The sequence below is a fragment of the Lemur catta genome, chromosome 9 (assembly GCF_020740605.2).
Source record: "Lemur catta isolate mLemCat1 chromosome 9, mLemCat1.pri, whole genome shotgun sequence".
In the NCBI taxonomy this organism is placed as follows: Eukaryota; Metazoa; Chordata; class Mammalia; order Primates; family Lemuridae; genus Lemur; species Lemur catta.
Genome location: NC_059136.1, coordinates 75351924 through 75496102, shown reverse-complemented (window position 1 = coordinate 75496102; position 144179 = coordinate 75351924). Strand labels below are relative to the sequence as shown.

At 36.1% G+C, this 144179-nt stretch overlaps 1 protein-coding gene across 3 annotated transcripts; it reads left to right on the top strand.

The window, feature by feature from the left end:
- Positions 1-50063: 50063 nt before the first annotated feature.
- Positions 50064-133605, top strand: PKIA (cAMP-dependent protein kinase inhibitor alpha). 3 transcript variants are annotated; one of them, XM_045560700.1, is made up of 4 exons: positions 50064-50228; positions 105022-105151; positions 127507-127684; positions 130896-133605. In XM_045560700.1, exons 3-4 carry the CDS (start codon positions 127534-127536, stop codon positions 130973-130975), a joined length of 231 nt encoding a protein of 76 aa, XP_045416656.1. In that variant the 5' UTR covers positions 50064-50228; positions 105022-105151; positions 127507-127533; the 3' UTR covers positions 130976-133605. The 3 variants fall into 3 exon arrangements, with proteins under 3 accessions (XP_045416656.1, XP_045416658.1, XP_045416657.1); XM_045560702.1 differs by lacking the exon at positions 105022-105151 and having other exon boundaries at positions 50088-50228; XM_045560701.1 differs by lacking the exons at positions 50064-50228; positions 105022-105151 and adding an exon at positions 123411-123470.
- Positions 133606-144179: the final 10574 nt, after the last annotated feature.

Genomic DNA, 144179 nt, shown 5'->3' with positions numbered 1-144179 from the left:
ACAATTTCAGCTCTCAGCTCTCACTGGCATATTTTTATCTGGAATTGGAAGAGTAACTATTATCTCTTAAATTTCAACTTTTATCGTTAAAAATTTTTCTTGGCTGCCTTCAAAATGCCTGCAGGAATTTGTAGAAAAGGAGATCAGCAAATCTACGTCAAGTTTTGTGCATTTTTGTTGGGGGTGTGGAAAACCCTGCAAGGACCCTTCATCACCCATATCATATGTCATGAATCCTTCTTACAAAGGAGCTATTATTGGCCCCTTTTCTTCCTTTCCCATGGCCACCTGCCAAACAGAAATCCTGATCATCCTCTACCTGGCTTAGTACGAATGTTTTTCTGCTCAGAGCTCTACCACCAGACTCTTTGCTTCCACTTCCAGTTCTTCTCTCCCACTTTCCTGTGGAGAACAATTTGTGAAGAATTGCTATTTCCTACATTAAAACAAATAGTTGGGATTCCTTAGCTTAGTTTCAAAAACTTCCCCTTAGTTGCCCCCATTTCACCTCCTATTAACGTATTTTACAAATATACTCTAATCAATAAGCCAGCTGACTCTTCACTGTTTTCTCTAAAACACAGGTTGTTCCTACAGTCATAGTGTGATTTCAAAGGATAAAGAAGGCTATCTTGACTTGCTATAGCACTTTAGTTAAGAAACTAGACTTGTAACAGAGATAGAAATAAAAGTTAAAATCTAATGAAAGCTAAACTACTTAGAGAAAAATTCAGTATGTCAATAGCTAGAGCAGTGTTGTCAGTTAATGGTGAGTCCTTCCTACGCAGGCACTTGTATTCAACGGTTGGTGGTGAACCTGGGGGAGTATAGTCATCATTTTGAATCTGCTCATTTCCATTGGAAAAAAAATGTCTCCTTTGAAACTGACAAAAACAACACCAACTTGGGCCATCTGGTATCTAGACAGAATTAATTACAAATACTAATCAAGCTCAATTCAGCCTAGACCATTAATACAGATGGGCTTACTGCCCAAAAGTTACAGTTTCAGGAATCAAATGAAAATAGAACTTTTCCAGTGTTGCAAGTGGATCAAGTTTTTTTAAAATGCTACTAAGAGCTATTCAAATAAAATATTTTACTAGTGAGCATATGGTTTTATTTACTATTTCTCTTTCATCTGTAAATAATTATATTCAATATTCATTTTGAAATTGGTATGAAGCCATGACAAAAAGTCCTAAGTATTTGGCAGCACAAAGCTGCACAATTTATCAATATTTGGTAAAGCAGAAACAGCATTTATAAAGACCAGATGGTTTTGCAGATGAAATTTTAAGTAATGGACATCATTTATATATAAATTATAGGAGGAGAAATAGTATAAACACTGCTTTAATAATATAGCAGGAGAGTGATTTTCCGTTCACCCCTCTGTTCCTGACTCACTAGATCTTCAGTTGCTTTTTTTTTTATTTCAGCTTATTATGGGGGTACAAAAGTTCAGGTTATATATATTGCCCATGTCACCCCATCCCCCCCAAGTCTGAGCTTCAAGCGTGTCCATTCCCTAGTTGCTTTTATGTAAACATCAATCCAGAATATATTGTAAAAATTACTATAAGAGTATAGATGATAGAGCTATGCTAGATATTAACTAGCCAATCTTCCAGTATTATAGATTATGAAATTAAGGTTCAGAAACTTCAAATTATTGAACTGTGAAATTGTGGATCTGTGGACTCCAACTTGGTAGACTTACTCTTTTCACCAACCACACTACATTATGCTGCTTCTTTGGGTAGAGTGTTACCAGTTAATATATTACTAACATTCACTGAGTAGTAGCAATTGATTGCACACAAAGCTAGAGACATAAACATAGAGAAATATATACACCATCTTCTTTGTGCGGAGGGTAAATAAGGAAGACAATAAGTAAGATGCAAGGGAAACCACCATTTTATCAGTAGACTAGACTTGAGAGGTGACAACAAGGTGATATCACCCTTGTTGTTAAGTCAGCTATACTTCTGGCCAAATGTACTAACAGCCAGGCAAAGCTCCTGGAAGCAGATCTTATACTTGATCTGTTTAGAGTTCAAGGCTGGGTTTAATATTGGCAATGATCTAAAATTTTCACAGACAAATATGAATAAATTATGTGTGTTTACTTGTAAGAACACCAGTAATAATATAAATTTTTATCTGAAATTAAAGTATATTTTTTATAATTTGAGACATCATACCAAATTGCACAACTCTCTGAAGAATAAATTTGAGCATAATTCAGAGTTTTTACAATCTGATTTCTAATTTAATAAAAAATCCAAGCTATAAAAAATCAAATAACTTTGATTTGAAGTCCCAGTGAAGGAGCTGACACTTGACTGAGCATGTATAAAAACTTGCCTGACTATTTTCAAAATAATTAAATCATTGATATCAATATGTTGGACAGATGCTTATTCACTTCCAAATCCGAAATCTAAAAATGGTAACCCAAGTCTAATTCTGAAGCGGAAGCATTCAATCTATTGCAATGAAAGGGCAATTACAGATTAGTAAAGTAAAGCAAGCAATAAATCTAAATACAAGAATAATACACTCCTCCCTACTTCAAATAAATACATAAAAATACTTCATATGTCTGTTTCCTCATTAATAAAATGATTACTGAAGTCTTGGAGACTTCCACACAAAGATGTCTGAGGAAAAATGGCTTTATTCTTTTATTTTGTGCCAATTAAAAACAATAAAAAATAAAAATAGACAAGAAACTTTTTTTGAAGGAAATGAAAAGGCAATCTTAAGCCTGCACTACAACCTGTGAATAACAGCTGCCAAATACAGTAGAGAGGACACCAAGAATGTGAGCAATTCTCTGTAGGATTTACTGAAAGGACAGAGCTGTGTGAAGGTGGAAGCCACAGAGCTAGAAAGCACTACCCGTAATTACTTTAACCACCATTTGAGCAGAAGAGCATACTTAAGAAATGGGAAACACATAAAACATCTCAGCTCGCTTGCTGTTTAAGCCTGCTGCACCTCAGATTGAAAACCTCTGGATATTACTTGAAACCGTGACTTGGATTAACTTAGCACAGCGAGCTTTAGTGATGTATACCAGCCATGGAAGAATTTCTGAAACATGTTCCCCATGACAGAGTGGTGGCAAAGGGATGTTGAAAGTTTAAAAAGAAAGAAAGAAAAAAAAAAAGAAACGAAGATGTGCCAGCATTACAAGAAAAAAGAAGTCAAAATCTAGAAGAAAAAATGTTTCCGGGACTCAGCTTGACAGTAGTTTATTAATTTCTACTAAATAAAAATGAATTCCAAATCATTCACTTTTTAAAAAGTTGTAAAGTAAACCTCCTGCTCATCTGTGAATATGAAATAAAAAGCAAAGATGTTCCCCCTCAGACAAAAGACAAAGACAATATATCTTAATTGCCACTGCCGTAGCCAAAGTACATTACTTCTCCCAGATGTTCCGCTTCTTCCCTCATCACTAACTTTCTCTCTCCCCAAATGAGCTGAATATAACAAAAAAGAGGCTTGGCATGGTGGCTCATGCCTATAATCCTAACACTCTGGAAGGCCAAGGCAGGAGGATTGCTTGAGCTCAAGGGTTTGACACCAGCCTGAACAAGAGTGAGTCCTGTCTATATTAAAAATAGAAAAATTTGCCAGGCATGGTGGCGCACACCTGTAGTCCCAGCCACTCTGGAGGCTGAGACAGGAAAAGTATCACTTGAGCCCAGGAGTCTGAGGTTGCAGTGAGCTATGATGCCATGCCACTGCACCTTAGCCAGGGCAACAGAGCAAGACTCTGTCTCAAAAATTAAAATAAGATAATAAAATAAAATACAAAAAAGAAATGATTGATGATTATAGTAAAAGCAAAGTAAACAGGTTCTCATAAATTTGTTTCCTAGGAAATTAACACGAGAACTCTTGAAATTTACGTGCAGGAGATTAACTGGGGAGCATTCTCTGAAACACCTGTGAGGGAATCAGGGAAGCAGAATTGAGTAGAGTAAGAAGTTGGACTGATGAGCAGTTCCAACAGATGTCCCATTTGAATCTCTAGTCCTGGAGCTGAGCCCTTTAGAGAAGTTCTGAATTAAGGCACAGTGGCTGAGGCTTTCTATCCTCGTATCAACCTGTCATTTGATTTAGGCTGTCCCCGGTAATAAGCAGTACTTCAGGGGAAAGCAGCTGCCATAGCCAAGAGCCATTTCCAGAGAAAGATTCAGCTGTGAGCAATCATCAGCCAGCACATCTGGAATCGATGCCTTAGTCCTGAAACGGAGTCTGGCTGGTACATCGCAGCATCTGTTACGTAGTTCAACATGTATTTTCACAAATGCCAGACTAAGAAATACAGATCAATTAGTTAGAAAACCCAGAGCCATTGAGGAGCTAAGTCATCAAGGAAATATTGCACCAAGAATCAGGAAAAAACATAAACCCAGGGAGTTGAACCTGGTGTTTGAGACTAATTTTTCCCTAGAAATATGTGTGGATTCGAAAAAGGTGGCTAAGACCCTGAGAAGCTGCACATAGATTTTTTAACCTTGCAGTGCTAGTGAAAATCAAAACTGGTATTGAGGTGCACCAAGTAGGTGGCATTCAAATCACCCACCCAAGATTTGATTTGGTCTACAAGTAATAACTACCCAGAAATTATTCATTTCAAAAGTAGATTGAAGGCCAGTTTTAATCATCTAAATTATAATTCATTAATGTAAACGAGTATTGCTAATACCCTAGCTGCCTGCCAAAAACAAACACAAATCCTCTCTAGGGGAAGATACATCATATTAGGCCATGCATTTTTCTAATCATTTTTGATATGTAATAATCAGAACATAAAAATGACCAGGTACACAAGAAACAATCAAACATACTTGATAGCTGAAAAACCCAGATAATAGAAAGAAACATACAAGTGATCCAGACAAAGGATCTATCAGAAATGGACTTTACAATAGGCGTTTTTAATATGGTCAAAGAAATATTTAAAAATGAGAATTTTGACAAAGAACTAGAAATTATATTAAAATAAAAAATCTAGAACTGAAAAATGTAACAATAGAAATTTAAAAATGGGCCTACCACAGATTAGATATAGCTGAAAAGAAAACAAATAAATAAAATACATATAATTTTTTTAGAAAGAGAGAAGAAAATGAGCATGGAACAGAATAATGCATGTATAAACATTTGCTAAAAATTGACTAAATTGTTTCCAAAACTAATTATTAATAGCAAACCACAGATTTCAAATGCACTCCATGCAAAATAAATCAGAGAAAATCACATCTCTAGGCACGCTGCGATAAACTGCTGAAAACTAAAGCACAACCATGGTGTGAGGGTTGGGGGCAAGGAACAATGACATTGTATCTTTAAAGGAGCAACAATTCCATTTTTAGATGGCTTTTTAACAAAAATAATGGAAGCTGGAAAATAACAGAAGTATATAATCAAAGTGCTGGAAGAAAATAGCAGCCAAATTTGAATTCTGTATCTACCAAAACTATCTTTTAAGAACAAAGGTGAAAGAAAGATGTTTCCAGACAAATATATTTTCAAAGATAATGTCAAAACTCAGAAAATTTCCTATGAGCAGACCCACACTAGAATAAATGGAACAGGCAAATATTAAAATACAGAAAAGAAAAATAATTCTGTGATGAAGAACCTAACCTAAAGAATAAAGGTGCCCAGAAAATATATTTGCTTACAAGGACAAATTTCCTTATTACCATGACCTAGAATGCGGTTGGCAAATTCTCTGAAAATGACCAGACAGTAAATATTTCATCTAGCTAGCCAGTTGCATCTGTCACAAGTACTCAACTCTGTTGCAGTAAAAAAGTAGCCATAGACAATACATTGATGAATGGGGGTGGTTGTGTTCCAGTAAAATTTTACTTACAGAAATAATACGTGGCCTGAAACCAGTCCATGGGCCATAGTTTACTGATCCCTGACATGGAGGCTTTTGCTTGAATGCTTATTCCTTAGGCATAAGAATAGTATTTGGCCCCAAGTAAGGTGAGAAATTGAAGTGAAAGCCTCGCACAAAGCCATGACTCAGAAAAGTCTTTTCCATTAGCAAAATAATGAAAAATAAAAGCTATCTGCATTCATTAGCATTTAAGACTGATAGACATCTTTTTAAGAGGTCTCCTTTAGTACTTGACAAGCACAGCCTTGTTCCCACAAACTCAGGTTTGGTATTTAAATTTACACTGCTGCAACTTGAGCAAGATCTGTAATATCCACATAAACCACCTATAAAGAAATTAATGTAAACCAGTTTTATATTAGTATTTTAATGTGATCCCTTGCAGAAAAAAAGAAAATTTCTCATTGGAAGCCCACAGTCACATAATTGTCTGGAGGATGTCAGCAAAATGGCTGACTAGAGTTACTTAGCGCTTGCTCCACAAAAAGGGACAAAAATAATGAATAAAACAATTATATTTCAACTAGAGTGGCTGAAGAAATACCCTGGAGCACAGCAAGGGAAGGGCAAAATCTCTGAGGTACAGAAGCCCTGAATGGCACCACAGAGAGGGAAGCAAGGCATCCTGACTCTGCCACACTGTCTCCTCCACCAAGATTGGTTTGGAGTCAACCAATTTCTTCTTATGGGAAAAGATAAACAGGAGATCACTAATGGTCCCCATTGCCACCACAAAAGCCAGCAACCCTTGATATAGGAGAGTTCCCTAGTCCTCACAGGCCCCAAATCCTGTTTGGAGAATAGCCAGAAGTTCATGCAGCCACATTGCCTCAGAAGTAGGAACCCATCTTGAGCAATCTTTACCCCTACAACTTAAGCTGCTATGGTTTAGTGTTATTTTGAAAACAGACCAAGTACTAGGGTGTACCCTGCCCTGAGGGCCAGTAGCAATTTATTTTCTCGATCTCTGAGGCCCCATCCTCATCCCATCACATTCACATGGGTGCCTGCAGCACTACAACCTTGGCTACCCAGACCCTAAGCCAGATAGAATGATTGAGACCTCAGCATCCAAACCCACACAGCATACTAATTCCCCAGAGAACAGGTGTAACTACATAATGGGGAAACCACCAAACAGCCAGACAGCTGCCCTGCCCACAGGCACCTGCATCACACAGCAGGTCAACTTCTCAAGCCCATGCACATTTAACAGTCAGTCCCATGGAGGCCCCATTCTTTTGGACAGACCACTGCAAGTCTGCTTGGTCCTGCTGTGCCCATGCTTGCCCACACATGACCCAATAACTTTCTGGTGATGGTCCCACTTCCTAGAATGAACAGCACCCTACCATCCTTACCCATAAGCATGTGAACCTAGCCCAAGAGACAGGTGGTGGCCACTGCCTTGTCAGACAGCCGACTGAACAAACTGTCAGCCCTCCATGCCTGACTGTGTGCACCCTGACAACTAGCCGGGCACTCACATTCCCAGAAAAACTGTAACACTGCCACTACAAACTCTGATAACCTAGGTCACTGATATAATGGCAGACATCGCTAATGATAATTACATTTGAAGAAACTTCACAGAGACTATGCTATGGAGTACACCCAGAAACAAAGCTAATGCACCCTATCCAATCAATACCCTAGGACTCATCTACAAGAAAGAGTCTCTTCCTATAAAAAGTACTCCATAAAATTGAGAAAAGCAACTATTCCACTAGATGCACAGATATCAATGTAGGAACACAAGACACATGAAAAAGCAAGGAAAAATGACACTACCAAAGGAATACAATAAGTGTCAGATAACATATCACAAAGAAAAGGACATTTATGAAATGCCTGAAAAGGAATTCAAAATAATGACATTAAGGAAACTCAGCCAGATAAAAGAGAATACAGCAGAATTTTTTTCATCAGAAAGCTTGATTGAGGGCCAGAAGAGAATGGGATAATATAATCAAAGTACTAAAAGACACAAAAAATTGTCACCAAGAATTCTATACCCACCAAGGCTATCCTTCAGAAATGAGGGAGAAGTAAAGACCTTCCCAGACAAACAAAAGCTAAGGAAATTCACCACTAAACCCGAGCTACCAGAAATGTGTAAGGAAGTGATATAACTGGAAACGAAAGGAAAATAATCACTATTATGAAAACATGTGAAAATATAAAACTCACCACCAGTATAGGAAAATTTATATTCATAATCAGATAATCCCAGCACTGCAATGGTGCTTTGTAAATCTCTCAAGCCTCTAGTATGAAGGTTAAAAGACAAAATGATCAAAAAGTACAATAGCTATAATTAGCGGCTATGGAACACGTAGTAGGTACAGAAGTAAATTAGGGCAATAAAAATATAAATTGTAGAGGGGAGGGAAAAACTCTAGTTTTATGTGACCAAAGTTAAGATGATATCAACACAAAATTGCCTTTTAGTTCCTTGAGGTATCTCCATACTGTTTGCCATCGAGGTTATACTAATTTGCAGACTAATTTTTGGACTTCTTAATAAAAACCATTTTAACAAGATGAAGGTGATATCTCATTGTGGTTTTAATTTGCATTTCCCTAATGATTAGTGATGTTGAATATTTTCCCATATGTTTATTGGGCATTTGATCCAGCAATCCCACTACTGGATATTTACCCAAAGGAAAAGAAGTATCTCTATCAAAAATACACCTGCACTTGAATGTTTATTACAGCACAATTCACAATTGCAAAGATGTGGAATCAACCCAAGTGCCCATCAATTCATGAGTGTATTAACAAAATGTGGTATTTGTATACTATGTAATACTACTCAGCCATGAAGAAGGATGATTTATGCCTTTTGCAACAATTTGGATTGAACTGGAGACCATTATCCTAAGTGAAGTATCTAAAGAATGGAAAAATAGCCACCACATGCACTCACTATTAAATTTGATGAGCTTACATGTTCATAAACGGAAGTAAAATGTAACCGAAATCAAGTAGGGGGAGGGGAGAAGGGGATGGATGAAAACTTACCTAATGGGTACAGGGAACACTGTTTGGGTAATGGACACACTTATAATCATTACTCAAACATTATAAAAGTGATCCATATAACCAAAAATATTTGTACCCCCACAAAACTTTGCAATTATTAAAAAAAAAAACAGAAAAAAAAACTTTAAATTGTCTATTATAACAAAACTCTTTATGTTTGCACCATGGAAACCACAAAGAAAAAAATTGCAGTACATACACACAACTGAGAAAGAAAAAGAAAACAAAGCTTAGCACAAAAAAACCCACCTAACCACAGAGGTAAACAACAAAACAGGAACAAAGGACCTACAAAACATCCAGGAATAACTAAAGAAATGACAGGGTAAGTTTTTACCTATAAATAATAACCTTCAATGAAAATGGATTAAATTTTTCAATTAAAAGATATAGAGTAACTGAATATATTTTTTTAAAAAGATCCATCTATATACAGCCTACCAGAGATTTGCATCACCATTAAACATAGACATAGACTAAAAGTGAAATGATGGAAAAAGATATTCCATGTAAATAGAAACCAAAAGCAAGCAGGACTAGCCATACTTGTATCAGATAAAATTGTCTTTAAGTCAAAAGCTGTAAAAAGAGACATAGGAGATTATTCTGTAATGATAAAAGACTCAGTTTAATAAGAGAATATAACAATTTTGAACATATATGCGCTCAACATTGAGGCACCCAGGTATAAAAAGCAAATATTATTAGACCTAATAACAATAAGATATAGACTGCTGTACAATAATTATAGAAAACTTCAACAGCCCACTATCAATAATAAACAGATCATCTAGACAAAAAAACTCATCAAAGAAACATTGAACGTAAATTGTACCATAAATCAAATGGATCTAAAAGGCATTTACAGAACGTTCCATCCATTTGAGCTGCAAAATACACCCTCTTCTCAACTGCATATGGAACATTCTCCATGATAAATCCTACGTTAGTCCACATAACAAATCTTAACAAATTTAATAAGATAGCAATCATATAAAGTATATTTTCTGAGCACAATCACATAAAACTGGAAATCAACAATAAGAAAAATTTTTTAAATGTTACTAATACATGGAAATTAAACAACTTGTTCCTAAACAACCAGTGGGTCAATGAAGAAATTAAAAGGGCAAATAAAAATTTCCCGGAGACAAATGAAAATGAAAGCATGTCATGCTAAAACCTATGAGACACAGCAAAAGCAGGTCTCAGAGAGAAGTTTATAGTAATAAATGCCTACATCAAAAAAAGAGGAAATTTCTAATAAACAATCTAACACAATTAGAAAGATAAGAACAAACTAAACCCAAACTTCGTAGAAGGAAGGAAATAGTGTACATTTTTGTCATTCATTTATCTTTACAGTTGACACAAAACAAAGCAATATTCCTCCTTCTTGCTACAATTTTTATACTGTAAACAAATATCCTTTTTAAGGTCTATTTAGTGTCACTTTTTTTCCCACATTTTTTGTGCTTTTTCTTGAAGGTTTTGCCGTTTAAAAATGGCATGGTCCTCAAGTGCTGTCTAGTGTTCCTAAGTGTATAAAGGCTGTGATGTGTCTTTGTGAGGAGGACGCTCTGTGGCTAACATGTGCTCCGGTGCAGGCTTCAGAAATTGGAAGAAAAGACAAGCGGCAGTAGACAGGTGAGACATGCTCTTTACTGTTGGGGGGATACAGCAGTGGCAAAAACATGTCTGAGAACATGGCGAGCACTTATATATGGCTCTGAACAATAGTGTCAATATGCCATGGGAAAGCATGATCACATGGGTTCACATAGGAGACAACACCTTGGTTACATAAGTATGCTGACTCATGCCTCCCTGGAAGGCCAGCTGTGTGAGGGGTGGAGGGGGTGGGAGTGGGGAGCTGGGCCAGAAAAAACACTACAGCAGTCATCTTAGTTTGGCCTAAGAAAACTGTTGCCCATACAAACATATTTTCACTTACATTCCATCCCCCAGGTAATAGGTTTCACAGCCGACACTTGGGCCCAAAGGGAGGCCCCTTGGGCACAAAGGCCACAACAACAATACAGGGAACAACACAGTATTACCAGACCACAGCCAATAGCTCCTAACATTAAATGGGTCCAACACCAGAAGTATGAGAGATGTTCCCACCATTGCTGTAGTGGGTCTCCAGTTAACTGCCGTTAACTCCAGCCACTGCCGTCCACTGGGCTAATGGGCCATGACTGGATCCATTGGTATATCAGGCCTCTGCTGGAGGAGGATGTCATCCTTCAAGGTATGGGCTCTCTTCCCTAGGTATTATCGTGATCTGAGGGTCAGCATCAGGCACAAATTCAACAGGACCCAGTACTGTCTGCAACCCTGCAGTTAAAGGACTAGAGCTGAACTCTGCTCATTGCTCCAAATAAGCTCCGACTTTGCCAGAGTAGGTGTCTGGGCTACCCTTAATCATGGGCTGGTTATCCATGACCTCACCCATCCTGCTATGGGGTATGTGGTACGTACTAGCACCTTACACTGCCCAGTTATAGCTTCACAGGCCTGAAGGGTGGCATACACAGCTGCCAGTTGCTTTTCCACCAAGGAATAGCACTCTTGGGGGCTCAAGACTGGGACTAAAACCCAATAGGGACCCATTGCTTATGCTGGCATTGCCACAAACCCCAGCCCATCCCCCTTGAGTTGACTGTCATATCAGGATCAAACGGCTGTGAGTGGTCTACTACTTGTAGCATCTGGGCCTGTGCAACAGCCCTCTTGGCTGCCATAAAGGAGGCCTCTGCCTCCAGAGACCAGTCCCACTGTGCCCCCTTTTTGCACAATGAATGCAATGGCCACAACAGTAGGGCCAAGTGGGGAATGAATATACTCCAACACCCCAAAAGCCCCACAAACACTTGTAACTGCTTTACTGTAGTGGGTTGGGGGAAGGCTTGAATCTTACATGTAACTGCCTGAGGGATTGCTTTTGTCTTACCCGACCAGATAACGTCCAAGAGTTTGACTGACAGGCCAAGTCCCTGGACCTTGCAGTCATTCACCGTCCAACCCCATTGTTCCAGTGAGGTTCGAAGACTGGCAGCAGCTTCTTCTAGATCTGTAAGGGAATCTGAGGCTAACATCATATCATCAATATGATGAAACAGAAACACTGAGGATGGCCGACTCCATCTGGCCAAATCCTGTGCCACCAAACCATGACATATGGTTGGGCTATTGAGGTAACCTTATGTTAACACCACAAATGTCCATTGTCGTCCTTCCCACGTGAAGGCAAACTGGTATTGACTGTCCATAGCTATGTCTATGGAGAAAAGGGCATTGGCCAGGTCCATTATCCAATGGTACTGTCCGAGCACCAAAGTCAATTGATCCTTCAGATCCAGTATAGACGGCACTGCTGCATGCAGTGGGCGAGTCACTTTATTCAGCTCCCAGTAGTCTACTGTCATTCTCCAAGTTCCATACGGTTTCTTAACTGGCCAAACAGGAGAGTTGAATGGACTTTGAGGAGGGTGCATTATGCCGGGCTTTTCCAGCTGCAATATGGTTTGTGAAATTTCTTCCTGCCTCCCAGGCAAATGATACTGTCAAGTGTGTACCACATCACGAGGTGTGGGCAAAATCTGTGGTTGGTGATGGGGGTGGCCACGCACCACCGACTTCGTAACCATAACTCAGAGGCACAACTCACCTGCAGAGGTGGTTAGGGTTAAGCCACGCAAAATGTCAACACCCAGAATATATTTCTTCACATGGGACACATACACAGTGTAAGGCCTGGGAGCCAAATACCCTATCCCCAGTGGAATAGTCACTTGCTTAACTTTGACACTTTGTCCACCATAGCCATCTATGTAGGCTGTCTGTCCAGCAAACTGTTCAGGGTTTCCTTAGATTACGGAGTGGTCAGCTCCAGTGCCCACCAAGGCCAAAACCTGCTGCACATTCACAGGGGCCCAATGAATAGCAAGTTCCACATGTGGCCTCCAGTCATCCGCGGTCCTCTCTAACCAGGTGCCTTGGCCTGACTCCAGGTCTATATGGGGGGGGGGGGTTCAACCATAAAATCTTGTAGCTACACATTGCAGGTCTCTTTGGCGGGCGTCTCAGTTCCCCGCTTCTTGGGTGCTTTCATGAATTGCTGGTGGGGAGCCAGCTGATTCCATAAAGCCAGCAATACCTCATTAGGCTGTTTATCTACTTTCTCCTTACCTACTCCTGGTAGTAGGAGGTCTGGCCACATGTGGGTTTGAGACACCTTTTGGGCCCCTTGTACTGCCTTCTTCTGCAGGAGACCCTGAGCTCGTGGGCCCTTCTTGGGTCCTTATAACATACACACTCGCCCTTTCACCCCTTTCCGCTCTGTGGCATCTCCCAGAGTCGCCATGGCAGTGGCGACCTCACTATCTGCTTCCGCACATAGGGAGTGAGCACAGCTGCCAGCGAGCCAAACCAACCCGGGAGCTGTGGCTAAGATTAGGTCGTGCATGCGTGTGGTGAAGCCTCCTCATCAGGCCCCTGCCACTTATCTACCGCAAAAATGGCTTGGCGCATTCCCAACTCCCGAAGAATGTGAATTAAGTCTGTGTATGAAGTCCACTCACTCAGGGTTTCAGGTAGTTCTCCGGCGTCATCCCATACTGTGCGGGCGGCAGCCATAATCCATTCAAGCAAGGAGTGGGCGCCCTCACCACAGCGACCACTGATCTATAGCCTCGGCCTCAGGGAAGGGTGGGTAGTTATGGATGCCAATTGCTCCATCTTCCTTGGGGAGCACAGGACGCTGCCCATCTCTTCAGCCCATAAGCGCCACAACCAGGCAGGCACAGTCTCCCCGGGACGCTGTCTGCACGGCTTCCCCAGCTCCGGCAGCTCCACAGGGGTGCAGGCAGAGTGAGAGATGTGCTCCCCCATGGGCTGTGCTTGCTCCATTCTGTTTTACCACGGGGTGGGGGGGCTCTCAACAGAGGGGAGGGCGCCGCCCTCAGTCTCCTGCCTACTTGCAGTTTTGTCAGCGTCCAAGATCAGACTGCTTGTTAACTCTTTCTTCAAGTCCTGCAGGAGGGCTTCTAAATCTTCCTCTGTGTCTTGTAACTCCCTTACCTGGGCTTCCCGCTGCAGGGTGTCCTCATGCTGCTCCCGGAGGGCTGTAAGGAAGAGGCAGCCCACCGGACGAGCCACTCCTCGCTCCCTAGGCTGCAGCGACTCCTCCATGGCCTTCAAGGCCTTTTCCAGGGCGGCAGGCATACATTCCACCTGCTCCCACTCCATGGCCCACAACATGAAAACCGCTGCCACTGGCTGCCACAAGCCCACAGGAGGCCACATGTCCTCCCCTGCTGGGGTGGAGGGGGCACTTACCCCTCTGGATCCTGCCAGACTAAGCCAACTGTGAGGAGGATGTCATGTGCTCGGCGCAGTCTTTAGAAATTGGAAGAAAAGGCAGAGGCAGCAGGCAGGTGAGATATGCTCTTTATTGTCAATGGGTGGGGAGGGATACAGCAGTGGTGAAAAGAATGGCCCGGAACGTGGCGAGTGCTTATATATGGCTCTGAACAATAATGGCAGCATGCCATGGGAAAGCGTGATCACATGGGTTCACATAGTAAATAACACCTTGGTTACATGAGTGTGCTGACTCATGCCTCCCGGGAAGGCCAGCTAAGGGGATGGAGGGGCATGCGGGGAAAAACACTGCAGCAGTCATCTTAATTTGGCCTAAAAAACCTTTTGCCTATACAAATGTATTTTCCCTTACAGTCTTACAGAGAAAATAGGTGTTAGATGAGTTTTGTTTAGCTATTACTTATAATGTTGTTGTCCATGAGTTCATTAACAATATATATTAAATAAGATATTTTTAAGAGAAACAGACATAATACAAATTTTGTATTTATCAGTTAATAAAGATATTAGGACCAGAGGCTGACAGGAACCTACCTCTATATTTCTCCTAGGGGCAATGGCTTACTATTCACTAATTCAGTGTTCATAGCAACATAACATTATAGAATTTAGCTACAATGAAGAATGAGAATATATATATATCATATATATGAGATAAAAGTCATTATTTTATAAATATATCATATATATAATTTGCGTGTATGTATATATAATTTGCAAATATTTTTCTAGGCTGTGATTGGTCTTTTCACGTTCTTGACAGTATCTTCTAAAGAGTAAAATTTCTTAATATTGAAGAATTTATATCCAATTTATATCTTTTTCTTTTATGGATTATGATTTTGGTATCTTATCTGAGAAATCTTTGCCTAACCCAAGGTCAATTTCTCCTCTATTTAGTTTTGTTATTTTTATAGGTTTGGGATTTATATTTACATCTATCATCAACTTAAAGTTAATTTTTGCATACAGTGTAAGTTATTGATCAAAGTTCATTGCATACATTTGCTAAAGCACCATGTTTTGAAAAGATTATCCTTTCTCCACAGAATTACCCTTGCAACTTTGTTAAATACCAATTGGCCATATATGTGTGGGTCTATTTTTGGAATCTATTGTGATCAACTAATTCTATTTGTCTAGCTTGATGCTATACCCTGCCTTGATTGTTGTAACTTCATAGGTCTTAAAATAAGAAGATATAAGCCCTTTAATTTTGTTCTTCTTTACAAAGATCCTTTTACTATTCTAAGTCTTGCATTTCTACACACATTTTAAGATCTGCTTGTCAATTTCTAGGGAAAAAATGCCTGCTGGGATTTTAATTGAGATCAAGTTGAATCTATAGATCAATTTTGGCAGAATTGACATATTAACTATATTGTGTCTTTCTATCCATTAACATGGTATAATACATCTCTCAATTTATTTATGTCCTCTTTCATTTATCTCAGCAATATGCTATAGTTTTTAGTATAAAATTATTGCATACATTTTGTCAAATGCATCTCTAAGTATTTTCTATTTATCATGCTCTTTCAAATGATGCTACATTTTAAAATTTTAATATTTAATTACTCATTGCTTATATATTGATCATGTACCTAAAACTATGCTAAAATCACTTTTTCATTTTCAGTACAAGTTAGTGTCAAAGTAGAAGCTCTAAACAGTAATAATATGCAAAAATGCAGAGTGTTTACAATGTGTGCATTGTAAGAGCATGAATGCAGTGTCTTGACAATACATGCATTGTCAGAGAATGAAATGACAGTGAGTTTTCAAAACCAGTTGTTAACAAAATATAAACAGAAACATATTTTCACATAATTGCTGAATAAATAATAGAGTGAATCATGTGAATATCAAGTGTAACATCTGTGTTTCCAAACCACAATAGTCCATGAATAGTTATTAAGAAGCTCAACCCAGTCAATTAGTATACTGATTAGGTATTATTAAGACTTTGTGGCTGGGTGTGGTGGTTCATGCCTGTAATACTAGCACTTGGGAGGCCAAGGTGGGAGGATCACTTGAGCTCTGGAGTTCAAGACCAGCCTGAGCAAGATCGAGACCCCTATCTCTACCAAAAATAAAAAAATTAGCTGGGCGTGGTGGTGCATGCCTGTAGTCCCAGCTACTCGGGAGCCTGAGGCAGGAGGATCACTTGAGCCCAGGAGTTTGAGGTTGCTGCAAGCTAGGCTGATGCCATGGCACTCTAGCTCAGGCAACAAAGCAAGACTCTGTCTCAAAAAAAAAAAAAAATAAAGAAAAGAAAAATTAAAAGACTTTGCATCCAACTCAAAATCTTAATGCAGGGAGACCACCTAGATAATAGCCACCCACAAATACTGATTTATTTACATAATAGGCTGCTTTTGTCAATCAAAGTCCAATTCTTGCAAATTTGGAAAAAGAGAAAGTGCAGATAAGAGACAGTAAAGTCTCATAAGGTTTCAAGTAATGATATCAAAAGACATAAAATCAGGCAGAAAAAAGGGTGAGGAGGGAGAAGAACAGAGAAGGAGAGACAAAAGAGACAATGAGCTTAACACTGACAAATTGAATTTTTGCTGAGTGGACAGGGGCAGGATCAAAGGTCCCAGTATATTTATTGTGAAATAATAACTTCCAGAGTGATATACATAATATTTTTTCTCATTGTCTCTTACCACATTGTTTGACAAGATTATCATCTATAAAAAGGGAAGAATCTATTTCCAATCACCTCTGTAAAGGAAAAATACACAACCTCTCAATACTCTATCCTTAATTGTGGCTATTCCAGATGAAATTGCATTTGACATGGTTTTTGTTGGGGAACTTGACTATATAGACAAGTGCAGAATATAGTTCTAGGATTTTCCTAAGCAACAGGGATACAAATGAACCAAGCACGTGGCCTACTGTCAGTTGAACAAAAATAACATTCTCCTACTGAGGAAGAGAAGGTATTGACAGCCAACACTATCTGCCTCCCTGGCATTCAATGAGGAACCCCTAGGAACACATCATTCTAGTGTACTTTGCTTGATTGCTATTCAAATGTATACTTTGACGTATGTAACCAATTTTCACTCACAAGAACAGACTTTTGTTGGATTAATATAATAGTGACATTGAAATGACCCACACTTTTACAGAGTCCTCCTTCTGAAAGCTGAGACCTACGATCAGAAGTAGCTCACAAACTACTTTCCACTGCCTAACCAGGGTTGCCGTTATTTCAAACTTGAGCACTTCCTTCTCCTGGGAATGTAAATGGTCCACAAAGAACGTCTAAATTTCTTTATTTTCAGTGTGTTTGCACCTTTTTATTTGACAGTATTGGTCATTCAGCTTTCTTTCCCTATTTCCTTGTTTTCCTACTGACTCTATTGCCAGCATCATCATTTCTCTCATTTTCTGCCTGTTTGTTCCTCATTGTTTCTCCTTTTCCTTTAATACATTCCAGACACACATTTTATGTGTACTCAACATATGCAGTAACTGTGAATTCCAGTCATCAAGACAATTGGAAAACCTTAGAACAGACAAAAAGAAAAGCCCTGCAATAATTCTGTGAAATTTCATTCTTGTTTACTGAGTCGTGGTTTGAATTGACTCTGCAGGGGATTATCTCTATAAATCTATTGTAGATGCTGTTGAGTTTTAAGGTCAGTAAACACTGTGATTGACCATAGATAAACTGAACCAGAGGTGAACTTTGTTTTTCTTGCTTTTCAATCCATATTCTTTGTCCACATTCTATTTTTCAGAATAACAACTATTGCCTCACTCCCAAGCATTGTCTCACTTCTGTATCTCACTGCTTCAAAAGGCCCTCATGATAGCACCCTGGTGAAATATTACCTTTGGATTTTGTTTCTACCTATGGCCAGTGGCAGGGCTCTGATATACTATCTGGCAATATGTATGTAATATCAAAAACTACTGGTCATGCCTTGTTTAAGCCCTAGTATCTCCATAAGATGGATTACATAAGTTAGAACTATCAAATCAAGGTTATTATTGAAATTCCCCAGACTATATTTTAATTTTAACCGTAAGCCCTCAGAAAATATACCAGTGACCAGAGGGTGGTCATAGGTACTGGAATCTGGAGGCAGGTCTCAAAAATTTGCTTCATTCGTGTGCGTTCTCAAATTGTATAACTACCACTATGCTATAAATGTCAGTGAGAAAGCTGATAGTACACCTTGCACATAACATGGTATAGCAGTAAGATTATCTGGATGAGAAACATAATAAAAAACAAAGTCATTAAGGTAAATCTGGGAAGTAGATTCACATTTCAAAAAAAGAAAGCTGTGTTGGGACCTGCTAAGTATGCCACTTTTTTCTGAAAGAAACGAATAATTTAAGGCTATGTTGATAGAGGTAAACTGGTCTTCAATATGGATGTACTGGCCAAAATATTAGTACTCTTTTGGGAAAAGTAGTGACTAGAAGGGAACGTGACAGAAATTTCTAAGATCCTGATAATATTCTGTGAAATTTCATTGAGCTGTATTTTATAGTTTGTATGTACACACACGTGTGTATACCCAATATATGTATCTATCCATATACATATTAAATATATATGCACACATATATTCAATTTCAAAAGTCTTTTAATGTTTCAAGAATTTTGAAATGTGATCTTCTTTTTAATCAAGCTTGTGTCTTTTCCATGTAGGCCTATTCATTCTAATTTTGTATTCGTTTTAGTCTCTGTTTTTGACCTGAGTTTTTAGTTTATCCAATTCTGAGTGGGCAATAACCGAGTATAGCAGGTTTGCTGAATTGAAGAAAATCAATAAAACGTGCAGTAATAAATCTGCCCAGACAGGATAAGTTCATAAATCACTGCAACCTCTCTGCCCCATAAGGCAACCTCAACGTGGATCAGTGATAAGAACCACTTATACCTGAATGCAGTAAAACATTTTTACTAGACCTACCTAGCTCAAGGTTCTTCCATTTCTTCCATTGTAAGTGAGGGTAAAAACCCAAGAGCCAGACAAATTCATAGGAATTGAGAATTTCAACACATTTTAGAGATCATTAATCACAACCCTTTCATTTCATAAATGAGTGAACAGTAACCAAGAAATTAAATGACATGTTTAAGGACTTTCCAACTAATTAGTGACAGAAGTGGAATCAGACCTCAAGTTTCCCAATTCCCGGGTCAGCATACTTTCTCTGAGCTTCCTTCTCCCACTCATCAAAAGCTCTGTTAGGCACACAAGAGTCCCTCTCATCTTCCAAGGACACATTCCAACACTTCCATCAGATGCCTGAGATTGCAGATAGTATCAGACCCTATGTATAACTATGCACAAATTTCTTTCTCCTTCCTCACAATTTCATAGATAGAAGATTCATTCTTATTATAGTCTTAACAACCTCAGCATACAACTCTTTTTATTTCCTCATTAAGTTGAGAATGTTCACCTTTTCAGTTAAGGGAAGCACTTTACAGCTTCTCTTTGGCATGTCCAAATTGCCAGCATCACTACTCTTGCGCTTTGGGGCCATTATTAAGTAAAATAAGGATAACTTGATCACAAACACTGCACTATCAGGACAGTTGCTTTGGTAACCAGGGGAGTATTAAGTGAGTAACAGGCAGGTAGCATAGACAACGTGAGTATGCTGGACAGAGATGATTCATGTCCCAGGTAGAAGGGGGTGAAATGTCACACGATTTCACCACACTACTCAGAACAGCACACAATTTAAAACTGAATTGTTTATTTCTAGAATTTTCCACTTAAGGGGGGGACTACTATGCAACACACATCTACATATAATATATATATATAGAGAGAGAGAGAGAGAGAGAGAGATACACACATACACACACACATACATGCATATAAATGTGTGTTTATATTTGTATGGCCTATAGGTACATTTTTCATGTATTCATACCCAATTCTTTGGTAATAAAAAGCTTCACTTGCCATGGAGTTTCCCTATTAATTACCCTCCAAATATTCTCTCTAAAATTGCTTTAGCACGTTTTCATCTACTAGAATGTGCGTATCTTCACTATTAAATAGGTACTTCATTCATTAACGTGACATCGAGGACCTACTCTATGCCATACACTGTAATTGGTGTTTGATATCCAGAAATAAACAGAGAAATGGTATTTGGCCTTGTAGTGCCTCGGGTCAATTGAGGGAAACAGATAGATGTTAAGATAATTATCACAAAAATAAGTGCATGTAATAAAGAGTTTGACTCTATTTTTGATATTTGGCTGCCAACAGCTTTAAAAACCAACCACTTCTTCTTCCTGTTCTGCCCTACATCTGGGCAAGCAGATAAGAAAGACCCAGTACTCCCTCCTTTTGTGCCAGTGTACCAGTGGGAAATATAAAACTATATATATAAATATATATATATATACACACACACACACACACATATTACACACATGCATATATATGTGAAAATTATCAACATATCAACAAGAAAAGTGTACTTTATTTTTAACAAACACTCAATTATTCCAAAATATTTATTGAGTACCTCCTATGTGCTGGAAACAGTATTAGGTATTGGAAATTAAAGACTAAACAAGACAGACATGGCCCCTACCCTCACCAAACTTACAAAAGAAAGAAGAGGAATAAACAAATCATTAAAGTTGAATGGGTAAGTGACATGGGTGAGATGGGGAACTGGCAGGCACTGCTTTGGGCATTGCTTTGAGCATTACTTTGAGCACTGCTTCAGGCATTGCTTAATTGTGCAAGCATTATTTCACTGAGTCAGGAAGTCTCAAAACAAAGTTTCAAACTACCCTGAGCAAAACAAGGTGGGGACAGGACAAGTTCCAACAGGTTAGAACCAAAATGGTGGAGAAATTGACCACCTCTTGACCTTACAGCATCATTATACATTTCATTACTACAAAGTCACCGTAAAATTTTCTAGGGAAACCTCCCACTCCCATCATGCACCTGACCCCATGACACTTCTTGTTTGGCCATATTTAGTCAGAAGGAGAGCATCCCATGAAAACACCACCCCTCCCCAAGAAATAACATGAATATTCCTCCCCTTGTTTAGCCTATAATTAAGATGTTGCTTAAATAAAGGGGCTAAAGGAACTATAGGGCCTATTCTCTTCTACAGTGAGAACTAGCCTGTACTCTGCCCACTAGACTTTCTATACTTTCAGAATAAATTTCGCTTTCACTTTACACTGTTGGCTCACTCCTGAATTCTTTCTTGTGCAATGACAAGGACCCACTTGGACTTCAAGTGACTCCCAGCATTGGGAGTCACTTTCCTGTGACATAAGTATTACATGAATAACAGCTAAGTACAGAAAACCATAGGAGCTTATATCTAAGATAATGAGCCAAGTTTAGGAAATCATATTAGATTTACTAGAGGAGGTGATACTTAGACCAAAACATAAAGGGTGAGAAGTGGAAGGCTAAAAGAGAAATTCAGCAACTCTTAATATCTCCTTCCCCCCCGACCCCCAATAAAAGACGATCTATCTCTTGGAATTTTGCAAAAGAAAATGTCCTACAGCAGTGTGGTGAACTGCTTCCCTGGGCTAGGAAAGGGGAAAGGAAAAGAGAAACTCCTAGTGAGCAAATGAAGAAGAAGTAGAAGGGAATTAGAATATATAATTTAATTTTTAAAAGTTGCTTTAGAGTGATGTCAGCAAAATGCTGGAGTAAACAGTTCCAAGTTCTCATTTCTTTACAGAGACATTAAGAAACAAACAGAAACAGAACCAACTTTGTCAGAACTCTAACAGGTGAAGGTTTATTACAACCAAAAAAAATGTTGAATCAAGAAAAAAGGCACTTCAAAATGGTAGGAAAGCTTTGTAGCATTTTTACTTGCTTTTGACAAATGCCCTCCACAGTGTGACATCTGTGTAGAAGAGGAAAGCTGGCATTCTCAGAGAGGCACCAAGAGAAAGCAGAGCAGACTTTACTCAGAAATATTGTGTGTGTTCTAATTTGGCTGATGCAAGGGGTGCATCTCTGTATCACTTAGCTCAAAACTCAGCCTGGGGAAACAATGGACATTGCTTGAAGACACTGCAAGCTGGACTAATGACCTGTGGTTGCCTGGGATAAAGCATTATGTTTAAAACACAATAGACCATCTAAGACCTGTACCAAGTGAGATTTATCCCAAGAATGCAAGGGTGGTTTACCATAAGAAAAATCAATGCAACATACCACACTATTAGAAAGAAGGAAAAAAATAAAATGATAACTTCAATGGATACAGAAAAAGCACTGACAAAATGCAACATTCTTTCATAATTTTTAAAAAATAAGAAAACTAGGAATAGGAGGGACTATCTTCAACATCATAAAGAGCATTTATGAAAAATGCACAACTTTAAGTCAAACTCAGTGGTGAAAACTGAAAACTTCCTCCCTAGGAGAAGAGAAGGATGTCCACTTTCACCACTGTTATTTAACATTGTACTGAAAGTTCTAACTGAACCCCTAATTAATACCATATACAAAAATTGATCAACAGCTTAAATCTGAGAGTAAAAGAACATAAAACTCTTAAAAAATATATAGGGATAAATATTTATGACCTTGGATTTAGCAATGAGTTCTTAAATAGGACACCAAAAGCACAATCAAAGATAGAAAAAAATAGATAAATTGGACTTCATCAAAATTAAAAACTTCTGTGCACAAAGGACATTACTAAGAATGTGCACATACAACCTACAGAAAGGGAAAAAAATAATTTGCATATCATATATCTGGTAAGAGTTTAATATCCAGAATATACAAAGAAAACAACTCAACAATGAAAGGACAAAAAAAAACAGTGAAAAATGAGCAAAGAACTTAACATAGACATTTCTACAAAGAAAATATGCAAAAGGCAATAATCATATGAAAAGATATACAACATAATTAGTCATTAGGTAAATGCAAATAAAAACCACAATAAGATACTACTTTACACCTACTAGGATCAATATAATTAAATATGAAAAGGAAAATGACAAATGTTGGCTAGAATGTAGAGAAATTAACTTTGCTAGGAGGAATGTAAAATAGTGCAGCCACTGTGGAAACCATTTTGGCAGTTCTCCAAAAAGGGAAACACAGAATAATCATCTGATACAGCAATTCTACTCCTAGATTATATTCCAAAGAGTTGAAAACAAGCACTCAGATACTTTAACGTTAGTGTTCATTGCAGCATTATATTCACAATAACCAACAGTCATATTATCGAAATGCCAGTGTCCATCAACAGATGAATAAATGGACAAACAAAACACAGTATATAAATATGATAGAATATTATTCTGACATAAAAGAAATAAGTTCTGATATGAGCTACACCATTAATAAACCTTGAAAGCTTTATTCTAAATTTAAAGAAATAAATCAGACATAAAAGGACAAATATTGTATGATTCTACCAATATGAAATATCTAGAATAGGCAAGTTCATAGAGACAGAAAATAAATTAGAGGTTACAAGGATCTAGGAAAAGAAGAAATGAGGAGTTATTGAATAATGGGTTCCTATTTAAGGTGATGAAAAAGTTTTGGAAATGATAATGGTGATGGTTGTGAAATATTGTGAATATAATTAAGGCCACAGAATTGTACATTTTAAAAAGGTTAAAATGACAAATTTTATGTCACATATATTTTGCCACAATAAAAAAAATCAAAAACAAACAAAAATATGCCACTACAGGTAGCCTACTCAAAGAACTATGGGTAGGATTCCTTGTTGACATCATACACATATTTAACTATATATTGCATTTATATAATTACACATATAATTAAAAATTATAACAGACTTTGAACAGGACCTTTAAATGAATATGATTTAGACAGTTAGCAGAACTGTTCTATTCCATACAAATAACCCACTTGGTCTCTGTACCCCAGGATAGACTAGTTTTTCCAAGGGGAATTCTCAAACTTATTAGATACATGGGATTCATTAATTAGTTTCATTTAACACCACAAAAAGGACTTGTTCACAGCTATTTTACCCTCTTCTTTTTCTCTAGATGATTAGCTGGGTTCATTTTTAAATGGAAAATATACTCTAGATATTTAAATACAGAGCATCTCTTCCTTTCAAATCTCAGCAAGAAAGGCACAAGTTCTGATATCTTGCCCCTCCTTTGAAAGAGGATGGAAAGCTTGCTTTCCCTATGCTTTGTGTTCTTCCTCTCGTCAGCACTGAGCTTCTTTATGCTTTTTCAGCCCAAAGGATAGTTTGTCTCATTCAAAATTTGTACTTAAAAAGTAAATGGAGAAAGTTATTCTATAATAAAAAGAAAGAATAGCTATAGTTCTTATATAGTATAAAATGCTGATCCCTCACTACATCAGAAAGCCTTCTTAGAACTTCACTGAATGGCAATAAACAAAAATGTTCTGGCAACTCATTTGACAGTTTCACTAACAGGTTTTTGTTCCTAATAGTGAATCTAGGGCATATATTGGTGCAGGGCAATTACAATTAAATAATATCCAAATACATTTTAAATTGCCTTATTAATATAATGTTAAAATAATATAATTATGTAATATAATCTTAAAACTCATCTATAAGTTAAAATGTACTTACATACTTTATAATAAGAAAATCAAGGAGACATGCCTATGTGAAGAGAAAATATAATACCAGCTAATGTGAACTGGTCACTTTATGAAGTGCCTGGTACAGTACTAAGCACTTACGTGCTTTTCTTCATTAAGCCTGAACATTAATACTTTTAACATGTCCATTTTATAAATAAAGAAATTGAGGCATAGGGAGATAAATGATTAGCCTAAGGTCACAAAGCTTGTAAGGAGCAAAGTTAGACTCAACCCAGATCAGAGAGATCTCTGATTCTAATGCTCATGTGTTCAATGACTATAGCATACTGTACATGACTGGAGACAGGATGTAAATTTGAAATGTTAGATTTGCGTTTCTAGTCTGACAACATGCCTTCATTTCCAAGGAAAATGTCTGGTCTGTACTACCATTAATGGTAACACTACTTTAAAGGAATGACCCAGAGAAAAAGAAAACTATTCAAGAGTATTTTTAAAACTTCTAATTTTTTTGGTTTGGCTCTATTTCCTAGATTTCTCATACTGGAATGAAAGGGAAAACAAAGACTAAACTAAGAATTACAACTTTGTGTGTGTGTCTGCTTATGAATATGAAAATACAACTTTCAGGAAAATACAAGGTCCAAGTGTGTATTTGTGCAAATAGTAAATACCTGGAAAGCTAGTGGTCTGCACTACAATGAAATACTACTTTCCTTTTGTTATGGATCAAGCTAAGTATATTTAAGACTTACTGTATTTCAACAGAGAAAAGTATGTCCAATTTATAAAATTTATAAATGTAGAGTATATTCATTTAGAAAGTTTAGTAAATATTAAAAAATGAAGAAAATAAAAATTATCTCTTAATACTCACAATATGTGCTATTATCTTCATCATAGCATATATATATTTGTATATGTACACATACATATACATCATATATAAACAATGCATGTACATACTTATACATAGTAAATATATATTTATTTATATATTCATATACTAACATTTTATATATTTTTATATTTTTAAGATCTCATTCTTTGTGTTTTTTACCCAATTTTTTGATATGATTAGATGTAATTTAAAAAAATTTTATGTTAAAATAATCTCACAGATTATTTTAATAACTTCTAGATATGATTAGGATTATGATAGGATTAGGATTATTATTGATTAGGATTATGATTTCAAATGTTGAAAAATAAAGTTTTCCAACTACTGGTGGTATAGATCCTGGGAAAGAAAATAGTCAGTGGATCTTGATCCACAGGAGCAAATGCCTAAAGATCTCTGATTTCTTAGATTGGTTGAGCCATGGACAATGGTTATCTGTGGGAATAAATGGCCTGAGCACTAAGAATTACAATGCTGGGAGTTCAATAAATCTAAGTCATTGAATAAGGGATAAGTAATAACCTGGAAGGTTAATGTGGTGCACAAGGATGTGGATCAACAGTGGGTCAGCATCATCTAATCAATGGATAAGACCATTTATCTGCAGCTACCAAATGTGGCATCAAGAAGCACTGACAGGAAGGAACTAATCAGAGTCCATGCTTGTCACACTTGAGTAAATGGGACCTACCCATTTGAGCTGCCCAGAGTTTTAGGATCATTCAGGAGAGGTGTCCGTAGGAGGGTAATATTGATATATATAGTAATCTGGCAAATAGGAGCTTGAGCTCATTTAAAAGATACATGATGAGTGCCAGGCGCACTGTCTGGAGAATGAGAATGGACGCGCTTGGGACTCTGACTCGGGGGGATGGGCAGGACATGGACAATGTATATGAACTGAACTTATGTACCCCCATGATGAGCTGAAATAAAAAAAAAAAAAAGATACATGATGTTATTTTCCACTCGAGTTAGTGAACAGTTCAGAAAACTTACCATATAGTGCTTTCACTGGTACCATTTTTTTTTAACTTTTCCTAAATTCTGATACAAAAAAAGTATCTGTTAATCTACATTTTAGCTGGTGGGAATGTAAAGTAGTGCAGCCACTGTGGAAAACAGCATAGAGATTCCTCAAAAACTAAAAATAGAACTACCACCACATGATCCAGCAATCTCACTCCTGGGTGTACATCCAAAAGAAAGGAAATCAGTATATTAAAGAGTTATCTGTACTCCCATGTTTATTGCAGCACTATTCACAATAGCCAAGATACGGAATCGACCTACATGTTCATCAATGGCTGAATTGACAAAGAAAATGTAGTATATATAAACAAGGGAATATTATTCAGCCATCATGAAGGAATTAAATCTTGTCAATTGCAGCAACATGGATGACACTGGAGGTCACTATGTTAAGTTAAATAAGCTAGACACAGACAAATATCACATATTCTCACTCATATATAGTAGCTAAAATGTGTATCTCATGGAGGGAGAGAGTAGAATGATGGCTACCAGAAGTGAGGAAAGGAAGAGGGGAGGGATGAATGAAGGGAATTTGGTTAAGGGGTACAAAAATACTCCTTAGATAGAAGGAAATGTCCTAGTATTGGACTAATACAATACAAAAATTATAGTCAATATCAATTTATTATATATTTCAAAATAGCTAGAAGAATTGTAATGTTCCCAACACAAAGAAACATAACTGTTTGAGATAAATATCCCAATTACCCTATTTAATCATTACACATTATATACAGGTATCCAAATATCATATGCACACCCAAAATATGAACAACTATTATACATCAATAAAAATCTACATTTTATTATTTACAAGTGCTGCTGTGAAGGAAATAAACTGATTAAAGAATGACTGAAGGAGGGGGCAACCTATTTTAGAAAAGGTGGCAGAAAAGGTCTCTCGAAGGAGGTAATGTTAAAGCTGAAACAAGAGGATTAGAAGCAAGCTAGATAAAGAGGAGGAATAAGAACATTACACAAAAAAACTAGCAACTTAAAAGCCCTGCAATGGAAAACCGTAGGGTGTATCTGGGCAAATGATCGCATGTTAGTGTGGAGCAAATACACACAAGATGCAGTTGGGCAGATTTCCAGGGGCTAGAAATCCACAAGGGTAAGGATTTTTATTTTACTTTAGATGTAAGTGAAAATCATTAAACAGTTTTGAGAAGATAGTTGAAATTTTCAGATTTGTGTGGAATACTAGGTAGGAGGTTTTTCAGATAGAACACAGGATAAATGATGGTGGCATAGACTAAGGTTTCTTCATACTCATTGCCACCATGAATATGAAATACAAGGAGAAATAGGAATATATGTATATGTGCATATGTGTATATGTTCGGAGATAAATTCTAGAGCAGCAGTTCTCAACCTTTAGGCACCAGGGACTGGAAGATAATTTTTCCAAGGAGGATGGAGGGGGTTGGGTGGGGAGGAGGTGGAGCTCAGGTGGTGATGTAAGCTATGGGGAGTAGCTGTAAATACAGATAAAGCTTCACTCACTCACTCACCCAGCCTGCTGGCTCATCTCCTGCTGTGCTGCCAGGTTCCTAAGTTTCATGGAAGACCATTTTTCCATGGACAAAGGTTGGGGGGAGCTCAGGCGGTGATGTTCAGCCCGGTTTCTAGCAGGCTGCATACCCAGTGCCTGGGATGGGGACCACAGTTCTAGAGGACTCATGGATGCATTCTATATGAAAATGAAGGAAAAGTAAGGAATTGAGCATTATTCTGAGGTTTTGCTTTGCATTTATATGGATCATGGTGCCATTCGTTGTGTGAGTAAAGATTTGATTTCACTACCTTAAAGGCAAAGTATAAAAGTGTAGCTATAAGTATGCTATCCTTCATGTAACAAAGAAGGGACTGTAAGAAAATGCACATGTATCTGCTCATTTTTGTGCAAAAGGAAACGCAGAAAGGATAAACCAGAAACTAGTGCAACTGACTATCTACAGGAAGTAGATGAAAGCTGAGCAGAAAGAAAGGCAGAAGGGGAATGGAGTAGAAGGGGTTAGAAGAAATGGCATTTCTATAACTTTTTATATAATTCTGACGTTATAACCATAGAAAATTTTTACATAACCAAATAAATAAATAATCAAAATCAAGCAGGATTTGGAAAGATCTCAAAATCGAACAAACAGTAACAAATAAAACTAACTTTATTAGAAACAAATAATTAAATTACACTGAAAGAAGTAGGAGAAAACTAACAGTGTTTTGACCACACACTTTTTTGGGGGGATGGGCCATGCAGAGTCTCACTCTGTTGCCCTGCCTAGAGTGCTGTTGGTGATCACAGCTCACTGCAACCTCAAACTCCTGGGCTCATGTGATTCTCTTGCCTCAGCCTTCCAAGTAGCTGAGACTACAGGAGAGTGCCAGCGCGCCCAGTTAATATCTCTATTTTTTGTAGAGATGGGATCTTGCTTGTCCTCAGACTGGTCTTGAACTCCTAGCTCCAAGCAATCTTTCTGCCTCGGCCTCCCAAAGCGCTAGGATTACGAGCATATACTTTTGACCTTTCACATCCCGTAAGTCTAAAGACAAAAAGAACTGTACACAAATATTGGATTTAAACATTTTTTCATAATTCTTAAGCTTTTATGTATTATATATTCTAGGACTGAGCATATAAAGTAAATAGATTGTGGATAATGAGAAGAATCAGGTTTCTTACTTAGTGTTAAAGAAAGGAATTACATATAAAGAAAGGGTGAGAGAAGGTAAAAGCAACCTTTTGTGTTGGATAGGAATTGAGGTGTCAGTTTGAACTCATGATTTTATAGATAGATATCTATATAGACATACATACATACTTATACATGTACATACACATATACAGAGATAAATATAAAAATAGAGATATTTGCATGTGTGTATATTCATATGAATGCTCTTAGCTCTGTCTGCAGAAAGGAATCTGGGGTAGGTTGGGAACCAATAAGTACATCTCATGCCAAGAGTCTGATGTGTAAATACTATTATTTAATTCAAGGAACCAGAACTTTTCTTTTTATAATTTGTTGCTCATTTATTCATTTACATTATTTTTTGCAAAATAAAACCTCAGGAGCTCAATTGAAAAGAAAGTTATAAATGTGATAAAAATCTAAGAATATTCATGTTAGAACAAAAAATAAGAATACTCAAGTGCCCCTCCTAGGTGAAAATGCTATAAGAAGAAAAATGTTTTATGAAATATTGTATATTTTTTATCTATTTGTTTCATAACTTCTCGTTAAATGACAAAAATATTTTATTTACATGATTAAAGAGCAGTTTTGGAATATCTAATTAAATTTACTATTGAAGTATATAATTAATATTGAATAATAAAATAAATTCTAATTGTTAAGCAGGTGAACTGAAAAAAATCCTGGGTTCTTTCATCCTCTGGAAAATTCCATGAGTCAGTCAAGTTTGATTTATGAAGGAACCAGAACTTTTTGAAGAAATAATTGATTCAGAGCCGGGATAGGGAAAGTAAAAGATGGGTCTGGAACATTTTTTGGTGCCATATAGTAAGGTACTACTCAGAAAAGTGTATGACCATGTAGAAAAAAAGCCAGGAGACATCTTGAAGGAGTACCAACAACCAAATCTGGAAGCATTTGAGCAACAGAGCAATTAATGATAGTAATGGATTTTAATTCATAGTATAAAACAAATATCTGTAAGTTAATGTTGATATAAATAAACAAATAAAGAGAAAAGAACAGTGTTTCCTTATACTTAAATTATAATTAATAACTGTAGAAGAAATGATGGAAATTGAAAATGACCATTTGTGAAACACCACAGTAAATTTTGAGTGGCTGCTAAATTAGTGTGGGAAAATGAAACAAGAAATAGAATATTTGAGCAATCTCAAATTATGTCCTCAGAAATTGCTTTTTAGCATAGTAATTTTGCCTCTATCACTATAAGCAAGTCATCAAAGTTAATACCAGTGAGTAATGAGACACTTGGATTTTTTGTGTTCCCTAATATGGCACATGGAGAAGGGCATAACGTCACTCCCGTGGTGCTCCTGTCAAGTAACACATCACCTCAGTCTACCCATGAGAAGGTATCAAACAAACCCAAACTGAGGAGCAGTCTACAGAATAACTAGCTAGGATTCTCCATAAACTCAAGGTCATGAAAGGCTGAGGAACTATTCTAGATTGGTGGAGAATAAGGCCACATGGTGAATACATGTAATAAATGATCCTGGATTTGAACCTAGACCAAAGGACAATAGGCAATATTTGAATATGGTCTGATAATTAGTTAATAGTATTTTGTCAATGTAAATTACCTGCTTTCAATAATTGAACTATGGTTATGTAAAATGTTAACATTAGGGGAAGCTGGATAAAAGCTGTATAGGAACTCATGTGACCAGGTTTGAAGTTTTTGGTAAGTTAATCTTGATGTTACAGTTTAATAAAAACTTAGTTTGGAAATTTCTGAGCCTCTTTTAATTTCCTTATGAAGGAAAGCATCTTGTTTGGGACTATCACTAACTCAATGGGAAAAATAAAATTTACAAAATATCAGCTGGGCACGGTGGCTCACACCTGTAATCCCAGAGCTTTAGGAGGCCAAGATGGGGTGAACACTTGAGGCCAGGAGTTAAAGACCAGCCTGGGTGACATAGAGACCCTGTCTCTACAAAAAAATTTTTTTTAATTAGCCAGGCGTGGTAGTGTGCCCCTGTAGTCCTAGCTACTTGGGAGGCTGAAGCAGGAGGATCACTTGAGTCCAGGAGTTCAAGGTTGCAGTGAGCTGGGGTCATGCCACTGCACTCCATCCTGGGTGACACAGTGAATCCTGTCTCAAAAAAAAAAAAATTACAAAAGTTCAATCCTAACATTCATAATGTGTGGCACAGGAAATGATCAATTCTGAATGGCCTTTTCAAAACATCATATAATCATCATGAAGGGTGAAATGCATGAACTACACAAATTTATGAGGAGTTAGAAAACCATAGAACCATAGGCTTTTCTGACTATAAAGGCTTTTAAAATTTATTTTTTCAAGTTCTTAGCTTCAACATATGCCAGAATATTTAGAGACTGGAAGTTCACAATATTATGCAGTCTGTTTATTGTTGAAAGGTTCTAATTTTTAAAATTTTTATTGTTTTTAATCAGCTTGAACCTTGCTCATTGTTCTAAAGTATTCAGTTTTAAACAGCCTAATTTTTCCCCCCAGAGGACAATTTCTCACATATTTTAGAGATACCACCTAATTCCCGCCTAGTCTTGTCTCATCTCATTTTCTCGGAGTCCCTTTAGCTATTTCTCATATATTTTAGATTTCAAACACTTTATGGCATTGAGGATTCTTTTAGCATAATAACTGATTTGTCAATGTAGTATTTTAAACCTGGAAGGGGTTGTTTACTGTTATACGTAGAAAATTCAAACATAAAATTTTCAATCAGGCAATAATTCTTTACCTAATGTGATTTATATACACCAACTGATAAGTAAAATGAAAAAATCCCAAAGCATTTCATTCTTAGTTATTATAGTATATACTTATCTATAGTGTACAGGTATTATGAATTTTCTTTCTATGAACCTATAACATTGCCCTGTTGCAGAAGAGAGGGGAATGGTCCACTGATGCTGCCTAACTGTAATATATGTATAATATCCTGCTATGAACTAAGAAGTTAGACATTTGAAAGGGTTCTTTTTTCCTGATATAATACAAAGTTTTTATGTATTCTTTGAGTATTTCTCATCTTTATTATTCATGCACAGGTGCTTAAGCATATTCACCAACCTGTATCATAAACATCAAGTCAGGCTTCTTTGCTTCATCTTTGTATGAAATAATTGTACCTGTCAACCAATATTTGAGCTCTTTGAGCTCTTAGGCAAATCATCCTAGCCAGCAAAGTGTAAAGGTACAGACCATGAAGTTGACAGTGTAATACCTAGTTTCAAGCAAGTAACTTAACCTAAGCTTTCATTTTCTTATAGGTAAAGTGAGAATAATTACAATACTGAACTCTTAAGGTGGATGATAGAAAACATTTAGGTACTACAAAGTAAGACCTTATTTGAATACATGGTAATAAATATTTATTCACTCATTGAACACATGAAGATAATGATAATGATGTTGAAGTTACCAGCAGGTGTCCCTAGAATGGGTGAATAAACTACAAGAGTACATCTGTGTACATCTGATTTCTAAGGCTAAACTGCCTTTGCAGTTCTCACTCTCAGTTCTCACTCCTCATCAGTTTAAAGACCTTCCAGGGCAGCTCAGGTCCTTTCTTCTATGAAGCCTTCCTGAACTCTAGAAAGAACTTGAAGTTCTTGCTTGCATTTGTATCCTGTGCAAACTTCTGCAGGGAAATTTATAGCACTTTATTGCAATTTATATCTCCATATCACTTTGTAACTCTTTTGAGGAAATTGTGTCTTATTCCTACTAATAGAACCTAAAATAGCGAGAAAAATATAGTAAGTGCTCAACAGATTCATTTTATGAATGAAATAGGGAACAAAGAAGGAATGATTTTTATGATACTTCTTGCTCTGTAGGGACCAATTCATAAACGCTTAGTGAAGCATATTAATTTGTCTAATATGGCATAGAAAAATCCTACTGAAAGGTCAGACTCATTGACATACACACAATATCAAGAATGAGCTTTCTCATAGTTTGTATAATTCCATATGCAGCCCTAGCAAGTGCAGATTGATCAATGGCTGGCTCCCCTGTATTTGTATTTATATAACCTCAAACTAATTTAAAGAAAGCCTTTTTATTCTTATCAGTGAAATTTCAAACATTAATGGTTTTAATTTTTAAATAATGGTAAGACTAGGTCTCATTTGTAATTTTCCATGTTCATATTTTAAAATAACGTTAGAAACTTATCTTTGAGTATCATCTTCTTTCAAATTTAGTTAGTGTGGTCCTTAACATAATCTCAAATTTGAAAACTAATAGAAGAAGGGTAAATGCCCAGTGATTTTAATCTATTTTTTCAGTCTTTATGTTTCTTTTTTTTTTTTTTTTTTTTATTTCAGCTCATCATGGGGGTACATAAGTTTAGGTTATATACATTTTCCATGTCCCACCCATCCCCCCGAGTCAGAGTCCCAAGCGCGTCCGTTCTCATTCTCCCGACAGTGCACCTGGCACTCATCATGTAGTCATACCTCCATCCCCTCCCCCCCCCACCTCCCCGGGTCTGCACCTTCAAGCATGACCATTCCCCAGAGGGTGTGCAACGCACTCATCATGTAGGCATACACCCATCCCCTCCCCCCACCCCCCATCCCAGTCTGATATCCAATTGGTATCCTTCCCTGATGTACATTTAGGTGATGATCAGGGAAACCAGTTTTCTGGTGAGTACATGTGATGCTTGTTTTTCCATTCTTTGGATACTTCACTTAGTATAATGGGTTCCAGCTCTCTCCAGGAGAACCAAAGAGATGTCGTATCATTGTTATTTCTTATAGCTGAGTAGTACTCCATGGTATACATATACCACAGTTTACTAATCCATTCGTGGATTGATGGGCACTTGGGTTGTTTCCACATCCTTGCGATTGTAAATTGTGCTGCTATAAACATTCGGGTACAGGTGTTTTTGTTAAAGAATGACTTTTGTTCTTCTGGGTATATGCCCAATAATGGGATTGCTGGATCAAATGGTAGGTCTACTTGAATCTGTTGAAGGTATCTCCATATTGCTTTCCATAGGGGTTGCACTAGTTTGCATTCCCACCAGCAGTGTATGAGTGTTCCTGTCTCTCCGCATCCACGCCAACATGTGTTGTTTTGGGATTTTTTGATAAAGGCCATTCTCACCGGAGTTAAGTGGTATCTCATTGTGGTTTTGATTTGCATTTCCCTGATGATTAGGGATGTTGAGCATTTTTTGATATGTTTTTTGGCCATTCTTATGTCTTCTTTTGAAAAATTTCTATTCATGTCCTTTGCCCATTTTTTGATAGGATTGTTTGATTTTTTTCCTGCTGATTTTCCTGAGTTCTAAATAGATTCTTGTTATCAGTCTTTTATCTGATGTGTAGTATGCGAAAATTTTTTCCCATTCTGTAGGCTGTCTGTTTATTTTCATGACTATTTCTTTGGCTGTGCAGAAGCTTTTTAATTTAATCAGGTCCCAGTCGTTTATTTTTGTTGTTGCTGTGATTGCCTTAGGGGTTTTCTTCATAAATTCTTTGCCTAGACCAATGTCTGTAAGAGTCTTTCCTACATTTTCTTCTAGAATTCTAATTGTTTCCCATTTAAGGTTTAAATCTGTTATCCACCATGATTTAATTTTTGTGAGAGGTGAAATCTGTGGGTCCTGTTTCAGTCTTCTACATGTGGCTATCCAGTTTTCCCAGCACCATTTATTGAATAGGGACTCTTGTCCCCAGAGTATGTTTTTGTCTATTTTGTCAAAGATTAGATAGTTATATGAGGATGATTTTATATTTGGGTTTTCTGTTCTGTTCCACTGGTCTGTGTCCCTGCCCTTGTGCCAATACCAAGCAGTTTTAAGAACCACAGCTTTGTAGTATAGTTTGAAGTCTGGCAAATCAATACCTCCCATTTTGTTTTTATTGCTTAAGATTGCTTTTGCTATACGGGGTCTTCTCTGATTCCATACAAAGTGTATAATTATTTTTTCTAAATCTGTGAAAAATGATGTTGGTATTTTAATAGGAATTGCATTGAATCTATAGATTACTTTGGGTAGTATAGACATTTTAACGATGTTAATTCTTCAAATCCATGAGCATGGTATGGATTTCCACTTATTTACGTGTTCTGCAATTTCCTTCCTTAGCGTTTCATAGTTCTCTTTATAGAGGTCCTTTACCTCTTTAGTTAAATATATTCCTAGATATTTTATTTTCTTTGTTGCTATTTTGAAAGGTATTGAGTCCTTAATTTGGTTCTCCGATTGAATGGTATTGGCATATATGAATGCCTCTGATTTGTGTGTATTGACTTTGTAACCTGAGACATTACTGAATTCGTTAATTAATTCCAGGAGTCTCTTGGTTGAGTCCTTGGGGTTTTCCAGATACAACATCATGTCATCAGCAAAGAGTGAGAGTTTGATCTCTTCTGTCCCTATTTGGACACCTTTGATTCTGCTCTCTTGTCTGATAGCTCTCGCAAGGACTTCCAATACTATGTTGAAAAGTAATGGGGACAGTGGGCAGCCTTGTCTGGTTCCAGTTCTGAGTGGGAATGCTTTCAGTTTTTCCCCATTCAGTATGATGTTGGCTGTGGGTTTGTCATATATGGCTTGTATTATTTTTAGGTAGGTCCCATTTATGCCTATGTTGTTAAGTGTTTTTATCATAAAAGGGTGTTGAATTTTGTCAAATGCTTTTTCTGCATCTATTGAGAGGATCATATGGTCTTTATTTTTGCTTCTATTTACGTGGTTAATTACATTTATAGATTTTCGTATGTTAAACCACCCCTGCATCTCTGGGATGAAGCCTACTTGGTCATGATGAATTATTTTTTTAATCAGCACTTGGATACGATTTGCTAGGATTTTATTGAGAATTTTTGCGTCTACGTTCATGAGAGAAATTGGTCTGTAGTTTTCTTTTTTTGTTGCATCCTTTCCTGGTTTTGGTATTAATGTTATATTGGCGTGGTAGAATGTGTTGGGGAGAATTCCATCCTTCTCAATATTGAAGAATAGTTTATGTAGGATGGGCACCAGTTCATCTTTGTATGTATGGTAAAATTCAGGTGTGAACCCATCTGGACCAGGGCTTTTCTTTTTGGGAAGGTTTTTTATTGCTGTTTCAATTTCAGTTGTTGATATTGGTCTATTCAGGAATTCTATTTCTTCCTGATTGAGCTTGGGAAGGCTGTGTGATTCTAAAAATTTGTCCATTTCCTCCTCATTCTCCAATTTGTGTGCATAAAGATTTTTGTAATATTCATAGATAATGTCACGTATCTCTGTGGCTTCAGTTGTGATTTCTCCTTTCATGTTCCTGATGGAAGTTATTAAAGATTTTTCTTTTCTGCTCTTGGTTAGTCTAGCCAGTGGTGTGTCTATTTTATTTATCTTTTCAAAGAACCAACTTTTTGTTTTATTAATTTCCCTTATAGTATTTTTGTTGTCTTTTTCATTTAATTCTGATTTGATCTTAATAATTTCTCGCCTTCTGCTGGGTTTGGGGTCAGTCTGTTCTTCTTTCTCCAGCTCTTTGAGTCTATTCATTAAGTTGTCTAGTTGTAAATTGTCTGTCTTTTTGAAATAGGCATTTATGGAAATGAATTTTCCTCTCAGGACTGCTTTAGCTGCATCCCATAGATTTTGATAAGTTGTGTCACCTTTGTCATTTAATTCAAAGAATGTTTTGATTTCTGACTTAATTTCTTCCTTTACAAAATTGTTATTCAGGAGAAGGTTGTTTAGCTTCCATGACTTTGCGTAGGAATGAGAGTTCCTGTTAAGGTTCATTATTATTTTTATTCCATTGTGATCTGAGAAGATGCAGGGTATGATTTCTATTTTTTTAATTTTTTTAAGACTTGCTTTATGACCTAGGATATGGTCAATCTTAGAGAATGTCCCGTGAGCTGATGAGAAGAATGTATATTCAGTGGTTTTCGGGTAGAATGTCCTGTAGATGTCAGTCAGGCCCATTTGTTCTAGCATTCTGTTTAAGTCTACTATGTCTTTACTTATTTTCTACTTGGAGGATCTGTCCTGTGCTGTCAGTGGGGTATTAAAATCTCCAACTATTAAAGTGTTGTTGCCTATGATTTGGTTTAGATCGAGTAGGATTTGCTTTATGAATCTGGGTGCACCTAGATTGGGTGCATATATATTAAGTATGGTTATGTCTTCTTGTTGAATTGTGCCTTTCACCAGTATGTAGTAACCGTCTTTGTCTTTTATTACTTTTGTTGGTTTGAAGACTAAGTTATTGGAAATTAAAACTGCCACACCAGCTTTCTTTTGGCTACCATTTGCTTGAAATATCAGGTTCCATCCTTTTATTTTCAGTCTAAATGCATCTTTGCCGGTTAAGTGAGTTTCCTGAAGGCAGCAGACACTTGGTTTGTGTTTTTTTATCCATTGGCCCAGTCTATGTCTCTTGAGTGGGGAATTCAGGCCATTGACATTTAGCGAGAGAACTGATAATTGGGATAGATTTCTGTTTATCTTATTGGGTAGAACTTCATTGCTATGTTTTCTCTCTTGAGCCATTGTGGTGGCTAGAATTTGATCTTTAGCTCTTGGGTGGTTTTACATTCGTGGGTCTTTGTTGTGATGATCCATGTGTAACTCTCTTTTGAGTACTTCTTGGAGGGGTGGCCTTGTCTTGGTGAATTCCCTCAGTCCTTGTTTATCCGAGAATGTCTTAATTTCTCCTTCATATAGAAAGCTTAGCTTAGCTGGGTACAAGATTCTAGGCTGGGCATTATTCTGTTTCAGAAGAGTGAGAATGGGGCCCCAACTTCTTCTTGCTTGTAAAGTTTCAGTTGAGAAATCTGGCGTAATTCTAATGGGCCTCCCTTTGTATGTTACTTGTTTCTTTCTCCTTACAGCTCGAAGAAGGGTCTCTTTAGTGGATATTTTGGTCAGTCTGACGACTATGTGGCGTGGTGTTTTCCTATTTGCTATGAATCTACCAGGGGTTCTTTGAGCTTCTTGAACCTGTATATCTAAAGTTTTAGCAAGGCCTGGGAAATTTTCTTCTATTATGTCTTCAAATAGTTTATCCAGCCCTTGCTTATTATCTTCTTCACCTTCAGGGATGCCTATAACTCTCACGTTAGGTTTCTTCACATAATCCCACATTTCTTGAAGACTCTGGTCTTTTTTCTTATTTCTTTGCTCTATCTCTGTGACTGTCTTATTTAATTGGAAAGAGTTATCTTCGATTTCTGAGATTCTGTCTTCTATTTGATCTACCCTGTTCTTGAGACTTTCCACTGTGTTTTGTAGCTCCCTGAATAAATCCCTCATTTCTAGGAGTTCAGTTTGGTTTTTTTTCAATACGTCTATTTCTTTAGTGAATTTTTCTTCCAAATCCTGGAATTTTTTTGCAGTTTCTTTGCGGTGGATATCAATTTTTTCTTGTATATCATTCAGTTTATTTATAACCCAAGACTGAAATTCTTCTGGTAACATATTGGTATTCTGAAACTGGCTTGTGCCAATTGGAGGAGAGTTGGTATTTCTCTTTGGGGGCGAGGTTTCCGTTTGGTTTTTTGTGCTCCCCATATTTTTCCGCTGAGCCCTTCCCATCTGGCTCTATCGTTAGATCTTTTCTCACAGCTTTAGTCTAGTTAACAGCACGTCTTGTACTCTGTTCTTAGGCTATGGAACAGTCTAGGAATGTTGCTTCCTTAATCTATAGGGGGAGACTGTTGTGTGCTGTTTAGAGTTTCTTTTTTCTATCTCAGTTGGGGGACTGCTTCTGATGGGTCCACCCCCAGAGGGTTGGCTTGACCTAAGACCAGTTTGGCAAGTTAAATCATTGTGTTGCGGACTTTCAGTTAGTAGGCAGGATTCACACGATTTGCAAGCAGAAAGCCTCTTCTCCCTCTCTTTTTTTTTTTTTTTTCCTCCCCCTGGCTTTTTGGTTCTTCCTCTGGATGTGTGGTTTCTGTCTCCTTCAGCAGGAAAGACACTGGCTAGGCGGAGGAGGCAGTGCCCTCACTCCCTCAGTGCCCCAGCTGCTGCAGCTCCCACGGGCAAAGGTCTACACTGTCCCAGTGTTCCCAAGGTCCGGGCTCCACACTCTTGCGTTTAGGGAAGCACTCAGTGTTCACACCTGGGAAGGGGACCTGGAGAGGGTCTACGGATCAGGGGATGGAGCCTCCTGAGGAGTCGCCTGGCACCCTATGGCTCTGCAGCAGTTAGACCTTGGCCCGCACAATTGTTCCTGCCCACCCGCAGATCACTGGCACCGGGGGGTAATTTTCAGGGTCCGATAGGAATCACAGCTGGGGGTCTGGAGCACTCAGGAGTTTACAGTAGCTCCTGGGCTGGAGGGACACCGGAAAGGAGAAAAGAAAAAGAAAGGAAAAAAGAAAAGAAAAAAAAAAAAAAAAGGAGAGAAACAATATGAATAACAAGAAGAAGAAAGAGAAAACAAGAAAGAAAAGAGAAAGAAAGAAAGAAAGAAAGAGAGAGATAAAAAGAAAAAAAGAAAAAAAAAATCCCACTTTAATATTTCAGGCTCGGGGCCCCTCGCCTTGGTGCAGGTCCGCGTCTGTCCCTTTAAGAGATAGGGCTCCGGCACCGCGGAGGCCTGCCAGAGTTCAAGGTCCTTTCCGCTTAGCTGTGGGAACCGAGATGGCGACCACGCGAGAGCGTTCAGAGCTCGGCAGGCGCCAGGGCCCGCAGCGGCTCCCCAGCCGGAGAGCTGCCGTACCGGGGAAAAAAAAAAAAAAGCAAAAAAGTCCCGCTTTAATATTTCACGCTCGCGGCCCCTCGCCTCGGTGCAGGTCCGCGTCTGTCCCTTTAAGAGATAGGGCACCACGGAGACCCGCCCGAGTCCAAGCTCTCTCCCGCCTATGTCACCTGTCCTCGGAGCTCCACGTCTCCCGCGGTGATTCTGCACCAATTTCAGCCAGATCCCTGACCGAGTGGATGTGGGGGTCAGTGGGGAGATCAAGCCGCTCTGCTGTGGGGCTGCACCCGCCCCACTCGCCGGTGAGGCAGGCACGGCCGTCCCGCACTCCGCTGTCTGTTTTCCGTCCCGCACTCTCCAAATTATCTCGGTCTGATTTCTCACTCGCCTCTGTTTTTTCCTGTTCCCCGTGTCCCACGGTGATTCTCCGTGGGTTCACACCGCCGTTCCTGTGGAGAAGCAATCCTCTAGCGTTGTGGCAGGTGGAGATCCACGCCTTCCTCTCTGGGAGCACAAATCCAGGAGGTCACCTCCACTCCGCCATCTTCTGATCCCCCCAGTCTTTATATTTCTTTAAAAATAATTCCCATTTACCATAACATCTGCACTTCCTTTTTTCCTACTAAAAACAAGAAAAAATTCATGTTGACAGTTCCAGAATCATCCACAAGGCGGCAAACGTGCTACATATGCACAACAGAGGGGAAATTAGCAATAATAAACTAGATTCATTGGAAAAACAAGTGAAAGTAGAGTCAATAATGACATTAGGCCCATATTAGAAAGCAAACAACGTTAGTATAGCTCTTTGAAGATAAGATGTTTGTTTAAGTTTTTACATTTTATTTCTATTTTCACTGCTGGAGGAAGTACGGACATCCAAAAGTTGGAGTCAGGTGTAACAAAGTCAAGTAAATGTCTCTTTAGAGATCATGAAAGCATTTACAAACACTGCAAGCTCTGTTATAGCTATTTCTATTCTGACAACTTTAGAACTCAAAAGTAGTTTTGTAAAATACATTTCTGAAAGACTATGAAAAATTCATACTTCACCTAAGATAATATCATTGATTTAAGCATCAAGAAATTACAGACAGAAATCCAACTAAAAGAAAGATGGAGAATTCCTATATAACAGAGTGAACTATGAGGGATTCTGGTCGTGCTTGCTCTTAACATACCATTATATGTCAGGGTTTTCAGCCCTTTTGATCCAACATAAAGCTAAAATTAAATGTAAGACTAGTGCTCACAGTTTAATTCCTAAGTTCCCTGCTTACCCACATCAGAGTTCGTGGTCCATATTAGGATCATTCTGCTATATTTACCCTGAGCTCCCTTGGCCGTCACCCTCAGTTGTATTGGCTGTACAAAATGCCAACCCTAGTGAGACAGAACCCTATACCAACTCAGCACCCGCTCCAAGCAGCTAAACACGGCTGGAGAAAACCCAGCAATCTTGCTAAATAGTCTCATTTAAATTCATAATCATTAACTCTACGTGAACTCTTAATATTTATTAGGAAAGTCAGTGCTAATCAATTCTCTTTTTCTTCCTTGTAGGCAACTATTTCAAAACTTCTCTGTCTTTGCATCTCTAACACCCCTTTCACTCTCTAAATTCTCAGCTGTTTTTTATTTCACTGAGACTGCAGGGATCAGAACAGAAATTCCAAGAGCCGCAAACATCATGCTTTACCTTCCACCTTCTTTGGGAGAAGAAATGTTTGCCCTCTGACATAAGGCCAAATCCTCTACTCCACACTGGATCCCTTCGCTTTTGGCTACTCCAGGACTTCTCTGCTACAGTTTCTCCTCTTTCCTGCATCATCATTTCTTCTCTACTAGGTATTTCCATCAGCGTACAAAGATGTCCTCTCAAAGAAAAAAAAATAGGCTTTTCCAGTCCCACATCGTGTTCTAATCATTGCCCCACTGCCCTGCTCCATTTTAGAACAAAACTACTCAAAAGATACCTGTCTTTAATTTTTCCACTTCCCTTCCTTCCTTTTACTATGTGAACTAAAATGAAATCTTAAACCTCCCCAGCTGACTGAATGGACCCCCTCTTGGCCAAGGGGATGCCCTAAAACTGAGTTGCTGGCCAAGAGAAGGGAGGTCAGACATGCATCATCATGCCCCACTTCCTTCTTGTAGGTACACTTTGTAACTCATTAACAGGCCTAAGGCTATGCAAGACAAACCTCAGGTCCTCAATTTATGTAACAAATCACTTGAGAGTGGGTATCTGGTTGGTAGCTTGTCTCTGATTAATAGACTTCTTTAACTTACAACATTCCAAAGCTTTAGACAAAACTTCATTTCATTCATTTCATTAACCAATTACAAATCAAAGATTCCTTATACCCACCTATAACCTGTAAGCTCCCCCCTCACCCTCTTTGAGTTGTCCCATCTTTTGGGGCCAAACCAATGTATGCCTTCCATGTATGGATTTATGACTTTACAAGTAATTCCTGTCTCCCCTAAATGTATAAAACCAAACTGTAACCACAGCAAGTCCACTTGCTCAAGGCTTCCTGGGTGTGGCTCCAGGCCATGGTCCTCAAACTTGACTCAAAATAAACCTCTTTAAATTATTTTACAGAGTTTGGCTTCTTTTCCTTTGACAACTATATTTTCTATCCTCTCCACTATACAAAAAACTTTTCTTATTAAGGTAATTACTTATCTCTATGATGCCAAATCCTATACTAAATTATCAATTCTCATCTTTCTCATCCTATAATACTAGTAGCATAGGTGCATTGAACACTCCCTCTTCCAACACCTTTTCCACTTCGTTTCTGGGACAGCTCGGTCCTCCAACATCATCTATTCTCCGTGTACACTTACTTCCAAAGTGATTTCTTCTGTTCTACCATAATGATTCACAAATTTTCACCTTCAGCTATGATATCTCTCCCCTGAATTTCAGACTAGTATACCCAGTTATCTACTCCACATCTCCAAGATCTGATCAGGATCACAAATTTAGCAACTCCAAAAACAAAGTCCTAATTCCCCCAAATGTGTCAGGTTCACAAACTGTCCTTGGTTCTTGGTGCACTTTTGCCAAAGAATGACAAGACCCACCGATAGCAAGGCAAACAAAAGGCAAAGTTTATTTAGCAAAAGCAAGATGCATTCACCACAGACAGAAAATGGGCCCCTGTTGCTACAGAAGGCCCTGACTATTAACTAAAGTTTTATTTTATGTTGCCTGGTTTGGACCCTCCCCGGCAGTCATAGCTCACAGGTCACCTTGATGGACAGCTGTTAGTTATATAACCTGAGTCTTACTATGCACGTGGATTTCCCATGAGCCTCTCTGAAAGTCCACTGGGGAATGCAAAACTGCAATGTCGATTTATGCTAATGACATGATAATTGCCCAGAAGTTACTTTTGGTCACTTTCCAGACCCTACCACTACTTGGCATTCTAGGAATTCCTTCTGGGAATCCCCAGACGTTTTTGTGGTTAGCATGCTGAGCTCTGATTGGCAGTATACTCCTCACCCTTTCTGCTGCAGTTATCTAAAGCAAGGCACTTGTTTCCCCACCCCACAACCCCCATCCCCCTCATCACCCTGTCTCTGGGAGAGCCAGAGGCCCTACTATCTACCTAACAAATTTGCTATCTAAAAGGCCCTAAATGAACTTTCCCTCACCTACCTTTCTAACTTCGTCTTCTAACCATTTCCCCCTTTGATCATTTCCCTACAAACAAACCAACCCCTCTAGTTTCTGGAACACATAAAGTATATGCCTACCTACTTGCATATGCTGAGCCTCTTCTTCAATGTGTTCATATTCCTTGTTCTTACACTACCTCCAAATCTCTGCCCAAATGTCCCCAGACCATCTTATGCAACTGCCCACATACTTGCCCCTTACACTGCTCTTTCATGACTCTTTTCATCAACATGCCATAGTTACTGGTCATCTCCTACTTAAATATGAGATACACAAAGAGGAGATTTACTTGTTCATTTGTATACCCTGGTAATTAGAGCAGCAGTACTAGCACATACGTATGTACGTACTCCATACATATCTGCTGAAGGAATATCAATTTGTCTGATAAACACAGTTCATTGAAACTTATTTTTTAATCAAACTCAAATTTACTTTTTTATTAGCCTAAACTGGATTTAATAAAAAACTGAATATTCCTTTTTTATTTTTGAAGAATGATAGAGATGTAATTCTTTATAAATATTATTTAATAATCTATTCATTGCAATAGAACGGTTTTCATTAAAGTATACTTTCTTGAGAGGGAGGTTTTTGTTAGGTTCATCGTATTTTTAAAAAGACATTAGATGGGCCAGGTGTGATGGCTCATGCCTGTAATCCTAGCACTTTGGGAGGCTGAGGCGGGAGGAGTGTTTGAGGCCAAGAGTACGAGACCAGCCTGGGCAACAGTGATACCCCATTTCTATAAAAAATAGAAAAATTAGCCAGGTGTGGTGGCGTGGACTCATAGTCCCAGCTACTCAGGATGCTGAGGCAGGAGGATCGCTTGAGCCCAGGAGTTTGAGGCTGCTGTAAGCTATGATGATGCCACAGTACTCTAGTAGCCTGGGCAACAGTGTGTGACCCTGTCTCCAAAAACAAACAAACAAAAAGATGTTAGATGAAAGAAATGTACAGCATTGCCTCAGTAAATTTTCTTATGACTTCCTAGTGATGATTTTTTTTAAAAACGTTTATTTGAGAATTACTTACACCATACTATTGAATGTATCATATGCCACTTACTGAGCATTTCACTTAAGCAAATAGATATTTCACAATTAAATATAGAGTCCCAGTTACAGCATAGTAGCTCTATTATATAGATCAGTAATTATCTGTCAACTCCTTACCATTAAAAACAAGGTGAATTCTTAGTAATGTATAAAGAAACAGTTTCTGTTCTGTTTATAGTCACTTCCCCTTCTTTCATTGTCTTATTTCTTCCATAGAACATGATTAACCAACCCAAGCCTAGCAGCCACCACCAAAAAAAGTACTATTACCATGGAAATCCTCCTCCTACCCTTTCTAGTAAGTCTAAATTATGTAAAACAGTATTGACTGTCATGCACTAAGTGCCCAATTCTTTCCTAGTAAACCAAGTCCCCAGCTTTAGACAGACCCCACGGAGTGATGAGAGCAGGAGACCTGGCAGTCAATGGGTGACAGATGCTGGAGCCAAATCACCCTGACAACTCCTCCCAATAATAAATCTGAGAACCTAATCTCTGCCAAATTGTTAATGGCTGTGAATGAGATATTCGGTTACCCCCTCCAGATAGTGTATTTGCATTTAAATGAGCTCCTTCTGGAAGGATTCCCTTAACCCAAAGGAGTGGTTCTAAATGCTGACATGACAGCTCCAGACACACAGGGTCTCTGGCTCTAGTTTCACATTTTCCCTTGCTGAGACTCTTGATATCATTAGGCCATTTGTTCCCTTAATTCGAGAATATCAGAAAAAAAAAAGCATTGTAGACCTCAATGTCAAGATCCAAAGTTTAGTTTTTAAAGAAGATTGTGCAATGAAAAGTTATAGTGTAAAAAATAATGATTTCTTTCACCCAACTCGTTAAATTAAATTATCTGACATATTGGTGTATGCCAAGTTCAAAGAAGACAGATTCAAGCCTTATATGTTGACATAAGACATTTCCCATTCTTTTTCCTTTTCATTCTGGTTTCCTGGTGCCTCTTACCATCCTATAGTATCTGACACAGTTAAACCCTGCCATCTGATGTCTTAAACGTCTGTCTTTTCCCTGCATCATCAACAGACTGATTCCCTTCCATGAATAAAAACACACCTGGCAAGAGTACTTTGCTAGATGAGAATCTATATTAATCAGGAGAAACTGTCTATATACCTTCAGTGAATCTGGCTTCACAGAATAGAAACTATACCAGGGAAGACAAGAAAATACATTCTGGGACAGTCCTAAGTCACCACAATTACATCCTCGCTGCATCAGACAAATTGAAGTGAAAGATCACACATCTTGTCCTAAGGACAAGCCTATGGAATGGCCACTGTTCTTGCTTCAGAAAGAAGACAGGCTGTGAGCATAAGGATCCAAAACCAAGTCTGCTCAAATACAGAACTTCTAACCTTCAGAGTCATCTCAGTGTTCTGACTCCCTTCACCTTCTCATCATGCACCCCACCCCTTTACTTTATATGGACCTTTATTTCCAGCACCTGAGACCTAGCAAATCTTTCAACTAAATTATAAATTATTAAGGCTGAGCATCTTCTCTCTTTCAAGGTATCTGGAAATTTCAAATGAGATAGGAGCCTCCCAAGTGGGCAAGAATAACACTTATTAAATGTCAGCAATTTCATATTCTCTCATTATATCCTCACAGTAATCCTCTATGGTTAGGATACTAACCCTATTTTTGTCATGGGACAAAATCTGGAGCAACCTATGCAACTATTATCAAAATATGCTTTTAAATACATAAAATATAATATATATATAACTGCAAAAAATCACCAATTTTAAAATATAGGCATCAAAATATTTAAAACAAAGTTCATGTTATACAAATATATGGGAATTTAAATTCATTCAATATTATAAAATATAGGAGGGTTCTGTTAACTACTGTACTTAAAAATTGTGATGTTGAGGAATGGCTTAACAATTTTGATACTGATATACATCTACACTAGAATTGAACAATTAAGTAAATAAACAGTGGATGGTGGAAGCCATGTTTCTCACTATTGGAGACCCCTGAAGGGAGAGGAGGCTAGAATGATCTATGTGTTAATGGATTAAAGCTGCAGACATCAGAATATACTCATATTAGCTTAACATAGATATAGATGGTTACATATCAAAATATTTATTGATATGTGTATATACATAGGTGAGGATACACATATATTTCTTCACTCTCTTAGTTGAGAAGGCCTAAACAAAACCACACTCCATCAGCAACAACCATGTTTAGAGCCCAAATCTTGGTTCCTATTGCCATTCTCCAATAAAAGGAACTAGAGCTCCTTGAAGAAATGGCTCATTCTAGGACTGGGAGAAGAAAATAAGAGTGGAGCATCTCATAATGCCAGAAAGTAAGGAATTACTAAAACACACACATACATACATACATACACACAAACACACACACACACACACACACACACACTCACCTGCCAAAGAGGGTGTGTGAAAGGAGCGCAGGGATCAACTGAAAGAGCTCCCCATGGCCAAGGCTGGAAAAAATTGAAAAAAAAAAATGTAGTAATGGATTATTACCAAAAGTATAAAATAAATATCCATGAGTTTATAGTGATATAAATAAATAATTGGATTTTAATGGAGAATAGACAAATCTCCTGTGCATAAGAATTCCAAACACTGATGTACATACTCTGTCCTTAAAAAGGTGAAGCTTGACTTTACCACTCCTTAGGTTTGGGTTTCATGTAGTGACTTCCTTTGGACAAGCACAGTATGGGAGGGATGGACAATGACTTTATAGTGGAGAAACCTGATAAAAACTGCCTTAGCCAGGTGATCAAGGTCAACATCAACAGTCATAAATCACATTGATAAGTTATATAACCTTGATATGATGGTGAAAATGGCACTTTACCTCTGCAGTTGTCCTGCCAGTTACTTACAACCCCACTCTTGTCATGAGAAAAGCTTCAGACAAATTGCCATACTGGGGTATCCTACAAAATACTTGATCTCTACTCCTCCAAACTGTCAAGATATCAAAAACAAGAAATATTACAGTTAAGAGGAGCCTAAGGAGACATGACAATTAAATGTAATGCAGTATCTTGGATGGGAGCCTGGAATGGAATTAAGGACATTAGGTAAAAACTGTGGAACGCTAAATAAAGTATAGACTTTAGTAAATGATAATATATCAATATTGGTTCATTAATTGTAACCAAGGTATCAAACTAATGTAAGATGTTAATACAGGAAACTGGGAGTGGGATATATGGGAACTCTGTATTATTTCCTCAATTTTTCTTTAAATCAAAACCATTCAAAAATATAGTCTATTATATGAAACAAAAATGTAGTGATGATTTGATTACAACACGAGAGTAGTGATATTTTGAGATACCTATAAAGCCCGCAATAGAGAATTATCTGTGATTTCTATTGGTGACAAAGTCACAGGTACTCCTAACATTCTTCTGGTATGTTGCCTACATTTATGTTTAAACACATGCTAAATTTCAGTGAGAGGTTAATAAAATGAAAAATTTTCCCATCGAAGTCCGACACTGCCGAATTCTATTCATATACCCCTTTGATACAGATTAGGAATTCCCTGCTCTATAGTAATGTTAATGGCCTAATTTTATAAAAGCCAGGCTTGGAGAGATGAACTAAATTGTTCTAGCTTTTAAAGATTATACGTTCCGGGACCAAGCATGCTGAGTTTTGTTGGAACACCGCTGGGTACACTGCTGCCCAATTTTGGAATTGATAAACAGAGGAAAATAGTTTATTTAGCAAAGGTGCTTCCCTGGCCTTGTGCAATTGCATTTTCTTGTTTAGGTTGCTGGACAATGCGCGGTGCAAAGCTGGCCAGGCCCCAGTGGTGGGCAACTCCAAGAGCAAGGCATGTCAAATGAGGAAACTCCATCCTCACAGAGCCCTAGTGTCACGGAACCTCCCTACTTGGAAATGACTCAATAATTGGCAAAGAAACCTTGGCTCAGCTGCCAAGAGAGCAAATTCTAGGCCCATTTTTCCTTTAACACTCACCCCACAAACTGCTGATAAGGTCAGTAATTTGGGAAAGAGACAAATGGAAACGAGAAGAGAGGAAGACACACACACACACACACACACACACACACACACACCCTTGTTAACAGCTGGGGTGGATTTAAAGAGGTAAAGACCAGGGCATATGCATATATGCTTATTTCATTCCCCAGGCAAATTCTGATCAATTCTTAGGGAAAGAGATAGAGCCATCTGTTAATGTGGATTCTGCTTCTTAATTTCCAAATGTTAATAGCTGTCACTAGAGCAGTCTGTCCAATTAGGCTGCAGGGAGGGTAGGGGTCGCGAAGGAGAGGGAGTGGGGGGAAGGGGTGTTGGAGGGAACATCTGTCTACTAGAGCATCACGAAACAGTAACAAAATCTGGGGGCGACCCCGCTCTGTTTCCTTGAGCGCTTCCTCTGGTCTGCCCCACTTCTCCACTCCTTTGGGAGATTCCCGTTTTATTACGTAGGCAAGAGGGCGACAGGTCCCAGCTTTCATAATTGTGAGTGGTTTGGCTGTGTGTGTGTGTGTGTGTGTGTGTGTATGTGTGTGTGTGTGTGTGTGTGTGTGTGTGTGTGTGTGTGTGTGTGTGTTAGAGCGTGCTACAAGGGGCATAGAAAGATGCATTACCCATTTAAAATATTTTCGGAGTGCTTAAACGTTTATCTTGAAAGACAATCCCAGCTCTCCCATTCGGCGAAGTGAACAAAGCTGATAAGGAAGAGGGAGAGGGTGGGAAACCCACGCAGCCGAATGGAGCTGCCCATGCAGCCGGAGTGACAGGGGAGCGCTCGGAGGAAGGACGCTATGCAGAGAAAGTCTCTCCGGCTCTTCTCTCTCCGTGCGCAACCCAGCGGTGCTGCATCTGTAAAAACACAAAACAGAAAATAAACCTCCAACCCTGCGGGGTAGGGTCATCGGGCGCAGCGTCCAGGCGCCCTTCCCTGCGGCGGGGAGCGGTCCGGCCCCCCCCGCGGCTGCGCGGAATGCGGTGATCCGGCCCGGGGCGGGGGATGACTTCATGCGGCCGGAGCTCCGCGGCGGGAGCAGCTGCAGCCGGCAGGTGGGGCGGGGGCCGGCGCGAGCTGACCACGCACGCGGCCGGCGCGGCGGGACTGCGGCCCGGGGCAGCGGGCGCCGGGACGCGCGCGGAGTCGGTGCGGGGAAGGTAAGCAGACGGCGGTTCTTAGCCTGGGCCGCACGGCGCGGTGCTTTCGGCTCGGTTGGCATAACGGGGGTTGCGGTACAGAAGGAAGAAGGGGGTAACCCTGCGGCATTCTGCAATCGAAAAGGATCACCAACTGGGATGGCAGTGCTCATCGGCCGAGTGCAGGAGATCGGAGGAGCGGTGCCACTGGGCAGACAAAGGGGGCGTTCAGCCTCTGTACTCTTTTGAAGATGATCGACCATTTCAATGCCAGGTTCGCTTAGACAGTGAAAAGGGTTCAAAATGTAAAATAATTTTGAGTTGCTCTTTTACCTTTCCGCCTCCTACCTTCGCTCGGTTGTTTTCAGGATTTGGAGTAAGCAGCCTGTGGAGTGATCAAAAATCTTCCCTCTCTTTCTATCGTTCTCGGTTTCGTTCCTTTCCAGTTATCAGAATGGGTCTGTGCACATCTCAATGTCAAAACACCTGCTTCAATTCTGAACCTGTAGAAAGAGTCTCTATGTGGACGAGAAACTTGTCTTATCTCCTGGAGTTCAGCTCGGGTTGAGCAGCACTTGACATAGCTTCTCCCTTCAGTTACCACCTTCTCTGTCAATCATTTCATTGATCTTTTTCAGAGTCGTGGTGCCCATTCACTGGCCAACTCTTGTCAGCTCTCATCCACTACCTGGGCTCCATGACTGATTTTGTCAAGGACCCAGGAAGGGCATTGCCTCACACAGGATTTCGTATTTGGTATTCTCTCTCTATGCTATACCTGTGTCCTTTCCCCGAAGGCGTGGAACGAAATAGCCTGCTTTTAGCCCAGTACCAATATGGTTTCCCATAACTCCCTTCTGTAGTCGCTGTGGCTACCAGAAGGCTTGAGAGGACAAACAGAATATATTGGGGTGTGAGGGATGTTCCCTCTGCGTAGACACAGGTGGAAGGAAAAATGTAAATGCCAGTCTATCCGGTTTTGCTTGAAGCTCTTTGAGTTCAGCTTGGTTTTGAGAAAACTAGCTGTTAGGGTTTGGGGTGAGTCTTCCGCCAAAAGCAAGCCATCTGTTTGCCCTAGGATTCCCCAGTAACCCCAAAAGCGTTTCCAGAGAGGCTTTTCCCATAGGCAGTCAGAAAGCCAGTGGAGCTGCCCAATCCAAGCCTCAGGTTATTGGAGCATCTGCAAGTTTGTGTCTCCCTTGACAGGTCTCTACCGCTTGTCCTCGGTTTCCCCCCCAGACCCCTTGCGGCTGAGCTCAAATGCCTATTCTTGTTGCCACCTAGAGATGTACATTAGAATAATACGCTATGAAATGGTTAAGATGGCTGTTATGGGGATTGCAAATATGCCACTTCACCAACAGAGAGCAGTTGCAATAAGCCAGATTGTGGGGTGTCTGTGTGCCAATATTCTATTTAAAAGGAGATCTGTTATCTTTAAACTTGCAGTTATAGAGACAGTCTGACTCAACAGCCATGTAATTTTATTTTAGCAAATTAAAATAAAAGATCAATGAAAAGGGGAGGTAGAGTTTATAGCTAAAAATTTATCTCTGCTTACTTTCCTTTTTCAATATTGTTTGTAAACAAAGATACTGGTTCTGAAAAATCATGTTAATTCTATCATATGTTATTGTTGCCTTTCTGATTATAAATTTCCTTTTCATAAAATACATTTTAGAAATATTTGAATGCTATAGCTCTAGGCTTACTTGCAAAAAAAAAACCCAAATATTTGAATTAATTTGTTTGTCTCCACCTTCAGTATATGAGGCAGAGGAAGCAGAGGGGTGGGCAAAGCCCCCTATAAAGTGGCCCATTCTAGGAACTGTCTCCTGGGATATTAAAAACCTCACAACCAATTCACAACCAATTTTTCTTTTGGTTTGTGGTGGTGGTGGTTATTATTACATGTTGAGCATGATTTTGGTTTGAAATATTAAATTTTCAAGATTCTAGAATTTTGACTCAGGCACACCAACTAGAAGAGGTAACAAAGAACATGATCAACAACAAAAACCTCTATTCTACAATCTTTCTTTCCTAATATTAAAATACTTAACCATATAAATCATGATTCTGAAAAATAAGAAATGAAATATTAATATAATAATTCTTTTAAATAAATTAGTCGAAGATACATATATATATAGATCAGTGCATTGATCTTAGATATACAATAAAATTTTTTGTGATGTTAAGAGTCATCTTTCTGTTGAAGAATAGTGCATGAGAATATCCTAAGGAGAGTTAGAAATTGAAAGTGTTTATCATTTGGTTTCTGAATAAACTAAATTCTTTGGCAAGAAATAGGGTCAGGATCAGGGGACTGGTGCTGCCTAGTAATACCTGCCAGTGATTTTACAGGTGAGATTAATCCACTAACTTACAGACTGGAGTTGGAGAAACGTCATTGGGAATTAAGAAAACAAGATGGAAATTTTAATTTTCATTTTAATGCAACTGAAGGAGATAATTAAGGGATTTCTGAATTTGTACCATGTTCTGTTTAAACAAATTTAAGGGAAGTTTCTAAATTCAGAACCTAAAGCAGAAATATATGTATGATTTCATGTGTGAAACTGACTTTATTTCCTTTTCTTTAAATGTTCCCCAGGGAAAGGAAAAATTAAGTGGCTGGTGTTCAGAAATAAAAGAGGTGTGAAAAAAATGGAAGGATGTACATGATTAGATGCTAAGTGGACTGTAGGCACTTTTGTAGGTTTGACAAGAAAGAATCGAAGTCAATCTTTTGCTTTCCAGTCACATTAAAAAACATTGTCTGGCAGGCAGTCAGTGCTATCAGCATCTTAGAGTACAAATCGAGGAGTCAAATTTGCCCTCTCATAACAAAAGAGCATTTTCTGGTGCTGCATTACTGCCATTAGCTGCAATTGAAATAGCCGTATCTTAAGATTTTGAAAAATGGAAAAGAAAAAAAAGTAAGAATAATAAGACTGAAGAAGAAATGTCTATTTCTTTTCAACCAGTTACTCCACTGACAATGGGTAGAAAAATGCTATTTTGAAAGTTGCCGATGACCTCATAATTGCCAGATTTCTGTAATATTTCACGCAGTTTATTATGTCTTTATTTATAAGCTCTCTTCCTTTGATTAAATATTTGTGTTTAAAAAGTATTGTTAATAAGTCATATGTATCAGGCGCTATGACACCTCTTAATCTACTTTCTCACTAATCCCCTTTAGGTACCTCACACCCAACCTAAACCAAGTGGTCTGTATTTCCAATTTGTGCCCCATAATAGCATGCCTGTATGTCTTTGCTTATTCCTTCAGCCCATCCTGCTAAGTGTTGAAACCTTGCTTACATCAGACAGTGCCTCTTCCATGAAGCATTCCCCATACCCACCTTCCTTCCCCACTCAGATGTGCTTTTTCTCTTGTCTAAATCCCTTTAGCACTTTCTGTCTTGGTTTATCTTTTCATATGAACATGCTTTGTCTGCTCTTCTCAAATAGCCCTTGAGAGCAAGGTCTGGGACTGACAACTTGTTGTTACCTGCAGCTCATAGTATAGTGCCTAGCTACATATATGCAGTAGTAGGTCTTCAGCAATTTGATTTTAGTGAAGAAATGAGTTATTTTCCAGGGGGATAAATCTATTTGCCTACCCCTCTCCACCAGTCAAGTTAGCCTCTCATTATATGTGCAAGTACTACTTTAGTTGTTTTTAAATCCTTATATGGTAGTAAATACAGTGATAGTACATTCAGATAATAATAATTTACAAAAGATATTTTGAGATTACATGCTCTTAAATGTTTATTAGCTCATATATATTGAAAGCATGGTAAGCATAGCAAAACAAAACTTTGAAGAAAACGTTGTACCTGCTTTCAATATGCTTGCATTCTAAGCAGGGGAAGGCACCTTACATTTATGGGCACTTATCTTATTTCAAGGCACCCTGCTAGGGACCTTCATCTATGGACCTCATTAATGCTTCTACTATATGCTAATTTTACATTGAGAAAACTGAGGCTCAGAGATGTCACCTAAATGGCAGAGGTCCTTTTCCACATTACCATCCTGCTCTTTGAAGTATAACAGAGTGAAGGAAAGCCTTATGAAAACATAAGTTCAGAGCCATCAGAGTAGTTTAAAATTATTTTGTGATTAATCTTTCCAGAGCTTTTCAAACTTTGCTGTGTAAACCCTTTGATAATTCAATAAAGTCTGTGCATTCTCTCCCCAAGAACATATACAAACATATACATATATGATTTTGCATACAAGAGCAGATGTTTATGGATCCACTAAAGCTCTCCTTAGCAAATGGTTAAGATCATCTATTTGGGCTCACTTTGACAATATATGTCCTTTATTAGCCCATGCATTTCCTGTATTCAGTATGAGGTTGCCCTTCTATTGTTCTCCCTAAACAATGTGAGGACCTGCAATGAGAGCTCTTCACTAGCACTGATACAAAGACAGCTGAGATGACCAGGAAACAAATGTCAGTGTGAATAGTGACTCAAAGAACCTTGATTCATGGAAAAGGCATCCCAGAGGGAGCTCTGAATGTTGTACATTCCAAATGTTTTATTTAGGGTTTTCTATTCAATTCCACTTTTACAAAAAATAAGCACTTCTTGGACTTAGAGTACTATACTAACAAACATGTAAAAAAAAAATTGCTAGCAGTTGACTGGTGTATAGTCTACTTTGATATAAATTCAGTTTTTCAAGATGGACTTACATCAACCTCAGAGTTAGTAATGCTGTCTGTAGTAATACATTTGCTTTTGCCACGTTTAGGAAAGAATGACAAGTTATGCTCATCCCTCCTAAGTTTTAAGACAATTGCCAGCCTAAGTGAGCTACAGCTCATCTTAGATGCATAAAAATGCATTAAGATTCTTAGCTGAAACTTAAGGGGGCTGGTACTAACTTGCGTGGTTCCTGCTGATGCTAGTATTCAAAGAGGTGTGAACAACATTAATCTAGAAAAAAACAGATGGAGGGAAAGAAAACTTAAGAGGACAACTTAAGTTGTTACTTTATGTTTCCCAAAATACCCTTTTTGTACCCAAATATGATAATAACTATGTAAACTTCTAAACAAAGTGAAATTTGGTAGGAACTTCATAATATGCCCAATATGAAGTAAATTTGTACTTTATAGCAGATTTTATAATTTAAAATTTTTTATGGCAAAATATATATAACACAATTTACCATTTAACCACTTTTAAGTATACAATGCTCTGGTATTAGGTACTACATTCACAATGTTTGGCAGCCGTCACCACAATCCATTTTCAGAATTTTCTCATTGTTCCAAACAGAAACTCTATACCCATCAAACAATAATCCTTCATTCCCTCAGCCCTGGAAAACTCTATTCATACTTTCTCTGCCTATGAATTTTCCTATTCTAGGTACTTCATACAAGTGGAATCACACAATATTTGTCCTTTTGTGTCTGCGTTATTTCACTTAGCGTGTTTTCAAAGTCCATCCATATTGTAGCATGGATCAGAATTTCAATCCTTTTTAAGGCTGAATACTATTTCATTCTATGTGTATATCACATTATAGTAATTTTTTTGTTGCATAACACTTTCAGTACATTGTCTTACGATTACATTGAAGATGTACAGCATATAACACTACCATGTTATCTTTAATAGTTGCCTAGTAATGTTAAACATAAGTGTGGCACAATTTATTCAGTCAAAACTCATTGACATACATTTATTAACTTAAAAATTGTTTTTTGATTTCAAGATATGTGGTAAAGGACATAGCAGTGCTTATGTCTTTGCATGTTGGTGCTTTTACTTTTGATGGAAGAAGGCTTGGAGTGGTATGGAGTAGTATTGTTGGGTCAAAAATTATGCTAAAACATTTATAATTTGAATATGTACATTGAATATAAAGATTATAACCTTCTTCAACAGATAATACTTCTGTATGTTCTAGAACCATTTAAAACTCTTAAAATGAGTTCAAGTAATATAAGAAAATCCATTTAACATGATCTGAGCAAGGAAATAGTCTCACTTTTTTATGGAGAAAATAATACTATTAATATACATAAGTACTAAAAGAGTTTAAGTGTCTCAATCATACTTGTTATTTCAAACTATTACAGAGTGCATCAGATGTCAGTCAAGTCTTATGACAACACTGTGGAAAATATCTATGGCTAATGTAATTTTTTTTTCTTAAGCTCCAGCACTAGGTCATTTGTATCAAACTTAATCTAAAATTTGGTCTGTTTTCTAGTTCAAACTTACACACCTACATTATGGTAATTTTTTTATTTTGTTGCTTTTTAGTTTCTCTTTAAAAAATCTTTTAAAATTTATCCTAAAATAGAATAAAGTCCAGTCATGAGAGTATCTTCTTTAAGCTAAACTACAGAATATTTGGAATATGTGAAATGTAAACAGAATTGGCAAGACTTTTAACTACCCTCCTCAGCAGAAAACTATTTTGACTACATTATCCAACAGAGGAGAAACCAGAAGGCTTGTTGGAGATTACATCATGTTTTACTTGAATTAGACATCAACATGCTTAAAGGGTAAGGATGAAGCAACATGACCACACTTTCTTAAACAATGCACTGCAATCGCTGTGAGACCAAAGGGTAAAGCCATCAGATTTTTGGTCATTGCAGTGGTAGCAGCAGCACAACCTACTGCATTCTTCAGTTATATATTGCAGAATATATAACTGAATAAACATAGAAAAGTCAGTAATATCTTTAGTGCCATTTCTTAACTTTCTCTCCATGATATCTCATACTCATGTTCTCTGATAATTGAAATGTAGTGGGAAATGGCCAAGACAAAACTTAATTTTGCTAGGACTTACAGAAATAACATTGAATCTGACTTGGTAGGCATCCAATGAAATCACCGAGAATAATCTGTCAAACTTACCCACATACAAATTCAGATTTAAAAACCAGCAAATTCTAAAGGATAACTGTGGTAATATATCAAAATTTTAGAAAAGGAACATTACATATATGGGTTTCTAATTATAAGATATGCTTACTGGAGAAGAATGAATTTTTAAGAAGGATTCATTCTGAAAAGACTATTTTAGCACTTTTTTAAAACAACTCAAAATAAAAATTGGAACAAAATAAATTGGAACAAGTTATTGTCATCTAAGTTAATCTCTCATTTGACTCTCAAGGAAGTGATTTGTTCTTGGAGAAACTGCTTGCATCAAATTTATGCTTTCCTGCAGTGAGTCAAGCTGAGATAAAATGGGAATGATGTTCTTAATTATTTGTTACATACCCTATTTATTAGAATCACCTAATGATCAGTACAGAAGGGTTTTATGGTAAGAAAAATGTACCTATTGAAAATTTCCACTGGTAAAAGTTAGCTGAGATACAGCTGGTGATCCTGTAGAAGAGAAATCTAAATTACATTTCTTTCATTTTCTACATATCAGAAAACAACCCAGGATTGCAAAGCAAGGCATGAGAAAGTAGCATTTGATAAATTTTATAAATGTTAACATTTCTAGGGAACTTATCTGCATCATATCCTATGGTAAGCATTCAACAAATGTAAATTGTTGTTATTTCATAACTATCAAGAGCATAGAAATTTTTGCAACTCAAATAGTCATTATGGTACTTGGCTTTAGCATAGACATTTACAAAATATTTGTTGAACAAGTAAATGAATTAATACCATTTATTTTTTAAAGCTGCCCTCCTAATACAAAATAATTGATATATACAAGTTCATTGTGATTACTTTTGTAGACATGGCAGCAGTGAACTGTGGATGGGACTACCTTCTCCCGTTTCTTGTCCCAACATATGCTCTTCCCTCTGGAGTTTTATGAGATGGATATTGAAGGTAATTCATATTTTAGTTTGGGATTTATCTAGTAAGCATTTCAAGACACTCAATCCAGCATAGGCCATTTACCCAGGGAAGGAAAACATATGATATTCCCCTTTCTTCAACTACAACAGATTTGGACTTTTAGAAAACTCAAAAGGCAAGACACAGAGTATAATAATAATAAAATCTTAGTCGGTGGTTATTTTATCTCCATGTCTTTTTCAGTCTCATTTATTGTAAAGAACACAATTATAAAGAAAGTAGAATCACAGTCAAGTGAAACTCGTTCCACCTACATGCGGGTTTGAGATAGCGGATCTGGCTGTCACATCTTCACAGGACTTCATAAAGTCATTATTTCACCACAAAATTCAAATCTGACGCTAACATGATTTGACAACTAAACAGTCCATTAAATAAGGTGATGAACATTGGCATCTTGGTCATCTTTTAAGAAAAAAAATCACTAACCTGTTTAGGCAAAGTAAAACAAATGTTTACTTAAATGTTTAAATTTTCCCTTCAAAATGGAAAATGAAATAAAATGGTGTTACAGTGTTATAAAAGCAAAGCAGTTAGGTTGATCTCACAGTGTCTGATTATAAAGTTAATGTTTTTGATCAGATTGATAATAATTTTATTCTTAGAGCTCTCAGAAAACTTTTGGTAATTTTCAAGATCAATCAAAAAGCTCTAAACATTATTTTTAAAGTATTCTAATCACTTCTCTTCCTCTGTTTATTTTTATTTTTCATTTATTTATTTTGGGAGGTTTTGGCTCTCACTTATGTTTAGATCATGTCTTTCAGGAAATGAATTGGGCTTTGAATCCCGTCTCTACCATTTACTAGCAATGCGACTTATGTAAGTTACTTAACCTCTATGAGTTGTTTCCTGATATTCAAAACAGGAAAGTCACAGAGTAGTTGTGAGGATTAAAGAAGAAAATGACATAAAAATAAACTTAGTGTGGTATGTAAAATATACATAGTAAAGGTTAGTAAATGTTTTTCATTTTTATCACTTTTATTCTCATGGGCATTTTATAACCAGACCTCATTACCACGTCTTTTCCCAAATGCTAATGAACTGTTTTTTCTACCTCTGCCCACATAAGTTAAACTTAGCCTTGAAATGACTCCGAATCTCACTGGAAGGTGTCTCAATATAGGTAATGTTAATGTCAGGAGAGGTTGAGGCCACCACAATGCAAGGTTGTCGGGCTCTTTTCTGGCAGTGGCTGTGGGACTTAGACTTAGCTTCTATTTTTAACTCTTCAAATAGTTGATTGGATGACCTGGGAAAAGTCAACTGGCTATTAATTCTGCACCTTTTTTTTTCCTGCATTGTACCATATGCTTAATCACTTTTTTCACTGACTCATTATCAGAAATGATATTAAGGATATTAAATAAAGATGTTGATTTCAGAAGCAAAGTACTATATGAAATAGGAATGCCAAAAAGCCTTTGAAAATCAGGCTAATTATCTGGCTAATACTCAAATAGATTTCTTTTTTTAATATATAGCTATTAGAGAAATTTTATATTATTAAGTTGTCCAAAAAGGAAAATTAACTTATACCTCCATTGTACATTAAATGTTAAGGACTCTTATTGGTCTGTGAAACACTTATATTTTATTGATGTCCAGAGAATTTAGAGAAACCATGTAAGTATTATTATTCAGGGGCTTGTTTATTATTAGATGCCACCAATTATATTTGATCCACAGCAACACCTTTAAACTAAAATAAAAAATAGAGCCTCGTTTACTGTGAAAATTATTACCAGAAACACCAGCCTATAAAAACTGCATTTTTAGGACGCAGACATGCTTTAGTATGCTGATAATTTTCTTTGGGGTTGAAAAGCACAGAATTTTAATTTTTTATTTCTTATATGGCTTTCTATTATTGATATGGGCCATTTGGGTTTAAGGAAACAAGTACAAAAACTGGCTAGGATCTTACGTTTAATATGTAAGTCACAGTTGTTCACAAGGGAGAATTTTGTGGCAATTAGAAACTCCAGCCAATTTGCAATAATTTATTGCGATTGGTAGAGTCTTTTCATGTATACCTGTAAATAGAATAACCACTCTTTCACGTAAAGAGTGTAAATCTTTAGTATAAGTGACTTTGTCTTAAATTTTCAAGCCAATATTAATTCCGGTTTGAATACTGAATTCATTAGCTATTCACCAAAGGCTTGAGGGGTAGATTTTGGGCATAGTCTGATTCTAAGATGAGATGTTGCAAACACTGAAAATTACATGTATTAAATATATGTGTACATACATGTATCACATATTATAAATAAATTCATGTATTTTATATGCATTATAAACTATATTTAACCAGTTATTTATGTGACTATATGAGTGTGCATATGTATGTAGTCATTAACATTTTTCACTGCCAGTTTATTTTTTAAAGTTAAAAGAATAGTGTTAAGATTTCAAAGTGATTCTTTAGTGTATAAATGTATCTATTCACCTATTGCCAATTGCTATATTTGTGATATATTAATTTAAAAAATATATATATTTAAATGTTTCTAAACTAGACCTTACCAGGTTATATCTACTATACAATTATGTGAGAACAGTGGCAAAGTTGCCTTTCAGCTTGGAAAGTGGTGAACCTGTTTCATTTGATTTTTTTTTTAATCTGTAAGTTCTTTGGCCTTCCATCAGCTTTTCTGCTTTGAGGCATACGTAGTCCATTGCGTAAGAAATTCTCTTGTGTATCTGTGTTTGATGCCATGACTTTCCACTGCTTCACAAAATCCTAATTTGGAAGGTTCTCATTTGAATTGAGTGTTTCAGAATAGTGACTTGTCCTTCGGGAATCATCAGATCTATTTGTAAGGTATTTCTACCTTTTAAAATAAAAAGATAGAAATATAGAAGAATGAGTAGAGAAAGGGAGGAAGAAACCTATTTGCACTAAGGGACATTTCAGTTCTTTTTCTACACTTATACCTAATAACATTGTTTCTCATGGTAAAGCTAGAAACCTGAGAGTGGCAGTTAAAGAGCCCCAAGGTTGTATATGGACCGAGTATACTGTAATTTTTTCAAGTACAGTAAGACAACCAAACTTGGTCTGGCATTTATTTCAGTCTTTCTCACCACCCTAACCCAAGTAGTACACTATTAACTAGATTTTTTTAAATAGTCATTAGTTGATTAATGATGTCTATTTTTGGTTCTACTTCATTTTAACTTAGTTTCATAACACTTTTCTGCAGAGGCATATTTTAACAAATGCCATGAGTTGGATTGTTGGGTTTCCTTCTGCTTTTTAACTGATTAGCTCTATGATTTAAAAATACTTAAAGGCCAGAACTGTCAATTAGAAGATATAAGCATGATAAAAGTGGTGTTTCTAAAATCAATTCTGAAATTCATTTCTCTTAACCCTAATGACAGAATCTTATCGATGTGTATGTACTGGAATGCTTTATAAAGTAATATGTTTCATCATGTATTAACTTACACTACCAGAAATTCCCTCTAGATTATTCTGGAACACAAATATTTTTGACATTTCTCTACTGTTTTCATTTTATTAATTTATTAAAGTATTATATAGTTCATATTCTATATGACCTCAGCATTAAACGTAATACGAGTTTAGAAATTTTAATTTATTATGTAAATACACTAACCTCATTTGAAATCACTATAACTTTAAGGTTAAAATTAATTTTAAGGTTATTGGAGTTACTGTTCTGGTTTCTAATAATCATGTCTCCAATTAATGTATTATAAAGACAAAAGTATCCCTGGTTTAGAGTTTTTTTCATCTGTTAATCGCATACTAAGGTATATCTTATAGATATGGATATTAACAAAATGATATATCTTAGAACATAGTCTATGAAATGATTTGCCAATTGGCAGGCAATCTTGGGCAATAAAATATACCTGATACTTCATATTTTCAAATTCATTGTACCACATAAATGTGATCTTAATAAAATAATTGACAGATAACTAGTAATGCTTAATCATTCTCTATAATGTGCCTCTTACCAAATATTAATAAAATATGGAATAGGCAACAGTTTTATAGTGTTTAATCAGAATTTTGTTTACATTCCTGTGATCTTTATTCCTATAGTGCTTTTATATGTACCACCTCACTTAAGTTAAAGAAAGTTTCCTAAAGCTTTTATGTCAGCTTTCAAGTGGATCAGTCTTCATTTAACATATTTTATTTTAAAAATTATAATTAAAATTTGTACATGATATTTAATTAAATGTAAACATCAGAATAGTCTATGAAACTTTTAAATTACCAACACACAAAAATATAAGGATATCCTTTAAGGCATATGAATTTCTAACATATTTACTTGGGTTATTTTTGCTAAAATTTGTTTTATTCATTTACATAGTAGCTCACAGAGTTGGCTTTACTCTAAAGTATTATAAGATTCTTAAAGTAGGAAAGATATAGAAACAAATAAATTAAAACTTCCTTTTAGTAAAATGTTAAGTGAAATGAGCAGAATGTTGAATAATATATGATGCATATTCACAACTTGGTTTTGAATATCACACAGAGGAAAAAATTCAAAGAAAATTTAAAATTTCAAAATGAATTATCAATGGTTAAATCAAGAAGTAGTCAGTGTGATCTCATTTTGTATTTACAAATTCATTCAGCGTGTATATATTACTTTTAGAACTGTTTGAAAAGAAATTTACATGTTTGGATGTGTTTTTTAACATCTAAGCATTGCTAAGAGTATTGCTAAAATGCTCAATTTTTATATAGATTTCTGGAAGAAATTGGTAGCAAATATAGTAGAGGAAGATGAGTTTTCCCTCATCCTGTAATAACAATAATAAGTTATATTTTAAAAGCATCATATAATTCTCAAAGCATTTTTATATCCATTCTCTCATGGAACCATACCAACTTTCTAAAGTTGATAGAATGAGAATTATCCTTATTTTGCAGACAGGAAAATTAAAACTGATGATGTTTAGTAATTTGCCTGCTTAAGCAGTATACACGGTTATATTAAGTGATAGGGCCAGAATTCAAGCCTGTTTCATGCCATGGACAATCTAGTCCTCTATGCTACAGGGACTGGACATGTTTAACAGGTAAGAACAAAAATGGAAATTGGCCTGGGTTTGCTTCTAGTTACAAATTCATCTACAAATCTCACTGCAGCCTGAACCAGGAAAATCTGTAAGGATTACTTTCATCAGCTCAAAGATGCACATGTTAAACAGGTTCTTATGTTTAATTAAACTACTTTTTTTCACCACATCCCAGTTTGTGTATCTTTGTTTTTATCAACTGCCTCTCCTAAGTACACCATACCTCCTGCTTAAAAGTTTGCATTGCTTAAAAAACAAGCATTGACATTGCCGATGCCTTATCTGAGTTAAATGCTATGCCAATCTAGTTTGGATTGATGTAATGCTGACATTCATGAAACCATATCATTTTATTTATTACATACAGACACACATTTACTAGATCTAATTTAAGTAGTAATTTTTTCTCCATACTAGAACATTATTTATATAATCTGCAACCTAATTGTGACATATAACCATATAATCTATCATCTAAAAAAATAACTGAAATTCATGGAAAATTCTCTCCTATAACTATATTGGACAATTTTAATGCATTCTTACTAAGTTTCTATTAAACATAATATTATTTAAAGCAGGTCATTTATGAGATCTGCCTTAGTGTTTTTATACTTCTGAAATATCACCACTATAACCTGATTTTTAAAATAGTCTGACACCTACTGAGTACTCTTTCACCTCCTACAAGAAAGCAAGAAAAAGAAAGCATTTATATTTTTAATTTTAGTGAAGGGTTCTTGATTTAAGAATTAGTCATTTGCTGTCATTTGAATTTCAAGGATGCTATGAGTACTTGAGGTTCTTTCTGTATGAGTTTTCTACAGAGTTTTTACATATATCATCATTAATTTCATCTTTCTACTTGATATTAGCAAAATCAAAAAGTTTACTTTCTACTATTTCTAAGTTTCCTTCATTCCAAATATTCAGAATCTTCTAAAAAATATGGCTTGGGACTGTTTGTTGATAACAGATAATGCCAGGAATTGGTGATTCTGGTTTTCAGTTAAAAAAAAATGAGAAACTAAAGAAATAATGACTGTAGCATTTTTTTCTCCATTTAGCTAATGAGCTATTTACATCAATGATCATTAGATTTTGAGACTATGGATCCAAATGGAAATGTTTTGCATATTTAGAGAAGTGAAAAATAACATGGTACTTACTGTGCTTACTCTGTGCTAAACACTGCTTTAAAACACAATGGATTCCCCTGCACAAGCATCCTGAGAGGTAGGCGTTATTATTACATATTTTACAGGTGGGCTAACTGAGGCACCGAATGATATTGAGTAAATTACCAAGAGTCTCACAGCTAGTAAAGCATAGAGATAAGATTTAAAACCAGACGGTTTGTTACTGTGAGAGTCCGCATTCCCAACTCCTATAATGAATATAAGGGTTTTATTCTCTACTATTTGTCATGTGCCCATTTACTTGCCTTGTGAAAAGAAAGGAAGGGAGGGAAGGAGGCAGGAGAGGTGTCAAAATCCTGCCAGCTTGTTGATACTGTGTGCTATAATTCATAATGAAGTTCAGTTTAGGGACTTGTAGATAAATACTTTAAAATTTTCTCAAGTGAAGTCTCTGGTAATATTAACAGATGTAGACAGCAAGTGACTTTCTATTTAATTATAGCAATAAGTAAAATACTATAGCATTCTCGTGTTTGGAACAGAAACAATCCTAGTAATTTTCACGGCAACAGTTCTCCCTTTTCTTAAAATTATCATCAGGTATTTTTTCCCCCTCAACACCCTCATCTTACTTAGTTTCAGTACCTACCTTTTTTTTAAAAAGTCCACACATTTTTATAAGGGTTTAAATTAGGCTTAAATTATAGGAAAATTAAAGCAAATTTAGAGTTTTTAGCAAAAGGAAAGTACCCTCGTCCCATCCCAGGCCCACCTCTGTCCATTCCCATCATAGCTACTCCACCATGAAAGAAGAAATTATTCTGATTGGTCAGACTTAGTTGAACATTCACTGAGCCATATTTTACTATTGCATAGAGTCACTGTGTGTTTAAAAGTACAAAGCAATGGTTCCCACATTCTTTCTTGCTCAGTGCCTGCTCCTGTGAGAGCAAGTTCAGTGAGTGTTCTTGACACCTGGACCTTAGTCTTTTATCTCTTCCATTCCATGCACCAAGGTGGGCTTAATCCAGCAGAACAGTGAACTTTTTTCTGTCTTCCGCATGCTGGTTCCATGCAGATAAGTCAAATATTTGGAACACAGCAAATCTTACATGCTTTCTCCCACCATCTTTGTACATATACTCAGAAAATAGTAACGTGCCTTACATAAGTCTTTGCCATACCTCTGAATTCAGGGTTATCAGGAAGTAATTCTAAATCTCAAAGGTTTTCCATATCTTAATCAACAGATAATTTGCACTTATGTTAACATTTCCTATGGATTATTCAAAAGTTTCTGTGCAATTTGAACCTATTTCTGTCTTCAAGTGCTTAAAACTAGGATAGATATGGATTTTAATCAAGATAATTTAGAACTTTTATTACATATTTATTATGTACCAGTCATTCACTGTATTAGGTGCTGACAATGAAATGTTAAACAGAAAGGTAAACAATCCACACTCTAATTTTCAAACAAGATTGTTACGAAAGTGTACTTAAAATTCACACAGGAAATGGGTATAGAAATAATATGCAAAAAAAATCTCAGTTTAATATGCATATTTGGCATTTTGGAGATAGAAAAAATCTAACACGGGAAGCTTTATAAGATTAGTAATGTATTATCACTTCAGTTGAACTTTGTTTTATTTAAAACAAGCAACTTTATGTTTTTTGAACCAAGCCAATAAATCATTGACAGTAATTATCCAACTTTATAGTCTCTTAGTTGATAAAGGTAAGATACTTTTACTTATGACATGTGGTAATGTTAATATTTTGAGAAACTAACCTTCAGCATTTTGGAAATTAGGTTATTTCATTGATGGAAATTCTAATAGTTGCCCATCAGTTTTATTTCACACCTCTAAAATTGGAATTCCAAATTCTATCATAAGAAAAGGTAGGTGTGACAAATCTCCAGCTCAAAAATATACCCAAATTCCAATTCTGATACTCTGTTTTGATTGGTTAGTATATGTTAGTGTTGCAACATCATCTGCAGTGACAGAGGACATGGTCAAGTTGTTGTTATCATTCAATCCAGCACTAGTTTTTGAAAATTCAGCACTTTTTTGAAATTATGTTTCTCCTCCTGCTCCACAACAGGTTGCTCCCAACTCTAAAAATATCTCAACTCATTTATGCACCATACATCCAAGAAATAGTTACTGAACACATATGCTATTCTAGATAGGGTTCTGGTCATTGAAGAGTCAAAGGTTACTAAGGCACAGACTTGGTCCTCAAAGGGCCCCCAAGGTAGTGAGCCTCTCTGTTTCTTATTCTTCAAGTGGCATCCAGAAATAACAGGGAGTTAAGCAGCATTCATTTCATAATTAAATGTAGATTGGGACATGTGATCTTTCAAACATCAGGTTCAATCGAAGAAAGCATAAGAAAGTTCTTTGAGATTTGCCTTGATGAATGTCATTATCTATCATTGAGATGTAATAACAGAAGTCAGTGATTGATTCATCAGATGCAGCCCTGTGGGAACCAAAAGGAATGATATTTTCTCCTTCAGTCATTGATTTCCTGCAGACATAGCCGAGGCACTTCAGCTTTCCCTGCCAAGAAACCACCAGTAAACAGCAGTGATGGTGGACGTGGGCTATTTACTTCCATAGGTTTAAAAAAAATTAATGAGCTTCGTTTTGACTGCTTGTCAAGCATTTTGATACCTTGAGACAGAAAGTGCTGTTTAAATATAAAGAGCATTTTGTGTTGAATTACTGTTAGTCATCCTTATGAAGAAATGATCTATCAAGTGAAAGACAAAGTATAGGAGAACTGCCATGATACAAGATTGATTTTTTTCTAAAGAGATTTTAAAGTAACCATATGTTTTAATTTGTGGTTGCTTTTCAGTTCCCCACAATAAATACCTGATATAAAAAGCTGTTCGAATTTACTTTCTGGCATACTCTCCTGGGCATTTTTTTTTCCTTCCTTTTTTCTCTCTGTTTCTCTCCCAGACCAAGAGGGAAGCAGTAAGTCTCAAGCTTTAAGGTTGGGGTCCACCTCAGAGTGACTGATTCAATGGGCCCCGGGGGGGACCTCAGGACTTCAATTTCTAACAAGTTCCAAGGAAATGCTTTTTTGTTGCTGGCCAGGAGTTCACATTTGACTAACCACTGCTGGAGGAAAACAATTTGGGGAGAAGGATGGAAGAGCTATACAGTGCTAAAGCCAGCCTCAGATCTTGCTTACCAGGCTAAGTTGTTGTGACAATAGTCACTGTTGCCCAGGAGCCCATTAAAATTACGGTTGGCCTGCCATACCCCTGGTTCCATATCCTGGGTCGAAAATAGTCAAGAGAAAAAAAATACAAAGTAACTACAATAATTAAAAAATACAGTGTAACAACTATTTACATAGCATTTACACTGAATTAAGTATTATAAGTAATTTAGAGATGATTTAAAGTACATGAGAGTTGAGCATCTGTGGATTTTAGTATCCCTGAATTTTGGAGTAGGGGTGTCCTGAAACCAATACCCCCACCACACCCCTGCCGCCATGAGTACTGTCCAGGAGTGACTGTAAATGGTTCTCCTCTCAGTGAGTGATTGGCTCAGGGCAGCATAGACTAATTCTCACCTTCCCACTCAAGCTTAGGTTCACAGTTGAACCTTACAACCTCCCTCTGCTGGAGTCTTTCTCAGCTTCAACATAATAATGGTAATTTCCATTCTCTGTTATTCAAAAACAAGACAAACCAAAAACACAAACAAAACTCCGCAGAGGCTGGTAAGGGAAGATCTGTGGTGTATTTTTAACATCAGAAATAACTTGATATATTGCTATTTAAAATTAAGGGTATATGTTTTTCTATTAATATTTATAAATATGTAATATGACTGCCAAATGATACCTGCTTCTTACCTACTATTAATTATAAAGAAAAAAAGCAATTCCAAACAAAAGTAATAATAACACGACAAAAATATGATAAGTATACTTTGTGAAAGACGTATATCTGCCTCAGGGACAATGAAAGGCTGTTAAAATAACACAAGAGTACTATTTGTTCCCTAGTTAGAGACTCTGGAGGCAGTGAAGATACATTGCTTCAAAAGAAAAAGGAGGGGAATCTGATGCAGGTAGACAATCCAGTTCTAGTTACTATCCTTGATTATTAGTGATGGTGCATAGCATAGAAAGGCACAAATATAAAACTGTTACTAGCCTGAGGACAAGGGGGCAACTGCATCTAATTTGAAAATGGAAAAACCCAAGGAAAGTAGGAGGAGCAATTGAATGAAAATTATTACCCAATTATTTTTTTCTCAAAAAACTGTGTTTCATTTTTTTTTTAACTTTGGAAAAGCACATGTTAGAATTTTTGTTGACCCAGAATATTGCATGTATTTACCCAGAAGTATTTATGTATCTTGCTACTGCAACAGGATCACAAAACACATGAAAACTCTACTGTAGAGAGAAAATGTGTTTTTATTTAATCTAGAAGTTATCTGGGTGCTAGAAAACACATACACACATATTATATATATATATACATACACACATATATATCTTAATACATATATTCCAATCCTAGTATTTTATCCAACTCCCAGATCTGAATGGCTGTTTCAGGTAATGCTTCTGAGTCTCTAACTTTAACCCTTATTGTCCAAGCAGTGTTAGGGTACATGGTTAGAGTGACTGACTGGAGCTCAGAGTCTTGGTGACCAGTAGTCAGGAGTTAGAGGATCTATAAACCCCTTCCTTTTATTTATTTATTTTTTTTAATTTCTGTACCAACTCTTCCCCAAATTCCACAGATTAAGAAGGTTTAATTTTTTTTAAGCTTCTGACTCATAACTTCCTTCTTTCATGCCATACCCAAATTCTGCTTTTCCCTAAGTGGAAAATTCTTTGGACTTATACATCTTTTACTCTGATATAGTAAAAGAAAGCTGTAACATTTTAGCAAAATCTCTCTCCATAAAGATTATAGACTTTGAAGCTCAACTGGCTAAAATTATCAAATACCTGTTCTCTATTGCCTGAGGCTAAACATTTCCTTGACTCTAAGAGGTGAGGAGTCTCAGGGGAACAAGTCCTCAAAGAAACCGTTTAACAAGCCTTGTCTAATCTACTCCCTTCCACCACCACCAGCTCTCTGATTTTATCCATGACTCTTCTCACTGTCTCCACACCAGAACATCAGCCCCCTTGTAGTGCTTTCAGCGCACTCAGCACTTAACAATTTGATCTGTTAGAAATGCAATCCATATGCGTACAAAGAGAATATAATAGAGGATAGGGTAAAACTACCTTCAAGTCTCTGGTCAAATGTTGCCTTATCAGTGAGGTCTGGATCATTCTGTAAAAAATAATTTTTGCACATGCAGATGCACACAGTTACTCTTGTTCACACTCAGATATACTTGATATATTTTTTTCCATATATTTCTAGCAATCAATATATTTTTGAGTTGGTTTGTTTTCTGCTCCCACCAACGATAATGCAAATTTCATGAAAGCAGTGTCTTTGGCTTTTTATTATTTTTTCACTGCAGGACCTACCTACAACGGTAGGAGCCACTCAGTAAATACTTGTAGAGTGAAAGAAAGAAAGGTGATGTATCCTTACAGTAGACTATCCATTGCAAATTTTGATTGCTACACAGCATTCATCTGTTGTGCTACTGGCTCAAATAGGTCTTCTACTGTAGTCATACTTACCTATGGGCAATTCTTTAGAACCACCATTGCTCTTTATGTCTTCCTGCTTTAAAGCATTCTGTTGCCTCTGCCAAGAGGGTTCACTTCTGAAACTTTTTGTTGTCATTCACACTCCAATATTTTCCTCAAAACATGAATAAGGTGTCCTGTTCTCAAAAAGTATTTCATGATAAACTTGCTCTTTCTCTGCATCCCCTTCCCACTTCCCACCCCAGCACCCTATACTGATCCTTAACCCTATACTATTCTATTTTGCTGAAACTTATCACTGGCTTTACTATGGACCACTTGAAGGCAGGGACTGTTTACTATTTCTGGCATCAAAAGCACAATGTCTAGCACGTGACAACTATTCATAAATGTTGAGCAAATGAACAACAACCCACTCTATAGTTTCTTTTTTTTTTTTTTAATTTTTTTTTTTTTTTTTTTTTTTTTTTTTTGAGACAGAGTCTCACTGTGTTGCCCGGGCTAGAGTGAGTGCCGTGACGTCAGCCTAGCTCACAGCAACCTCAAACTCCTGGGCTTAAGTGATCCTACTGCCTCAGCCTCCCGAGTAGCTGGGACTACAGGCATGCGCCACCATGCCCGGCTAATTTTTTCTATATATATTTTTAGTTGTCCAATAATTTATTTCTATTTTTAGTAGAGACGGGGTCTCGCTCAGGCTGGCCTCGAACTCCTGACCTCGAGCGATCCACCCGCCTCGGCCTCCCAGAGTGCTAGGATTACAGGCGTGAGCCACCGCGCCCGGCCGACTCTATAGTTTCTTCTCATGGTAAACTACTTTTTGTTGCTCTAAACTTCTAAAATTATCCAGGGGAATATGAGAGTAAGGCAGAGTGTTCCTGAAAGTCAAAAGCATGGGCACTTATGGCAGTAACCAGTTTAAAGATGGAATAAAGTCAAAGTTTCAAGACTAACTAGAATAATTCTCAAATAAGGAAAAAAAACTTATTTTGGGGTCATAAGTAGCAATGGTTCTGGCGCCTAAGCTGCCAGGAAGAAAACCACTGCCATGTTAAGCTCCTACTACTGACGAAGTGTCAGGTGTCTCTCAGGTGTATGGCGATAGATCATGATAAAACTCTTCCGAAACCCCATTTCTGGACTTTACCTCATCTGGCATCACTTGGTGTGTGCTGAGGTAATGTTTTAAGTTTACTGTATGATTAGTCTTGAAACTGTTGCCATAGGGGAGAGAGGTGATCCAAACTCAAAGCTTGTTTTAAAGCTTATACCCTGGGAAACAAGCAGAATTTGGAGACATTACAGTAGTAAATGTGGCTTGGTCTTGCATGTGTTAAGATGATAGTGACCCGTCCTGGACAGAACCCAGAAAAACATGACTGGGCATTGCAAAAGAGAACAGTTGCCTTGGCAGGAAGGTATGACATCTGTTTCTCCCACATCCCTGAGGGAATTATGCCTGCTATTACAAGGGGACTTTTAAATATGAGAAATCTAAAGCAAAAATTACAAACCAAAAAAGTGCAGAGAAATAAGGTAAGTAATGAAAGGCTCGAGTGGTATATGGCAGGCTTGGAAATCAACTGTGAGTAATTTGAGTTAATTAGATGTGGCATAGAACATGTGCAGGAGAAGGCTGATGAGATCCAATTAACCAGCAAAAGAAACAATTTTCTGAACAGGAACATTTGTGCCATATCAAAGATGAACGCAGGACATGATAGGAGATTGAGAAAATGAGTCCAGTGATTCTGTTGTCACTTTATAAAATCTAAGGTAAAAATGAGAACCCTGTCTCAGTGTAAGGAAGGAACCATCTTCAGGAAATGGCAGTTATATAGGAAAAAAGAGAGAGAGAGACACAGAGGAAATGAACCAGTAGATAAGAACTTACCTCATGTATTCGTAAACAATCTGACTCAGCTTACCTCTGTTCCTCAGATTTCTTGGGAATGATAAGTATATTCTCTCCATAGTACTTCTTGTCTCTCACTTCATTAAGATGTTGAATATCTAGCATCAACACTGATTACTGAGTTTTGTTGTGTTTTTCTCTAACTCAGAGTTTTTTATTTTAAAGTAGCACTGAACAAACTATAATCCACAGGCCAAATCCATTCTTACCTAAGAATCACTTTCACACTTATTAAAGATTGCAAGAAAACAAACGAAGAAGAAGATGTGACAGAGACCTTCTGTAGCCCACAAAGACAAAAATATTTATGGCCCGTAGGGCTTAAATTTAAAAGGATAAAATTAATTAGGGAAATCCTTACATATTAGAATTAATTAATTAATGAGGATTCAATTAAAATGTGAAGATTTCTCAAATTGCATCTCTTAATATATATCCCATATGAGACAGCAATTTTGTTTTATAAATTGTAGGATTTTGTACCCTAAAGGATGGGTTACTAGAAAAAAGAGATAGAAAAAAAAATATTTTGCAGTTCATTGGGGTCAAGAAGGAAGAGGAGTGAGGCAAGTTCACTTTATTTTTGCAATTATATCAGAGAAGAGAATGAAGTAAAAAAGAATGTGACTCAGAAGCTTGACTGTGGGAGATGCATGGAGAGAATGAATAAGGCAAAAAAGAGTGTAAATCACTTCTTCAGGAGCTCTGATGCTAGAAGGAAAGTGAGAAATGATAGCGTAGGCCCCTGAGGGTGTCAGTAGGTTGTCTGGCACTGGGAGCTGGCAAGTGTGGGGGTGGCGGGTGGGGGAGGTAAGAACTCCATCTGCCAAGCTTTTACAGACTTCTCAAGAGACATTGTCCAAATAGACCTACAAATAGGCATAAATGTATACCCACATCTCTCTTGGATGGTTGTATTTAGCTGCTTCTGTTTGTGTGCATAAAGCTTCAAACATGCTTCCACTAGTCAAATGTCCACAGTGCCAAGCAAATTGGGCCAGATCAAAGGCAAGAGAGAAGGGAGAGGCCTGTGACAACCTGGAGAGATGGTGCCCTTCCTCAAAGAATTAAAGTTATATTAAATTAAAAGCCAAGAAATAAAGCAATTAGAAGTCACCAGTTTCAACCCCTGCTCTCTTTCTTGTTAACTGTTCCTCTTTTTCTGTCAGCAGGGCAGAGAAGTGAGGGAAACCCTTTCAGTTGTTACATTCCTTTTTTAAAATGTATTTGCAAATTTTATTATTTTATTTTATCTTTAATTGAAAAGGAATAATTGTATACATTTTTGGGATAATTTCCAAATTTCTAAAACAGTGGTTACCCTCTTGCAACTATTTATTCTAATTCAATTCAGCCCAAATTCAACATCTCTGCATTTCTCCTAGGAATCCGTCTACTATCATTGTCTACTCTCCAAGTTCCTCCCCATAAACAAATAATATTCTTAGCCACCATTTATTGAGCACTTAATTTATACCAGTTACTGGTTATCAGTGTTACCTAACCCTCACAAGTGTTATCCACGTTTTACAAATAAATATACAGACTTAGAGAATGTATAATAAGTAAATTGTGGGATTCAGACCCAAAGATTCCACCTCATGCTTTTAATCATGAAACTAAACCCTCTTGAAAGAAGTTAACCCCTGTTCGAGGGAAATGAGGGCAGATACAGGCTCCCATATTTACAACAGCCACCAGATGGGAAAGTTTGGCAGAAAAAGACTTCCACTGTACTCTTCTATTTCTCTAACTGTTGAATTAAACAAGAGTACATCCTTGTTCCACATGATCTTTCTTTTATTCAAGCTTTCTGATTACTTCGGAAACTTCAAATAATGTGAACTTTTCTTAAAGCATTGCAAAACACCAGTTGAATTATACATCAAATAAATATATCACCTTCTTCAACATTGACTTAATGTGTACTATAGTTCATATTTCTTCTGGTTTTCTTAAGTGATTCTCCCAGAATTTCTTAAGTAATAACTAATGAATGACAAAGTCAGGTTTTAACACTGGTTTTTATTAACTCTAACTTCTGTGCCTCTAACAAATAAACTATACAACCTTCTTTATCCTTCACATTTTCTGACTTCTTCAGCTCAACTGAAATTTGGATTTTTTCAAATTCCCTCTGCCATCTCTCCAGCATTAGCTTTCTCTTTTAAGAGTGTGAAAAGAACCAGGCCGTGCCATACCTTGGTGCCACTTTCTGGTTCTCCTACCCCCATCCTGAACTGCTCTGGTTTGAACTTAACCTTAGGGAGTAACACCAGCTCTCTTTCTGTTCAGGCCACTCCTATTTATCCCAGGATCCGTGTCCATATATAGTTTTGTGAACAAGGTTAACTACAGTTCACCAAGCTATTATTTTTGTAGTTTCAACACCTATCTTCCTCTATCCCATAACCTCATTTATCATACACTTTCCCAAATTCCAATTTCCAAAACTCCACTGCAACAATAATCAAAGGAAAAATGAACTTGTCTGAGATGACCAGAAAATAAAGTACTGTACACATCAGGCATCTAAAACTCCAAATACTGTCTGTTCTGCAAATTAATATATTGTTAATACTAAAATCTGTAGTTCCACCGTACAAGTCTGCTTCTTTCCAATATTACTTATAGTCCTACTATTCGCCAGGCACTGATTGACTGGTTCCATTTTTTCCCCAAATAGTGACTTTTTGTTTTCAAAATTTGTGTTCCAAACACTGGATGACAACTTGGTAAAAAAATGCTGTGGTGTGTATCAAATACCAAGATGTCTCTCCTGCCTGTATCCTCTTTTGTATTTGCAGTCATAAGACCATAGTTAACTTTCTATTACTTTTCATCTCAACTTTTACGACAGTGTCTTGTCTACTCCCTGTCTCTTGTTCATCTGTTAATCTTAGTGAAGATACAGTGTTGGGCTGTTCCATCAGGGAAGGGCCGTCACTACCTGCTGACTTACACCCAAGATTTCAGAAGCTAGAACTTCCTCCTTCAGAGATGGGCAGACCCGATGCAGAAATGCCATGAAGGTGTGCCATGGAATTAAAAGAAGGCAGTGCTTACGAACTTTTTAATGCTCTCTCGGAAAATATATACACCCACATACATGTGCACACAATTTTCAGTGTCATTTCGAAGGAATTCTAAGAACTCTATGTCTTGAACCCTGAGGTAAGAACCCTGGTTCCAGATATTCTAAAATGTACTGTTGAACAATGCAAACCAGAGAGCCACGTACCCTAATCAGATTGTTTCAGTGCCTTGTAGTATTGTTTCTGCTGAATTGCCCCATCCTGTGCCTTTGACTTGCATTAACAGAGAGTTGTAAGAGTTTCTTTTCTATCTATGGAGAGAGGTCATCATTCCATCGTGTACTTCATACACAGCCTGTACAAAGACACACGGTATTTTACATACTATTTCACAGGGCTGACAGATACTTGGAGTGCAACCTACAGTTCCAGGGACTCCAGGCTAGCACGGTTCTGTACAAAATAAACTAGTTGTTTATAAAACAGACTGTTTATATATTTCTCACACTTTGTGTTTCCCTATCATTCTCTCTTATTTCTTCATAAATTCTTTTAATGTTTCAGCTATATTATGTTACTGAAGTGAAATACACTTGATCGTAGCCAAAAGGCCAAGAAGCAACTTTACTCTAGTGAAGTAAAGCAAGATGTTTTTGTTTTGTCTACATCAAGAGCCAGGTGTTATAGCGGAGGCCCGGAGGCTGGCCTGGTGGTGAAAGTGAGAATCAAAATGAGAGAAGCTCTACTGGGTGCAGTCTTCCTCCATCACCAACCGGGAGATTGTTTTCCACTGCTGAAACCAGTATACTCTGAATTTTGCTTTAATTAAAGGACTTGGTGTTCCCTTTCATTGTGACTTCAGTTCCTCTAAAATCACTGTGTAATGTTATTGCTTGTTGAACACAACCAAAGTGCACTCCTTAGCCTGTCACGCCAGGCATTTCTGCTGTTCCAACCCACTGCTGCAGCTCTGGCATCTCCCCTTCTCCTGTACATAGGCCTGTGCTGCTGTCAAGCTGCACAAGTCTCCTCTGGAGTGTTGGCGAGTTTTCTGGTCTCTGTGCCACCTTTAGTGCTGTGGACTAAGCCAGGAATTTGGTTTCCTCAGATGTGGTGCATATTAAAGCCACTCTACTATGATATGCTTATACAGCTAACAAATTAAACAAAAATTATTAAATGACAATGATGCCTATGTTGTTATAAAATGGGTACATAATATATTCTACTCTGTGGCAAACGAGTACCTTCATGATCTCATTCCAGCTTACATGTACGGCCTCGTCTTTCCACATTTAACCTCACACTATATGTTCTAGTGATCCTTAAAATTTCTTGAATGTTCCTTGCACTATAGTTATTTTCTAGGCAATTGCATGTGGTGTTCTCTTAGCCTGAATTTCTCTTCTCTCTCTATACTTCACCTCTTCCCCTCCCTGCCACCTCTTCCCTGTGTAATGACCCACTTTGGGGAAGGCTGGTTTCTGCCCTTCTCATGGGTTCTCCTGACAGAATCCTATTACAACACACGGAATTGTAACTCCCTGTTTATTGCCTTATTTGGTCATTGTGTCCCCAGTGCCCATATTGCATGTAGGACGTGGAAAACACTCGAATGAACGTTGGTGGTATCGAAATATTGGTATAGCTGGTTTTGAAGAGTTTATTCATAATAGTTATTGAAAGTCATACAAATACTTATAACTTTGATCCAGTAATCTAGAAATCAAAATCTCAAACGCTTTCAAGGCTCAGGCAGGTAATGTAAATGTGCAGTGTGGCATGGGGGAAGGCAAGAGAGGGCACAGACTGAGCCCTACCTGAACACATTCACATTTACATTTTTATAAATACTATCCAAGCCAAACCTACCACAACCCCTGTCTCACTCTGATTAAAGCATTCTGAAGAAACAATTCGTAGAAGAAAAAAAAATACATATTAATAAAAATTTTACTTATGAATTTCTTTGTAATAATGAAAAAAGTGAATATAGACTAAATAGCTAGTAATAGAGGCTTGATTAAATTACATATAGATTATATCCACTAAATGTCATATATCCTTTAACATTAAAGAGTCTCCCAAAGTGTAATATATGGAAAATGCTTTCACTAATGGAAAGAGTGGTGAAAAAGGCAAAACAACACGTTTGCTAAAATTGCAACTATATGAAAATAAGCATCCTTGTCAAAAGAAAAAGATTTGAAAGGATTATGTGAAATGAAAATAGCCATATTAGGGTGCTTAGAATAGAAATGATTTTTGTTTCAATTTAGCATTTAGTAATGCTATTGTTTTTCCAATCCCTGTTTGGAGAGAATGTTGGGAATATCTTCTGGTATCTTAGAAGATGACACGTAGCAAGAACCAGGTTACTCTGGGTAAGAGCTGAAGAATATGAATTGTGGGCTGAGATAGAAATACCATTGTCATAGCAACCACCAAAAATTTCATAGAGAAGGCATGGCTTGGATTCTTTTTAATGGAGATGACTAATAAGATCCCTTTTGAAATAGTTCTGATATAGTGTGGGATAATATACAGTAAGTATGATAAATAGTTTTGCTAGAAAATTGAGATAAGCTGCCATAACCTCAAGATCAGAAGTTAGAGTCCCTAGTGTAGACTTAGCATATTTTGTGTACTGATTAGCTTTTACTGACATAATGCTGATATGATACCTGTCTGTCTTCCCTGCATATAAAAATTGTACATTTAATAATAGTTAATATTATAATCCTATAATGATAATTGCTATTATCAATAAACTCATTTCTCTTTGTCAAGAGAGATTGAATATATTTTTCTGATTCTTTATGAAGACTCAATTATATGTTTTCAGTGTTCTTCTGTGATGCTATATATAACTTGCTGGAAACAGAAGCTTGTGGAAATACTGATAGCATCAATAGAAACCATTGTGTCTTCTCCCATGGAAAGGGCAAATTTCATCACTCCCATTTGCCTCATTTGTTAAGCCGAATTGCTATCCTAAATGACAGATCTTGTCAGTGTCCAAACTTCCTGGAAGGATTTATGTATTTAAGCCCATTTTGTTTGAGTTTAGATCAAGAAAGTCCTTTAGATTATTCCATGGGCCCAGGTTTGCTACAGCTTACAAAATCTGGCCCAGCCCGCTAGTCATGCAGTGGCTCTCTTTAAACAGTGAATGAAATCCATGGCTTTTTCTAGTACAGCAACTAAGGCATTAAAACTGCTAATTTTGTGATCATGCTGAAACCATGATTAGTTTCTTTGGAAACCACTTGCAAAATCTGCTTTTCCTTGGAAAATCTGCTTCGCCTTGGGAAATCTGCTTCCCTGATGGCATACTCCAGTGGTGACACTTTGGTGTCTTGCTCAAATAGGCAGCCTGGATACAAGGCCCTATAGTTAAAGAGGGAGAGACTGTTAGTAATTCCATCTAAGGGGGAAAATCTAATTGGCATTTTTTTTCAGTTGGAGGTAAAATTATATAGATCTGTATTTATCATAAATAGCAATATATCCAAAGTATCATACAAAATTGTGACACTAGCTTTCAATGTAACATTTAAAGGAAAACATTTAAATCCTATTACCTCAAAATAAGCTGTGTGACTGCACAGGCAAGCATTATAAAGTGAGCTAAAATTCAATGAGGTGTTGGACTGAGTCTGAAACCCATGCAGTTCAGGCCTCATCATTGAAACTGGTAGTCGACTGTTGTTAACAAATAATTCCTGTTCCTTCAGCTCTCAAACCAATTGAATATATACTGTAAATGTTTTGATTCTTTTAACCCATTGAATTTATCGTTTTCTGAAACCACCAGTAAAACGAGTCTTTTTAGCCAGCTACTGAAGACAAAGCTCATGTTATAAATCAAATATAAGTATTGACTTCTATTTCTCTTTTTAAGATTAACAAAATTAAACCCCAGATTCTTAAATAAGAATTCAAGCATTATAATAGTGTGAATGAAATCTATCCACTCATTCATTCAACAATTACTTCCTGAGTTGCTATTTCGTACAAAAGACTGTTCTAATGGGCTAAAAAATGTTTGAGGAGCTTACTGTCTAGTTAATCATACCATTAATCATCACTCATACTGTTTTGAATCAGAAAAGAAAAATAGAATTAATCAGTATTTTTAAAATTTTGCATACAAATTGCCATAGGAAGCACAGAAGGGAACATTTTTTCCATTGAAAATATCTCGTCTATAATAAATAAATATATATCAACCACCTATGTTTCAATTAAAAAAATATTAATCTACCATAATCATTCTGTAAAATCCCTCCTGCCTTCAGTCATAAGAAAACTTGTTGCTAATTTGAAGCTTTCTAAATTTAAAGTCATAAATTGAGTAATTAATAACCTTGAAATTTAATTAGGAAAGTGACTTGGAGTGACTGGATGGGATGTTGTTTTCACTAATTTGATTTATATAACCCTGTCCTAGTCACTCTTTCAAAAATCAGCCAGACAGTAGAAATCTCTACCTTCAAATATTAGTAAACCTCCTGATGAAGGTTTCCAGATGAATCCAAATACAGTTAAAATGTGATGAAAGAATGAAGGTTGTCTTAGTTTCTTTAACCTACATAAATAGCAAGATACTTTGTCCAATTTACTTAACTTCAGAATTTTTCACATGCACAGTTTGAACCAGGAGAAGTACCTCTGTAAGTCCATTTCTTTTCTAAAATACTAAGACTCAATAAAATATTAATAAAATGTCTTCATAGTGATCTCACAAGGATATTGAGAAAATAGTATGAATTAAGTGACATTTCTTAAAATATTATGGTGACAGAGTATTATTTCTAAAAATATGCCTCAAGTTAAGAGGGATTAAAGTACCCATATGTAATGTGCAATGCATTTTCTCAAGAGATAAGAACTTACTACCAGAAATATGTAATATATTAATAACCTCATTATGAAGTTGACATATATCTTTAATGGAAAACAGCCAGGAGATATATGAGTAATACACACACACACACACACACACACACACACACAGCCTATATTCTTATTGCATTCCCTATCATGTCTCATAGTGTAATTGCATTTGAAGTATGTTCTTAATCATTTGTCAATTAAAGAAACTCAACATAAAGACCCAATCTGAGCTTGCTGAGTGATGTAAAGTTAATAAAAACTGTAGCTCATTGGAATCTGATGTATTACAGGATGTTTGCATACCCAGCTCTTAAACTGATTTGTTTTGGATTTTGGGCCGCTTACTTGGTACTTTGGTTAAGTGGACTTGTGAAGTAATTTTGATGTATACATCTACTTCATATGTAGCTAATAGCTGTGTGTTTGACAAGTATTTTGTGGGAACAAAGAATTAAAGAGCAAGAAAAGTTTGATTTCCTTAAGAACATTGAATTATAATGTCTATGTAGAGATTGGGTAATTACTGGAGAGAAATAGGCCTGCCAAGAAAAGTCAAATATATATAACTACCTTCTTTTGCTGAAATGTCTCAGTCATTTCATATTGAATTGTACGTTAAAAGAATATTGCACTTTTCAGTAATAATATTGACATCATGCAGGGGATATGTTTCTGACCAAAGACTGCATCCGCAGTAGGTGATGAAAACAAAGGTATACTTATAAAATACAATACTACCATACTCAACTCATAGTAAAGTATATTCTAAGCCTCATTTAATGGACAAATATATGCATTGTAAGATGGTTATATGATTCTCCACTATATTTGAAAAATGTATATGTTTTGATGTTAAAACTACATTTCCACCATGTCTTGATTTATAATTATATAATATTAACACATGAATTTTATTACTTGTTTACATCAATAAGTCTATTCCAAAGAAAGAAGGGTGTGTAAGGGTGTATGTATATGGGTGTTTTTGTGATTTAGATGACTGGCATCTTTTTAAAAACTATCCAAAGAAGTTTTAAGTAATAATTTCCATGTAGCACGGGAGACAATCAGTCATTCTTACATATATCCTGAATTCTAAGGTGCTGGGCATTGTATGGCATGGCATATCTGATGTAAGTTAGTAAAATTTTTTGGAAGAGAAAAATCCAGTACAACATATGTGCACATTAAAAGGCAAAAATCTAGTTTTACAAATTTTATAATGAAAAAAGTGTCAAAATGGAGGAAATACTTTATTTAACTTAGAACTAAATTCAAATCTAAGTTTAACTTTTACAGCAATCTTTAGAAAAGTTTACTATGTGGTCTTTCTTGAAGGTCATTTATAATTTTATATGATTGATTTAGAAATGTCCATCAAATCTTAGAATTCAGAGTTTTGGATAAAACCATCAATTACCTGAAATCCTTTTTCAATCTAGACCACTCATGAAGCCAGATGCCTGTGTTGATCCTATAATGAGCTTCATGGAAAGTACAGCAAAGAGAGTCCTTAGTGAGTCATTTATAAATGATGGACATGATAAATTGTTCCAAAATTTAGTCATGATTCTGAACCCTTTAAATCACTGAAATTACCAAAAGTATAAGCATAAAGCTATTAGGAAGAATGAATACTTTTAGTCTTCTCACAGCCTCACTGAAAGCAAGGCACATTTTGTGCATAAATGTAAAGAAATACATTTTGAAAAAATTATGCTACTAGTTACAATTAGATGATGAACTCTGAGGTTTCATTTATTGCTAGTGAAAGAGTTTAGAGCCATTGTAAATAGTTCCCTCTAACCATTGACAGGATGGGTTTATTGTAATCAGTATTTACAAGGGTTGAACAAATGCTGGGCATCATGGAGTTGAACTTTAGGAAAAATCAGTTGCTCATCTCATGAGATGAGATGCATCCTATCAAAGGACAGAATTCAAAGGACAAGGGAAGATTTGTTCAAGAGTATTTCAATAAGAGAAAAAGACTGAACTCAGCTGAAACAAAAGACAAGAGAGTTTTAAGCACTTGAGTGAGCTAGTGGCAAAGTGCTGGAAGACATTGGTGGTGAAGTTGTTAATGGGATTAGGCATCTTTGTTTGCAAGCTAGGCTCCTGTCCTCCCTAGAGATTGGGAAATAGGAATGCTATCTTCTTGATGATTACAATTCAGAAAGATACAGGTCTGTGAGAAAGACATTCCTCGGTTATGGAATATTTACAACTCAAAGGGCCAGAGAAAGAATTTACAATTATAACTTTCCTAAAGTAAATGATCTAGAAAAAGGAAGATCAGAGGCCAGGAAGGAAGAAACCTGCCTAAAGTTAGCTGGGCTGAGCGGGGTACCTTTAAGGCTGTATTGGTGTCAGTCCAAACCTGGAACACAGATACTGATGTGATTGCCAATTCTAGAGAAAAGTCTAAGAAGACAGAAGCTCCCCTGATTGCTCATGCTCTCTAATCTGATTTATATTCTTTTATTTATGTGTTCCCATGAAGGCACAGGATTGCCAATATCACAGAATTTATCTGGTTGAACTGCAATTTTGCATCTGTTTATTACTCTTGATATTAGATTATGAATTTCATGAGGGCAAGGATTTTGTTTACATTTGTAACCTCAGGATTTTGTAATGCCACTCACCTCATAGTAACCCAATTAATACTTATTAAATTAAACTGAATTGTAAAAATTTCAGAGAATAAGATAGGAAATAAGAATGTGGGAATAATAGTGTGGATATTACAAAAGAATGGAGAGCCTTCAGTTTGGTAAAATGAAGGTTGTAAGGGAATATGGTCAGAGTCCATGCATTCCTGGAGGTATGAACTTTGTCAGTAAAGCCTAGAAGACTAAAAGGGCCAACACCCAGTGAATCTAGGAAAGGGGGCTCATGTTTAATGTGTGCTACACGATAGACACTGTGTTAGCATATCTAATTTAATCCTTGATCTGGGAGGAAGCATTACAGACTCTACTCTGTAAGTGAAGAAACTGACACTTAGAGTAGCCTTGCAGCTACACTCACTCTCACCTTTATGGCCCCAAGTGATAAAACCATTAAACTTAGCTGCCTTAAATTATAATAGTTTAAATTTTAGAAGAATGAAAAAAATAATCAGAACTTTAACTTGACATATTACAATATATGATACTCCTGAGAAAGGATCATCCCCAAAATAGAAATAAAAACTATACAGTATTAGAAATATCTATAAATGCTAGAAACAAGGACAGTTATAAAGAAAACAGGTAATGTTTTAGGGGTTGCTTCTAAAACTTTGAAGGGGATGTCAATACAAGGAGAATTTGTCTCTTGGCAGAACCATCAGCAATGCAATTCTGGGTTGGATGGTCATTGGGGATGGAAATTAGTGGGGCTCTTCTCTTGTACTTAGAACATGCTCTGTGATTCTTTAGTAATTTGAAATATCTCTTTGTTTCTTTGATTCTATAATGTAATTGCTGAAAATGTTGTTTAAGGAAACAAATATTTTTGTATTTTCAGATGTGCATTAAGAACACTTTGTTAGCTCCCTTTATGTGCTGGGGAGGCGTTAGTAGTTCCTGTATACATACCTCTATACTGAAACAAGAAATATTAAGGCTGCTGGTGCAGTCTGTTTAAACAAACTGTTTAAGGGAGGATATTTCTGAACTGAGTAGAGATATCTGGGACAAGAGCATGCAGGGTGGAGAGAATTTTTTTTTTCTGCACCCCTCCCCCACCAAGGGTGGAGAGAATTTAATTAACAATGTAGTTTGATCTGAAAGCCCATTAAATTCAAATACCCATGTTGGTTGATATGGAACTTAGTTTTCAAAATAATATGGCTTGATGTTTTTTCCCAAGAATTTGGGATGAGAAAAGGCTATAACACATGCTGGCAAGGATGTGGAGGAAAAGAAACCCTTGCATACTGTTGGCGGGAATGTAAATTAGTATTGCCATCATGGAGATCACTATGAAGATTCCCCAAAAAATTACAAATAGAACTACCATATGATACATTATTTTTACTACTGGGAATATATTCAAAAGAAAGGCATTCAGTATGTCAATTGCACTCCCATGTTTATTGCAGCACTATTCACAATAGCCAAAATATGGAATCAACTTAAGTGCCCATCAACAGGTAAATGAATAAATAAAATATGGTGTATATACACACTGGAATATTATTCAGCCATAAAAATGAACACAGTCCAATCACTTGCAGCAACATGGGTGGAACTGGAGGCCATTAAGTTAAATAAAACAAGCACAAAAAGACAAATACCACACATTCTCACTCATATGTGGTAGCTAAGAAAATGGATCTCATAAAGATGGAGAGTAGAATGGTGGTTACCAGAGGCCAGGAAGGGTAGTTGGAAGGGGAGATGAAGGGAAAAAAAGAATATAAATGTATTTATTACCAATGAACTGCACACTTAAAAATAGAAAATGTGGTAAATTATATATGTATATTTTACCTCGATTAAAAAAAAGAATTTGAGGTGAGGAAAAAATGATATAATCTACTCAATAAAAGAAATATTTATCTTCCTCACAATTCTTTGAAATCCTTGACTTGTCATTTGACTGATTTTATCCTTTTCCAAAAAGAAACAAACAAACAAAATCATACTGGGAGGAAGTAAGACTTAGTGCTTTTTCAGTGCACTGTTGCCATTCTTCCAATTCTTCTGGAAACCATTCTATCATTATATTCCTGCAGAACTATCATTTGAAATGAAGAACTCTGTACAGCCTCTTAGACAAAATTATCAGGATAGTCTTAAAGGGTCCATATCTACAGACCAAATTATCAGGATATTCTTAAAGAGGCGATATCTAAACAGCCATATTTAAAGTAATTATTAGTTCATCATCATGCTCCAACAAGACTGCAAGGTTGCTTAGCAACAGAATTAGGCACCCTTAACAGGAACATGCAATGGGAACAATGGTGAAAAATAATTGACACCTTAAAAAGGCAAGTTTTTGAACTAATTCTTAGTAAAAAGAAAATATATCATGTGGAGAATGAGTTTTTTAACCGAAGGATTGTTCTCTGAGCTTTATTTCATAGCTAAACATGAACAGCTATGTTCTGTCTATTCTATTCCATAGAATAGACAGAAAAATGGCACTTTTAGTCTTTACATAATTTAGGGCACTTAAAAAATTATTTATCAAAGTTAGCTCAACAATACATAATATTTCTATTCTTTCCTATTAATTATCTTTAAAACCATAGAGATATGGCCAGGCGAGGTGGCTCATGCCTGTAATCCTAGCACTCTGGGAGGCTGAGGCGGGAGGATTGTTTGAGCTCAGGAGTTAGAGACCAGCCTGAGTAAGAGTGAGACCCTGTCTCTACTAAAAATAGAAAGAAATTATATGGACAGCTAAAGAATATATAGAGAGAAAAATTATCCGGGCGTGGTGGTGCATGCCTGTAGTCCCAGCTACTCGGGAGGCTGAGGCAGGAGGATTGCTTGAGCCCATGAGTTTGAGGTTGCTGTGAGCTAGGCTGATGCCACGGCACTCTAGCTTGGGCAACAGAGTGAGACTCTGTCTCAAAAAAAGAAACAAACAAACGAACAAACAAAAACCATAGAGATATATAAAGAAAGGAAGATTCTTACAAAAATAAGTAAATACTACAGAATATTTGATTAACTACAAGGATTCTATTTGATGTCATTGCATATATTTAGACTATAAAAAAACTCAAAAAGTTTTCTCTTCTTAGTTTGAATAACATAATTTCATACGTAAACACATACATTATCTATTGCTCTAACTCCCATTAGCAATTAAAAAAACAAAAAGCCTACAAAGCACTATCTCTTTAAGAGTACCTACTGGATTGACTATTTTTTGACTGGTTTGACTGAATGGGCTGACTTTATACTGTGATACCCATGCAGGCACCATCTTGTTTCTTTTAATAATAATGGATCATGTGGGCTATCTTAATGTAATGCATAAACATCCAAAAAACTCAGTGAAACAGTAAGCTCAGGGTCCTGGCTGGGGAGGCAGAGAGCACCAACTCTGATCCTAGTCCTGTCTCTGGCTTTGATAAGTCACTTAACCACTCCAGACCTCATATTCCACATCTATGAAATGAGACTTCCAAGATCTTTTTCATATTGAATACTTTTGAGTCAACATCCATCAACTCTAAGTAGTGTCATCATTTTTTTTTCTCATGGAGGAGTTGGCTGTTTTATTGAATTGGCTATTTGACCCCTGACTCTATGTAAATATTAGAAATAGCAGGCCTGTTCACTAATACCATGTGAGTATCAGGAGTAAAGATTTCATTATTGGCTTCTTTATGGCTTTTCTTTGTGTCTGATTATATTTTGCAGTGCTGATTTTTAGTCCCTGAAAACTGAAAACACGCGGGTGCAGATGTGATATGTTGCAGGCTTTTATATCAAGCTACTCTGTTTTAGAACAACTGGATTTTTTAAACAATCTTTAGAAGAGGATTAAATAAGCACATCTGTTTTCCTTTCCTTGAGAAGTTTTATAACATCACCAAAAGGTCATCCTTAAACAGTCAGACAAGATCAACAACAAAATCTTGGAAAGCAGCCAGTGCACCAAAAAAACAAACCCAGTGGACTGTTTTCAAATGTTAAATTTAAATAGGCAGCAGAACACAGGGGTGGGGAGGAGGGGAAAGAAATAGCTTGAAGAGATGCCCATGACATTGGACAGTTGGGAATCAACATGAGCAAACAAAACCTGTGCCCAGCCATTGATAAAGAGTGCCTTTGTAAAGATGTGGAAACAAACCTAAGATCATGAGTCAAAAAAGTAGAACCATGGGCCATACCCATAGCTGGGTTCTTCATATCATTTTTAATACAAAGAGAAATTTATGGGAATATTTTAATGGCAAAAAGTGGAAAAGTGTTGTTTTAGCCCCACTAGTTGCTGCCAGGCCAACTCTTTGACTATGCAACTCAGGATGTAACTTTAAAGTCCTGACAGCTAAATATGGAGAAGACACTCTTCTCTTCCACCCAGATACCACTTCCTCTATTAAGGATTTTAAAGGAAGAGAAAAGTTTTAATGGAGAACATGTTAGAGGAAAACCACAGATATTTAAATCTAGGAACTTAATATTGACCTAAGAAGCATGTTGGCTTAGGAAAAGAGCAAGCTATAGAAATCATCGATGAAGCCTTTGCACTTTTAGTTGAAGTTTTAAAAATTATAATTAGAAATAAAGAATTCTCTGCAATTTGTATTTTATCCCTGATGTAAGGAAGTGGTTTACCAGAAGCTTACCAGGATGAAAAATAACCTTTCTGGGAATGTGGATGCCACTAATATATCAGCAGTGGTTGATAAATATCAGCAGAGACTTTTCTTTTTGTAGCAAAGGATTTCACCACCTTTCTAAGAGAGGCTTTTGTGGTTGAAGCCAGAATCAGATTATAGTTGTATCTAATACAAATTTTAGACTATGGAATACATCAAGATATACTTAGGAAAAGTCAGTAAATTGCACATTATATATTGCAGTAGTAAATGTTACATTCTTCTCAATAATTTTATAGTTTCTTTTTTCTGATGAGTTCTTTTTTGTCTTTTTTGTTGTTTTTTTGTGCTTTTTTTTCTTTTTTCTATTTTTATTTTTGTTGTTTTGTTTTCATTTCTACTGTGGTGATTTTAAAGAGCCTAGTTAAAAAAAATTTCAAATTGGAGAAATAAGAAATTTAGAGTAAGAAGAACCAGATTTCCACAATCCAGTTTCTGATATGCAAAGTGGGCAGGGCTACAGAATGGTGCATGACTGAGGCCAATGGAAACCTGTGTTCCTTGAGCTGTTTGAATCATAGTATACATTCTGTAATATGCAGAACTACAAAGCACTTATATATTATGCTTTTCAGGCAAACTTTCACAAAGAAATAGCAGTCACCCTCAGAACCTTCTTTTCTAACTAATTAGGACCTAGACAAAACTGTGATGTTTGCTGAAGTTTCATCAAGCTCCACTTTCTGAGTTTCTTTTTCCTTTGAGTCTATTAATTACTTGATCCTCTCTCTTACCTAATACCCTCTGCAGAAATCTTATGCCCTCAAGTTCTCTTCCCTCCTCCACAACATCAAAACTTGCTTTTGGATCATTCAAGCTGGGGTAAAAATGACTAAGATCTTAAAGTACAGATATTTGAATTTCAATGGGAAGGAAATATTTAGGCTCTTTAGCGATGATGTTCTCAGACAAAGGGATGAGAGTCTGCCAAGTGTCAGTAGGTGGGAAGACATTTTTAGGCAGTAGAACATTTCTGCTTCTCCCAATTATAAGACTAGTCCTGTAAGCCATATAGTTGGAGAAAAATAGTCGTACAAAAGGCTCAAGATATTAGAAAACAAAAACAAAAATCTCTTCTTTTTAGTTCATAAATAGAATGTAAGTTTACTAAAGAGAACGTTAAAATTGCTCCCTGTTTTCTGAACCCAAACCAGACAACAGCAAAAGGAGTTGGATAAAGTGGCCTTGGTGTCCATGAATGGCAAGGAAAATTTGATGTAGAACTATAAAAGGAAAGGGAATGTTAAGAAGGGATGTGTGTGTGTGTGTGTGTGTGTGTGTATGTGTGTGATGTGTATTTGTCTAGAAACCACTTGGTCATCTAGGAAAAGACAGTTAAACCTGCTAAAGTTATAAATGCACTAAGAAGAAACTATAACGTCAACATCATTTTATTGCTATATTGGGTCATATCTAGGGATGAATCAATAGCAATTACTTACTCGAAAGTTCTCCCAAGGCTATTTTTTTTTATGCCACTGGTAGGCAAAGGGGTTTGTTCTGAAAGAATGCAAACAGGTTATACTGTCAGTTAAGAATTTTAGCAGTAGTTGAAAAAAAACAAAATATGCTAGAAAGCTCAGTTTGTTTTGTCTCATATATAAACTTTAAAAAGTGAAAAACCTCTGACTTTTATTATTTTACGTTTAGCAGTTATGTAAATGAAAACAAACTGATCTTACTACCCATTATGTTTATTCAGTTACCAGAAGAACATTTGCTTTGAAAATGACTTCTGAATATGGATGCATTTTTCTTTTAACAGAATCAGACAGCAAAAGAAAACTCTCTTGTTATTTACATGGGCTATTATTTAGTAGTTCTAGATCATTTTACATGGAAAGTATGAAATTAATGTTCTAACATTCCATTGTTTGCTATTATTTTTTAACAAAAATGGGATTCTGTTTTTCTTATCAGATGTTCTGTTCTTTCTTAAGAAGCCAGGAAAAAAAGCACTTGCTGATTCTAAGCAAGTCAGCTCCTTGATTTGCCTGATGATTATGAATTATGAATACAAGCTTTCTCTACACTATAGTAGCTGTTAATCAAAAAAAGACTGGTTCTAACATATTCTACAAACAAAGAAAAATGTGCCAGGGCATAGTCAGCAATCCTTTTTAATTTTTGAGATTTAACACTTTGCATAAATTTTACATTTCTCATGAATAATTTTTACTGTGGAAAATTTAAAACTGTAGAGCTATTATAGTAGACTTCACATATCTCCATATCTTATATTGATAACATTTCAATTTGAACACTAAATTTGTGTTATTTCATAAACTGGGAGAGAATTGCTTTAATAACAAGCAGAAGAAGCTGGCAGGAACAATAGATTTGCCACCCTGTGGTTTCTGTTGTTTGTGAGCCTAATTACTCTCAGCCAATTAAGGACAACACATCACAAAATTTTCCTGAATACTGATTAATTCACTCTAATTTCACTAGTTTTGCTACTGCCAAAGTTTCCACGAATTCTATATGTGAATATCTTACCCTACTCAACCTTTTTTTTTCCTCCCAGCTTTCCTCATATTCAGAAAGCCCATCTCAGTAGCTTTGGAGTCAGATAATACTTGTTCTAATTAGGCAAAAAGCAAGCAAGAATGAGTGGAATGATAATTAGAATAACTACTATATAGAAGCCATGTTTTGAGGTTAATGAAGCACAGAAGAAGGTAGAAATAATAAGAGCTAGTTTTAGAAAAGCTGTAACATATATAAAGAGCTCCAAAGAGTACTACAGGTAATTTTTCAGAGACTTAATGTATATATAATATGCACCCAATGTATGCCCATGGTTAAGAACAATGAGTAGTAAAGGAGGATCAAATAGTTACATATCTGGACAAATCAGGTTATCAAAACAAAGTAACAATGGCACTGTTAACTCAGTAACATATTAGGCTTTTTTTGTTTATTATGTTACAAGTTATATGAGATTATCTGAGTAACAGTATTACGATGACTTCAGAATTGTGCGACATGAAGCAGGAAGGAGAGCTCAGGGCAGGGAAGGAAATAAGTGAAGAAAAAAAGGAAAAAGAAAGTAAAGAGCTAAAAGATCAATTACTTGGCTGTCAGGTGCTAGGGGAGTTTATGTTCTCTTACTTAATATTCATAATGCTCTCATCAGAATGATATTAACATACCCATTTTATAGACAAGTGACTGAGGCTCTTCAATTGCAGGTATCTGACAGGTATTCATGCCTATGATGGGGGCAGTCATGTCAGGAATTTCCATCCCAGTCAAACCTAGTGGAGACATCATTATGGAAGCCCATATTTTTGACCCAAATTTTGACCAAATTCTTTCTCCTGTGACAAGTTTTCTGAGTTGTGTGTGCCAAATATATGCTCTGATTGGTTTCAAAGTAGCAAAGACCTGAAATTACATGCAAAATGCTGTGTACAGTTGCTTGTTTGTTTTTAGTGAAGGGATGCAGAGCTGTTGTCAGATTCTCAAAACAAAATCAATATTATTAATATCTAGTATTTTACATTGAGTCAGATAACGAATGCCTCTTTTGGATCCAAATGCTATTTTAATTACTTATAATCTTTACAATGTCCCTGAAATATCTATTATCTCCTAGGAAACTGAGGCATAGAGAGGTCCAGATAAATGGCAGGGATAGAATTCAAACCCAGGTCTGATTCAGTCTTGAGCCCCACTAATGCTGTACTCTGCATTGCCTCTCACTGTAGATAATCAAATGTTCATCATTTCCTTTACCCTAGCTGGAGACAAAGAACAGGGGTATGTGAAGGAAACATAGAATCCTTAAGCAATATCTGAACCAGCACAGATTTGTTTTAATGTAAATGATATAATAATAGTGTTAGTTAGCAGTTACTGAATATTTGTACTCTGTTAGGAACTGAGGATTTGTAAAAGTTATATCTGACACATATCCTACCTACCCTATAAAATAGCTAAGGTGATAAAAATATCAACATGATCAGGTACCAGCAATGAAACAGAAAGAGGTTCCTGGGCTGATGGTTGAGTTTTGACCAAGACATTGAAGAGAGAAGGGGCGGGCACTGGTGGGGAGACTGAAAAACTCTGTAACAGGAAGGTAGCAGTAGGGTAAGAGTTGTATTGCTTACTTAAGATCACTGACCCTGATAACCTGAAAGCTGAGGTTTTGGTGAAAACTGAAGGGCAGTTTCCTCGTGTAGTCTGAAAAAAAATAAACCCATATCTATTCATCTTTTCCTGTTTGAACATGATTGGTATGCAGGTGTTGAAATGATGGATCTCACGTTCCCTTTCAAATCTGAGCTAAATGTCTAGGAGATAGTTGCAGAGGCCACGGAGCAGCTTTCCCAAGTCCACAGATACCCACTCCCTTGTTCACCGTTTTACATTCTGCCAAAATAAACCAGCAGCAACAAAAACATAGTTCCTTTTATCTGTAGTTATTATAAGTCTAGGCAAGAAAATCCAATTTGATCTCTTTATACCAAGGTATAAATGAAATCTTAATTTATTTGATTCCTTCTTCCCGTAAAATTGTACTAATTTCTATCATGTATGTTGTCACAGAAAGATTTTTGGTAGTATCATAGTACCACAGTGGTTACCTAGATCATCTGACTCTGTGTTCTCCATTTACATAAGAATAAATTACACAAATGTTTCCAAAGGAATATTACAATTAATCACCAAAGATAATGTATAATTCTATATGCACTGCTTTTCACACCAGTTTGACATCATTTTGACTTTGACTATTTATTCAATGTATTTGCAAGTCTTTTGTTAAAACAGCTAGTACAAAAATCATTTCCTGATTGCCACATCTGGAACACTGATTATATTTACATTTCAGAGTTATTAGCCTTTAAAACTACAGCAGAGCCTGGGAACTTGCAGGCAAAACAGTAATTCTTCCTGGCACTTTCATAAAAGGATGTTTGTAAATCTACATTACTGTTTAAAGAAAACTGATTTATTTGTTATTCTAAATGTATATGCCACTTTCTTTTAAACTCGTCATAAAATGTAAATAAGATTAACTATAAGCTGTCTTTTTCCCACTGGAACAAATGGCAATAACATTTTGTATGAAAAGAAAATGTTTTTTCCTATCCACATTTTGAATCATTGCTCTCCTCTTCTTAGAAAATTAATTGTGATTAAGATGTATTGATATCTCATTGAAATCTTTGACAAAGCCAGCTTTGCTATTCCTTTGAATAATGATTTATCTCACATTGAAATATCTTAGGCATATGTACAATAATAGCTGAAGTGATGAATATTACTAATATTGAGACTTTATCAAGGAGAATAGATTGGGAAAGCCAATGGACTGTGAAGGAACAAGCATAGTTTTTAATTATGGCCTTGATATTTAGACCAATTGGCTGAGAAAAACCAAGAAGAACATGAGAACAGGTTTCATCCATCTCAAGGAAAAAGAGTATTTGCAGATCACTGAACATTTAGTAGGCATGTTCTAACAGGAGAGTCTTGAATTTTATCTATGTCATTTAATTTAACCACATCCCTCTCATGATAGATAGTCTTGTCTCTATTGTAGATAGAAAACAGGCTCAGAAAGATTAAGAAAGTTACCTAATTCTAATAAATTGCAAAACCTAAAGTGATCTAATTCCAGAGAAAATATCTTTCTACCTTATCAGTGTGGGTCTTTATCTCTTTGAGAACTGATGAACTCTGTGAGCCTTCTTGGAGAAAAATGCATAAAATAAGAACATGAGAGATGGTATATCAGTACAAATCTCAGTAAATGATTGCTGTGGTCAGACTTGCTTCTGCTGGTAGATCTTTTGCAAAATTGCTTTCCTCTGAGATAATGCGCTTTAAATATTTTCTCTGAAGGCATTCCTAAATTATACATATCAGAACACTAGTTTGCTTTAAGGCTAAAGAAAAATGAAAATTCATTTAACTACATTCAGGTGCCAGTGTTGTACTATACACTCTACATATATTAAATACCAGAATACAAGCTAAGATGTGAACAAACTGTCCATTACACTATTATTGGTTTCGGATATTGTGAAGTAGATATAATTTAATAATTGTAAGAAAAAAAAGTAATATGACTTCTTGCTCCTCAACATCATGTAGTTAGCCTCCCTCACCACCAGGCTAGTGTTTTTTTTTCTTTTGTTGCCTCTTAGTACAGAAAGCACATTTTTGTGACCTTCCCTCACAATCTTCTCTGCTTTAAGTGCATCTCACATAAACGCAGGCCTTTCGACACAGTTTGTGCCTAAGCAGTCTTAGGGTCAGAAATAACCACATATGTTTAATTTTGAACTTCTCAAGCAGGGTCCTTGCTGTCAGTTGAGCAGAATGGTTGGCACTGATATAAAATCTTCTGAGTCCAAAGACTGCTTACATCCCTGACTAGCTGGGTAGCCTTGAAAAAAATCGCTTTAAACCTTTGAAAAGCATCAGATTTCTCATCTGAAAAATGGGATAATAAATGCATCTATTTTATAAGGCTAATGTATAAATTAATGTAGCATAAGATAGTGTGTGTATGGAAAGTTCCCCTTGGCCCCCTGAAGGTTTGCTAAAAAATCAACTTGCAAAAGGCAGATTAATTGGAGAAAAGGCATATAAGTTTATTTAACATGTATACACAGGAGCCTTCAGAACAAAGACCCAAAGACACAGGGGAAATATCTATTTTTAAGCCTAGGTTTAATAAAGTATAGACAGCCATATAGAAATATGATTTCTGCTGCTAATAGACTGAGCAGGGAAACCCAGCAAAGCCTGTTTGTCTGGGTTCTCGACCTCTGGGCATGCATTCCATCCTTCTGGGTGTGGGGCAAGACCCTCTCTGGAATGGGAGTCTTATGACCTGCAGTCAGACAAGGTAGGTCAGATCATTTCTTTATGGCTAGTTTTCACACAGAAAGGTGGAGGGAAAGTTAGAGTAATCTTTTTAGGTTTTATGGCTGGCTTTGGGGAAAGGGATTGCTGGTTTCTGGGACTGGCCTTGAAGGAGAGGGATTCTAGTTTCTATGGCCAGCCTCAGAAAAGAATGCAACTAAGAGACAGGAGGGCAGGAAAAAGTTGGAGAAAAACTTTTGCTTCTGAGGCCTTCCTTTTTGGAGCATTGTCTTCTGAGCCCCAACACATGTTAAGTATTAGTAATAATTGCTCTCATTATTAATTATCCTCTTTGTTTCCCTATTCTCAGCTCACTGCCTAACATACAGTACTTTTTCAGTAAATATCTACTTAATTGAATCAGTTCTAAAATTTAAGCAATGCACCAACCAACAACAGATCACTTCCCATTGAAAGGGACAATAGACCGAAGCTATCGTACTCCCTTTTCCTACTCTAAACCTCTGCTTCAGCCTACAGTTATAAAATAATATTCCTGAACCCCAATCATGAGAATTTGAAAAGAGTTGAGTTTGCCTAATCTGTCTCAGGATCCCAGGGTCACCAAGCTTGTGTTACTGGAGTCTGGTTAGGACTCATGGTGATAATTAATGAACCAGTTGTTTTTTAGCTTTTTGGGATTTTTTAAAATTTATTATCATTAAACCCACACTTTATAGAGGCACAGCTATTTTGTTTTTGTAGGAGACTCAACAGTTAAAATACTGTTTTTAAAAGCAAAAATGACATCTCATTGGCCCGCTTAAAACCTCCAAAGGCTATGTATTGCAAAGAGACTAAAATATAAACTACTTAGCAAGACTTACAAGCCCCATGTGCTCTGGCCCCCTTCGGCATCTCTACTAGACCTGCACCTGCTTCCAGGCACATTTGCCTTTATCCAGCCCTCAGATGCAGCAAGCTTGCAGCTATTTCATGGCATTGCATTTGTTGATCCTTCTGCTTGGATCAATTTTCCTCTGATCATTTAGGTTTCATTTCCGATGGAACTGCTACTACCTCAGCCAGAGAGACCAGCCTCCTCAGTGCCCATCTTTACCATTACTTGGTTTTATTTCCAATGTTGTTTACTTTTTTACTCTACCTCCCCCAACACCTAGGGTGTTTGCTTAAGAACAAGGACTTTGTATGTCTTGTTCACCACTGACTCTTCCAAGGCTTTGAGCAGAGACTGGTGTGTAGTAGATGTTCAGGAAATATGTGTTGAATAAATGAATGAATATGTAAAGCAACAAAAAAAATGGGAAACACTATAACAAGAATATTTCTGATTTGAAAAAATAGTGTAATGAGAAAAAATATTTCCATTCAATTAAAATCAATCACACATAGTTATTAACATATGAATTAGTAGTTCAGATGCAATCCAAAATGTTTCATTGTTTTCTGGTGCTTTCCAAGTAATTAATTACATTTTGCTCCCTTTAAGGCCTATCTGTGAGACATTATTTAACTTGCCTACTCTAAAATTTCAGCATTAACTCAACCAGGGGCATTACCAATAACTGGTCAGATGACCTTCAATAAATTGTAATTAACCTCCCAAGGCCTCAGTTTTCTTATCTGTAATATGGAAATAATAAAAATGCATAAGGTTTATGAGGAACAGAAACACATTAACATATATAAAGCTCTTAGAATAGTATCTGGCACATGGCCAGCATTATAGCAGTCTTGATGACTGCTACTAGTATTATTATTATGAGAACTAAATGTTGAGAATTATCTTTTACACAGTTGTATATGCTATTGAAGGTAAATGAAATGAATAAAATTTTTAGAAATCAGATTAAAGAAGAGGAGCCAGTAAAATATACCAAGGTAGATGATTATGAAGGCATAGAAAGGATAGAAGCATAAAAACAAATTTTCATTGGGTTTTGTTTTCTTTTGTAAAGAAGGGAAAAGTCTAGAAATATGAGGACAAAATCTATCCATTGGCCATGGTGACACGGAGATCACTGATTACCTTCATATGTGAGGTGCAGAGCAGTGGGCAAAGGGGATGGAGTTGGGTAAGCCAGATGAAAGTAAATTATACATAGACGGACATGAGGAAGTGGAAACAATATATAAAGATAACAATTTCCGGAAGCTTAGCTGTGAATTAGGTGAAGAAGATACATGAGGACCAAGGGAGGGTTTCACATTGCATGTATACCTTTTAACATTTTAAGTAGGAATTCCTAGTCTAGAATATGTGTGAATTTTGATGGGAATAATTCATAAAGAGTAGGTGGGCTGCAGAAGGTGCAGTGCTGTAAAGTCCTTGATAAGATGAGAGCAAGTGGACTACCCACCACGTGCAGTGCAAATGGCCTTTTAGCGTTAACTCTTAAATGGATTTGGATTTGATGGTGGACCATTTACCGGCTTCTCTTTTCTTAATGAGATATGAGGCAACACATCAGCTGAGAGAGGGAAGTGGAGAACACAAAGGGAAATTTGAGAAGAGTGGAGGAAGTTTATTTTTAAAAAAAATAGTCCTTAAGTAAAATGAGAAAGAACTTACTGGTGAGCTAGAGCAGTATTTTGAGTCTTGAAAGCCCATTTCAGGTTGGTGATCATTACTTTACTGGAATATGAATTTTCCCCGTCACATGATTATCCCCCAGCTGCATAGGTATAAGTAATGAAGAGGCAAAAAGGAGTGAAAAAAGACAAGAGAAAATACAGTTAATATTTTAAGTATATGATGTTCAACCTCAGTAGTTATCAAAAAATTCAAAGAATTGGAACATGAGGTTCTAGTTTATTAATTTATCAAAATTAACAATTATGTATCATAATATTTTATGTTGGCAAAGTTCTTCACAATCTCATTTGCTTTGATCACTTGGTAAGTAATTTGGCAATGTCAAGTAAGATAAAAGTGTTCATAGCTTTTTACACATTAATTTTCATGCTGGAAATTTACTCTAATAATTTATATTTAGAAAAATATTACATAAATAAAATTGTTCATTGTCCTGTCATTTATGATAACCAAAAATTGGAATAAATTTTAATTGTCAGCAATAGGAAAATAATTTAGTAAAGCAGATTTTATTCACTTAGTAGGAAATTGCAGTCATTAAAATTGTAATTACAAGACTATGCAGCAAAATAGAATAATGCTTAATGAAGAAAGCTGATTTCAAAATTGTCTACCTTGTGACAACTATGTAAACATATGGATATTTATTAAAAACTAAACGAAAATGAAACCTTAAAAGCTCTGTAACAGTAATGTCAATTTTTCTTTTTGTTTCAAAATATTTTTAGTATGGTGCTCTTTATAATTTTGCTTTTTAAGAGGAATGTTAAAGGAGTTTTTCCCTACCCCCCTTTTAAAGACTTTCTGATTATTGTACCATGTGACATCTAATACTTTCAAATAAATTTAACAATTCTGTTATCAGGGAGGATTAGTCTTATTTCACAGTTCATACTTATAAGTTATTTGGTATAAAAAGACCATATGCAGTTGTAAGTGCTTTTTAAAAAATCATTTCAAGATTTTTTTTTTGGCTGTACTTTTCCTGGAGTGGAGATTAAGCAAACTGCCTAAAATTGCTAGCCATTATTTTCCATTATTTTCATTTTTATTAATTTATCTTTACAAAACAGTAACAAATGATCTGCAGGTATATCTGCCAATTTCTTAAGTTCCCTACTATGCACATTATGAAACTGTGCTGATATGAACACATCTAACATTTTAAGAAATCTTCAGTTATTGAATTATAACTTGGCCTTCTATTATAAGGATTTTATGTAAGTGTAAAATTTGGACTCACTTCTAGAAGGCTTTTGATTTCTTAGTTCAAAACTGAGAGATTCTTAATACTCAGCCATAGGATGAACAATCATTTGCATAGTTAGAATCTCCTAAATTATTGGTTAATGGATACCTGGCAGGACTTTTGACATTTCTCAGAAGATAAGTGTCTCAGTTTCTCTCTCTCTCTTTCATGGACACACACACACACACACACACACACACACACACACACACACATCCCTAAAATAATTAGAGTTGTTTTGAGAATTGTCTGATACAATATTTATAGATCTGTTTTTTTACAGAGCCAGGTACAAAGCAAGCATTCAATATATGGTTAGTAATTTTATCACTTTTTAAATTATTATTTAGGTCTTGGTTTTTCCTGAGTCTGAGAGTCCCCATAGGAAATACAGTTTCTCATAAATTGAGTAACACCTGTTATCAGCAGTTAATTGAGCTCATTATTCAAAGAGGCAGATCAGTTTTTTGCCTTTTGTGTTTGCCTTACATAGATGTTCAATAAACTTCAATTAATAAGTAAATAAATGAATGAATTATTAAATGCCATTTTTTGAGAAGGTAGAACCAATTGACATGGTAGAAGAGATGAGAAAACTGTCCATTTAAAAAAGATGGTCAGGTCCAGCCTTGGAAGAATTGCTCCATTTTAAAAACACAAAGGAAAAATGTGTTGAAAACATTTTTATTATTTTTAAAAGTTAAGCACAAAATTCCCTGATGATCTCCATATTTGATATCAATAAAAATAATGTGAAATTAGTCATATAGAATGTTGAGCTACAAATACATAGTCCAAATTTGTGGAACATGTCTGAGTTGGCTAATAAAATGTAAGATGGTGAGTGACCTTTGAGTAGCAAAAGGCAGAGGGAGAAATGGCCTTTTCTATACTCTATTGCACGTCTGGGTGGAATGTTTCATAAGTCTGGCTACAAAGCTATATGTCGTATGGCTTTTAGGCAACTACTGTGTCAAAGATTTCTCCTGGGGAGATCAGATTGTGCCATGGAAGGTATTTTTAAAAGTAATGCACTTGTCAGTATCATTGGCAACCATCAGTATCGACAAAGTGAGCCTCCAACTTAAATTGATGAACATACCATCCTATAGTATCATTTCCTTGTGAGTTTTTGGAAAAAAAATGAGTAGGAAAGGTATAAAATTAAAAGTTTTATAGACTGAAATAACCAAACATCACACTGAAAGCATAAAATACATTAGCTAAAGTTATTACACCATGTTGCATTAATATTTCACCGTGCATTAGACGTTGCCTACAATCAATGTTTATGATAATCGCTGCCCTCTGAAGTGGAATCATGCCCATGGCAAGCATTAATCACATAAAAGATTAAACTCTAAGAAGAAATTCAGCATTTAAAGACAGTTTGCTTTGATTTATTCTGTGGATTCTTCCAAAAAGTTGATACTAAGAATTATTACTTACTGAATTGAAGTTGCCATCCCTTTTAGAGTCATTTAGTTTTTTTCTTCAACATAAATATGAGCGAGATAAAGCAAATTTAAATGTTCAACAGGGAATACAAAACCGTAATCATAAAACAAGAAAACACTTGACTTTTTTAATAGATTATTTTTAGGACAGTTTTAATTTTTCAGAAAAATTGAGAAGATAGTACAGAGATTTCCCATAAACACTACACTTCTTTTCCTCTATTATTAACAACTTCTATTAGTATGTTATGTTTGTTATAATTAATGAGTAAATATCAATTATAATTAACCAAAGTTTATACTTTAGTCAGATTTTCTAGGTTTTTATCTAATTTTTTTGTGTATTTCAGGATTCCATCAGGATATTACAGTATATTCAGTTGTCATGTCTTTTCAGGCTTCTCTTGATTATAACAATTTCTTATATTTTTATTATTTTTGAAGACTTAGACAGTTTTGAATGATATTGGTCAGGGGTTTTGTAGGATGCCCCACTGTTGGAATCTGTCTGATGCTTTTCCCAACATTGGGAGTGTATGTTTTAAAGAGGAAGACCACTGAAGTAAGGGACCATTTTGTCACATCATATCAAGGGAACATACTATCAACATGACTTATGACTGCTGATGTCAACCTTGATTACCTAGCTGAGGTAGTGGTTGTCAGGTTTTTCTTTCCATACTATACTGTGGAAGGAAGTCACTTGGCTTAGCCAACAACTAAGAAGTAGGAAGCTATGCTCCCTGTCCTTAGGGTAGAATAGCTATATAAGCTGTTTGAAATTTTTCTGCACTGGAGACTTTTGTATTTTCTCCCCATTTATGTTTTTTTTTTATTTAATCGCTTATTTATATCAGTGAGAACTCATGGATTTTTATCTTGTACTTTGGGTTATATACCCCTTTATGTATTTTGTTGCTCAAATTGTTCCACCTAAATCATTATAAACTCTTTCAGTTGACTCTTGTACTACTTTGACAAGACTCAATCAATGTGGGTTTATTCTTTTAATCACTTCCTTAATTTCTGACACTACAAGATGGTCTAGGTTCATCTTTTATATTTTTTTGTCCCCATCCTAGAATTAGTCATTTCTCTAGGAAGTTCTTGTTCCTTTTATTGGAGAAGGGTATTAGACAAAAAGATCTGAAGGCTGGGTGTGCTCATTGCTACTGGGGTGTCATTGTTTCTAGGTCTTATCAGCTGACTGAGCAAAGAGGTATATGTATGTGTACTAACAATGTATAAATACATAGCTATAAATATGTAGCCATGTGTATATATTAAGCTAAGCATGAGTTTATATTGAGGTCTCCAACTCTAATCCATTACCTCATGAATTATTCTAGCTTTATTGCTTTGCTAATCTGTAAATTTCAATTCCACTTGACTTTTAAAAATTATAACAGTCAAATTGCAATAACTGTGTTAACCCTTGGGAAGCCATATTGCCTGGCAGAATAATTCCTAAAGGGCATGAGGCACATTGTCAAGCTATGGTTTAGAGCCAGCAGAACTTTTTAACATCAATAAATCTCCAGATTTCTGGTTCTGATGAGATAGAGTAGCCCCATTTCTTGTAGGTCCTCTCACTTATAACTAAAACCCCTGAAGTCAACACAATAAACAAGCACAGGAGACACTGAAAGATGAAAATTAGAAGGCAGACTTACTAAGGACGTTGAGACTGGAGAAATGACATGTCAGTGAGTTCCCCATTTCTTTATTGCCTCCCATATATCTCAAACAGGACATTATAGGCACCTCCAATCCATACCACTAACAGACACAGACACAAAAAGCTCCAAGGAAAACCTGTACTTCCTAGTCAAAGTATATGGAAAGGAGTTGCTAACGACAGAAAACCTATTGGGCAAAACATACAATACACTAGCCAAACACTAATGGAAAAATTGCACCCATCCCCTATGCCTTTGGTCTTAGTAGGAACAAGTAAGGAGTTATCTTCCACATCACCCTACACCTGCCTTCACAAACAGACAGCACTCTGATTATTTCAGTGTGGTTCAGTGGTAAGGTGAGCGTCCATGCCCACCCATCAGGAAGGAGGCACAAGGAGGTGGGGCCAGACAGGGCTAGTTACCACTGGGCTCCCCCCACAGTCATAGGGTGCAATGAGGAGCTTAGCTTCCACCTGTGCTTGGTGTTACTATCAGGATGTTGTAAGTTAGAGCTAGTAGCACTCCACTTTCCCCCCAAACCTGATATCAATGAGGCCTAGTGGGAATATGAGCCTCTACCCATACCTAACATCAACATGATGGAATTAATGGTGTGAAGAAAGACAGTTGACACTTCACTTCCCCTCCCCTGGTATCAGGGGGCCTATTTGGGAGCTGAGCTTCCACTCCCATGCAAAGGCAATGACATGATATGAGTGGTCCCATTTTCTCTGGGAAGGTGTCAGCAAGCCCAGAGGGAGAGCTAAACTTCTACCTCATCTCTCTGCAGTAAGGCAATGTGAGTCAGGGCCCCACTTGCTGGTGTGGTGTCAGCAGAGCCCAGTGGAAAGCTGTACACTCCCACTCAGCCAGCCCTCATGCTGCACCTTAACTCAGGAGAACTTCCTGCTAAAAAATAATAAGACAAAATAGGACCCAGAGTCATATAACACTCATACTGTTCAGAGTGCAGTTGAAAATTACTCATTATACCAAGAACTAGGAAATCACAAAATGATGATAAAAGACACCATAAACTGACACTGAAAAAAATCAGATGCTGGAATTGTCTGACAAGGATTTTAAATAAGCAATCACATACATGTTTCACAAGCAATTATGTATTTCTTGAAATAAATGAAAAAATAGAAAGTATAAGCAATGAAATAGAAGTTATAAAAAAAGTGGAAATGACAGAACTGAAAAATACAATAACTAAAATAAAAACCGCATTGGACAGGCTCAGGACTATGGTGGAGATGACGAAGTGTAGGATCAGTGACCTTGAGGGCAGATAAATAGAATTTACTAATCTGAAAAACAGAGAGAAAAACAGACTTGTTTAGGGAATGAAGAGGATCTCAGCAACCTGAGGAATGATAAAAAAGATCTTGCATCCATATCATCAAAGTCCCAGAATGAGAAGAGAAAATAAGTGAGGCTGAAAAAGTATTTGAAGAAATAAGGACTGAACAGTTTCCAAATTTGGAAAAAATATATTATCTACAGATTCAAGAACCTGAGCAATCCCAAATAGGATAAACAGAAAGATATACATGCCAAGACACATCATAATTAAACTTCTGAAAAATAAAGAAAAAGGAAAAATGTCTGCAAAACAGAGAGAAACAATGCTTTACTTACATAGAGAAAGACCAAATCAAATGACAATAGATTTCTGACCTGAAGTTAGGGAGGCTAGAAGTATTGGTGTAACATTTTTCAAGTACTGAAAGAAAAGAACTCCCAGTCTTAAATTTTATATCCAATTTGTTGTTTGACTTTTATTAATGGACTACAAACTAATCTTTCTGTATCTAAGATTGCAACCACCCTTCTTCAGCAATCCATCCCAACTATTTCTAAAGTGACTTTCTAAAACAAACACTTGATCATGTTATACAAATTAACTTTTCTCTCCTCTTCTAACTTCAATTTTCCAGTTAAAATCATTCAGTGGCTTCCTGTCTTCCTTAGGAATGGATCCCACATCCTTATCACACATACATGAACCATTCATTGTCCGGCTGTTACCATCCTTCCCATTGTCCTCTTTCTTGACACTCCTCTGAGCACTCTTTACACAAGTTATATATGAAACTCGTGTCTGTTCTGTTCCTTAACCATTCTTTTTCTTTCCACTATTAATTTTTCTTTTTGCCTCAAATATTTACCCCTCTTTCACATTATATATCCATCTCCAGAACTGCCTTCTAGAGGAAGGCTGCTAATATTCTTTCCTTACTACTGGCCCACAGCATGAATTAAGGTCCTGCCTGTGTCCATTCTGTGATAATTTGTACTGTAATTATGAATTTACTTGCCTGGATGCCCCAATAGAGTAAATTCTAAGTGGTAAGATAATGAGTTTAATAATGGTAACACTGGTGTCTAGCTTACTCCCTGACATATAGTGTTCAGTAAATGTTTGTTGAATGAATGAGTGAATGAATAGCCCACATGAAATGTTAATTTTTTCTCTCTTTTTTTTTTTTACTAGAACTCTATCAAAGACACTGACAGTTTTCCGTGAGATTAGGGACTTATGACCCTTGATTTGATTTAATAGAGGAAATTATTACTGATACATCAGTACTTAAATACCTCAAAGGAAAACCATCAACCCAGAAATGTAAGGTTATCCATGTGGACTTACAAGCCAATCATTAATACTCTACTGCCACTGTATCAAATATCCCATCCACCTCTCCCTAGCACTCATCATTCCAGGGCATACTGACAAAATTGTGCTACCACCTGAAAATATCTACTTTAGGGCAGGCCAGAACTGTGCATGAGATAATGTATCTGGGTGTAGCTTTCAACCAATTACAAGAGGGATTTGGGATATAAGTACTTTAGCTTTCTCACTCACTGGCAGGGATGACTCTGAGATATGTTCTGCAGTGTCTCACAGAACTCTGATGGGCTAACAACAGTTCCCCACAGAAGTAACCTGTTCAGGAACGTGGCTCCCTTGGCTTTCTTCCATGCCTCTATGCTCAATTCCCATTCTACTCCTGACTTTTCTGAAATCACCTCCCAAGAACAACTTGCATTCACAGTCTTATCTCAGGCCATGCTTCTGAGGGACTCCACCAAAGTCAATCCCAAACCATTTCTAGTCTCCTAACAGTCGGGTCCTCCTTACAGGGCCATCGCTGGTACCGGTTCCAAGGGATGGCTCATATGTGTCATCTTCCCATATCCTGATATTTTCAAACAGATGGAAAAGAGCACGATCATAACAAGTGAAATAATTTCTATGAGGGTGGCCAACAAGTTAAGGGAAGGAGAGATGGCGTCACTTGTTTTCCATTAATGTTGACATGGAATTTATGGACAGATGGCCTTCAACAGATATGTCTATAATTTGAGGAGACTGCTCTCTTAGTCACTCAGAAAACTGCTATTATTGTTTTAAAATCATAACCTCGGAACTTCATTGCTTCATTTGCTTCTTTTTACCCTAACGTCCTTCTTTCTAAATGACTGGCAGTCAACAGATGGATTCTCTCCCCACCACCCCATCACAAAAAGAGCTACACACACTCAAAGACTTTTGTGAGTCACTAAGCTTGAAAAGACATTAAGGAGCTTGGTAAAATATCCTTCAAGTCTCTATGTTTAGTTTATGAATGATTAAGTTTAGTCAAATTAATTTCCTGAAGACCTAAGTGAAGACTGAAGAAAAGTCTTGGTGACGCCTGAGAAACTAACATGAATTTTAAAGGAAAGGACTTAGAAAACACGCCTTTTCCCCTCTCAGCTCATGTGTTAATTAATAAATGGTGAGTGGGCCTTTTTTGAAGTCTTTGCTTGACTTGAAGGCCAAAATGCAACCTGTACTCTTGTCCTGTGTTTACTTTGTGAGACTTCAAACTTATAAACCATGAAATGCTCTTAAGTTATTATACTGTTTAGAAGACATATGCTTGAACATTTACTTAAAACTTTTAAAAAGTTTAATCTATGTATACAGATAATTTCCCTTTCTCTTGCTATCTCTATTTCAGTTTCCTGATTTTCTGGGAAGGCCTGGTTTACCCCAAAGAAGCGATTTCTGGTAGAAATCTGAGAGTCATCTCTAATAAAAAAGAAATCCAGTATAGCCAATGAATTAAGGACAAGAAGGTTTCCAATCAGGTAGGAACACTAAATCTCATTCAATCAACTTAAATTATGTATGCTGATAACTGGATATAAGACTATTTGAAAAAAATGGGAATATAACCTACCCTTCAAGGAAGCTTTTCAAAATTAATTCCCTTGGAGGCTGTGGTGTTTATCAGACAATTCCTTGGAGGGAAACGAATACAACAACAGCATGATGCATTTTTAGTCATTGTTACTAAGTACACTTAGTGATCTCCTGGCCTGTGGTTTAATCCCAGGAGGTTAGGTATGTGGAGCTACAGATTAACCCTTTTGATATTTTCTTTTAAGACAAATCATTTTCATAGTTTGTCACCATTACTCTCTGGTTGCTTATTAGAATTAAAGGCCATGATGGAATCAAGTCTTCTAAGTGAGGAGTAGCCCCAGTCTGTGGGTTGAGGAAGTCGGCTTGGTTCTTGTTGGAGCACACCTGGTCTTGGTCTTGGCACAATCAAAATAAGCACACATAGGTAGTTGGAGGGAGAGCAAATGGGGCATGTGAAAGAGGGGCTCTGTTTTCATTTATCTATGCATGTCAGAATCCCATTGACAATTTTCTTTACATTGCAATCTGAGATCAAACTTGAGGCCAAGGGACATTCCATTTTTTGGTAAGACAAGAAAAAAGCAGTATTAACATCGAAATGAGCCTAGTCTTCTCATCTGCAGTATACTCAGTGTTTAGCACAGCACTTGATCCCTAGATGGTACTCAGAATGAAGACACATGTTGAATGACAGATGGATGAATAAATGAAGAAAAGTTAATATGACAGTAAAGGTATTTGTCTCTGCATTGCCTTGTGTGTTAAATTCTTTAGTCTCAGGATCCAGCACTGTAACTGACACATGGAATGTGAGCAATAGAATTTGTTGAATGAATGAATGAACCCTCATGATTCTAAGGATAATTTTAAGACCAACACAGACCCCATATTTGCCAAGGTCTGTGACAGAAGTATCCATGACATGAAAGCCTGGATCTCAGACTGCTGAGGTAGCTGACAATTTGTTTAGTTTTGAGACTGATTTTTAATAATCTTCATATTATCCTTTACATTTAGGTATAGTACCTTCATTAGACTTACTATTCAATGTCTTGATAATGGATAGAAAATCCTCCTGATAAGCTTCTTAACTATATTATTTGTGAACATTTTTTGGTTTTTTAGAAAACATTTATAATAGACACATAGTAATTGTACATATTTATGGGGTACAGCGTAACGTGTCAATGCATGTATACGCTGATAAATCAGGGTAATTAGCGTTTCTACCACTCTAAACATTTATCACTTCTTTGTGGTGATAAAATTCAAATTTCTCTCTTCTAGCTATCTTGAAATATATAATACATTGTTATTAACTATAATCACCTTACCACAAAACATATTTGCTAGAACATTTTTATAATGACACAGTTAAGGGCAATTTCAGAATTACTGGCTGCTAAAATTGTTATTTATACTTTTCCACGGGTAGTACAGTCATAGTACTGCAGCAGCTATTTTTCTATATTGTGCTGTTGCTATCTTCTACATTCCCAAGGGAAAACAAAAGCCATTTCATTAGACAATGAAATGTAAAATTTATCATAATCCAGTTATCACAAAACAAAACACATACACACACACACACTCTCAAATGTAAAGGTGAATTAATGATCTAAAATAGCACCCTGGAACTTATTTCAAAATAAGAGGAAATTTATGCATATTTGATTATTTTATTCTTTTTATCAGTGATATTCAGATATGCTTACAATAATAATTCTGAGTTGCTAGAAGGGGTATTAACTGTGTACCATTTTTGTATTTGTATGTATTTTATCAATAACCTATGAGATTGCCTCCCACACCCTGTTCTTTTTCTGCATTCTCTTGGGAACAGGAGATGTAGCTATCAGTTGTTTTTAAAATTTCTAGACAGCCAAAGGAATAGTGTCACTTAAATAAAGACAGAAAATTGTCCCAAAGTAGGAGATTTCATTATGGAACATAATGTCCTCATATGAACGAGAAAGAATTTCATAGCTGAAAGGTCTCTAAGTATAAAAGATTTATAAATAAATATATGTTTTTTTGGAGTGAATCCTCATCTATAATTAATGTCTATTTTTGCCATCTAGAAGATTTTTACTTAAAAAATATTATCATGTAATATTTGATACATGTGAAATAATATATGCAAATCTATATAAATTATGAAATATAAACTCCCTCAAACACGCCACCAAAACTAGGAACTAGAGTCAATACTGCTGAATCTTTCTTTGTGTTCTCCTCTGGTTCTGCCTTTGTGCTGTCACCGAAAAAGTAACTCCACTCTTGGTTTTGTATTCAACATTCTCTTAATATTTATGTATTTTTTTTACTATATATATATGACTTTGCTTGTTTTTGAGTTTTATAAAATTGGCATGCTTTACATAATCTTGTGTGCTTGCTTTTTTTCACTCAACATTGTGCTTCTAAGATTTACCCATTTTGTTTTAACTAGTGCTCATTCATTTTCATCATTATATGATATCATGTTATGTAAATATAAAAATTTGTTTATTATCCTGTTGGTGATATTTGGGTTGTTTTGGATCTGTTGTGAACACTACTTCATGAACATTTACTTTAATGTCTCTTGGTACACATGTGCAAGATTTATCCCAACATATGTAACTAAGAGTAGAATTGCTAGGCCATTGGTAATTTGAATATTAATCTTTAAAAGATAATGCCAAAATGTTTTCCAATGGTATTAAATTAAGTTTGCAGTCCTATTTCTCTACAGCCTTCTGGTTAGATTGACCAATCCAGTTGGTATAAAAATTTCAGTTTTTCTTTGTGTTGATTTGCTAGGGCGACCATAACAAAATACCACAGGCTTTGTGGTTTAAACAACAGAAATTTATTTTTACACAGTTTGGAGGCTAGAAGTCAAGGTAGATGTTTGCTGATTTAATTTCTCCTGGGGCCTCTTGCCTTGACTTGCAGACGGCTACCTTCCTACTGTCCTCTCATGGCCCTTTCTCTGTGTGGACGCATCCCTGGTGTCTCTTCCTATAGGGACTCCAGTCACGTTGAATCATGGCCCCACACTGATGACTTTATTTAACATAAGTTACCTCTTTAAAGGTCCTATCTCCAGTCACATTGGGTGCTGATGCTTTAATATATGGATTTGGGGGAGACACAGTTAAGTCCATAATAATTTTTATTTACATTTCTCTATTTACCATGGACTGAAAATCTTTCCTTTTTTTTAATAATCCCTATGTTTCTTATTCTGAGAAATTCCAGAAAACATCTTTTGTTCATTTTTCTCTTCATCTTTATCATATTTATTTCTCATTGTTTTTTAAATATAATCAAATTAATAGTCCTGTGTCAACTATATATAACATAAATAACTTTTCCCAGGTTTTGCTTGTCTTCTCATTTTTTTGAGAATCTCTTATGATAAATAGCACATCCTAATTTTAATGAAATCAAATTTGTCTTTTATGCTAATGCTTTTTCATCTTATTTAAAATCTCCTTTCCTAGTTTGATATCATTAGATACTATTGTAAATTTTCTTCTAGAAGTTCTATTGTATTTTTGTTTATTTTCTGTTCAAACCATTAATCCTTTTACAACTGATTTGCATGTGTGATCCAATATCTCTTTTTCCTTGTGAATAATTAGTTTTTTCAGAACCATTTATTAAATAATCCATCTTTATCTCAATAATCTGCAGTGACTTCTCTCTGATTTACCAGATTTCCAAATAGGTTATGGTCAATTTCTGAGCTCTTTATTTTGTTCCATCAGTCTGTTTGACTACTCTGAAACAATACTATTCTGTCTTAAGTAATAAAGCTTTATAATAACTTTCATATCTAATGAGCAAATCCTTCTACATTAACATTCTCTAAGAGTGTCTAAACAATTCTTGAGCATTTTCCTGTTCATATACATTCAGAAGTAGCAGTTCCACAAAAACCTCTGTTAAGTATTTTGATTGAAATTACATACAATGTGTAAATGAAGTTAAGGAGCATTTATATCATTATGGTGAGTCTTTCCATCCATAAACAAGGTGTATTCCTCCATTTATTTAGGACTTCTTTAATATCTTTCAATGTAGTTTTCTCCATAAATGTCTTTCATTTTTTTATTTACATTTATTTGTATGTAACTTTTTTTCTATTTTAAATGACTCTTAAACTCTCTTTGATGGCTGGTTTATAGAAACCAATAGTTTTTTTGTATCTTGAGCTTATATCCACCATCTTGCTAAGATTACTTCTTAATAAGAGTGAATTTTCTCAGCAAAGAGGAGTAAATGTAGAAGTTTTTAAAACGTTGTAGGTCAGCTCTGTTTCATAGAATTTTCTGTGATAATGGGAATGTTCTCAGTGCTGTCTAACATTGTAGCCATTAGCCATATGTTTTTAAAAAAAATATTTAGATGTAAATTAAATAAAATTCAATAAAATTTAAATTTCAGTCTCTAAGTCACACTAGCCCACATTTTAAGTGCTCCATAGCCACATGTAGCTAATGGATAGACTCCACAGCTCTAGATTGTTAGACTATCGAGCTATGCAGTCTCAGGATTTTGTCTTTGACAGTAGCATAGTGAGATTGTTTGATAACAATTATTCTGTCATGAAAAAGAAAGTTAATCCAGTCATTTCTAATTTTTAAAAAAATAATCCAACATTGCTACTCATGAATTTCTTAAATCTTATATTATACCTAAACTACTTCTTCTTCAAGTAAATATTCACTTGGAGTAAGGTTCATTGTCCTAAAATGGCACCTACCAAAGTGTCAAGAGGTCTCCTTTTTCCTGATACGTTCTGATTGGATGAAGAAGCTCTTGGTTTTTTACCTTATCTGGTCTTTACTTTATTACAATTGGATGTTAATCTCTATCAGTCTTCATGTTCAGAAATTCATATTCAAAATTAGGCCATAATGGTTGTCTTTATTTCATTAAGCTAATATAAAAGTTTATGGGTACAGTTCTGATTGTTTTCTCCTAAAATCTCATATAAGTTCATGGGAAATGCATCTCTTACATTTCTCCCCTCTTATAAGCTCTTCCTGTAATTTAATCCTCATGAGATTTATTTCTCCTAACTTTAATTACTTAGAATTTTGTAAAACATTTAAGATATCACTGACAAGCCCTTTCTTTCAGGCATCTTATAGATAATTGAAAGATGTTTAAGGCAGTGTATTACAGTAAAAAATAATACTTAGTAATCAGAAAACCTGAGTCCTAGACTTTACTCATAAAAACAAACTATGTGGGTTCAAGTAAGTCATTTTGCATGTAAGCTTTATTTGATTCTTAAATTGTTTTGATCATTTATAAAATTTTGTTTCAAATATGACAAGTTTCAAATCTATAAAGGTTCTGAAATCTATTAAAAATATACAAAGAATCAGATATTTTCCCTTTTCTCCCCCTGAATTTGATATTAACCTGTAATCATTCTTCTATGTCTAAGGATTGTGCACTTGTTTCTTAAAGGGACATTTTTGTATAATATGGTATAGTACTTAAATTCTTAATTCTCTTTTCACAATGTTTACATTCCCCATGCCACTATAATCAATCACTTATGATAGACAATTATTCTCTTTTGTGTTTCATAAAGTTGTTTTTAGAATATCAAATTTTAGGTTATCATCAATACAAGAAACTTTGGCAAATGAGTTTTTATAATGTCCAACAACAATGCTTTGTTTCATTGGTTTTTAGGACACCATACTCTCGTATTTTTCTTCCTTTATCACTTGACATTCCTGCCTAGTCTCCTGTAGTGATGCCTCCATCCCTCAATGTCTAATGTTAGAGTACCCTAAAGCTCATCCCTGGCCCTCTTCAGTTTTCTGTCTACACTCACTACTTGTGAGTTTTATTCTAGTCCCATTGCTTCAATAGGCAGATGACTGACTCCCAAATTCATACTTCTACCCCTGACCACTCACCCAAACTCCAGCCTTATAATTCCAGTTTCCTACTAAATATCTCCACTCTATGCATTATAGACCTTTCAAAGTTATCAGAGTAAACTAAATATTTTACTTTTATCCATCCCTTTCACTCCAGTTTTTTCCCAGCTCTGCAACTCACCCATTTGCTCAGGCCAAAAACTTTGGTTCATACTTAAACTCTCACTTTCCCACAATTCCCAGATCTAATCTGTCAGAAATTCTTGTCAGCTATAACGTCAAAGTCTATACTGAATCTCTCTACCTCTCACCATCTTCACGCGACTCCACGCCATCATTGCTTTCCTCACCAAAATGCAGCACAGGATCTCCCTCCTTCCTCTCTTGCCCAATCCTTATAGTTTGTAACCAGCACAATAGCCAGAATAATCTTCCAAAGAAACTTAAACCAGTTAACGTCATTGTGCAAAACTCTGATTCCCACTGCTCTTAGAATAAAAATTAAGCTGCTTTCTACTGTGTCCTGCCTTACTCTCCAAACTCCTTTACCACTATTCCCCATCACTCATTCACCTCCAGGGTTTTTCTTTCCCTAAAAGGCTTTTCCAGCATCAGTATCTTTGCACTTGCTGTTCTCTAAAGCCTGGAAGATCTGTAAGATTCCTCCAAGCAAGATCTCAGAAATCATTTACATTTCACTTTTTAGAGGCATTTCGTAGAAGAGATTTTGCAAAAGACAGATACATTTTAGTTTGGAGACTATTCACACATCTAGCAATTTGCAGGTTTATTAAATAACAAATGTGAACTGATAGGGCTAAAATAAAAGAATTATAGTTTGTGGAACCTATGTGTTTTAAACAGTGAACTTTGAGGAATTGTACGCATGTGAGTTACACCAAGGTTTCAATATTTAATGCATAAGAATCATGTATGGTGAGTTCCAGAAACCCATTACCACCCACAGAGATTCTGAACAGGAAATCAATCAGCACAGGGCCAAGGGACCTGCCTATTGACAAGTAACTCAGGTGATTCTGTTGCAAATGGTTTTTAGGCAACTCTTTGAGAGACACCAATGTGATATATTTGTATAGATATAAGACAGACCAAACATTGGCTGGTGCAAAGCACCAATGGTATGCAATTGAGGATCAACAGATGATGTAAAACCTAAGTGACAAAAGAGGAAAGGGATCTGATAAGGACCACTGTGGACAATATCCCAAGTACTCTTTTATAAAAATGAACAGATAGTGAACAGCCAAATTGCACTATATATTTTTTAAGTTGCAGGGTATTAAAATATTTAGGTAAATGTCATAAATTTTGTTACATATATTTTTTTTGCTATAAAATTGTGTGTACATGTGTTTCACAGATATAAAGATATAGAGGATATATAGAGATGTATAAAGAATATGTAATATAGGTTCACTTCTTCAGCTGACACTTCATAATGTTGACTTCCTAAATAAATACCCTCTTTAAATATTGTTTAGAAAAATAAAAGATATTTTTCTCTTCATCTGTTTCCACTTCCATTTCCTCATTCTCTTCCTTTCCTTTCCCTTCTTGAATAATTTAGTCCAAAAGCCATTAGATCAGGTCAAGAAAGCCTTTGTCAGCAAGTGGAGGATGGGCATGCAAGGGACCACAGTGGTTTGGCATTGACTGTCAGAGCCCAAGAAGGGGAAAGAGGGTGTCTGCACAGAGGAGCCTGAAACAGGGTGTTGAAGTGTTACTGGAGTGAGAAGAGTATTCACATGGGGAAGTGGCCACAGCCACCACTCAGCACAAATAGTCATAGTCTATGGAAGGTGAGGGAACATTATATGGGATGGAAGGGTGGCAGCAAAAACAGTATGTTTATATACAGGGAGGTTGATCCAATAAAGTAAGGATATTAAAGATAATGGTAATTAGTGTTTCTCATTATCTGAGTTGGGAGTTTAAGTAGGAAAAAGGCAAAAACTAGAATGAACTCTGTGGTATTGGATGAAAGCAGGAGATATTAAAGTGAATGCATGGTTTTCTATATATGTAGACAAATATTGAAGTAAACATAGATGTACTGTGTACATGTGTATGACTGTAAATGTATATGAGCATGCATTTACACATATGTGTGTATGTCTATAAAAACATAAATCCCATAGTTCTGTCTATTGCAGAAGGCCTGGAGCAGCTACTTCCTGATAGCAATGAGCACACTTAGTGTCCATATCTTGATTTCTAAATATAATTCCCAATCAGAGGAGCCAGAGCACTTCGAAGAAATGGCTGATTCTAGAGCTCGAGCAGGGAAAGTATAAGATGACCCTGGAGCATATACTTGTTCCAAGAAGTAAGAGATATATCAAAGAATGATGGGGGAATGTCAAAGGATATAACAGCCAAATTGAAGGGGTTTCCACTGTGCAAATTTTGAACAATCTGAGCCTCAAAATAAATAATGATAGAAACAGATGATACTTTAGTTAATAAAATAGTGGCCTATGAGTCCACGTTGATATAAATAAGTGGAATAAACTGTAAGTTTCATAAGGACAAATTATCTCACCACAAAACTTGTTAATGATGAAGAAGAAACAAATAACTTCACAGTGGAGAAGACTGGGCGGCACCTCTTAATCAAATGAATAAAATTAGTATCCCACAAATGAAAAGTTTGCCAAAATTGTCTGTTGACAGGGTGCAGTGAGAAGAAAAGAGATTCAGTACTGTGATATTCCTGCCAAAGGACACATATTCTGAATTTAATCATTAGACAAACACAAACAGCTAAATCCTACAAAATAACTGGTCTTATAATCTTTAAAATTTCAAGGCCATGAAATTCAAGGGAAGACTAAGAAAAATTTCCAGATAAAAGAAACTAAGAGACAGAACAAAATACAGCATGTGATTCTAGAATAATCCTTTTGTTATGAAAGGCATTATTGAGATAATTTATAAAACTTAAAAAAACAATTGAAGATTAGATAGTATTGTAGTATTGTGTCAGTATTAATTTTCTCATTTTCATGGTTATATTTGGATGTGTAGTTTTAGGAAAACCTAATGTATTTGCAGTTGACAGTGCATTGTGTTGGCAACTTACTCTCAAATGGCTTGACAAACAAGATCTTTTTACAGTAATTTCAAATTTCTGTAAGTTTTACATTGTTTAAAAAATTATGGACAAAAGACAAAAGATCCTTGAGTCAGATCATCTTTCTTTGGCCAGCTAGTATAGATAAAACTGTTTACAATGGTAATCAGCTTCCAGTTTATTTGTCCTGATCTCTCTTACTAACATCGTATAATTCAGGCAGTATCTCATTTTCTACTTGACGTTTTGGGGTTTTTTCTTAATAATGTTTTTGTTTTCTTTTGATTTTTACTCTGTCAAATGTCTGTGAAATTGATGAAATGCTCTCTATTAAAATCACAAAGTTCATAAGAATGAAAAGATGTTCTTGAAGATTTTATAAATATCTATCTGCATTCAAATTAGAATAAATTGGCATGAAATTTATATGAAAAACAAACCACAAGGAACACTCATACTCAGGAACTCAAAACAGTTGAACATGTTTATTCTGTAAGAGGTCTATGATAAAACAGCAGTGTGACAACTACATACCCAAACAGAAATGCAACCTTTAAATCATGTTACATGTCAGGTCATGTAAACAGCTGGGCAATTCGGTTAATAAATTCAAAAAAAATCTTGTTTTCAACAATTTCTTAAATCAACATTTAGAATAATGAAAAACTCTCTTTAATGCTCAGAAACCTGGGCACCTATTAGTTAAAGCAAATCCGTTGTCCTATTGGCCTACCCCTGGTTATAAATAGCAGCAAGACTTGAGAACACCCGGGGACACTGAAATGGACTTTCTAAATATAGCTTTTCCTTACTTCAAAGGCTTTTCAGAAAAATGTTATCTTTTGTAAAAACTTGGCCTTTATAAAGGGCACACAGCCTTAACTAAGATCAGTGACTTAGACCTAGAAAAGATTTGAAATATTTCTTTAGTCTGGGAACCTACATTTTGGAGGAATGAAAACTGAAGTGCAGAGAGATTTTTCAAGTCCAGAGAAATATGTGAAGGCATTTGAAATTCAGCATCAAATGGCAAACAAGTACTGTAATAATTATGACACTCAAATCTCTAACACTGAATTAACTGAATGTGGCATAGAATAGATTTCAATAGCTGCTTATTCTCGTTACCCTCAACACCACATTCCTTCCATGGCTCATCTGTCTTGTTTCTTTAAGAGGGATGATAATGATAGAATTACCTGCAAACAGTTATAACAAATATTTTAATTTTTGCTTTTTTGTAACTCACTTTTAAAATGCTATTACTATGTTAAAAATTTGTAAGAGCATTTTTCTTCCTTCTTTAAATGACTCTGCCAGCATTTATAGTCTTTTACAGTTGAACTACTGTCTAACAATAAGTACAGAAACACATTGAGGAGATAAGAGCTGGGGACAACAAGGTGGAGAATAGAGTTGACATACCTTAAATGGAGCTGGGGAGAGAGAAAACAGAAATTTAATTTGTTTAAAAAAATTAATGGCAGGTTAGTCAGTGTTTGACTAGATCTAATACAATGTAACCTCCCTTAGTTTAAATTCCATGGTAACTTCTATTATTTGCATTGTCCCAGACTAGGGAGTAAACAAGGCAGCAAGATTTTTATGTTTTACCATTTCATGTTAATTTCCTAAAGCTTTCCATAAGATTTATATTTTAATAAATAAAAAGACTTGTCTTTACTTTTTCCTTGCTCATTTGCACTTTAATAAGCTAATAAATGGCACCTAAACTCAATAATTATGATTAACCTTGTCCCACAATTTTTAAAAGCACTGGGAATTTTGTGTGTATGTATGCACATCAAATATTGCTAACTAGTGTGCTGCCTTTGAAACCAATGCAACAAAGATGTCAATTCAAAAATTATTCCTACCATGTAGACTAAAATCAGATTTGATAGTGGGGCCAGCCATTAGTAAGTTTAAATCACCTTAGATGATTTGTACATGCAGCCAGGTTGAACACCTGTCTTCAGATGAAGCGCTTAGATGGAAGTATAACCAAGCATGGCTCTAATTTCTTATCTGAAACCTGTTTTATTCTAAGTCATTTGAGCAGTGCTTATTCTATGTGTTTGTACAGTCTTTGGTTGTGTGAAAAAAATATTAAAAGTTGATGTGAATTAAGAAGTGGCATGCATTAATGAAAGCCTAGAAGGTAAGATATAAGCACCAGGTCTTCTAATTATCAATAAAATGAGTTTAGTTAACACAAAATATTATGGGAATTAGATACAGACATTACTAATTCTAATTCATAATGCTGAAATAAAAATATTCTAGTTATGTAAGTACCAAAGAAATTTTAATTTGCACCACAAGGTAATGAATTCAAGAATTTTCATTTTTTAAGTATTTGCTTTGTAGCCTACACTGCACATAAAACCCTTTTCTGAAATTTGGAGGGGAAACCAAAAAAATAGAAATTTGAAGTAGTTTATATTATAGTCAAATAAGAGATTTTGAGGTCTTTTAATTTCTCAGTTCATTGCAATATCTTCATTGGATAGATTGTTTTATATTTGTTAAAACTAATGTTTAGCATTTTAAATAGTTTCTTGAATGTTCCTGGTAATGGAATAGTCATAATGATTAATTTCTAGTACTGATAATAGAGTCAATAGTAGAGCTGCTCAATATTGATACTAATTTTGATAATATACAAAATGTCATGATTTTCTAGATAACAACTTGTCTCTTGGCCAAAATAAATGCACTTATTGTTTATCATCTGATATTATAAAGATTTTCCTGTTTTATTAATATAGTGATTTTACCACATCTTTTCATTCATATTTTAAAATATTTGTTCAGTGGATTATCTCATTATCTCATTGATTTTTATATCCAGTATATATTATATATATGGATATATTTCTCAATGGCCAAGTCAATACTTTCTTAACCACATTTGAATTTGTTTGATTCATATTTCTGTTCTTCAGCATTCTTCCTTCTCCCTGGAACCTATTCTACTGACTTAAAAAAGCCTGAAAGATCTGAAAATCCTATTTAAAGCAAATATATAGAAAATCTTTAAATAAAATATAATAATGACAGAGAAGATGAATATTGAATGTTGTACTGAAGAGCATTCCATTAGTGAAAAGATTCACAAAAATTCTAACATTGAGACATATAATAAAAATGAAAAGCATCGATTATAATACTGAGCCATGACATTATCAGTAGTTAAGGGAGATAATAAATACTAAATAGGAAACTAGCATCTGCAAAGAGGATAAATTGGCAATGATTATGCATATATTTAAAATATGTTGAAACATAATCATAGCTACTGTTTTTCTTTTTGGCTGAAAAGAGGCTTATTGGAGTGTTTAGGCACCATCTCAATGGGAATAGCTATTTAGACACAGTACAGAAAATGCTTGCAGAAGAGCAGATGTTAACATGTGTATGAATGTGTGTTTTTAATTAGTGCATTTTCACTCATTCAGAAAGGAAAAGATCACTGAATTTAATTTAAATGTCTTACTGTGATGTGTTAAAGTGCCCTTCTTAGACTTTCCATGCAAAGAAGAATTTGCAGTTCCTTTTGCATTCACCAAATAGCACCATCCTCTCATTTAGCCAAGTTAGAAATCTAGAAGCAATTCCAAGATTCTCATCCTAGGGTCTTCTACCTTCATGCTTCCCACACAAGAAATCACTAATTCTTGGCTCTTTGATTCCACCAGATAGCCCTCTCCACTGCACCCCTGCTCTCTTATTCTCAGGGGCTAGCATCTCTGCCTCAATCTGCCTATCAAAGTCACTTCTAGTTCACTGTGGGCAGGGGCATTTTTAAGCCTTCGTTAGTCCTAAACAATTGCAATTTTGGAAGTTCCATACTACATATTATCAAATATATTAAAATGTACCCAAATTACATGGTCAATATAATCTATATGTAATTAACCATATGAGAGCCAAGTGAAATTGTATTTGAGGAATTCAATATTAGTGTTGATAATATTTATTAAACATATCTTTAATCTCAATTTTGCATTTTTTTCATATTTTGGAATCTTTTTTTAGGTGTCAAATATTTTTGTAGGTCCTTCTCAAACTCATAGTCCCTGGGGAATGTGCTTTTACTATCACAAAGCTATAATTAGTCCAGATATGTGGGAGTTGAAATAGGAAATGTTTGTAGAACAGATGTAGAAATCAAGAAAGAGATGGTGATGTCAGTTAATATTCTGTGTATCAGATGATAATACTAAAAAGCCAGAGATGTTAATAGACTCTCACCCTATGAAGTAAGGTCTCAAGACAGAAGGTGAACTGCTTACGTATTTAAAAAGAACTGTTGATGGCAAACTGTTAACAGAATGTGAAGTTGAGTTTAGTATGTTGAAAAAACAAATGCTGAAAAATGGTTACTTGTTTAAGTAGTTAAATCACCTATTAGTTTCATGATGTAAGGTTTCTAAACCTTTATTATTTCATCCTTAAAACTGAAGTAATGAGCATACCATTTTGATAGAGTTAAGAAATTTAAGTTCTATAATCCACATATACTTAGGATCATATCTGGACATACTTGATATTTTTGTTATTGTTATTATTCATCAAGCACTAGTACACCATAGCTGTTTTGCTATTCTTATGGTCATTGTTATGCCTTGGAACAGACCAGAAAATATTACTGAGGTTGGCTGGATCCATTGTTGTGATTTTAAAGATGGAAAAGTTAATGTGAGTTATTTTGAGAAGAAATATATCAGTGTTCTAACATCCTTTGCAAATCTAAATATTTAACATAGGGAAAAAAATCATAGTTTAATGAGAGGGTATGATTTTTAAAATATTTTTCCACCTCGGACTCATACAGAGCCAGAAAAGGAGAAGATAAGACAAAGAATGCAGAAAGTATTATATAACAAAGAACGCTACCAGCCCCAGGCTCGTAATGCTTCTGTGATTTTGATGTGAATAAACCCTGATCACCATTCTGACGTCAGTATTGCCACTGACTGTGTAAGACGTTGGCCAAGTCAATGAATCTTTCTATTCTTTAGTTTCTTCATTTGTAATGTGCAAGTAATATTGCTTGTCACTTGCCAACCAGGAGTACTTCTTCAGCTAATTGACTGTCTCAGCAGGGGTGTTGCAAAGATTAGCTCATAAACGATTTATAAACTCTTTGAAATACTAAATAAATGTTGTAAAAAGCCTCAACAAGAGGACAGAACAAATTATTCCATGCATTAATTTGCTACTTTAGTCATATATATTTGATTAAAAAAATTTAAAAGAGGAAGCCATCAATAATGTGAAAATAGGATAGATTACTAGGAATTCTAGAATTCTTTCTGTTGCTGCTGTTATTTTTTTTAATTCTCTGTTATAATTGGGAATATAAAGAAGAGAAAATGTACTGGAGGAAATGATGACAGTTTGTCTTCTTAAATTGATAAAATGTCTTTTACTGGACAGAAAAATGAACTAGGTAAGAATAGGGAAACCCGCTTTCTTCACATAGTTTTACTATGGATAACTGTATAACCATGACAAAGTTATTTAGCCAATAAGGATCTTGAGTAAGATGATCAAGAACAATCTACAAAATACTTCTTGTGGTTCGAAGAATAACATACAAAATTCTTTGCCAAGCATTGTGAGGGATTCAAAAATTAAAGACCCAGATCTCAAGAAAAAGAGAGATCAACATGAAAATAATTAATTCCTGCATAATATAGAATTAAATAAACACTATAATGAAGTTATTTATCCTATCTGAAAGGAGGTGTAACTTACAAGGTAGACTTGAAAGATGAGGATTTTTGTTGTATTAGTTGGAGAGAAGGGCATTCCAGGTTGAGAAAACAGCATGAGAAAACCAACAGGAACACATCAAGGATATTACATGTGCTTCTGTAATTGGATTTTAGTATGCATAGGAGTGATATTGTGAGAAAGGAGGCTAGTAAGTAGGTTGGCTCCAAACTCTTAAGAGCCATGCAAAAAAAAAATTTTTTTTGAACCATGTTTTGTAGGTTCCCAAGAGCCACTGAAGATTTTTGAATACTATTTATATTTTATAAAGTTAATTCTGGTGACAGTATAAAGGGTGAATTGGAGATGAATAGGTCTAGATAAGTGTGAGTAGTTAGCCTACAACTGCAGTAGTTCAGAAAGAGATAATGAAGGTAGTGGCCAGAAGAATGGAAATGAAGAATATTTCAGAAACACCAGATGGATATGGAATTAAATACTGAGGTTTGAGAAATGATTGGATGTGGGAATTAATGAGAGGGAGTAATTGAGGACAATTCTGAGATTTCTATCATAGGTCCCTGAGAAAATAGTGGTAATATAAACAAAATAATGGAGAGAATGAATAGATTTGGAAGCAGAGGTGAAGATACAGAGAGCAAGAGATTCCATTTTGAATATACCAAATTTGATATTTTAAAGACATCCATGGTAGAACACTTGATAGGCAGTAAAAATTCTCTAGTAAATCTTCAGAAAAATATCAAGTCTCAAAATTATAGACTTGAGTGTCATTAATTTACAGGTGGTAGTTAGGATTATTAGGGTAAATGGGATTACCAACAGAGCATAAAGAACAATAAAGAGAATAAAGATTTTTTTTTAAGAAGTGGGGGAAAGAGTAAGAAGTACAAGATTATGTGGGAACCAAAAGAGCACAGTAACTGTGGTAGCCAAGGGAGAGGAACATCTCAAGGAGAAAAATTCACGATGCTGTATGCAATTTGATATAGATGACTATTGTGAAAAACCTATTGAACTTGGTGATTAATCTGTAGTGATTTTTGTTTGAGAAAACAATCCTAGTAAACTGATAGATTTGTAAGTCAAATTACAAAGAAAATTTAAAATAAAATGATTTAAAATAAAGAAGAAGAGGAAAAATTAGTACCCACCTTTTTTCCCTATAAGTTTGGGGGTAAATGAAAGACAAAGATATGAGTGTTTTAAAGAACATGTGGAGTTAAAAGAGGAAAGATTTTATAACAGGGAAGAAGCTGGAGCAAAGAACAGACTCCAGCAGCACCAGACAGAATTGAAAGAATAATAATGGGAGAAAAGATAGAATCAAGAACACCAGTCAGGTATTAATGTTGGACAAAAGGACTCTTGAAAAAAGAGATGAGGATAAAGAAAGAGGAGTTGAAGAATTTTATGTCAGATGACCTTGATCTTCTTTATGAAGTTGTTAGGGAAGATTTTCTACGGAGAATTGAGAAAACAAGATGTAAATAAAATTTAAGGAGCATAGAAAAGAAAGAAAGAAAGAAAGAAATTGCTGTTATTAGGAATGGTCAAGCGGTAAACCAGAAATGAGGAAAGGGATTTATGAATAGCTTTGAGGTCACTTGTTGCCCAAGTAGACAGTGAAAATATTTCTTAAAGAAAGATAGTGCTTCTGGCTTTATTAACATTTGCAGGCTAATATTTCTCACTTTAAAGTTGTGGGGGGGGGAAAGTATTTTAGCCTGGACTAAAGGAAGTTTCAGAGAAGAAATTAAGTAATGATACAATTGAACAAGTTATGAATTTACAAAAACAGTATGAAAATGAGCCCATATCAAAAAAAAGAATAGGCTGACATTTGCGCTAATTAGTGCAAAAGCATGGTGGGGAAAATCACTATCACCTTTGCACTTAGCAAGTCTGGGGCACCTAACTCTCCTAATAATCCATGTATCCTTCACCACCACACACTCATTATTTTTAAATGCCAGGTTTACATAAAAATGTACTTGATTAAACAGTAAAAAAAAATACTAATTTTGTTGAATCTCAACCCTTGAGTAAATGTCCTTTTAATATTTTGTGTGATGAAATGGGAAGTCTCCATCGCACTTCTGCTGTGTAACAAAACACGATTGTCTCACGTAGGGCACTTGTGCAACTGTTTGGGTTGAGAGCTGAACCAGCCACTTTTTTCATGGATCACCATTTTTATTTGAAAGAGCAATTGATGGGCAAACTGTGGTTATTCAAACTTGGACATCTGGCAAAGATTTTCTTGAAAATGAACAAAGTGAGCTTGTCACTTCTAGGGAAGCAAAATCCAACAGTTTCTCTTGCTCAACTGGAGCTTTCGAACAAAAATTGTAATTTTTAAAAGCTTATCTGCTCCTTTGAATTTGTCAGTTTCCCAAGTCTTAAAGACTTTTCTGATGAGATAGTGTTGCTGACAAATGTGATATGGTATAATACAATATGCCACCATTTGGAAAATTTACATACCCCAGTGTACAAATATTTTACAATTGACCAATGCCTGATAGTTCAAAAACTATATGCATAGGCAAAAGACACTTTCAAAGTGCAAGAAAGATAAGGAGATTTAAATAAAACAAGAGTACAGAAAACATATTGGTAGGTTTTAGGCTCCACATTGAAAAAAAATCCACAATTCTCTGAAAAAGCAATTAAAATTCCCCTCACTTTTCCAACTTAAAAAAAAAGTCTGTGTGAGGCCAGATTTTCTTCATACACTTCAACTAAAACAACATATTGAGACAGATTGAATGCAGAAGCAAATATGAGGAACCAGATGTCTTTTATTAAGCCAGACATTTGCAAAATGAAGCCCGGAGAGTTGCAAATGTAAAACAATGCCATTCCTGTCACTATTTTTTTTTAATTTTGGAAAAGATATTTCATTTTCATTAAAAACTTTTATGTAAATATGTAATGGGTTTATTATTAATATTTTAAGTGAATTAATAAATATTACATTTTTTCAATTTTTTAATTTCTCATATGGTAAATATTGGTAGATTTATCCCACGTGAACGATAGCTCACTGAGGTTCTTCATAACTTTTGAGAATGTAATAGATATCTGAGACCAAAACAATTCAGAAACACTAACATAGACCAAGCACTAAACATATAGTAAACTACTCAAGGGCTTTTAACATACATCCCATGACTGCATAAAGCAACAGTTGAGAAGTTACATAATTGTATCTGTAACAGTGGGACAGGAAGAATTTTCTTTCTCTTTCTTTCTTGCTTTTTAAACTTAAAAGAAATCATACCATTCATGTTAGAGAGAAGTCTCCCGTGCATGCTGATGGCATTCTCTCCATTCTTTCTTTCAAGTCTGTGTGTCTCATTTCATGTGTCCCATTTACAGGAGTAAAATTAGCATGTTATCCAGTCACCATTTGGCTCATGACTCAATGTCACTATAAAAATCATTTTAGCAGCTTCATAGACCCAACTTCTTCTAGAATACATCGATGTGAAACACTTCAATTTGTTTAATAAAGGAGACGTAAGTACTTACTTTTCATAGCCTCTTGAAATCTATCTAAATCTGTAAATATTACCACAGTAAAACCTTCTGGTTTATTCTCTCAAATAATTTGTGTATATGATATTTTAAAAAGGTAAAGGACATAAGCAGGGAAAAGAGCAATGGATCTCAGTTTAGAAATCCATTAGACAGAGGAAGATTTCTTACAGCAGCAACATACCGCATCTGTTGTTAGAGAGTGAGAAAGTTAGGCTCTTTTAAGGAAGAAAAGAAAGAGCAAGCTTATTTCTTATTCATGAATTTTCACTGAATTTTTAGATATCAGTTTTAGAGATTTATGCTTTAAAATTTAATCTAAGTTTAAATTGTTCAGTATTTAAATAATAAAATGTCTTTTTTCTTCTTTCCTTCTCCTATCAGACTTTGAATATCAGTATAATTGGATCTTTTACATAAAAAAAAACTATATTACCTTGTCTGTATCCAATACTATCATTTTGTCATATCTAGAAAATTCCAGTTGTAGCACTGTAAACAAGAAACTAGTGAAGAATTAAAGTTCACTTTTGGTAAATTTTCCAGATTTCTTTTTCTGATAAGTTTATTTTTATAAGGTCAGACTATGTGCCAACAGCTACTTTACTAAAATTCTATCAGCTGCTGATGTGTGGTTTACTTTTTTGGAATTTTGTCATTTCCTTGGTGAATATCTGTCGGACAATTTTCTTGGTGACAGTTTTCTAGAATTTCAAAGCAGAAGTACTCATTCTCTATACAGGTAGATTTAGCATAAAAGGTATTTCCAGATTTCTGGCAGTTGTATCACACAATAGAAGACCTGTGTCTAAATGCTTGATTGGAAACACACACACACACACACACACACACACACACAACCACCATGCGTATAAAAATAGCTAAATAACTTTTAGTGAATAGGAATTCACTAAAAGAAGTATAATCTTGGAGAGAGAAAAATATAGGGTACACAGCATCTGTATATTTTATTTAAAATGTAATTACATTCCTTCCTTCATTCACATATTTAGTGTGTGCTATTTGTCAGCTATTGTTCTTTTATTGGAAAAGCAATCTATTGTCTGGAGAAAGAAAACATAATAAAAAACAAAATACTACTTTTGCAATAATAATAATAATTATAATGGCTACTGTAATTGGATGCCCAGTACTTAGTTTCAATGTTCATTTGAAGGCGCGGAACTGGATGTGCATTAATCTAACAAATATATTTCAAAATGCTTAAGGGAAGGGCAACTTTACAGGAGTAAGCTCTTCTCATCATTGTCCATGTTGTCTTTCACTCAAACCAAATGAAAACTGTGTATGAACGTTTTAAAAATTAGTGCAACATATATTTATATCTTTCATAACTGCTTTTTTTCTGTATGTGCTCATTACTTAGGAGTGCACTAAATGAAAATTCAGAATAAGTTGTTAGCTCCTCTCATATAAGTAGAATTTTCACCAAGATCACCAAGATTTGTTAGGTTGATGTAGATGTACAATTCTAAACCTTTAAAATAACATAGAAACTGGATACTGTGTTGCTTAATGGTGGTGCAGATAATGAAAATATCCTTACAACTAATAGCACAAAATTACTCCAAGGTCAAAACTGTTATCTAAACTTCTACTTACTCACAGACGGGCAACCTGGTAAAGTAGAAAGAGTGGGCTGGAACTTTGCATACCTAAGTTCTAGGCACTTAATTAACTCTGTGAAGGTAAGCAGATCACTGGAATTATCTGATCCTCAGGTTCTTCACCTGTTAAAAACTTTTAGATTGAAGTAGATACATTTTTAGGATTTTGTAACAGTATAATCAGGAAGCAGGGAAGTTTCCTATGGATACTTATGATGAGTGATTAATACATTTCTCCCTCATTGGTCAGTTCTATTCAACATGCTTTTATATAACACTGGCCATGTGTGTAAGGGACTCTGCTTGGAATTGTTTGTGATTAAAATATTAACAAAATTCAGTTCTTGTCTTGTTGGAGCCTGTAATATGTCTAGAAGCAGAGGTAACCATAATGCTACTTAGAATTTAAGTGCCCTGTACAGGCGTAAATCAAATCCATGAATTGCTAGCTGATGAAATAGGGAAAAGATGTAAAAAAGAAGATAGTGTTTGGCTTAGTTTTGAGGGCTAAATCCATTTTAACAGCAAGTTTGTCAGGGAAAAGACATTCTAACTGGAATAACAGACTTGAGCAAATGTACCAGCAGAGAAGCTCTGGAAAAATATTGTACATTATTCTACAACATACCAAGTATGAGAACGAGTAGTTGAAATTGAAACAGCAAAGGAGGATCCTTTCCAGAGCATGAAAAGCCTCAAAAGAAATGCTAAAAATAATTCATAATGTGTTCCGTAGGCTGGGGGACAGGCTTTGAAGGCCTTTGAGAAAAGTAAAAAGGTGACTGTGATAGTAGTATCTTGTATAGATTACGGCATGGAGAAATTTAGGGAATAGAACTCAGCAATAGTCCCTGTAAGAGCTTTTCCTGTGTTTTATAGGAAATAAATATGAGTGACATTAGATAAAAGCCAATCTGACCTGGCAAGTGATTAAACATGAATATCAAGGGAGAGAAATAAAACTATGCTCCAAGATGGTGTGTCATGTTAATGGCAAGTGGATGATGGCATTAGGGATGGAAGGAAATTTAAGCAATAGATGCCTTAAAAAGAAAGAGGCCAATTCATCCAGAAAAAAAAAAAAAGGAATAGTGGTTATACAGAGAAATGCTGTTTGGGAAAGGAAGAATTTTTTTTGTCCTATATCTTCTCAGAAAAGAAAGATGCAGAGTCATCTCTTAAGGCAGGTGGTGTTTGGTGTGTAGACTGAAAAGGGTTTGGAATCCTTCCCACAGAGAAAAACATAAGGAAGAGCCAACTAGAGGTGAACAAAAGAATCTCTGAGCCACTCCAAGTGTATACTAATAATAGAGGCAGAAATTTCTGGTTGAGCCAGTTGGCACAATTTTGTAACTTTTTCTGGTAACATTCAGCCACCCAGTGGTAAGATCAGAGAAAGTATACCGTGGTGTTTTCCCAGTAGTGAGGTGACACACTGCATCCAAGGGATGACTTGATGCTAAGAAAAAGCTACAGAAAGTGTAGCAACTGATTCATGTTGGACTGCCCGTAGTACGGGACCTAAAGGAAACTAAAATAAAAGTGGTTAAAGGAATTAAAGACAGGATCAGTGTGAAGAATTAATTCATTGAGTACAAGAGGAAAAGAAAAAGGAGGAAATTTCCAAATTCAGGATTTTAGAAATGAGGTGCTTCTGAGTGATCATTTTTTTTTTACACTTTTTGAAATTTTATTTCAAAGATTCAATAAAGAAAGTTCATTATTCTTCTCAAGCAATGACTTACCAAGAGGGCCAGAGGGAGGTGTCCCCCCGGACTGGAGGCAGTATTTAACCCCTGACAATGCTTAGAATTGCTGGTGTGTGGTGATAATAAAAAGCAAACTGGATTTTGGTCAGTTTCATTAATATTCTTAAACTCTCTACAGACAATGTGCTCACTCACTGCTCACTCCTAGGATGGACCACTTTCAACCCCTCACCTGATTTCAAGTTCTTTTCTCCAGAGTTGAAGACTGACTAAAATGGTATTAGAGAAAGAAAATTTTATAATTTAAACCAGGTGTCAACAAACGATGACATGTAGGCCAAATCTAGCCCACTGCCTATTTTTGTAAATAAAGTTTGTTACATTTTTTGATGTATTATCTATCACTGCATAGGACACTATAAGGACGAAATTGAGTAGTTGCAATAGAGGTCATATGCTCCTCAAAACCTAAATATTTACTCTCAGGCCTCGTACAGAAAAGGTTCCATGACCTTTAATATAAATACTTAGGACAAGAAAAAGCACTACTTGCTTTATGAACATGTGAACAAGACAATTGTTTCACATTCATGTGGTAGGCCAGTAGTTTAACAAGAGTTTGTTAAATGTTTGCCATTCACTACTGTTACATTTACCTATTTATTTTTCTCTCTTTTGTAGTCCCTGCTATGTGGATATTTGTTAGCAATGACTGATGTGGAAACTACATATGCAGATTTTATTGCTTCAGGAAGAACAGGTAGAAGAAATGCAATACATGATATCCTGGTTTCCTCTGCAAGTGGCAACAGCAATGAATTAGCCTTGAAATTAGCAGGTCTTGATATCAACAAGACAGGTGAGTTATTTGGCACACATCTTTCTATGAACATGGAACGATTTGCAGCACTTCAGTAACTAGCATTAAGACACAAAAGCCACCTTTGAAAGTAAAGTAATAAACAGTCTAGGGCAAGATGAAAGTCTAGGACTAATCTCTTAGTCACTCTCACTCTCTTTTCAATGACTTCTCTTTACAGGATTTCCCACTCGAATGCAGACTCCTTAATCTGATTTTATTAATGCAATCAGTAATACAAATGGTCGCTTTATCTGATTTTATTAATGCAATCAGTAATACAAATGGTGGGTTTTTTTAAATCCTAATCTCTATAAAAGCTCTGAAATTGCTTATGTAGAAAATTTAGCAAAGATGGAGCTCCTACCCTTGACAATATTGGCCACCTCTAACGTTTGATAGATATTTAATAAGATTCACAGATGAGTGTAATGGACCTCAATTCTAAGAACTGTTTCAGAAGAAAAGGGACTCCAAAATCAATTTTATTGAGAATGGAAGTAAAATAGTCTGTTATATAAGTAAGTTTTAGGTAAAAGGGTCCTCTAGTTTTCCCTTTCATCATAGAATGGTTTATGAAAAATTTGTCTTTTACCTGGGCCTTGAATTCTTACTTAAGGAGTCTAACTACTAATGAAAAACAAGTTTACACTTTAAAATACTTGACAGCCTTACTTCTGAGTATTAGAAAAGTCCTGTAGCTTTGTAAATATCAAAGTTGAATGTATTTTCCTGAGAAGACGTGGGCAAAAATAACCTTTAAAGATAAAAAGAATTCATGATTAAGAAACCATCATGCTGTGTACGTAAAAAGCACTTACTATAGTTTCTGACCTGCAACCATTCAATGGCTTCACTATTAGAATTTTTATGGCAAAGCTTTCAGAGTATTGGAAAACTGAGTCAGGTTATGTATATGCTAATGAAACAGCTCAGTACTGTTACCTTGAATTCAATACATAAGAACAGCATTGGATTCAATGTCCAAAGATCCATAGGTCACAGATTGATCTTTTCAAGTTCAGATTAATAATAAAACTTCAACATCACCACTTTGGAATATATAGACCTATGTATATTTTAGGGTTTATTGTTTTTGTATTATTACAACCAGTAGTTACTTCCCAAAACAGCTCTGAGAAAGACTACATAGGGAATTATTCCAATTTGGTAGCATGGGATGGGTAAATACACTTTTTCTGTAGTATTTGAGAATTTGCTAATTTCTTTCATAAGATTTATATTTTTTTTTATTTTTTGCATTAATATTGTATTTTAAATAATCTGCATTAATTTTAACCACTCTTAATATAGGACATTTTTTATTCCTAGTGTAATTTAATTTTTCTGTTTTCCCTGAAATTGAGAATTGTTAGATCCAAGACCTCTCTTATACAAGAAAACATACTAAATTATTATAAATAACTTGGATAGTGAGCTGACTTGGATAGTGAGCTGACATATGAATAACTACAGTAAATAAAGTTATTTTATATTTTATATTAGTGTGTGATTAAATAATTTAAAATAATTCAAATATCTTTATACTTCTAAATGTCTTCTCAAAACATTTCTATATGTTAATTGCAATTCTGTAAGCCCTTGCAAAATTTTCTGTTTCTCTTGAAATCATAAAGTCCAGAACTCGACAAAGTATAAAGAGCACTGATTTTATTTTTCTAAGTACAAAGAACTAAAAATAAAAACTGTACAATATAAAAGTCTAAAATATAAAAAATGACAAAAGTATAATGGCAAATTTAACATAGCTGAGAGAATTTGTCGTTTCTGGCTATTTCAGCTTGATTTTAATTTATACTACACAATATTTCTGCCCCATGTTCACCGTGCATCTATTTAGCCATAGGCCTGTGCTTGCAGCATAATACGAAGGCCTGAGAAGTGTCACCAGACACCTAGAAAGTCACAAGCCCCATGGGAGTCACATTCTTCATCTTGTATTTATGCAGTCACTTTCATCCTTAAATATTCTACTGTCTTACGTCTGTCCTAATTTGACTTCATTCATTTGGCTACCAAGAGCTTCCCCTATTTTTCAAGTTCTTGTTGCATGCTAATCTACGCATCTCAGATTCAGGCCATCTGCCCATCATGGGAGCCTATTCATTACTTTAATAATGAAATAGTGTATGAAAATGATACATAATGCTTGGTCATACCCTTGGTACCTCTTTAGAACAGAATATGATTTTTATGTGCAAGAACTACTTTTATTTTCCCTAGAGACTGAATATCATTGGAGTATTGAGATGTTTTATATGTACTTAAGAGTAAAGGATAAACTGCCTTTCAACATTATGATCCAAAGAATGGACCAGCCCACTTACCTTCATCCATTTGATTATAATAACCTCTTAGAAAATATCGATACAATTTATATTCTTGCAGCACCCCAAAATATTTTGTCCCCCAATCCATATTGGCTGCATAGTAACCACATGACATGTGCAGATATCTGCATCTTTGAGTCAAGGAGTAGCTACAGCTTGCACTCACATACAGTGACCTATTATGAGGTGAAAGCATTGCTCAGTTTCAGTGTCTGTTATGTCACTGGCTAAGATTGCTGCTAAGTGTGCAGTTATGAGGGCAGTTTTGTTAGAATTATACATTAGTTCTCTAAGGGCAGGCCAGAGGCCATTATAACTACTTGCCAAGGGACTACCCAGCTGAGATAATGTCCTTTCATCTTCTGCTATTGCTTTTATACCTCTGAGAAATCAGCTGGGTTATCCTCAAGTGCTTTAAAAAGTGAAAAATGCAATTTTAAAATATTTCTTCAAATAAAATATGCACAAAAAGGTAAAAACGCTTCTACTTCTGATTTCTTAAGACACTTCTGATTCCTGCAACCTGTGAAAACTCAATGTAAGTGGCATGACCTGGCCATGAGATTTCCTAGCTATTTATTGAAAACACAGCTGATAATTAACCGCTCTGAAAATTCTAACATTGTTTTGGTTTTGAGCCATGCTGTCCCAAGTTCGTGGAATTAGCAAGCCCTTGAAAACTTAAGCAATTTTCTTGATGTTGAACTGACCACCAAGAAAATACACTTTTCTCTATGAGGATTTCAGACTCCTTGAGTATTTCTAAAGTTTCCAGTATAATATACTGAGAGTTGATAAATATAAGCAATAGTTTTATTTTGCATTTATCTTTTTTTTTTTTTTTTCATTTTCTTTCATAGAAGGTGAAGAAGATGCACAGCGGAGTTCGACAGAACAAAGTGGGGAAGCCCAGGGAGAAGCAGCAAAATCTGAAAGCTAACATCCCACCTTGACCTTCAACAACACCTGACGATGTCTCAAATCTCCAGGCGTGGCTGGAATGCATTTGTGTCCATGAGTGAAAAGGGGAAAAGGAAAATGGCTGTGCTGCGTTGCAGGAACCTGCTCGTTATGTTAAAAATGGGGGCAGAGGCTGTGGCTACAGACAGACTTTTCTCTACCTCTGTCATTAGCAATGGTTGAAATCATGTGGCCTGTGCTTGGATGTCATTTTTGTTTGGATCCTTTCATATGACCATATGATGAAATGCTTGTAGAGAGTAGCACTGACCTAGATGATGATTCTTCCTGTAGCATCTGGCCCTCACAATGTCAGAGGATTTAATTGTGTCTAATTGCGGAGGGTTGGTTGAACCCCAGAGTTTAAATATCTCTGGTTCAAGTATTCACCCAGTAAAAGAACCATCCAGAAAGCACTGTTTTTAGCATTGTGTATCTGTGTGTTACTGCTGTGTTCTTTACACTGTTTTGTATTGTACTATATAGATGCTCAGCACTGCCCCCCCTTCTCGGATTGCTTATGAAAAACAAAAATGATGTACATTACTGTGAATTTTTATACCACTCATTTCTAAAAGGGCTGTCTTGTTTTTAATTTTCCATAGTGTGGTGGTGTACACAAGATAGAACACACTTTTTAAATGTAATCTTTCCCCTTGATCACTATATGTTGATGAAGGAAGTCTAACAAATTCATCAAGACTTCTTTGCTTTATTACACAGACATTCGAAAATATCCATTAATGTGAATATTACCTGAATTCGGTCTGTTTTGTGTCTGCACAGACAAGAATTCAATCTGTCAATTTTGTTTTATTCCCAAGTGAACAACTTCTTCCAATTAATATTTTTGGTTTTAATTATGAAAATTTTAGAGAATTAGGAAGGTAAAAAAAGAAAAAAGCCAAGATGATACGAAGAACTGGAAATATTTTGTACTATGGAATCAAATTTGTCACAATGCTGTATGCTACTATTTAAATTTGGAGAACAGCATACCTTCCCAGAAGGTATTTTTCAGGCTGAAAAGATGGAGATAGTGATCTTCTTGCAATCATGTGGACACTAATCACAAAAGTAAAGCCCTCATGTTGTGTTTTTCATGTCTTTTTTCAGCCCTATCAGATCCAAATGTTATTATGCACTTTTTAATGTTTGTAAACTTTTACTAATAATTGGTGTGAATTGCATTCTGATGCAATAATTATCATCATTAGAAGCTAACAAAATTCTCATTAATATGGTGTTTGATGGCCTCTGCTGTGTTTTGACATCATGGTTCTTATGTGGAAAGTTTTTGTGAGTTGTGTAATCCCTCTGGTAAGTATTATGAAATCATTTATCAGTGGTAATAAATAAGGAACCAGTAATATGCCAGTGGTTCATGAATTACTGGACAAATAGCAGGCAACAGGAAGTCTCTTTGCAATAAAGAGCCCACTTAGCTGTCAGGGTAGACCAGCATTTCAACAGGTAATCTCTATGGTAATACCAGGAACACAGCCCTTCTTTGTAGTAATAATTCTATATTGGATAAAAGGTAAGTCTGCTCACATCTCCCTTTACAAAACTTTTCAACTGACCAGCCGGGATAAGGGCATGGATCTCATTTAACCCTCAATCGGATATTAACTAGAAGAAATTGTTAGCAATGTGAGTCTTTCCAAGAACAGAGAGAGGAAATATTAAATTTTGGAGTACTTCCTTCTATCTAAGCCATCAGGGGCCAAAATCTCCAGTTAAAATTCAAACAAATCACCCATTAGTAGACTCACAAGTGTAAAAAGAGATTCCTGGGGCTGTTTTAGACATCTCTAGTAGTCGTTTTTAAACATCCAACTCCTGTGATTAGTTTTCAATATCCTCATTTACTATCTTTGTAGCTTTCTTGTGAACCTGAAGTTCTCTTCTTTCTTAAAGTTGTGGAATTCTGAACAGATTTCATGTAATTTTGTAAAGTTTAGAACCAGTGCTGAGTATATGTGGAGGGTTTATATTCCTATGTGATACACTATAATTAATGCATGTGGTGCCATGCTTGTTTTGAATATATAAATAGTGCTAAATTGCAAAGTCATATGGAGCTTTTGGTTTAGTTTGGCCTCTTATTGCTACCTTGTCTGCTATATTCAAACCCAGAGATATTCCCAAGCCAGGAATCACTTGTGGAATATAAGATATGGACTTCCCAAAATGTCCACATCTTATAAATTTTGCTTGTCAAGAAGTCACAATATCTTCCAAATTTTATGGTAACAGCTTTTATTTTTAAATCAATAATATGCATGGATATGGATTTTTAAGGGGAGAAGGAAAGGGTAGGAAATCAAGGTCTTGGTTTGAGAGTAGACACTGGATACCTATTAACCAACTACCCCAATGCTAATCACTTCACAGCACATATTCTACCATTTAATCCTCAAACAATTCAGTTAGAGTGGTATCTTTGTACCACTTCACAGATTACAAAATTAGCACCCAACAAGGTATAACTTTTCCAAGCTTAAAAGATAATAAGTGATGAATTTAGGATTTGAACTTATGTTTATCTGTCTCTAAGGAGCTTTCTACTGTGCATATCATAAAATTAAAGCCAATTGCAGAGCTGTATGGGAACTTCTAGAGATGGATTTGTTCAGCCTCCGTATTTTAGAGAAGGAAACTGAATCCCAGAAAGGGAAATTGCCTTTCTCAAGGTTCCTTATATGGGTAACAACAGAAATATAACTAGATCATAAAAAAGTAGTTTTTTAAAAAAGAAATTCAATTATACCTTATTGGAGGAGAGGGGTATTTGCCCCAGAAGGTATTTTTCTGGCATGTGGTCTGTAAACTTAGCATGATTCATATTTTTTTATGTTTCATGCTACTCATTTTTTTATTACATAGAAACATTAAGATTTCAGTTTTTGACTCATTTGCAACAAGTGTGAAATTGTCAAGTTTCTCTTTTGTCAATTGTAAGCATCCTATGCCATCATTTTGTTATCATAAATTCACAGAAATATTTTTCCAATAGGTAACAGACATTGCAATCCAATTCTTAGGCAATACTCCCAGAACAGCCCACTGTACGTGCCCTATACCTGAGTCTCACTCAGACACAGTGGCAACACGCCATGTTAGAAGATGAAGAATATTGCTATTTCTCTTTGGAGAAACAATAATGGGTGAAGAAATGTAACTGCCAGGCAGCAAAGCTTCTGAGTGAACTCTGTAGTAGTAGAGAGAAAATGTATAGTCATCAGGTGAAAACAGGAAAGGATCTATGATTTATGATGTCTTACTAGGCCCTCAATTATGCTTTACTTACAAGAGTGGCAGTCTCTGAAGTCATTCGTGAGCTTGTATGACTTTTGTATTTAGCAATGTTGCATGCTCACATAATTGGTATTAAAAGTAACACATTTTTCTGAAATGTACACAGTCTATGAAGAGTATTTATTGCACATATACTATGTACTTGGAGCAGGAGAAAGTGCTGCCGGTGATAAAGCAGAAATCCAAAGCCTCGGCCAGCCTGCGGTGGACACACTCAGCACTCCAGCTTCACTTTGCCCTGGCCTTCACTCCAGTAATATTCACCTCCATTCTACTCTACTTTACCTCTCATTATAGCTACTTCCTGGACTTTTTCATCTACCAAAATCATCCCACTTCCTAGATCTTAAATTTCAGCATCACGCCTATCGTTCTTACTTGCTCATCTTCAGGGAAGTGATTTTCAATCAAGAGAAAGAGATGTGTATCAGAATCCCCCAGAAGTTTTTACATCACCCACCCTCTACCCATGTACACGTAGATACTTTTACACACATTCTCCCTTGAAATAATTCCCATGTGTCTTTGATACCTTTTTCCCTCCCACCCCCACCCCCACCACATGAGAACCATTGATCTAGAAGAAGTTCAAGGCTTCCTGATGCACCCATCCTGCCCACTCCACTCCAAAGCTTTCAAATGAGTCAGAGGTAAAATGCAGTCCTCACAGACACCCATGGTTTTACTGTGTTAAGGATAACACTGTGGGGGAGAGAAGCAAAGAGAGCTTAACTTTTAATCTTGGCGTTGCTGTCATTTTGTCATATTATTTTTATTACATCCAAGCAGTGAAGGCCATGCAGAGACCAAGGTGGGACTCAGGGGAAAGTAGGCATGAGACAACACTCAGCCTGAGTCCAGGCAAGCTCTTCAGTCAAAGGCAAGAGGGAATGTAAATATTTAAGTTCATGTTATTCAGATCACAAGGATAAAACACTACAAAAGCACTTGGGACAAACAGAATGCTGGCCAGTGAAACAAGTCACAGAGCCTCTAATGTCTCTTCTTTTATATTTCTTGCATCTGCCTAGTTTGGGTTGTTGGGATTGTGGATCCTTGCCATCTCTCACAGTAAAGTCAAAATTAACAAAACTATCTGACTGTAACCCACTAACTGCCTAACGAGCACTACATCTCCTTTCTGCTTATATCAAGATGGACATTTCCTCAGCAATCTCCCTCCTAGTCTGGAATCCCTGGTTCATCTTTCTCCACGGTGCTGTCAGATTTCTTACTCTCTTGTCTTTCTGCCATCTCTCTCCAGTCAATCAATCAATCAAACCATCTCCCGTCTTTTACTTGTCTTCTATATGACTGTACAAAGTGTATAACAATGCTTACTCATTGTCTGCAGGCTCAGTGTAGACATAAATGCTGCACAGCTCTCTTTTCATGTCCCTGGGGACCAAAGAAGCTTCCCACGTCCTGGCTAAGATTTATTTCTTCTTCCAGTGTTTTTGAACAATTTTCTTCTAACCTTAACAGAAGGTCTATTAATTATCCTTTTTTTTTTCTTTACTAACTTTACTCTTTTCCACAAATGTTCTCAAGTTTTAAAGTTCCTGTTTCCCTCACAACTTAAGTTTCTCAAAATAGTAATCTATACTGCCTGTTTTAATGCTTCTCCTTATTTCTATCCTCTTGCAATTCGACTTCTAGTTAAATATTTCTCATTGCCAATGACATCTTTAGTAGCTCCTGTACTTTCAGTAATTGTCATTGAATCCCCAGCCAATGGGAAACTACAAAGGTGGTGATAGGTTCAGAGGACTCAAGATTCATCTGAAATCAATTTAATGTTTTTATATTATATGTTTTTATATTGTTCATTGGTATTATTACAATTGGTATTAATTGGTATATTATTAATTGGTGACAGAGTAGAGCTGCATAATAAAGTCTTCAGAATTGAATCCACATGTCCCAAGAGAAAGTGAACTTTCTCTCTAGGATAGCACTTCCATAATGTATGCATATGTCATTACTTTATGACCACCATCTACCCATCATGTTTGCTTGCTACATCTTCACATCCTACAGTTCTCATTTCTTTTTAGTGGTAATTGCCATATATCTGGGCACTAACCCAAAGCCTGGACATCCAGAGATGGGCAAGACTATCTCATGATGTTGTAGAGTTCTTTGTTCCCTTATACTCTGGGATGAGAGTATCACTAGTTCCTCTGAACAGTGGCTGTGTATAAGCAAAATGCCAGTCCCACTGTACTTCTCTGTATTAGGCCTAAACAAATACATCTATGCCAGTAGCCAAATACAGTGGATAGTTTATGTGTTTTACTAGCTTACCTGATGGCATTTAACCTGGTTCACCATTAAAGCTTTTTTGAAATATTTCATTCACCTTCTGTTTTTTAAGGTGTTTTCATTTAGTTATTTATTTATTACTCTTTTCTCTCTGACAACTAACCTCTCACTCTCCTTGACTAGTTCCTCTTTCTCTGCCTCTCCACTAAATACTCTGATTCTCTGGGATTCCATCCTTATTCCTCTTCTCCGATCTCTCTCTGTCCAGATGGCCTCTTCCACTCCCATACAGCCAACCACATATACCATGGTGAATCTCATATCTTTATCTCTACCCCAGAAGTCATTCCTCATTACCTATTGGATAGTCAAAAAAGGATTTCCCCAAAACATCTTAAAATTCAACAGTGCAACACTGAATCCAGTGTATGATCTTATTCCCGACCTGCTTTTCTTCACATGCTACAGGTCTCATGTGATGGTAGCACCAGTTTTCCAGCAACCTTAAATCAAAATCCCAATAGCTACTTTAACTCTTTTCTGTTCCTCCAATTTTTCAGTCCATCAGTTCTAATTCTTCACTACTTGTTGAAACTACCCACTTTTTTGTCTGCACTCCAACCCTTTAAATCATCACTTATCCAATGTAATGTAATGGCCTGCTCACCTGGACCTGCCTCATCCAGAGGTCTTCCTATCCATCTTCAACCAGATGTATTTTTCTAATATATAAATCTGATCATTTCACTCCTTCGTTTAAAAAATGCTTGAATTTAGCCAGACAAAACTTTTCTGTAAAAGTATCACATTTTATTTGTGTATAACTCCTTGCTCTGGGTTAGCTTTTTTCCTGTTCCTAAAATGTTCTTCTTTATGCTTTTTAGCAAATTCTCATTAATCCTTTTAGACTATGCCCCATTGCATCCTTTTGTTTAGAGTCTTTCTGACTTACATCCCTTTCCCAACCCTACCCTAGGAAATTAGCTGTTCCATACTCTTTGCTCCCTAACACTTTATCTGCAAATGCATCCCTCTGTATCATAGCTATTTGTTTACATGCATATCTCTCCAACTAGAGGGTGAGCTCTTTAAGGGCATTGGCCCTCTTTTATTCACCTTTGTGTCCTCATTGTTTATTAGACATTCATTGTTTATTAGACATTTATAAACATAAATGTTTACAAAGAATGATGTCTGCTCTCCTGAAGCTCATAATATAGTGAAGAGACAGAATTTAAACATAGATCAATTAGGGAAAATTGCAGTCCAGATCTAAAGTTGATGGTTGAAACTGCACCACATTGTAGAAGATAAAAACTTGATTTGCATCACCTTTTTTTCTAGTTTATACAAGAGTAACTATTTTTAAGTTTGTATTTCAAACTTCATGCTGCACATACACACACACACACAAAGATTTGATATGATTTACAGAGATGAGATGTCCAATAAAACAATACATAAATAAATGAGCAGATTAGGGTAAACCATCCAACTAAATAATAACCCTGGTGAAGGCATTCCTGGGCAATGTGTAGGACAAATTCCCTTTCGTTTGTTAGAATTAAGATAAGCCAAAAGAAGGCAGTTGTATCTTATTCTCTTGGCTTTAGCAACACATCAGTCAGAGGAAGAAGATCTCCAGGAAGGCTTTTGCAGGCCTTGAATAGGTTTCACTAGAGTTTCTAAGAATATGCTTTATAGAAATGTACTCTAATAGCCTAAAAGAAATAGGAGTTCTGATAGGATAGGATAAACCTCACTGGAAGGAATTCATAAGAAAAAAGAAAAAGAAAAAAGAATAGAAAGGAACTACAAAACACATTTCTATATACCCAAGAAAGAAAGCACACTGACATATATGTATAGAACATTAAAGTCTTTTTCCTGAATATTCTATCTTTTAGAAAGCACTGGTAATCGAATTAACATTGGAAATCTAACAGAACTAAAGAAGTATAGTGAACTTTGTGACTATGAAACTAAAAATAAGACTGATCGAGGTACTGCAGTACTTAACATCTTAAAATTCGCCATTCAACATGTTTGCACTTTGGCTGCCATGATTCATTTTACACATCACTTGAGTAGGAAGGTGTGACTATTATGACTGTCCTGTTGAATTTCTAAGTTTTCTTTTATCCTACATGCTCTTTGGAATTCATGGAACAATATATAGCCATGAGTTTTAAGGGCAAAAAGTTAGGTAAAAATAGCTGTAGCTAAGAAGTGACTTTAACAGATTCTGCCTTCTCAGATAGTCCTAAATAAAATCCAGTGAATCATCAAATTTGCTTAAGAAATAAAATCGAGCATTCACTAAGTTTAAGTCTCTTTATTAAGTCCAATGAGAAATGAAATTTTTAAAAGACCACAAAATCCAGTATAACAATAGAAACTTAAATATATGATGGGGACCACAGTTTTTTGATTAATATTCCCAGCCTTCCCCCAGTACCACTCTATCCCTCGTTTTAAGACATTTTTCTTCAATTCCACTCTCTAATAAGAATTTACTTTTGCTCAGCTGATTTCCAGGCCTTTTGTAACACAGAATTGGGAGAATAGATAACACAGGTTAGAGCAATAAGAGGAAAAGGAAGATTTTTAGATAAAGAATCAATGCCAAAGTGTTCTTTCTTTGGGATAAACCAGGTAATGATTCAAACAGACCATTAAAAAAAATTAAGCTAACATATTTAAGTCAACTTGCATAATTAAGAGCTAAGAGTTAGAGGGAGGATTAAAAAAGCAGTGAAATGGGTTTCTTAAAAAAAGTTTGGGAGGTTTGACAACTAAGTAGCTTAATGAAAAAAAATGAAACAGAATTGGGATGGAGACAGAAGAATCTTTTTATAGGTTCTGAACCAGATCTTCTTTAATATTCTTAAAAAGATAAAAGTAAATACTAGGAATCCTTTTCAATTATTTCTAGTTGTTAGATGAGATTTTTTTGAATTACACTCCATACAAAGACAAGTCCACATGGGACCCTAGGGTTTATTAAAATATATTAATTTAATAGAAATGATATACATATATGTCTATAATGAATGTCTGAATATGATAAACAGTAGTAGATGATCATGGAACATCCCATAGAGACAGATTCCGGGGAGGAATGTCACTTTACAGGAAATACTATGGAGGAGGCACTGAAATTATATTTTAAAATATTTCTTTCATTGAAGAAAGAGAGATTAGGCATTCTACATAAAAAATAACATGAGACTAGGGTGCCCGGGTAGGAAAACATAAGCTCATATTTTGAAAAACAATCCCAGTTACCTAGAGCACAGTACATAAGCAGTAAGTCAGAGGAGAGACACTGTGCCAGGTGGAGGAGTAGAAATCTGAGACCCTACAGAGGAGGAACTGGAAGCCCCAAAGCTGATGAAAGTCAGTGAGGATTTGCGGCTGTGCCTGACGTAGTCCAGCAGGGGCTGGCAGGCCAGCTCCAAGAGATCAGTCGGGGGCAGGAGTGTGAACATCCAGGCACGAGGACCCTGAGCCACAGATGATGTCCATGCAAGGAGCCTGACATAGAAGCGGAAGAATTCTCAAAGTAAGGGTTACGTTTTGAAGGTAACACAAACGGCTCGAGATGAAAACAGACATAGGACTTGTATCAAGGTTAAAAATTCAGCAGCTGCAAAAGCCAAAGAGATGTCAGAGGGAAAATGAGAAATGGCTGAAATGCATACACGGAGGCACACACGGGATTCTTTCCGGCAAAGCAGCTGCTGCTGTCCTTCATCCACACTTTCTCCTCGTGCCCTGATCCACCCCTCAGTTTTTAAAGGTGCCGTATATCTCCACTGGCAACATGAGGTTCAAGTACAAGAGAAAAATATCTTTTTTATGTAACACCGCAGGAAGGGGGTAGAAGACTCCATTGTCTTTCCTCAGGATAATAGCAATACTGTGTGCTAAACATGTATCAGATGATTATATTACCTCTATTTTCATAATTACTCTGGACTATGAATATACTTATTTCCCTATAAATGAGCAATCTAAGACTCAGCGAGGTCAAGTGTCTTGCCCAAGGCCATGAAGTTTTTCTATGGCAAAGCCAGGAAAGAAAATTGTGTCCATCTTCTCCGATGACAATTCCCATGCTCTTTCAACTGCATAAGAGCTGTCCAGTAGAAGAATAATACAAGCCAAACATGTACTTTTACATTTTCTAGTAGCCACATTAAAAATGTACAAAGCATTAAAATAACTCAATATATTTAAAATCTTATTTAGTATACATAATCAATACAAAAATTATTGATACATTCTTTTTCTTTAGTGGCACATCTTCAAAATCTAGTGTCTGTTTTACACGTATATTTCAATACGAACTAGCCAAATTTCAAATGTTCTGCCTACCATATTGTGCAGCACAAAACTACGTATCATATTCTGCTTCCCAAGGATTAAGCAGAAAAACAATTCAGTCTGGGGAATGGGGTGTTCAGTGTAGATGTGTATGTACAGTTCTTTCTCAGTGATTCTCAACTTTAGTTTTCTGTCAGAATCAGATGGAAAACTTTTTAGAGATTAAGAACTGAGTCAAATCTCCACAGATTTTCATTTTATTGTAGGTTGAGGCTCAGACATTAGAATTTATAAACTTTGTATTAAAGTATAATAAATATTTAAAAGTGCAACTAAGTGTGCAGTTTTATGGATCTTCCTAAAATGAACACACTCAAGTAACCAACATCTAGATCAAGGATCTGAATATCCCAACACCCTAGAAGACCCTGTCATGTTCCCTCTAGTCACTGCTCTCTGGAAAAGGCTGTACTCCCTGGGAATGGTGATTGGTAAATCCTCATCTGTCCTTCCAGAGCAGGCTCTAGAGTTCTGACCAGAATGGTTCCCTACTGCATTAATGTTCATTGCAGGTGGCCCTTCTGTAGAGCTCTATTGTCATGTTTCTTAGGTCAACCTGAAGCCCCAGAAATCATAACTCACCTGCCAACCTGCCTACCTTTTAGTAGTCTCTGCCAAGACAACAAAGGTCCTTCAAACTTCTATATTCCCTGGTCCATGAAGGTCCAACCTCCATTCAGTCCTGGACCATCAAACTGGCTCCATCTCCATTCAAATCTTCTTAGTTGCATGATCCCAGGAATTTGGTCCTCTCCTCACCTTTCCTGAAGTACATATCTGCTTATTTTCCCACCTGAGTTTTACCTCCTTAATTATCAACAGATCAGTGACAACTTTGTGAAGCCAATAACAAAGAGTTCAGTTTTCTACTGCACGGGCTTTGCTTTAAGTCCTAGGCTTACTCCCTTTTCCTTGGTACATAATTCCCCACTTTTTGCTTTAGCTCTGCTCATTACCACACAGATCCTCTGGTCCCATAAACTAAATTATGTAGAAATAGCATTTGTTCTTTCTGTTGGTCATTTACCTCCCCCAGACTCATGTGATTTAAAATACATTTACTAAGAAAATTCAGAAATTGGTGTCTTCAATGAGTGTTCCTTCATTGACATAATTAGAAAATAATCATCAATTATGACACTTCCTATCTCTAATTAACATGAGAGAACATAAAAGTGGATTGAACCCCTGAGCCCTGTGCTACAGCGAGTCCTGAGTAAACAATTTCTAGATATATTAAATACCCAGAAATATTTTGCCTGTCATTTGTTGGAATTACAATTGTCTCACAGTGTTGGTTTTTTGCTCTGCTCTCGGAACAATGCTTTGTTGTATGTTCAGCCTATACAAGAATATTTTGAATGAGTCTGATTCTGCAAAGACAGCATTCACAGTTAAGAAAAGGAAAACATGACCATCTGTTCCCTTCCTTCATGGCTCAATCTGGCAATATCCTAATACAACTGTCTTCCTTCTTACGTCCATCCTACTCAGCCCACCTGCCTTGTGCCATCAGTTTCCCACTTGAGCTTCCTCACTTACATTATGTCTCTCCTCATTCCTGTCCTCCTACTTACTTATCTCTACTTGCCTTCATTTTATCTCTTCATGATTTTTATAATCCTCAAGCATCCCCAATCAGTTGCTCTCTGTTCTCCAACCTCCCAAGCCCAGTTTTCTTCCTCAGTCCTTCTGCCTAGCCCTTTCTGTACCCTGCTCAGCCACTGCCCAGCTTTATGTGAGAGAAAGAGTAAAACAGGAAAGGTGCTCCATACTTAAGCTTCTAAGATATGGCTCAAGCTGAAGTCTGTTGGAAGTGTGGAAATAACTCCTAGGTATTGGCAGGGACTGAAGGTATAAGGTAAAGTAGGAGAGGAAGGTTGCATAATTAGCATTGGTGATAAGAGTAATCTTCACGTCTATTATTATAGATTTCCACTGAGTCATTTATCAACTGTGAGAGAGGTGGTAGGTGGTAACCAGTGCCACCAACTGCCACCACCACCAGAATCAGAACTTTTGTAAGTTCCCTAAGCATTCAGAGTGACACCTTGATTTCTCCTTTGTCCATTCGGTGGAATTCTAAATGACTGATAATTTTAGAAAACGTTTGGCAAAAAATTTTATACATATATGTGAAGCTAAACTTAATGGCATGGGCTTAGAACACACACTCCCTATTAATTAAATGTATGACGTTGGACAATTTACTTAAACAATACAGGTCTCAGTTTTTTGTCTGTAAAAGAAAACAATGGTAGTATCTTTTAGGGATGTCCCTAAGAAGAACACTGAAAGATTGAAATTAATCAATACATACATAAATTATTGAGAACAATGCCTGACACTTAGTGTAAATAAATATTAGCTGCTACTGTTGTTCTGTTATTATATGAACTATGTAGATTATAGTCTTAAATGATTCAGAGGTCATATTCAAATTCTGAAGTAGTGCCACCCAACTGCTTAGCAGTTTTATTCATTCATTTATTGAGCAAATGTGAATGAGTTTCTTCTATGTGTCAGATGCTTTCAGGATGCAGACTATCCAATGATTTAACCATGGGCATAAAACTTGGTTTAGTTGCATCCCAGCAAACCAAATACTTAAATTAGAGGATTTCTTCTAGTCTATTGTAGGAAAGCCAAATTTTGAGGAGCAGAGTGTTACTAATGATTTGAATCAGGAGTTGAGAGAGGAAAGGAGAGAGAGGCAGAGACAGAGACAAAGACACAGAGACAGAAAGAGAGACAGAGAGGGAGAGAGAGAGAAACTGCTTCAGGACTATATTAGGGTCAATGTAAGTTCAGCCCTAACTGGGTTTTTTTTTTGTACAAGTGTTACCTTTGCAATTGAGTAATGTTAATGGGTAGTAGAAGGGACCTAATGATATAAAACATAAAGCCATCAGAGAGTAACGTGGGAAGGACAGGGAGAAGCACTGGACAAACTTAGTCATTTGATGACATTGCTTCTGGCACCTCTGAGAGCTGCTTTCTTGTTCTTCTTCTGATTCTAGTACAGATAAAATCCCATTCTCTTGGTTCCCCTGAGTAAAACTGAGACCAGGTAAAGAGTCTGGTGAACACCAAGAAGAACAAAAGGAAGAAAACCAGAGAGAATATAGATTGATACTGACTGACTAAAGGAAGGTTTCTCATTTTTAATCTAGTTAATTTAATCTAGTTGATCTCGGCCCAGGATCTCC

Excerpts from the sequence above, each read along its gene's own strand:
- PKIA (XM_045560700.1), top strand. The coding sequence starts at position 127,534 with ATGACTGATGTGGAAACTACATATGCAGATTTTATTGCTTCAGGAAGA. Across the intron at positions 127,685-130,895 it reads TCTTGATATCAACAAGACAG|AAGGTGAAGAAGATGCACAG; the intron begins GTGAGTTATTTG and ends TTTCTTTCATAG.